Source organism: Doryrhamphus excisus, chromosome 6, assembly GCF_030265055.1.
Source record: "Doryrhamphus excisus isolate RoL2022-K1 chromosome 6, RoL_Dexc_1.0, whole genome shotgun sequence".
Classification (NCBI taxonomy): domain Eukaryota; kingdom Metazoa; phylum Chordata; class Actinopteri; order Syngnathiformes; family Syngnathidae; genus Doryrhamphus; species Doryrhamphus excisus.
In genome coordinates, this window is record NC_080471.1 from 13,949,631 (window position 1) to 14,093,809 (window position 144,179).

Here is a 144,179-nt window from a genome sequence, read left to right on the forward strand (position 1 = left end):
ACCTTCACAAACTGTGAAAGGAATTTACTTATTGGCTTTAAATGTTGGTTTTGCTGAACAAATGTTGGTTGTTTACAATGAACTCATCACATGTATTAGTGTTGGCTCCTTACGGCTATTACAACATTAGTTTTCTTGCTGTAAAGTAGTACTAAGTAATAAGTGACCACATGATCAGAAAGAGTTATGGCTTCCTTTTGACTGTCTCTAGAATTTAGTGGGACTAATAAAGGCATAAATTATCTTTCAAAGCATTAGTCGATAAAAGACAGCCCAAAGACAGCTGGGATAGGTTTCAGCAGACCCTAGTGAGGATAATCGGCATAGAAAATGGATGGATGGATTGTTAAAAAAGTTAAAAAAGTACAGTATATTGAAAGACAAGTTGTATGTAGTATTCTGGCCATTAGGCTGCAAGAATGCAGAGATTTGTTTGATTTGGTTTGGTGTTCCTTCCTTTGGTGATCCAGCTTACCCTGGGGCGTGACAGAATTGAACAACCACACCTATGGATTTCACTGAGAAGGAGAAGATATTTTTTGTGTGAGATGGAGTGGAGGGAGGCACTTACCAGCTTAAGTTTGAGTTAAAGGAGAACAGCACTTTTTCAAATTTTACCCATTTTTCACAATCCTGATGTGGAACATGAATACATATTTCTTTCCCTTTTCTGTGCATTCTTGCATGAGAAAACTCATTAATATGAGCTGGCTAACAATGGATGTCATGGGAAATATGTATTGACACTAAAGCTCAACAAACACCAACAATGTTCCATTTACATAACAGACTTCTATATTAGAAGAGTGGATACCGAGACTTCAATTTACAAAGACTCAACAAGATTACAAAGACTCGTTTGCTGTCAACATTTATTACCTGAGGACTGGAGCACAGATTTGTTTTGGAAGAGCGGCCATTGGAAGTGTTGTCGCTTCATCTATGCTGCTGTTATTGACATAAGTAGCGTAAGTTACAATAAATGCTCAATGTGAAATCAATGTGCCTGAAGAAACGAAGTTTCGTTTGTGTTTTACATCATCATAGGGCAAAATACTGTAAGTATTACATGTTGTCATCAGTGTACTTTATGCACGATCAGAGCATGTCTATCACATGATAAAATGTTGTTGGATGTTTTTTTTTAGAGGGCTTCATAGTCAAAATAGGTGTGTCCAATGACGTGCATTGTTAGCTAGCTCATATTAACTTGTTTTCTGGCGTTATAATGTACAGAAAAGGGAAATAAATATGTATTCAGGGCTGTGAATGATGGGCAAACTTCCCCAAAAGTGCATTTTTCAGTTGACGGTTACTTCTGTATACTTGCTCACTTAAACTTTATTGTAAACTTCATCAGTGGGTACAATTATCATTGTACATTATGTGTCTCTGTTCAACCATTCCCCTTCAATCTGTGTTAACTAAGGACAGTTTGCATTGCAATCTTATTGGAATGGGCACTACCTTTGTGAGACGACTTTTTTCACGAATTCTATCAAGTTTGTCACCTTCTTTATCAAAGGGCTGATACTTGCAACATTCTTTGTCAGCTGTCCTGAATTAAAAAAGGCACAGATTCTCTAACAAGTGCGCTTAAACGCCTCATCTGCAGGCAGCAGTGATTGAAATGAGGAAAAAGGACACAGATACAGAGTTGTTCATTGTTTTCTGTGTACCCTATGAACAATGCAATGTTAAAATTATTTTAACATTTCTTGGCTACAATATGTCTGTAGTGTCCTAATTCTAAATAAACTACGATCCATTCTTCATTCTGCTGATTGTACAAAAACTGACTTTTTCTTTGGGAAAAAAAAACTTAAAAATCAACCGGCATCACTGGAAGAAATGTGTTATCTTTATCTAGTTTGTGTGGGTGTTTGTGGTTGGTTAACACAACATGCCAACCCAGGGGAAAAGGCGTCCATTACGTGTGTCTTATTATCATCAGTCGATGTGCTGCAAGACTCCTCCTGACAAATGTGTTGTGACAGCACCGTTAAATACACCAACTCCTAACAACTGTTTTCTTTGCATTGCTTTCCCTCGCTATAGTGTGGCAAGAAATCTCCAGGTGACCTTATCCAGAGTTTGATTATCTGTAAGTAAGCACTGGTCACGCAACATCACATCACACTGTGCAGATATTATGGGATTCCTTGCACATGTACAGGGTCAAACCACATGCATTATATTAAATCTATTGTGACAGCTAACCTCAGAGGGGATCAAATCTATCAATTTGTGTGTTTAAGACCACTGAGAGCATTTCACACCTATGAGATCCCACATATTGAATTTCAACGCGCTATCAAGGAGTGCCGCCTTCCCTTTCCGTCCAGTGCAGCCTATGATGTAATGCTCTTGCTGATGTTAGAGCAACCCCCACTCCTGCTTCTCTCTCTTTTTTTTTTTTATATATTTCCTCCCCTCCCCTTTCCAATCTGCTGCTCTTGCTGGTGGATGCATGTGTGTGCCGTGCCGGTTCAGCGGTAGCAGCATCCACCACCGGTCTTCTCTCGGGATCCCTGCACAGCATCTTGGCTGGTCGACTGTGAGCTTCTCCCGCTGTGCACCTCCAGACTTAAAAGGTAATTTCTTTAAAAAAAAAAATGTAAAAAGCGTCAGGAGAAGTGATGGACACAAGGTTTGACTGAGTGCCCACTAAAAATGTGGTTGCTTCTCGTCGCCACGGCACTGGCTGCCATGGCAATTGCTCTCCCCGGTGTGTGTGTGTGTGTGTGTGTGTGCATGTATGTGCATTTACCGGTGTATGGGTTTGGTTTCCATGGTAAAAGATGAGACATGCTTGCTCATACTGCAACTACCTTCAGTGTGAAGTCATTTACTCCCTCATTTGCATATTTGTATTCACTTCTAGCTGTGTGAGGCTGTACTCAAAAAGATGAAGTCATAGTCCAACATTTGAAAGATGTGTCAGAACTAAGAGCGCTCTTTGATTCTTTGTACCAAAACTGGGCGTGTACTAAGTTGCTGATGTGTGTATGTGTGTGTGTGTGTGTGTGATGCACTGATGATATCTGCATGCAGATATTTTGGACAGCCTCCCAAATGAGGGATGCTGCACAGCGCATTACGTCAACTCTGGTTCTGACTTTGTGTATTTGCAGGATGTGTGCAGTTTCTGCATGTTCTAGTGACTATTCAGGAACTGCTTAGACCCTAAAGTCAGATGCTGAGTTAATATTTCATGTCTCGTCTGCCCCACATGTAGATTGCGGTCATAACTTATTCATCCTCTGGTTTTTCCTGCTTTGAATCACCATTTGGGTTTTTTTTTAATTTTTTTTTTTTACTTCTTTTAGTTACTATTTGACTCTAGAGTCTCAGGGGCATTATACTTTTTCATGTATTTGGACACATAAACCACTATCCCATGACCTTTGGGGAGAACAAAGAGGGGAAACACATTTGTACTTTAATTTGCTTTGCTTTACTTGTAGTGATATTTCAGACAGAGTAGCAGTGCTTCCTAAATAGTGGGAAACAGGGGGCACTATACTATGCATTATAGTACTATAAATGCTATACTATACTTACATTTCTTAAAGGCTGACAGGTCTGCTAGTGTCTTTATTCATGCTTGAACTATGCTTGTGCCAACAACTCATACAGTGGTTTGTACAGACAAATAAAGAAATACTTCAAATTCTCAATAGTACATTTCAAATCAGGGCGGTTGTGACAGAGAAGAACCACTGCGGTAGCCCCATCACACGGCCTGTAAAAAAGCACACATTTTCACTCGGGTTGCACAATATATGTTTTTAAGTTGATACTGATACCGATAACAATAACGTCCTGCTTCTCAAGACTCATACCGATAATTTTTTTATTTATTAGTTTTTAAATATAGATTTAAATGTAGTTTAAGTGACAATGTGGAGAAGTGACAATGTGTCCTTACCAAAATATCATGACATCAGTACTATTAACATTAATTTCTTTTCTCTGGTCTTTTGCACGATTTAGGTTGTTATTATTTAATATATTTTATTTTGTTTTTAATTTCATTTTTATCGTTTTTTTTATTGTGATTTGTTGTGACTGTCATTTTTATATTCTTGTTTGATGTCTTTGATGTTTTTGATACTTTTTATACTTTTATGTCCTTTATATTATTCTGCTCCCTGTGCATGCGTGGGTTTTGTCCGGGTATTCCGGTTTCCTCCCACATTCCAAAAACATGCTAGGTTAATTGCAGACTCCAAATTGTCCATAGGTATGAATGTGAGTGTGAATGGTTGTTTGTCTATATGTGGCCTGTGATTGGCTGGCGACCAGTCCAGGGTGTACCCCGCCTCTTGCCCGAAGACAGCTGGGATAGGCTCCAGCACCCCCCGCGACCCTCGTGAGGATATGCGGTAGAAAATGAATGAATGAATGAATGAATATTATTCTGCACAGCACTTTGGTCCACTGTGGTTGTGTTTAAAAGGCTTTACAAACATGGTTGGATTGGATTGGCAAACTTTTTTAGCACTTTTCAAATGCCGCTGCAATAAGAACAAGCCCCGGGCCTCAGGCCTTGTAGTGATGCTGGTGTTTCAGGTGGGTAATAAGGTTTGATGTGTTGAAGCTCGAATGCTTGATTTGCTGATGCTAACCCGACAGCAAAGTGCAGGTAATTTTGCCTCATTGGAAGATTTTTTTCAGTGGTGACATTTTGACCCTGGAATAGAATGATTCCATTTTAACAGAGTGAAATATTGTGCTCAGATTGTATTCAACCTCAGCACCGTATATGGACAAAAGTGTTTGGACACCTGGTCATTACACCGCTGTGGTATGTTGACAAATAGTCAGTAGCATCCAACCCCTCACTTTAATTAATTGATTTTGCGACGTGTCCCGAGAGATTTGTCCATATACGGCATGGGTGGTATTTTAACTATCCTTCCATTAAGCCATATTTTGCCATACAAGTTTCTCATAATTGATAGTCCATCAATTAATTACTGTTTGAAGTGCTTTACTGTTACTCTTTTGAACTATAATATGCTAATTATTTTTTTGCTTAATGGATGCTCTATTATTTGCTTAAGGAGTCATCAGCTGATAATTAAAATCCCAACAAACCAAATATGCCACTTTTAACAGTTAATGAAATGAACCAATTAAAGGAAAGTGTCTCCAACAAAGACTCAGAGATCTTATGCATGGTTAAAAAAAAAAAAAAGATCAATACGGTCATCTTGTATTAAAATCCAATTTTCAGCGCACAGATCTTTGACACTGAGAAAATTGTTGAGAAGCAATTGCACTGCTCAATCAATTTTTTCCGCTATGGAAATGCTTGATTAAATCCCTAGCTGTTGGTCGGCTGTGCCTGTATGTGCACGTGTGTGTGTGTGTTGGGGGGACTCAACAAGGACCATACAGGCAAATTGAGCAGCTGACATGGGCCACCTGAGGAGCATCCGAGCTGTTCATCCTGTTTTTTTTTTTTTTTTTATGGCTTTCACCTTGCCAACGCCGACAGCCGCTCTGGTTTCACAAATTGTTAACCCAATTAATAACTAACCAACGCAGATTAATGAGGAACATTGGGGAGGAACAACCACATGCAGCTAGCACTGAGTGAGCAAAACAACGTCATAGTAAAACACACATTGCGACATGTGACTGGCAGTGCTGGGAACTCCACTAGCATTTTGGTGACTAATAATCGCAGAGAAAACGAACATGTGTGCAGCAAGTCTAATGAAAGGACTTAAGGTGAGTCACATGGGAGGTCTTACCTTCCTGCCAGTGTGGGTGGGGGACATTAGGCTTGCTCTGCCACCCGTGCCAAAGGTGTCGCGCTGAGCCATCACGGATACATTTACTCCCCTACGGATAAAAAAAAAAAATCCACATCCTGCATACACCAGATAATCTGAGCTAGTGTGATAGAGGAGCATGTGGTGAATGACACATGGACCTCTCCAACATCCTCAAAATGTCTTTATCATTCTGACTAAGTCTTAACTCTTAGTCATGGAAAATAACTGTTCTGACACTTTGCAGTTTGAAATTCACACCCTCACGCTTTTATCTTAATAAAAGAAATATATGAATTTATTACGGTGTTTTGTGGCCTATTTTAGTTAAAACATTTGTTTTTTATTTACTAAATTAAGCATTTTCAAGCATAAAATTGGCTAAATTAATTAAAATACAAGCTGCATGGTGGTCGAGTGGTTAGCGCGTAGACCTCACAGCTAGGAGACTAGGGTTCAATTCCACCCTCGGCCATCTCTGTGTGGAGTTTGCATGTTCTCCCCTTGCATGCGTGGGTTTTCTCTGGGTACTCCGGTTTCCTCCCACATTCCAAAAACATGCTAGGTTAATTGGTGACTCCAAATTGTCCATAGGTATGAATGTGAGTGTGAATGGTTGTTTGTCTATATGTGCCCTTTGATTGGCTGGCCACCAGTCCAGGGTGTACCCCGCCTCTCGCCTGAAGACAGCTGGGATAGGCTCCAGTGACCCTCGTGAAGGAAATCGGTAGAAAATAAATGAAAGAATTAATATACAAATAGGCATTCAAAAGATGCATTCAAAGACTTTCATGTCATATTTTACACAAGTCACAAGGTGTCAGTGATATTGCCGTAATGTTCAGTGAGACACAAACTACTACTTTATTGTAGTTGGGAATTATCTCAATGACAATAATCCCTCATTAAAAACACTGATTACTTTTGAAGGTGCCACCCCTGAACGTTACTTCCTTACTGCCACTCACTCTGCTCCCCTCAGGAATATATTTATAAGAACATAGCACATAGCATAATTCTCATTTATGTCAGAAATGGCACATTTACTCTTATGTCCACTATATTGGGTAATACGAGTACAAGGGTGACCATAGGGGTGTTATTTCATGTCAAGCAGGCTCTAATGTTAAAAACCCAACTACCCAACATTTTCTTTGCAGCCTTGACAATCGATCAATATTGATATTGATCTGATGTCAGCATGAATCATACATATATGTATTATTTATTTTGGAATGTGAAATGATCAAGTAATATTACTCAAACAGCGAACAAAAGTCAGCAACATTAAGTATTTAAAAATATTGACATTACTCACCGACACCAACAGGCTCTGATCATCAAGCACAATAAATGTACCTCTCTTTTATGTTATAGCTAATCACTTTTTGACTTTTTAACGAAATTGTTTGGGAGGGAGCCAGAAGAATGTTTCTTCTTCTTTGTGGTCTTGCATAAATTGTCCTGCTGTTTATAATGATGCTGCTTTAAATGCATAATGAGGTTGGCCGTATTCAACTTCTCCAATTCGGTGCCACCACAGGAAAATTGTGCGTGACAAGTTTTGCACTCGGTTGCAACATCTTTTTCGGACTTTAACAAAAAATACTGCCACATGTGTGGCATCACTTTCACTCTTGACTAAACGCGTGAGCACACGCTGTTGTTGTGATCAAGTGGGCTTTATCCAGGCACTGCTGGATAAGTGCTGTAGCGGTGTCTGGAATGGAGGGTTCGTATTGTAGTGCTCATATCGGAGAGGCCGATATCTAATCATTTCTCATTTATTGTGGTTAATCGATTCCAAACCTGACCATGATAAGTACAGTACATTTATTTTGACCTGTTTTTACTGATGTTTTATAATTGGGCTTTTTTCAAACCTTCATTCACATGCTCCGATTTGTTCTGAAAATGTGTTTTTTGCATATCCATCACCTTTTATTGTTGCATTGAACAACTATGTTGATGCATTAGTGCCGTAAGTCATGATAACACACACACATACAAGTGATAGGGCAATCCGGAGTGTATGAAGCTTATCAGTCATGGAATTTTAGCCGCTGTTCAGGTCTGATTGTGAGTAGAACAGATGGCAGCAATGTGAGAGAGGCATCAAACTCTCGGATGTCACATTAGCTACATTAAGTGAAACAGTCCAGGCGCTGCGTGTGTTTAGTCTGGAGAGTGTGGTTAGACGTCTGCTGAAGAGGTTCTGGATGGCCTCTTGGGTTTTTCAGCAGCAATAGGAGCAGCAGGTGGTCACACTCAAGCAGAGGTGTGCTAACACCTTCTAGGCAGCATCAGAAGAAGACATCCACAGTGTCTGCGTGACAAGGCACTAACTAATAACCTCGACCCCAGTCAATCGTCTTTGTGTCTCCCTCCTCAGCACATGCCTCAAACATATAATTAGCACAAGCTATTTTAGAAACAGCCGTGCCTGTTTCAACACCTCGCCATCGTTTGCTTGTCTGTTTTACCCAGGGAATATTTTCAGGGAGAACTTGACTTGAACAAGACCTTTTAACAAATTGCAGTTTCACTTGAATGCTGTGAAATATCATTTTCAAGCCAGAAAGCTCAAGTACGTCTTGTCTTTCAGCTTCTTGAGCAAGTCATATTTGGAACTTGCATGATTTGAATAGCTCTGTTTTTATATTGCTTTTCCTCCTTTGTATCCCGGCCTTGAGAGATCTCCAGTGGCATGTATCAAAGTCACCTGACATGACTGTATTGTAATGTGACTCTACTGTTTTAATTTATTCCACCCACGGCCCACCTCCAGGCATGTCCACTCCGCTGTGGTTGGTCACACTCCCGAGTGCTTTTAAGGACCTCTGCTTTGTGCCGCTAATCTGCAAACCCAACTTTATAGGAGTGGATAAACGGTATAGGAGTTGATCATAAACAGTGATTTATCTTTTGCAGCCGCATACTGGCCTATGTTCACAAACAGTCTAGTGTGAAATGCTATTGACAGATTAAAATACATTTCTTTTGCTGGTAGGGAATCAGGAACTCCAACCACTTGTGTCTGATGGTGGCGTCTTTAGGAACTGTAAACAAATATGGCTTTCCTGTACTAGCCATTGCTAGCAACGTAATCAGAGAAGGAGAGTTTGGGCAGAGAGCATATCTGGCTTACAGCCACACCCATATAAGGAAGTCCGCTCCTCTGTGAGATCACAAACAGCCGGTTTTACTACCCCTTCTTAAGCCGAGCGTTTTTATCCATCCCAAACTTCTTTCAGGGCCCACTTCCAAATGCGCAAACCTCATTATCTGAAACTTTGGCATCGTTTAACACGAGAATACAACATTCAAATTACATTTATAGCTCAGGAAAGTGGAACAAGCATAATAGGTCCCCTTTAATAGAAATGCAAAGAAATATAATAACCTACTATGTGAGGACTATATACTAACTGGTTAATATATCATTGCCAGTGTTGATTGAAGGTCAGGGTCATCCAAAGTGCAACCTGTGCACCATTTATGGGTCACGGCATGTTTTTTATTGGCCTGCAGTAGGGGTGTCTTAGAATAGTTGACTATTTGACGATTTGATTTTGAGTCAGTTAGTCTTGCCATAAAATTATATGAAGATGTCAGGTTGTACCATTATGGCGACTTGTGGGGTGGCAGACTTATTGGCTGCCAAAGTGTGGAGGTGTTTTAAGGTTAAAGATGACTCAACAAAGTGCAACTTGTGTTAGCAGCGTCTTACATATCACATAACATCCACCTAAATACAATTTATAACAGGTTATGCAAACTTCATTTTATATCCCAACAGTGAATTTAAAGGCAAGGAATTGGGCTTTTTGGCAAGTTGTTGTTTTTCCAGCTATGTTGTTCCTAAATGAGCAACCATGTTCGGTTTTGTTCATTTTGCTTTCTGTGTCACTAAATAAATAAAGGTACTGTTGTTGCACACCTATCATGTTTATTTGCTGGAGTATTTTTAGCCTGTTTCTTTTAGTTTTCAGGAAATGGTTTTAGAACTGGTGATACTTTTTAAAGAAACAGAATAAAAAGTTAAATAAACACAACACGTATTTGTATGCAAAGCTCAGTAACGTTCATTGAAATAACATAATCTCAATACTGGAATGTAACGAACAGCATCATTTTTTTTTATAACTAAAGATGTGTGTATGCAATCCATAGGGGCTTAGTGTCACGACTATGTTATATCAGCTGTGTTGTACGTTGAGCCTTTGAAAGGTTTGTCCTTGCCACTGTTGTGTCTTCAACTTCAGCCGGCTGTCGTCCAGCAGGATTTGGTCTTAAGCTGCAGATTTCTTACATACTTACATACTTATATTTGAACAAGTACATAGGAAAGGATTTTCTGTTGCAGTCAAAAAGTTCAAATGTATTGAAATTGCAGTTTCAATTGTGAATGTTTTTCATTTCGGCTGATTGATTTGTGCTGATTCTTGCTTTGTGTAACAGGGACTTAATAGGTCCCATCACATAGAACAATGTAACATTAAGGAGTGACAAGAGGACGCAAACATGAGAGCTACGGTAACATCTTGATAGGTTAGCTTAGTCCCTATGTGAAGTACAGTGAAATAAAATTCAGTTCAAAAGTGGGGGAAGCAAGTGAGGGAGATGGTGCATATTGTAGTGCTCATAAACATGCTTTAGGGACACATATCACTGTTAGAACTTCATTAAAAAGTCATATTTATGACAAATGTGTGGTTGCTTTTCATATGTCAAAGCAACAATTTATACCTGTTAGATTATTATAAAATATATATATTTTTATATATATTCATACATGAATTTAAAACATGCAGCTTTTCTGTGACAGTCAGAAATGAGAGACATCATGCTGGAGTCATGAACTTCTCCAGGCTGGGAGGAGCTCTGGTGTGTTGACTGTAGTGATGGCAATTTCAGCTCGTCTTCGGGAGCTGTTTTTTTTTACTCGACTCCCTAAAAGATCCAGCTCTTTTGGCTCCCAAATGGCTCCTCGTATTTTTTGTTGCTTAAATTTGATAAATTTGGAAAATATGTACAATAACAAATTACAATTATATGAAATATTTATTATTTATATGTCTATTATATATATGGGTATTTATATGCCCAACATGAAAAAGACCCATCTCAATTAGAAAAAAGGCCCAATTTGATTGTGTGTATTGTTTTACATTTTCCAACTATTTACAGTGAAACAACACACACTAATCTAAAATAAAATATGCAAAACTAAATAAGAAAGCAGCATCCAGGTTTGCTACTGCTGGTCATTTTCCTGTTGACGCATACGTACATTGTGACCAATCACGTGTGGCTTTGATAGTGAAACAAGACGAGAAAAAAAACGTCTCGTTTAACGAAGAACCAGGTACCTTTGTACACTTCAAAGAGGTGAATCGTTCGCGAACGACCCATCACTCGTTGACAAACCACCAGCAAGCCCAGTCCAGCCACACGGTGTCAGAGAGGAGAAGAGAACGAGATAGAGTGCGTGGAGCCGCTCAGTCAGAGCTGTCATTGAGCATATACTGCTGCTTTCTGTGGATTTTTTTCCCCTTTAGCTGTTTCGAGGTTGAAGAAAGGAGTTTTGGGTTCATGGCTGACAAGAGTGTAAGTACTGCTGTTATGATAGGAGACCTCATTAAAAGTGTGCGTGCAGTGGCTTCATAAATGATTGATGTGAGTGCTCTTGCAGTTCTGGTTACCTGTTGGGGTGATGCCAGGCTGTCCATTCACTTCCCTGAAAGATAGTTGTAAAGTTTGTGTGTGTGTGTGTGTGTGTGAGATTATGGTGAGTGTGAGCTGACCCCAGGACTTTGTCACAGTAGTATTTCATACTACATACATAGTAGTATGATTTGTAGTATTTCATGTTGCACTTGTAAGAGTTCTTTCACGTTTTTGGTTTGCTGGTTCATCTGTGAGAACTTTGCAACCACATACATCCTCATAGACAGAGAGAGTAGGTGTATGGAACCTTCCTGTGGTCTACGTCGATACTGATGTGGTAAAGATGCTGTTTGATTGAAAACAATCACATGATGGTGGGCAAGTTCATATCTATCACCTCCAGTCACGTACAGCTACCCACAGTAAGCCCACAGAGTGAGTGGTAAACTAGGTAAAACCATAAATGGAAAATTTTGTTCCAAGTCATTAAGCAGGTCAAGAGTCTGTCAATAATAAACATGGGCTAGATATGTATCAGCTTCCCTGTTCTAGTTTATTCTTTAGACCTTTTACGTTGAAAAAAAAAGTTTTTTAGTAAAGATCTTTCTGTGGATCAACAAAGTTATGCCTGCTCCAAGGTGGTGGGGTGTTCATCAAATAAGGTTTTACATTTTTGATGGTGTAACTGCCAGGCTATAGTTTGTAGTATATACAGAATGTTGAAAAAAGGGAATAAAATATAATGTAAAATATGTATATATACGTATATATATATATACAAAAAATTACATATTTATATTTGTGTGTACTGTATATGTTCAATACACAGTATACACTGTATTATAATGATAACATTGATAGTAATAATAAGGATAATAGTAATCAGATTTTTTTCTGAATATATGTCAATGTCAGTTTTGCATATAATTTTGGTGTTAATTCACAAACCAAGTAATTAAAAAATATCATAATTAAGGAATACCTAATAATATTAATAATAACTAATGTAATAATAACAACAACAATAACAACAACAACGCCAACAATAATAATAATAATATAATAATAATCATAATAATAATAATAAATGTTTCATAAATTTTAACTATTATATCAATATTTTTCCAAGCAGGTTTAGATAAAATTTTAGTATAAATTCACAAATTGATGGAATTATTAAAGATAATATCAACATCTTAAAAAATCCTTGAGCTAAAGTCAAAAGTCACATCTGAAATTTGTCAATAAAGTCAATTGAATTCAAATGTTACCAAATTTTGATATGCAGCAGAACATGCTTGGTATGATGGATAGATATTTTTTTTTTAAAATACTGTATGTATGTAAATGTAAAAAGTATGTAAAATACTGTTTTGTGTGAATGATTGTTTGTCTAAATGGGCCCTGTGATTGACTGGCAACCCCCCCCCCCCCCCCCCCCTCGCCTCTGGACCAAAGTCAGCTGGGATAGGCTCTAGCATACCCCCACGACCCAAATGAGCCAAAGACACATAGGAAATAGGTGGATGTCTGTTTATATTTTCTTTATTTGTGAGTGGAGAAAATTGTGTGTGTCTTTCCTCCTTAGCTAAGATGCTCCATCATTGATTTCACAACACAGCTTGGCAGAGGTGTATGCTTTTTGTGTGCTTTTGTTGGTGCATAGTTCAAAAAGAGGAGAGCGGGCATTAGTGACATCTTCTACAGAAAACTGAGGACAGCCTGACATCCCTCTCAAAAGGCTGCCGTGCATGAACTTTGCAGATAAGTCTCACAATCACCCTCAAATGCTCCGCGAGCCCGCTGGAGCTACACTCAACGGACGCCTGTTTGAATATTTGGGAATGGCAGATGACTCCGCTAGGGTGTTGGAATAATGATCCGGTCCATGTGACATAGACTTTTTGTTTTAGTTCCCCGTGGATGGAGCGTTGTTGTCTGCTTGCATGAGAAAAGCTTGTCTGTGCTGACCTTGGCCTGCTGTTTTCCTTTGCTCTGATCCACAAAGAAAACAGCTGGCAGTTGCATTCTGGATGCTGGCGGCCTCCACAATGAGCCGCTTGTGTGATGCTGTCACAAACACTTTGCCTGGTTGGTAAAGCACGCTGCTTGTTATATCAATGCTGGAAAATACAGGAAATGTATGGCATGGCATGACACCACGATAGCTAACTTGAGGTCGATTCCTGCATTGAGTCAATTGTCAGTTGGAATACTGAAAGGTGCTTTTGTGACACTGCTGTGATGGAGTCTGCTGAATACATGCTATTAATATACACTATTCCATCGTGCAGCCAAGTAGCTCTAAGCGGTGGGCAACCTGTTGCACATGACTAAATCTATCCACAGGATTGAATAGGACGCAGAAGAAATACATTGTATTGTGTTTCATCACATGTGCTGCCACCATTGGTACTGGATGTGTTTCTATGTTGTAAGCGCATACCAAAGGGCCCGTCCCCGGTATGCTGCTTCTATTGTCAGGTTGACTCCTTTCAATGAGACCTTACAATGTGAGGCTTAGATAACAAGCATACATAATTGTACTTTTTGTACATTCAAAATCTCCAAAGATGGGTAATGTTAGACTATATACGGTATGCTTCCCTCTGAAGTGCTGACTATACATTTGATCTGTAATATCTGTAAAAAAATCTGTAAAAGAAGTGCTGTTATACCTGCTACAGTGGCATTTTCAAAATTCAGAATCCAACCAAAATACCTGGGAAAATAATAATAATAAATTTTATTTATATTGCATCCCACAAAACTTCAGAGTCTGAACCCTTGTCAGCAACAACCAAAACATTAACTCTGCTCATTATAGATTTTCTTTTGTTTTTGTTTTTTTGGTTCTTTTGCAAAAAAAAATTTAAACAACCATCATTGCGTATCTCACACGAGGCAACAACATATCACGCAAGACACCAATGCCCCTCGTGAGACTTCAGTTCAGAGATCATTACTTGAATAACTACGTTTTTTTTTTAGCTTTTTGTGTTTTTATTGTGACACTTACTTCAAAAGATCAGTCACCATTATGTATGACATCACACAAGATGTTAGCATATACTAACACAAGACCTCAATGTACTTGACAAAACATCAGTTGAGCCATTATCAAGGGACTCTACTTGTTTTACTTTTTATTTAGCTTTTTGTAACACAATATCTCATTGTACCTCACAAAACCTCAGCTTTGTGATCATTCATTCATTCATTTTCTACCGCTTTTTCCTCACGAGGGTCGGGGGGGATGCTGGAGCCTATACCAGCTGTCTTTGGGTGAGAGGCGGGGTACACCCTGGACCGGTCGCCAACCAATCACAGGGCACATATAGACAAACAACCATTCACACTCACATTCATACCTATGGACTATTTGGAGTCGCCAATTAACCTAGCATGTTTTTGGAATGTGGGAGGAAACCGGAGTACCCGGAGAAAACCCACGCATGCACGGGGGGAACATGCAAACTCCACACAGAGATGGCCGAGGGTGGAATTGAACCCTTGTCTCCTAGCTGTGAGGTCTGCACGCTAACCGCTTTGTGATCATCAAAGCATTAATTGTTCATTTTACTTTTTTTATGTTAGCACATAGCAAAAAACCTGAGTCACTTATGTGACGAGTAAGAATAATAACAATTTGAGAGACAACGAGTTCCACTATTTGGAGACGTGATCACTCACAAGTGAAGCTTAAGTATCTGTATACTTGTTACTTTATATTTAAGCCAGGTTTGGAAGTGGAGAAGAGGAAATCGGATGATGCTGACCTTGGGAACCAAGAAAAGAGCATCAGTGCCTTACAGTCACTTAAGTTACTACCATAGTTTGTTTAGTTTTGTTGGCAGCAATTTGCGTCAAACTATTAAAACAAGCCCATCCTAAACAGATCCCATCCTAAGAACCATCCTAAACATCAAAGTCAACTGTCCTTGACTTCCCATCATATCATGTCAGTCTGTGCTGATGAAGAGAAATGGCTGAGGAAAGGGTTAATTTTCCGAGAGGCGGTAATGGGGGCCGTGCTGTGGAGTGGCCAGCCACTTGTAACCTAAAGGTTAAACACAGGCCTTCAGGGAGTCCTATTACTGTGTACTCTCTGATGGGAACTCTGCAAACATGCATTCTGGGAGCACAGCGGGCTGCTGTGTTTATTCCCAGTCCTGCACTGTGCCACGATGTGGGAAACGGCTGTGGATGTGGAACTGAGCCAAGTTTCTGAGATATCTCTAATGGCACAGCGACTCTTGAGTTAGGCTTTTAAAAAGACCAATTGACTTGAAACACGCCTAAAAGCTATGTGTTCGATTCCTCACCAGCGTGAGGAAACCATATCATACCGTGGAAAGGTTTGCATAACCCCCGTTTTCCTCACACCAGTCCCGCTTGTTGTACGTTTAATAATAAAGGTCTAAACGCGAGCGACTTCACTGACACTTGACCTTCGGGGGTTTGGCGGACGGCGTATAAGGTGTTGCACACAGCACCGCCTTGTCGTTAGCGGGCGAGCTTGTTGTTGTGCACTCCTTGTCACAAGTGCAAGATTAATGGATCCAGCCTCCGGGCGGGGTCTCGTTTAGCATGCTGCCCCCCTCCTCCGCCTCTGTGATTTGATATCACAGAACATTCCGGGATGTGCCCCTTTACTTTGCTAATGGTGCTACTTAGCTCTTCTGATATTCCTGCTACCTCCCTGGTCACAGTTATCTAATCGGCGCACTGCTAACAAGACATATTAAACGTTTCATAAAATGAAAAGAAAATGAAATTCTCAAATGAAGCAAATGATTGCTTATGGCAAGTTAATGTTTTATAACAGTCTTATCTTTTAAGTCTTATCCTACGTCGGGATCATTTTCAGATCTTTTATCATCATTGCATTTAGCCTCTTAGCTAATATAAACATAGAGGGAAAAAATAGCATACTTGAGGTTATTTCACATTTGATGGGGGGTTTCAACTCCAAGTTTTGCTGGACTTAAGAGCCATATCAGGGCACGGACAAACAGACTAAAAAACAGTTTCTTTCCTCGAGCCATCATCTCCCTCAACAAGATGTAACAATGTAATCAAGGCAATCGATCGTCCTCTACAATGTAGTAGACCCGTTGTTATTTATTATTTATTCTTCTAATTCTTCTATTTATTCTTTATTTATTCTTCTAGTTTCTAATTTCTATATTTTGTACGGTCATACTGTATTGCACTGAAAATGGAGCTGCTGCAATTTCATTCCACTATATGTAAAATGACAATAAAGGGCATTCTGATTCCGATGTTTGTACCGGTTGTATATTCTTAAGGGTAATCCGCTTTAGAGCAATTTCAATGCGTACTAATAGAACTGTGACAGTCACATGTTTCTCTGTCAAACATCCCAATTATGAAAGAGGATGGATGTAGCACTGGCATGTCATTATTCTATGGCAGATCCGTGCAGGGAGGTCGAGTGTGAATGCACCTGTTCGCACCCTCCGAAGCACACACCATGCACACGCCTCACATTACCATCTAAAACTATGTGCTCCACGGGACATTTTGCTCCCAAAATAGATTGTGCTACATTACAGTAAAATGCATTTCCAGCGTGGGAATATAACTGCTAAATCTGGCTAGTTTTCTGCTTTATTTTCCTTTATACATCATGTAAACCCCACATACACAATACCAGCTCTCTGTTGACAGTGCAGTACAGTTTACACCTTTGTAAACGACAATCATATAAATATTGTTAGGTCCTTTGATAAAGACAGTTAAACTTACTTTATGGCTTCTTTTTGCTTATAGATTAACAGCTTGCAAAACCCACATACTTTAAAAACATTTTTATCAGTGTTTCCTAAGTTCAGAGTGCTTCCAGTTCAAAACAAGCCTGAGGTTGTTTTGCAGCGCAAGAAAATGTTTGTATTTTAGGTGGGAAGTGAACTTAAAGCAAAGCGTCGCCTTGGTAAAAGTGATTTCACACTTTAAACAACACTTCCAAAGTCTGTCGATAGTAATTATTGTATTATTTTCATAGACATTCATTCTATTTTTAGACTATTTTTTATATAGCTGTTTTGATGATGTCGTTAATAGTAATTAATGTTATTAATAGTAGTTCCTAATGAATTCAAATTAGGCACCAAGACTCAAATAACACCCCCAGAAATATAAATGCAACACTGTAATTACCAGAAAAGTATTTAATTGCTGTTCTTGTCCTCCTCCTGGCAACTAAAACCACGAAAGTCATCCTCTTCAAATGTCGGACCCGAACAGCCTCACAATTCCCTCAGCAGCCATGCCTTTCCTTCTTTCGTTGTCACTACCAGTCTCACATCCGCCAAGAAGCAAATTAGCCCCCAAGTCCGTGCTGTCCTTCCGAGCAATCGGTCGTCCAGCCAGGCTGAAACCCACCAGTCCAGTGACAGTGGACCCAACTCTCATGCAGCTCTCCACGCATTCTCCATTATGAGTAGTGACATGCGGATTGATACGGAAATATCAATACTTCAATTACTAGATGTTTAGGTTTTAAAATGGTTCCGCAAATACAAAAATAGTGATACTTACATTTTCAATGCTTTCAATATCATTAACAGGTACATAGTGAAAAGTAAGTAAATTATTCAGACCTTGCGATCCATTTTTGTAGACCAGGCACGGGGTGTGGCAAGCACACTTTGCGGCACACTATGGCACGCCCACGCCTCAATCCCTCCCATTAGCGCAAGTGGCAAAGAGGGAGGAGAGAAGTCGTGAGAGGGCTTAACACAGCCGAGTGTAATCTTAACCAATTAATTGTCCAACTCTCATTGCCTTTAAATGCGCATCCTGACACAGCAGCAGACTAATCCAGGCATCGTGTTTGTGATCCACCTACATTCATCGCCAAAGAGGAGAACCTTTGATGGTATATTCTTGGTATCTCCTCTTCATCCTCCTTGCATGGAGGAGTCCATTTTTTTAAATTTGTCACACCATTTGTGCTGTCGAAACTGAATGTTCTAAACTTCCTTTTCCAAAATCTGAGGGTAATGCAGTTTCATTCATTCATTCATTCATTCATTCATTTTCTACCGCTATGGTCACCCTTGTACTCGTATTACCCAATATAGTGGACATAATAAGATGGCCATTTCTGACATAAATGAGACTTATGCTCGTTGTGTTCTTATAAATATATTCCTGAGGGGAGCAGAGTGAGTGGCAGACAGGAAGTAACGTTCAGGGGGTGGCGCCTGCAAAAGTAGGCAGTGTTTTTAATGAGGGATTATTGTCATTGAGATAATTCCCGACTACAATAAAAGTAGTTTGTGTCTCACTGAACATTACGGCAATATCACTTTGTGACTGGAGTAAAATACGACATGAAAGTCTTTGAATGCATCTTTTGAATGCCTATTTGTATTCATTCATTCATTCATTCATTTTCTACCGCTTTTCGTCACAAGGGTCGCGGAGGGTGCTGGAGTCTGTCCCAGCTGTCTTCAAGCGAGAGGCGAGGTACACCCTGGACTGGTCGCCAACCAATCACAGGGCACAAGGGACAAGGGACAAGGGACAAACAACCATTCACACTCACATTCTTACCTATGGAGATTTGGAGTGGGCAATTAACCTAGCATGTTTTTGGAATGTGGGAGGAAACCAGAGTACCCGGAGAAAACCCACGCATGCACGGGGAGAACATGCATACTCCACACAGAGATGGCCGAGGGTGGAATTGAACCCTGGTCTCCTCGCTGTGAGGTCTGCGCGCTAACCACTAAACCACCGTGCAGCCCCCATTGCATTATATAGTAAAAAAAATCCATGCATTTTTATCCAAACTTGCCATTTTTCAACTTTTTAAAATGATGTTGTCGCACAACTATCCAACTGAATGTTGGACAGCTGCACTTTCTTTTTCAAAGGTTCAAGGGAGCACCGCTTCCTTGTGAGAGGTTTCCCTCCACTTTACCTGTAGTGTTGTCATGTGGAAATCTACATTGTGTCTGCCTGCCGCTCCTCTCCTTACTGTTATATGGCTCCACAAATAGAGGTGGAGAAGTGACTGCTCAGTGCAACACTACTCTAAAAGCCTCCTGCATGTGGTAGAAAAAGACACAGTGCAGGCCTGACAGACAGGACAGGACAGGACAGCAGGGACGATGTTTTAGGAAGAGAGGCACTGTAGATAGCAATATGTGAATAATTCATCTTCTCGGCTGGAAGACGTGATATTTTAAGACAGTGTTTTGTGTGCAGTGTGAGTGGCTGCAGGGCTCACATTGCTGCAGATATGCTTTTTTTTTCTTTCTCTGGCACTTATCCACCTGCCTGGTTCAGGCACACAATTCTGCTGTGCTAGAGCACATCTGCAAAGCTAACAGGTACTTGCATTTAAATACTCTGGGAAATCACAGTAGTGATCATTCTTTATGCTTGTCCTATTTACTTTGTGCCTGCTTATGTGACGACGCCGTCAAACTCATACATTGTAAACTGTAGAGAAGGAACCACTTAACTCTTGTACCGTGTTCTTCAGCTTTTATGGGGATCGTTGCCATTGTGACACTTGCTTTTTCAACCACTTATCTTTTATAGTCAGCATGAATGAAGGCAATTTCATCCTTTGCTCACTTTATTCTGAAATTATTTTTCACTTAAAAAAACAGAAAATGGAAAATACAGTAGTACCTCAGTTAGGCGAATACCGAAACATGTGTCCTGCGATTGTTGGCGACCAGTCCTGGGTATACCCTGATAGCCTCGAGCGTACTCCCAAGACCCTAGTGAAGACAAGTGGCATAGAAAAAGAATGGATGGGTGGAGTAGTTTTACAGGTAGAAAAATATGCAAAATAATTCTAAACTGTGTGCTTTATTAGGGCACTTGCTTTTGTTGATTGATACAGTACGTAGCTAGTTTGTACATGCAATACTGTATAAAAGCTAAGGCAACATTTTTTTACCGAAAACCGGGTCATACGAAAAGCAGAGGTTTAACTGTAATCAGTTCCAGGGTCAAACTGTCACCATCAAAAAAACGTTCATTAACTATATACAGAATAAGGTTGGGCAATATGGACTTATGCATACATCACAATATTTTCAGGATGTATCACGATGTGACAATATAAAACGATATAACATTTTAATCCAGCAGAGTCTTGTATAAAAAGCTACAAACCATATAACAAAATACACTGAAATTGTCAGGCACATTTATTTATTGGTAACAAACTGGATAACTTCTCCAATGACGTCAGCCTCTGCACACTTTGCTACTAAATCGTCAACAAACTGCAATGCCTTTGCTTGTGATGAAAGAAGATGTAATCACCCATGCAATTCCAACACCATATGGAAGATATTTTGTAAATGTCATATTCTTGTTTTGTTTAGGCAGACATGGGGCAAATGGGGCTCTTATTTTGAAGGACGGTCATGGACGTGCGTTCCCTGTGTGTGGCTTTATGGGTAAGACAAGCTACGTACTTATATTTTTTTCACTCAGAACTTCCACGTCGTTACCGAGGACTGTAAAACGTTCCTTCTATTCCAGCCGCAAAACACAACCTGGTGAAAATATACTCATTTAGCCGGAGTCGCGCACACACAACCACACAAGCTAAACCTGCTAGTTTCCATTCACGCTCTGGAAGAGGAGATTCAGCCAACTTTCGACGGGGTTTATGACCATTTCAACCTGTTTCGATCAGGAGGGGATTGTTTAGTATTTATAATGATTTTGTGCCAAGACTGAGCGGTCTGCCGAGTAAATACTTACACACACGGGCATTCCTTCTCCTCACGATGACAGCATTTCATCCATCCATCCATTTTCTGTACTGCTTAACCTCACAAGGGTTGCGGGCATGCTGGAGCCTATCCCAACTGTCATTCATCTTATATATCTGCCGCGGCGCACAGTCATCAACTTTTATAACAGTATAAGTCATTTTCTTATCATTTTCTTATCATCGCCCAATCCTAATACAGACCCTTTTAAGGTGACCAGTCTTAAATTTTCTTATATTAAATTTTCACCAATATTAATTTTTTGGCCCTTTGCATAGAGTTGTGGACTCCAATAGAGCAGCTACACATGATAATCTGAACAGAAAGCTTTCTAGATCGTACAGAATCTGCACCTATTCCAGCTCTTTGGATTTCCAAAATGGTCTGTTTTAATGCATTCCACCCACGCCCGCCTATAGACCTCTCTCACGTTAGAATATGACAGCAATTCGAAATCTGACATTGGTAATGGTAATGGTTTTATTTTTTATTTTTATTTATTTATTTTTTAATTTTATTGTTACCAGGTACCAAAGTATGAGGTGATATGACCTTACAATGACATAATGGGTACCATAGTAACTGTCAATATAGTGATATATATAGCACATCATGACTGGTTCAAGACCTTGTCTTTAGCAAACATCAACTGCTTGTATTGTTTCTTGAATTCTTTGAACCCCTGCGCATATTTTTCTAATTTTCATTGCTTGACTTCAGAGAATGCCATATATAAAGTTTTCAATGTTTTATAATTGTTGAATAAATAATGTGTTCAAATTTGCATCACACAGAAATAACACATGAAAGTGAAAGAGTCATCATGCGGCACTTCCTGTCCGTGCGGTTGCGACACATTGGACTCTCACTTCGTGTCGCCGTCTGAGAACACGTTTACCAGATCAAATGTCAGAGTGACGCGTCTCATCTTTCCAGAAACAGATCATTTCACATCCATCTTTCCGTGACATCAGTACCCACCTACATGCCTCCAGCTGTGGGGGTTTGCGTGCGGTGCAACAGATTGCATCTCCAACCACATGAGTGGGTGGGCTTGTCTCCTTGAAAACAAAGTAGTACATGTGCTCTGAGGGCCCCTTTTTGAAGTTCAATTGCTAATCTCTTAACTTGTGAGCGTTTCACCGCAGAAAAGGTCTTGAATCGTTGGTGCGACTGTAAACATGACCATTTTTGTACATTGAATAGACCACATTATTTATGCATTTGCACAAAGCTCATCACATCATGTGATTTTGGTGGTTTAGCCGTATACCTGCAGCCCAACACACTAAAGTCTGTCATCTGATAGGCTGCTAATCCCCTTATTATGCTTGTCTGCTTAAATGGAACAGCCAGTCAGCCATTAAATTATCCAGCCTGGGGATCAATGCAAGCCCCATAATTTTGTTGTGTTCCCAACCACGTCAAGTGTGACGGAAGGGGGGAAAAGGAAGTAAAAACATTTTGAATGATTATGAAGCCTCCGCCAAGGAAAGAAGATTGGACTCTACTCATCAACATAAAAGATTCTTGGCTAAGAAAAGTTCATAACAGGGTCAGTTAGGATCATCTAAAAATGTACATTTAGGGTCGATGCCAAACAAGTGTGTTTAACTACTGACGGTGGATCTAATGTTGCTGCACTCAATAACTGGAATAGACTGGCTTGCTTTGAACACAGTATCATGTCTAAGCTTACTTTTAATTACTTTTAATTACGGTATATGGGTTAAGGTTTGTAGGTTTTTATACAAGATTTGCCTGATATTGTCATATCGTGATACAGCCCCAAAATATAGTGATACATGTTAAGGTCCATATCGCCCGACCTGACTATAAACAAAATAAGAAATAATGAAAACATGCATCATGTTACTAGATTTAATACAAGGTAAATACACTGTATTTGATGTACAATGTAGCTGCTTTGAAGACATGCAATATATAAAATTACAAGCAAAAATTCAAAGTACACATTCAACATTATCATGTCGTAATTATCACATCACAGCACTGTGTGCAAAATATACAAGATTTTGTAGTACCCTAAGTACATAAATTCTGCTGTTGAAGTGTAACATCAGTGATTGATCATTGACAATTCTGGCTACTTGCTTGTGTTGTAATGCTGATGTCCGGAATTCTAGTGTTCATGAATGCACCTCCCTCGCCATTGATGGGTAATGAGGCAGTGTTGTATGTACGAGTTCACTGTGTTGGGATCGAGCGCTGCAGTTGGCGTGCTAAGGCATGCACGCTGTATATTTTTAGTGTCAGACTGTTTTTTTTGATACATGAGACATTTCTGCAAAAAGTTGGTTATAGGAATCAGTTTTTGTGTAATGCTGCGAGAAAAAACGACGAGAATTGAGCACTGCTGGTATTTTGCATTGACTGACAGCATTAGCCGGATTGCATTTTGCCTTGTCAATGGAGGGTCGCTCTTGAGTGACAAGAGCTCATCTGCCCCGCTTGGTTTGTCCTGATACGCTGGCCTCACGGGTCACATCTGGTCGTCCGGGATGCTGGATATCAATGATTGGAATTCGATCCAACGAAGGATTCACATGAGGGCTCAAATGACTGGCATACCAAGACCTAAGTGTGACTCTTGAAGACTGAGGAATGCGCATCCCGCTATTTATCTAAGTGGGGTCACAGAGTCGGCGGGGGAGAGCCCAATTACAGACCCCACATAAAGGAGATGGTCTTCCCCCAAATAAATATGGGGTCCATGTTTAATTACATAATCAACAGGATATATGCATGATTCAAAACAGCAGCCCGATCTTTACATCTTGGTCAAATCTTTTTGGTGGGCTTGTAGTTGTCATTGATGGACATGCGGAGAAATAGACAACGTCAGCCTTTTATCAGCCTTTAACAGTGATTTATGTGTACCGCTCTTTTGCCCAGTGGCCTATAGCCTGAGCTTGTGTCTGAGCCGCTAAGCCAGTGGAATGCGTGCAGCTTCTGGTTGTGGACATCAAGGGAGGAGCCTTTCATGGACCCCACACCAGCCTAATCGATTTCAAGCAGGCTAAATGTTTCAATGCTTTGTTACTGATTGAGTGGTCCAAAGGTCAATATTAGCTTTCATAGCATTGTTTGGTCATTTTGGTTTTTTTAACCTCTTTTTTAACCTCTTTTGGTTTACTTTTGGGAAGGGGCTGATAAAGGTGTTTAGAAAATGTAGCATTTTTTTTGCACCATCGGTAAGTAGGTTTGAACAATTTCAGGGCTTTTCAAAGTTATACATTTTCCATGGAAATTGAAATGAATTCAAGCAATAGAGTGAAGGAAACTTTGAACTGGAATTAACAGGAATTTAGGGTAATATATGTGAAGCAATGGGGATAAACTGGTCAAGTTTGAATGGGATTTAATCATTCATTTTCTACCGCTTATCCTCACGAGGGTCATAGGGGGTGCTGGAGCCTATCCCAGCTGTCTTCAGGCAAGAGACGGGGGTAGACCCAGGACTGGTCGCCTGCCAATCACAGGGCACATATAGACAAACAACCATTCACACTCACACTCACATTCATACCTATGGACAATGTGGAGTCACCTATTAACCTGTAAGTTTTACACACTGCAAAATATGCCAAAAAAATGTCTCACCGAGGTGGGTGGCGCTTTGAAAAGCTTTAGATTGGTGCAGCATTTGAGGCCGGACACTTGGCAGGGTGTGGTGAGTTTGAGGCTCACGATGTTATCATCCATCAGGCAGCGGCTACAACTTTCCGGTCCCAACCTGAACTACCACCTCAGCAATTGAAGGCACTTGTTGAGGTTACAGTTAATTGACATGTCTGCAAAGCCAGCCAATCACAGCACAGTCAGCCCATGCAGGGAATCAGGGCTTATAGTAGCCTGTGTTTGTTATACAGTAAGTGTAGACATGCTCAAACAATGTACAATATGTCATTGTTTAAAACCGATTTTGGATCTGCTGTTGTTATGATGAACACTGTATAAAATGCCTCGGGGGGCTGATGCTGTGTTATCATTGCCGCCCTCATGGCTGTCAATATTTCACTCCAGTAAGCAGGTTTATAGAGTAAACACGCAGAGACGTTCAAAGTGGGAGTGTTTCAACAGACCTGACCTACTTCCAGTTTCACCTGGCAGACACATGACCCTTCCTAAAAACAAAGACCTCTGATATGTCAAACAGTATAAGACTGTGTATCTTTTTCATTCTCTCTGAATTTGTTGCCTTTGCTGTACTGCATATGGCAGCAGTTTGTTTACCACATGTTGGCTTGCTGAGTTAGACAGAACAAACACAAGGCTAAAAAGTGTGGTGACATGTATAATAAATATAGCTTCAAATATAGGGTCAGGAGACGTCTTATAGGGTTTCCATTTGTGCAGTGGAAAGCATCTTATGAGAAGCTCATCTGTGCATCTAATCACAGTGCACTCTCATGGCCTTTTTTTTCCATCTCTGTAGAATATGTCAATCCCTAATGTTGCAGCACTATGTTCATTGTGTTTATGGCTTTCCTCTATCCATTGTGAAGGCCAGTGGAATTTTTTTTCTTGCAGCCGCTATGTCACACTGAGGGATTTAACATCCATTGGCATGTCATGACAGATTCATCCGTGCATTTGTATTTTACATGCACTTACCAGAGGATTAGCAAAAATAAATATGTACAAATATGACTGTGGCAACAAAGGGTTATAGGTAGAGATGAGCCGGATACTCATTTACGGATAATGCATTTTTGACAGAAACAAGTACTTTTCATCATTATCCATATTTGTAAGAAAATGCTCATTATGTATTCACTCTTCATGTTCTGTGATTCGCAAGCCACATAGGAGGTCAGCGGTGCTTCACACGGTGCAATTGAGAAGTTGAAAACGGCTCAGCGTTTGTCACAATGCCTCCACCTTATTAGGTTTTCTTCAGCTCGGCTCTATTTCGGTTTGTATCTAAAGTTACGATTGTGCACGATTGCATGGTGCACAGCGCTGCGCAGACACCCAACAACTCAATACATATAAACTGCATTGAGTGGCCTGCAAGAAGCCTTTATCATCGGGTTTTCCCTCACTTACCTGCTAGAGCTCCACCAATGTATTCTCACATCCAAAGTCTCCTTAAAGATACCATCTCATCTCATTCACTAATATCTATGTTCTTTAGAAAAAGTATGTAAAATATGGTTTTGTCTCAATGAAGGTGATTTTATGGTTTCTTTTTTCATATCATGCAAGGGTGCAGGCAGGAATTCTCGGACCGATGAAAAAACATGTTAATAAAGAAGCTCTCTTTGGTCTTGTTAGATTTTGCTAGGAGTCCACTGGGCTGGCGCCAGTTGGTGCCAGTTCGCGGCAGTTCGCGCCAAAGATTATGTGATTGGCGCATAGTGGCTCGCCATGGAGCCAAATTATCTCAATTTTTCCCACCATTACGAGCCAGTTGGGAGGCAGTTTGAGCCACTGCACGCCACTAGGCACCTTATTGGCGACACTAGGCGCCACAGCAAATTGCATTGTCACAAACTGGCACCAACTGGCGCCGGCTCAGTGGACTCTTAGCATTACTTTATTTCAGGTGTTTTGGTCTACAATGTTAGTATGGTCGAAGATGTCTGGAGGTTTTTTCGACTTACCAGGTTGTTAACTTACTTGACGCAAATTTGACTGTGATGAGACTACAAGACAACTGTGCGTTTGTGTAATCTTCTTCTGTTATGCTCTTTTAATGCTCTTTCCTTCCTCTGCTACTCTTCTTTCACCATCGTCGACCCTAATAGCGAAAGCAGGCTATGGTGTAACTAAGCTACTTTACATTTTGTCAGCAATCTTCTTGCCTGCTCTACATCTGTTAGGACAATTTTGCCCGGAGGAATGAAACGGAATATGATTAGGAATATTTCCACTTCTGAGATCCGGCTGATTTAGGCACTTGTATCAGACAGAGGTGATGAAATATTCCTATTCATACTCACCGGCCGTATTTGACGCTAATTTGTCAATACTGCTTCAATTTTGTTTGAACAAGATCTTCTCCACAACTTCCGATTGTGTGTGTCACCGTCCCCAGCAGAGAAGCGAGCTTGATGAAGTTAGCTCCCCTGAACCCGAGGTTCAAAATGTCCCCTGTCTCTGTTGAGGAGTTAAATAAGATTTTAATGAGGCAATTAAACGTCTTTGGAATAGCATATGGTCATAATTACAGCTGTATGCTTCATTCAGGGTAAAAATGAACCATTAATTGCTCTTAGCTGGGTCTGGGGATTGAACTTAAAATGGGTCGAGCAGGAATATGTTCCGACACTTCCTTAATCAGAAATGCAAACTTTACATTTTTATTCACGGGATAACGGGAGTTGTTTAATAGTCTTTCCATAAATACCTTATGACTCACTTTCTAAGCAGCCACATGCCAGTTTTCAAAAAAGGTGATAAAAAATTAAGCAGGACCATTAAAATGGCAAGCTTTCGGCTTACTTCTTTTTTATGTCACTCTGAGGGGCATTTCTACAAAGATTTCACCTCAGGTTATTTTATTTAATCTTGCCATAATGATAGTTTTTTGCTGTGATTCAGTGGAGAAGCATTTGCTCTTGAAAGACGACGTAAAGCTTATAGAAAAATGTGACCCTAATGGGGGGTTTGAGGATTACTTCCAAATTGCTGCATGAATGACGTTGACCTGATGAGTGGGAATGCTTTTACTTTTTAACCTTTTCTTAACTGTTTCGTGGTATAGAGTAAGGGTTCATAACCTTTTTGACATTGGGGCCCGATTTTTTTCAGTGCACACTGGCCCGGGGCCCATTAAATATTAACACTGTATAGATTTAATTGATCTCATTCATTTGTTTTCAATAATAAATCAAATCCACTCCGCAAGCTAAAAACCGAATAAAGTTTGAGTAATAACATGACATGATAAAATATGATCATCACAAAGATTTTTATTAAACCTATGTTAACTTTGGCTAATAATTTATGGAACAAATCAAGCAAGAAAGAATTTAAAGGCTTAAGTCAGACTTATTAATAAAAAATACCTATATTTAGATTTTACTTTTAACAAAAAAAGGGAGTCAGAATAAAACTCAATAAAATCCAATCATTCATTTTCTACCACTTATTCTCGCAAGGGTCACAGGGGTGCTGGAGCCTATCCCAGCTGTCTTCAGGCGAGAGGCGGGGTACACTCTGGACTGGTCGCCAGCCAATCACAGGGCACATATAGACAAACAACCATTCACACTCACATTCATACCTATGGACAATTTGGAGTAAACCTACCCAAGTAACCTAGCATGTTGGAATGTGGGATGAAACCGGAGTACCCGGAGAAAACCCACGCATGCACGGGAGAACATGCAAACTCCACACAGAGATGGCCGAGGGTGGGTAAAATCAATCAATGAATAAAAAAGGTAGTGATAAAATACTCCACACCGTGGGCTTGCGGCTTTGCCTCGTTTCCTCCATTTACAAAGCCCTACTTGATGAAGTCAGGATTGTACTTACGTAAAACCGTAGTGTTTTGCGGAGGGACTGGCACCACTTTTGTCTTCATATTTTTGTTTTAAAAACATCTCCATTCCTAGTTGGAGTTGAATGTCTTCTTCTGATCTTCTGTGAGCTTGTTAAACAACTGACTGACACATTACCGGCACCATCTGGTTGGAAGCTGCACTGTAACTCATTGATAACATGAGATACTCACTGTATCTCATGGATAACATACAGTAGCATAGCGGCTAGCCTACTTCTGGTGTCTTCAGTTGATAACCTACTATGCAGTCCCACAGTGGCTCACTAGTGCAAAACTCAATAGTTTTTTGCAGCCCATAGGTGGCGCTTGAGGCCCAAATTTGGGCCGCGGCCCTTTGGTTAAGAATCACTGGTATAGAGTTTGGTTCAGTTTGTTTTGGAGTTTGTCGTGTTTTTCTTGACAATTACGAAGCTATAGTTTGTAGCATAAAAGTTAAATTAGGTTCAAAATTAATTCATTAATTATTTTCATAATTTTTTTCATTAATTTCTCATTATTATTTTTATGTAGATTTTTAAATTAGGCAAAACATTTGAAGTAATTCATTTTGTTTTTAAATTTTTTGTGTTTAAAAAATAATGTTGAAATAATATGTGCCCTGTGATTGGCTGGCGACCAGTCCAGGGTGTTCCCCACCTCTCGCCCAAAGACAGCTGGGATAGGCTCCAGCACCCCCGCGACCCTCGTAATTCATTAATTATTTTCAATAATTTTTTCATTAATTTCTCATTATTATTTTTATATATATTTTTACATTAGGCAAAACATTTGAAGTAATTCATTTTGTTTTTAAATATATTTTTAAAATAATGTTGAAATAATATGTGCCCTGTGATTGGCTGGCGACCAGTCCAGGGTGTTCCCCACCTCTCGCCCAAAGACAGCTGGGATAGGCTCCAGCACCCCCGCGACCTTTGTGAGGAAAAGCGGTAGAAAATGAATGAATGAATGAATGTTGAAATATTGTCAAATATCAAAAGTTTCATAACTGTACTCCAAATTTTGCATGCCCGGTCACGAATGCCTGTTTTTAAATGGCAAATGTCCCCAAGCAGCACCGTAATGGTTTGTCTTTTTTGTTGCATGTATTGTCGGATTAAATGCTATTTACAAAGCTGACACAGGTGCTTATCATCCTGCCTACGTACATCCCATGATGGTAATGCAAGCCTGATCAGGAACTGCTTGGTGTAAACATTACGTGAGACGTGAATCATACTGTACCTCTGTGTTGAGAAACACAATAAGCGATGGTAGCAACAGTGCAAAACAACGTCAACACCCTCACGAGGCTCGCCCTTGGTATCAGCCTCTTAGTCTGTGTGCCATTAAACAGCCTCGCCTGACAGATGATTCCCTCCCTTCTCACCTCTGCTCTCTCACACCACTGAAAGTCGGCGTGCACGAGGAGTATCACAACGGCAAATGGCGCTCACCGGTTGATGGGCATTGCCCAAAATCTGTGATGTAAGAGGCCAGTATGTGAGATGACAGATGCGCCAGTGGGTCATATTGATCCGCCAGCCCTTCTGCAGCTGGCCCCCAATGGCCTGCATGATTATGGCAGCACCACCTGTTTCAGCAGTGGCTATTTTTAATACTCACAGTAAGATGTGCTGTCATTGGTCTGTCCTCACATTCGGATAATATACTGTACAGTGGATGCTTTTATGACGTAAATGGCTGCAGCTGCCTTACAGGAAGTGATGGCAAAGACTTCTGGGAATGGGCTAAATATAATGTTAATTTCCTCTTTAAAAATATTGTGACCACACAGGAAATACATATGAAGAACATATGTTCTTATGTTCTTCTCTATCATACAACACTGAGATACTGAGATTGTTATTTGGAAAGCGGACAGCTGTCAAATGTGGGAGTTTTTCTTATTATCACATACTACAGTATTAATTGTCCCTGTACCCTAGAAACCGCCCATGAATTATACTGGAAAAGGCCGAAATGATACTGTGTCAAAGGCCAGGGAAGTGATACTGATAAAATATAGACGTTAACCATGTCCAGTATCAGCCCCCGTAGCTGTCCACTCAGAGCGCGCTGCTCTGGTATCGTGCCCGTGAAACAACCAATCACGAGCGTGAACACACAGTTTACACTGTTTAGATATAATACATGTAATAAACTGAAAATTTTCTGTAAACAAAATGGTCTTTTGATTAAATAGTACGTGATAATAAGCTCATGATTAAATAGTATATGATAATAAGATCATCACATGGTTTGTCTGGTATCAGGCCAGGTATCATGCCCCCAAGTGTCAGTATCAGCCCGAGACCGAAGGTGATAACCTATAATTACAGCCCTCGTGTTAATGAATAAGATGCTGGATGACGATTCACTCCCTTGTCTGAGCACCCCTTTTTTTTGTTTCTTTGTGTAATAGATTCATCTGCATGAACTGTCAAATGCAATGTTGGTGATGGACTGATTCAGCTGATTTCTGTTAATCAATTGTGACTGCCGTTGCTTGCACTACAAGGCACATTGTTCAGTTGAAGTGGTGGATGTCATTTCTTGCTGTTTTTTTACTTTAAAAATATAAAAAAATAGATATATTTTTTTCTGGTGTAGCAGAATCATTTTTCATTCAATCGCATGAATTGTGTCCAAACTTTTAAATGGTAGTGTAATGTTAAAATCCAAGTACTTGTTGCAAAGACGTAAAAAAAAAGCTTCTATTATTGTGTTTCTTTTCTTCATGTGCTGTTGCTCCATTTTGCAGTAGTTCCTACCTCCCTGCATCGGCTAACAGAAAGGATCACTGGAAGTACTTTGATTGACAGACAGACAGACAGACTTTATTGTCATTGCACAATAACACAGCAGTGAAATTGACAACAAAATGTTGTTGCCTGGCTCCCATGTAATAAATAATTATGATAATAATGGTGTGTTCAAACTGTACAAATCAGATGGATTTAGCAGATTCAGCCCCTCCAATGTAACACCACACAACACCACACTTTACATGCTTAGTAAATACTAAACCTTTATATTCAGGAGCCCTATACTATGTAGAATCACCACCCAAAAAGGCTGATGTATACGCCCCTGGATGTGCTATAGGAAGGATCTCGGCATATCTATGGCCGAGCACACTATCAGGTCTATGTGGAGAGTGAAAGGGATGATTCAGTTTATGCATGATGCAGAAGAGAGCAGTGAAGTGCAGAGTTGCATATAGATTGTTATGCTGTCAGAGGGACCCTTGTTCTCTTTCACTTTAGCTGACTCCAGCTCTCGCTCAGCCTCAGCCTCTTGCATGTGTGGCATCTCATCGTCTTCTTCGTTACACAAAGCCGAAAAGTAATCATTTCTGCAAGTGTTAGTATCTAAAATGATCATTAAAGTTGTTTTTGTTGCCATATATGCTGTGTTTATTTCTGCCTGTGTAACATCTGTGTCTCCCTCCTCATCTCAGACTTCTCTGGAGATGTCTGTGTTTGCGGTTCACGTCTCGGAGCCAGTGTTGCCAGAATAGTTTCGCTTTGCCGCCTTTTGCTATCGATCGTCACGTCTCGCATAAAACTGAACCTCCTGTCGGTTGCATTTAATTAGGTTCTCCCCGAGGCCGCTGTAATGGAGTGTTTGCAGTTGTAACCGGGATGTCCGTATTGAGTTTCCTTCCACATCCTGCAGCCGTCGGTTAATCAACGTTTGTGAATTGCCCTCTTAAGTCCATCACCGATGCAACTCGGGAACTGGAATCACTGACCATAATGCATTTGCACATTCTCTTTGCTTCTCAACAATGTGCATATAGTTTGTCTTATCTGAATAACACATTTTTCTTTAAACAAACATTTCCAAGAATCGGCAGATTTCTTGTCTCAGGCAGTGAAGTGAACAATAGAGCAGGCAGGAGCGATTCAGATGCAGATAAGAGGTGCTGCTGGTGGCATTGAGTTGTCAGCAGCTGACTCTATCAAATGAACCTGACCTGAAAAACACCCTGGAGTCATATTTTAATGTCTAATCTGACACTGATCACAGGCGGTTCTATTACTTTAGTATACCCCTAAGCAGAGACTGACCTTACATATGTTGTGTGCGATGAAAAGAGCAGCTTGAAACTTTCTACAGTGACTTTATCTCATCACAGCTACAGTCAATATTTGATTTATATTTGTGCTTGCTTTTTTATAGCCAGCTAGGATGCACAGCTGGCATTTGTTGTGCTACATAGTCTCCACTTTGCTGCAGCAGTCCGTTTTCTTGCTGCCCTCAATCTCCTCTTTACCACATTCAGAGAAGTAAATACAGAAGACACTCGTTCTGCTCCACTATTGTTGTAGTGAGTCTCATTCCGACTAATGCATTCAATGCAGCATGTTTTTTGCAGTTTCCTGTTTTTGTTTATTCTTGGTGTCTTGGTAAACTCACCAGTGTCATATTTATTAATTGTTCATGTTTTTTTTTCTTTTGCAGATATCAGAGGGAGCCTGCCTTGTTGTGTATGCATGGAGTCTGCCCATAGAAAGCTGAGGTGCACGCCGTCCCTCCAAACCAGCATCCCTTGCAAACACGAGGGTGTGCCCGAAACTGCTTAGGCCTTTCTTTCAAGGCGCCCGGAGCTGTCTGAGGAGAGAGACGGACGGGAGCAAGGCAGGGGGAAAAAAAAAACACGCTAACTTTTGATGAATTCCACCAAAACCTGAAAGTCAAATAGAGGGCTGCTTGTCCCGGGGAGACATGTGGACAATAAGGATGGCCTGCCTCTGTCTCCAAGTCTTCACTCTTTTACTTCTTATTTCTCTTCATTTGGCTGCTGCCGAGCATGATGTCACTCCACGCCTCACCTTCTCTTATGGTAAGTAATCATCATCATTTTGTGAATATACTACATATGGCACATACTTCATATAGTTCTAATAAAACCTGTGTAAAGAGTGTCATTAAGTCCCACCAAAACCAAAACAATGTTGGCTTTGGGAGTGTCCGAGTCCTCCACAGGGTTTCTATGTGAATAGCAGAACTCTGCAAACTGGATGTTGTTGACTTTACAGTGCCTCATCGTGTAGGTGTTCAAGTGCAGTGGCAACATTATGTCTTGTTTATATAAAAAAAAACACAATTACTCTAAGTCATGTTGGACCATTCACAGAATTTTAAACAATGGGATTTAATTTGACAGTAGAATAACGATGCTTTGTTATAATTTGTCATCGGCATGACAACCACTTATTTTTGTGATGCACAATATTCTTCTAGGCCAGACAACTCTTGTGTTGGTAAGAGTGGTAACATTACTGAGTCAGAGGTTTTGGCAAGGTGTTGGCTGACGTCCACTGTAGTCAAGTTTCACAACGATTTTTTCCCACTGTTGCTATTATACATCCTTACCAGTACCATTTTTAAGGGGGACCTATTATGCACATTTTTTGACCTTTTGAATTGAGCTGTGGTCTCCTATAAAAACTTTTTTTTGTAGAATATGCACCTATTCCAGCTGTATTTCCTTTGATTTGTGCTTCCTGCCAAAATGGTCTTTTTTTATTTTATTCCACCCACAGCCCGCCTCTGGGCATGCCCACTCTGCTGTGATTGGTCATAGTCCAAAGTGCTTCCTAACTTCAAGATACTTCAAGATTCGATCTGATTTGTGATTTATGGCCCACAATAATAAGGATAATATCAAAATATGATGATAGAAACAAAACCCAACCCAAAATGGGATAGGCTCCAGATAATTTAGCATAGGGTTAAATAGTGCAATATTTCGATATATCTATATTTTATCACACCCCCAATAATAATAATGAAAAAATTCCTTCTGAATGGTGAAACAACTGTACAACATAAAATCAACAAAACCTTATCTTGATTTTCATGTTGACATGTTTAGTTATGCTTCATGTGCTGTGGTATCTCGTTTTTTGTTCATTTGTTCCAAAAGGTCAGAAAAAAAGCAAAACGTTGGAAAACTGACGCAAATTTGGCACATAGGAAATTAGATAAATCAAGTGAATCCGTTACAGAAACCCAGAAATATTGTTTGTACTTCTCGTACATCCTGACGTGTTTCTCACCTTCTTTGTTAAATTGCTGGCACTCGCAATTTTCTTTGGCCTCGTGGCGGGTTATTTAGCAGTCACACGCAAAAAATAATGCTATCCATGTAATACAAAATACATGGATAGTGAGTTGGCAATACAGTACAGGGCAAATTGACTACTTTGTTTCAAGATGGTTATTCTTTAAACCTCTTGATGAGGCATTTTGTGGAATAAGCCAAACAGACCTCTGGGATTAATCCTTAGATGCTCTTTGTACTTTCTAGTAGTCTAATAGTTTTTGTAATCGAGGTACTCGAATTATGCAAATAATCATTGCAGCCCTATTATAGTATAACATGCATTTCATCTGCCCATTATTATTTTTCACTTTTGAGGTTGTGTGCTGCATGATTTGTCTTCATGGAGGTCATAAATGGTCCCAAGTGAGATGACAAAGTGGATTAAAACATTTAATGTGCCTCGGTATGGCTGTAGGAAATGATACCAAATGATGGATGGAGACATCACGGCAGCCTTTCTGTTTGAACTGTGGTTAATGGCTTTGGCATCATTAGAGTCACGGAGGATTGTTGTTGATAAACCTGAGTTAGCGCTCTTTTATGGACATGAATTACATCCAGTCTGAGCTTGTATGTTACCTCATTTACAATCCCCCCTCCGTCTCCCCACCCATATCAACAGGTAATCGCTCCAAGAGCAAAACTCACAGCTCTGCCCCGGCGGAGCATTTCACGGCAATGCACACCATTAATCACTCGCTAAATAAGTGGAGGTTTCTCACTTCTGGCTGTCTTGGTAGAAATATTTGTTTTTCAGGCGTGTAGCCAGTGTTAAACAGCGTGAAATATGCACCAGCCTCATGTTAGACCAGTCAAATGGAGCTGCAGCACACGAGGAGGAATGTTCTGTATGCTGTTGTCCAATTTAGCAATTCATTTTGAGAGTAGAATTCTTTGTCTTGTTTGGGAAAAACATTATTTAACTATTTTCATGAGGGGTCATGCAGGAAATAGGCGACTTTAACAACAGAGCTGCTTACAACTCCCATAAAACCCAACAATTATCCATTATATTGGATGGTAGTTTAACCTAACATGGAGAGGCATTCATTTCTATCTGATTGCTTCTGCAGTAAGTCTAAAAAAAGTCTGGTGATGCTGGTTAGTTTATGTAAAAATAAATTATCGGTTATACACCAACTTTTTTACTCATGGGTGCTCCTTCCGGATGCTAGTTAGCTAACAACTTGCAGATTTTTCCCCTCAGTAGCATAGGTGGCCCCAGATCCCTGCATGACTGTCTGGTAACATTTTTGCACAATCTATTCCCTTCCTCTTGTCTTCAGGCTGTCCCCTGGTCCCTGCCTTGGCCTTAATAAGCAGGTTAATCTGCCATTAATAATGAGTGTGGATTTATGTGTTATGGTGTAAATGCTTGTCTGGTTGTCATTATGCATGCTGCAGCGGGATCATGGGTTCAAGGAGTTAAAAAAAAAAAGAGTCCTGCATAGGCTTTAATGCAGACCATGTTGCATGACTTAAACCTACATCTTTAAATCCTTTCTTATGGCGCCAATCTTTGCTAATAATCTCCTCATGTGTGGACAGTTTCAATTTTAAGGTCTTGCCCGTAATCTCAAAGGGAATAAAAGTGTCATTCATTATTCAGAAGTGCTCTCTTTTCAACCAGATGTGTCAACTTATGCAAGAAATACAAACTGACACTGGAGCAGATGATGTGGTTATACCACAGTGCATTGACATTGAATGTCAATGCTACACTGAATGTCAATTATTGGGTAAACCTCCCACATTTTACGACTATTGATTCCAGGTCGGTTTATGTACAAGTTCCATACCTACACAGTGATGTAAGTTGGTAATGGTAATGGTAATGGTAATGGTTTTATTTCATTTGAACATGCATCAGATTACAATTGAATGCATCACATAATCAGTTCACAGTTCCACATGTCCAAAAGGAGTAGGAAGAAGCAAAGCTTATTAAATCCTACCCCTCCATCTGGTACTTTTACAATCAGTAACTGTTACATTTGTTCACTTCCTGCTTTCCTAATATAGTTTAAGTTTTTTTTTTAATGTTTTATTTTGTTTTTTATTTTTTATTTTATTTTTGTCACGGGCGGCACGGCGGTCGAGTGGTTAGCACGCAGACCTCACAGCTAGGAGACCAGGGTTCAATTCCACCCTTGGCCGTCTCTGTGTGGAGTTTGCATGTTCTCCCCGTGCATGTGTGGGTTTTCTCCGGGTACTCCGGTTTCCTCCCACATTCCAAAAACATGCTAGGTTAATTGGCGACTCCAATTTGTCCATAGGTATGAATGTGAGTGTGAATGGTTGTTTGTCTATATGTGCCCTGTGATTGGCTGGCGACCAGTCCGGGGTGTACCCCGCCTCTCGCCCGACGACAGCTGGGATAGGCTCCAGCACCCCCGCAACCCTCTTGAGGAAAAAGCGGTAGAAAATGAATGAATGAATACGTATTTTTGTCACATACCAAAGTACGAGGTAATAAGACATAGTAACTGTCAATATAGTGATATAGTATATACATATGATATACGTATATATATCAACTGCTTGTATTGTTTCTTGAATTGGCTCATTGTTGTGCATTGTTTGAGGGTCTTTCTCAAAGTTGAGTTTTGGTATAAGTCAATCTTATAACTAAATTGAACTTAAATTACTGGTAGTAACACAACACTAAATACAAGCATTACTTGAAATGGTAATAAAAAGAGAACAACTTACTTTTATCTTTCTGGTTTATTGGGAGGAGGCACTAAAAGAGGTGGGAGAAGCTGCAGGAGAACTTGCAGAAAGTGCTGACTGAGCAGGTACAGGATCACGTTCTGAATCAACAAAAGGCTCAATGGGATACAGTGTGAACTCTGGTCTTAAAGCCAAAGCAAAAGCAACCTTTCCATCTCAATAATAAGACCACAATCTTGCTTCGTTGTCACTGTCACTTTGAAATGGTCACAGATACAATCCTTAAACATAATGAGAAACACTACAGATAAACTGCTAAGACCGAAAGTACAGCCAATATTGGTGGGCGTTTCTATTAAAATACACACGTCTCTCCATCTTGGCTCCTGGTGTACAGATTGTACACAGCATGAAACAGACTATAGTCAGATCAAAGCAGCTGTGCTACTGTTAGAAACAGGTCATCACCCTGAATACGCTCCCGACGGATCTTTTGCATGTTCACAGCCAGGCGAAGGGTCACGGCAAGTTCCAGAAGACGTGAGCAGCTGCTTTACATTATTGTGGCTAATCTGAGGTCGGCCCTTGTTTGCTCCCTCAGCAGCACATGATCCTTTTCTTGGGGGAAAAAAAACCCAACATCCCTGAGAGCAGAGGTTCTTTTACAAGGTAAAGCACATTAACATAATTTACTTCATTATCTGAACATAGATTTTACCTTTTAAAACTTTGTTGCTCCCTGCTGTGCGAGCAACAACAATATGTAGTCCTTTTGCCTTACAATAACAGCTTAGGAATGATTTTAATGGTGCATCGGCTTAGAGTTTGAAGAAAAGCATCTCTGGAGTTGCCATGGTGACAAGAGAGCGCCTACAAGTGTTTAAATGTACACGGCACATAAAACTGATGAAGTACCGACAGGTTATTGGTTCTTGCAGAGAAATATTTACTAGTGCACTCAATTTTCCTCAAAGAGACAGATAATGAAAACATGGCCTCTTTGGTGGAGGTAATTACACCACGGAGATGTTATTTTTCCTTACTGATACTTTAATTAACCTTTTTTTTCTCGTTGTGTGTTTTCTGTGTTAGCAGCTTTTACAATTTAACTTTCAGACTTGTGTTTACTGAAGTTGTATTCACATCTCCTCTGCAAGATGTTGCGGTATCCTGCAAACGAGATTCAGTCCAACGAGTTAGCAACAGGCACGTCACAGCCCTGCATTGTGAATCTCCGGAACTTTTTTTTTGGTTTTGTTTTTTTAATGCAAGCCACATGTGTCAGCATCACCTTCCACATGTTTAGCCATCCAGCAGCATCTCCATGTAGCTTAGGACAATTCAGTTAGTGCTCCATTGTGGCCTGGTGAGTTTCACCAAACAATAATGGAGTTGCTCTGATCTCATTCTCAGCAAAAATTGATTCTTTACTACTTTGCTTCTTTAATCAACTGGAATTCATGCAAGTTCTGTGTGTCCCCTCTTAAACCACATGCTAACCTGTGTTTTTTTAACATCTTGTGCTAACATCTTGTGTACCCTGTTAAGTTCATTCATTCATTCATTTTCTACCGCTTTTCCTCAAGAGGGTCGCGGGGGTGCTGGAGCCTATCCCAGCCGTCTTCGGGCGAGAGGCAGGGTACACCTTGGACTGGTCGCCAGCCAATCACAGGGCACATATAGACAAACAACCATTCACACTCACATTCATACCTATGGACAATTTGGAGTCGCCAATTAACCTAGCATGTTTTTGGAATGTGGGAGGAAACCGGAGTACCCGGAGAAAACCCACGCATGCATGGGGAGAACATGTAAACTCCACACAGAGATGACCGAGGGTGGAATTGAACCTTGGTCTCCTAGCTGTGAGGTCTGTGCGCTAACTACTCGTCCGCCGTAACAACAATACGGCATACAGACGTGAAATATTGAGGGACTAAGTTGTAGTTTAAAGGGTACTAAGTAGAATGTGGTTAAACTATATATGTTTGGATCTGCATGACACTATTACCTTCATATACTAAACACAATGAATATGCATAACATTTTTTCACCCTGATCTTTTACGTTTTTTGGAAATCACATAGCTTTTATTTAATGGAAAGCTGAAAAATACCTAGAAAACTTGCCATAACTTAGTTTTCTTTTGTAAAATGTTGCTTTCAAAGGTAGCTTTATTTGCACCATATGTGAACTTTATAGGGCTGTACGGTGAAGGAGTGGTTACTGCACAGGCCACACAGTTAGGAGACCCACGTTTGATTCCAGAGATGACCGAGGGGGTTCTCCCCGTGCATGCATGGGTTTTCTACGGGTATTCCGGTTTCCTCCCACATTCCAAAAACATGCTAGGTTAATTGGCGACTCCAAATTGTCCATCGGTATGAATGTGAGTGTGAATGGTTGTTTGTCTATAAGTGCCCTGTGATTGGCTGGCGACCAGTCCAGGGTGAACCTGCTGATGTCCTGCACTCACAAGTGTAAGAGCTGATCAAGGAAGACCCTCAATAAGGGAGGGCACTGACTGAATCAGCTGCCCTACAAAAGAAAGCACTTAGTGGGCTGTCACCAAAGGACAAATGACTCCTTAACTCCCCTCTAGAGGGCATGTTTCAACCTTTTTAATTATGCCTGTACGTTTTTTTGGGACCCATCTGGAAATCGTCTTTGAGAGTGTTTAAGGATCTCTCTCTAAGCCCGATGTAATTAATTCTCTCTAAATAGATCAGCAAAGTGTTTAAGGCAGCTCTTTCAAGCGGTGTCATTTGCAGAAATGAGTCTTAATTACATAATAATGGGAATGATCTCACTTTGCTGACAGCTGCCAGAGGTTGTGAGACCCTTAGTGCACTTGTTATGTGCTTCCCTGAAGGGCCGTGGATGTCACAGTCAGATAAAGCAGCTCTGTCACACTCCAAAAAGAAGTGACTGTATTTCTAGAGGTGGGGGGGGGGGGGGGCTTTAGCTCTGCCTCTATTTTGTCATCCCTGTAGGACATATTCACAGAGATGGGATCAGTTGTGGAAGCATCTGCACTGATTCATTTATGGGTTGGGTTTTCTGGGATGGCCGTTTGGTAGCCCTCATCACGTTGTGCCTTGTCCGACCTGTCTCTTTACGTTATCTCTGTGGTCCCGCACATTTCTGGGATTTTTCACAAATGTGCCCCCTAAGAGAGTTAAAGAAAAACTGATTTTTTAAAATGAATTTTCATCCACAATCCATACATGAGACATGTATTTCTCTTTACTGTGCATTCTAAAGCTATTAAAACAGCTAAAAAAAAAGAGGCGGCTCATTAATGCACACACACAGGACACACCTGTTCAGCCTCATAAGCCCGCCATTAAAACACCTCCAAAAACCTCCAACAACGTTTCCATGCTGTGACCATGTTGTAACTTTGTACAGCTTGTATTCATATCAGTATTTGTACTTTAATCATGTTAAGCATTCCCGGAACTTCCTGCCTGGATGCACTGATTTCACATAGCAACATAGAAATATACACTATACGTAACATTGACTTTTTCAAACACAAAAAAAACAAAAACAGCGGCATTGGCCACACCTCTAACATGAAGCATTGCCTTCCGGCTGATGGTGCTGGTGCTCTATGAGTGAGTGAGTTGTTTGGGGCTTCAGCTACTGCTGATATTGCATCATCTAATTATAGTTAGTAGTTAGCCTAATTATAGTAGTTAAAGGTAATAAACCAGGTGTCTTTGTTAAGAGCTTTTTGTTTCCATAATTACTTTTTTCTGCTTCCAGACCAGAAATGCTTGACATTAACCCTATGACACCTGAACTTTTGAGGTTAGGGGGTGCATGTTGTGTTTAAGGGCACACTCCCACTAGTCAGTGTATGCAGTGGTTGGGCACACTTGACATCGAAACTCTAGTTTGTTTGACTTGTGTAAGTGCTCTGATCCATAGTAAGGCGTGGTACATGGTCCACTCCAGGAAGAGGTGGGCCTGTACAGTACAGTATTTCACAACAGTGAGTACACCGGTCACATTTCAAGTATTTTTATTACAGTATATGACACATTCTCAGAATGTGTAGCAATTTTTACAATAATTTTCCATTCTATGTATATTTCGAAATTGTTAGTTGTAGGTGAGTTGCGATTGGCTGCCGACCAGTCCAGGGTGTGCCCTGCTTCTCGTCCAAAGTCGGCTGGGATGGGCTTCAGTGTGTCCCCGTGACCCAAATGAGGATAAACGGTATAGACTCCATGACTGTAAATATGATAAAAACAAATCTTAGCTCGATAATTAAACATTATAAAGGTAGTGCTAGATAACAATATTGCTCACACTAAATATTCACAATTTGGCAACAATTTAGGTGACGTGTCGTCACTTGTGTTGCCAGATACTTAGACAATAATGGTTTTCAGTGGATAGTAAAATCTATACTGCTATACAAGCTATATACTGACTACTCTAAACCATATTCAAGTTTGCTTTTTATAGTATTGTCCCAAGTATAACACAATACAGTATAATAATAATACAAATATTTTTTTAAATGTGGGAGGTGTACTCACTTTTGTAATCTACTGTAGCATAAGCAAAAGCTGCTGTATAAGTATGCCATCCAACAGTTAATGGCCCCACAAAGGATTAATGCATTAGTAGCCAGTGTGTCCATGCAAGCAGATGATTTATGTTCCCTGACATTTTTAGTATTAAACTGTGTGTGGCTGCAAGCCCTTCTCTTTTAACGATCCCCAATTAGTGGCCGTCCATTGTTTTTTTCCTTATCGCTTGCATTGCCAGAACAGCATTTACATGCTTTAAAAGGGAACTATGATGCTTTTTCAACTTTTCTGACCTACAAATGTTGTTAGAATGTTGTATTCTCATGGTAAACAATGCCAAAGTTTCAGATAACAAGGGTTGCGCAATTGGAAGGGAGCCCTGGCGTTGTAAAACTGGAGGTTTGTGATGTCACACATAGGTGGGCTTCCTTATATGGGTGTGCGCTGTCGGCGAGATACGCTCTCTGACCTCCCCCAAGCTCTGCTCACATTAAATGTTTATTTGGATTTAAGGGAAAGACACATTTGTTAACAATTCCTACCGATGCGTCAGGCACAAGTGCTTGGAGGTTATGATTCCCTACCAACAAAAGAAAAAGATTTCAATCTGTCAATGGCATTTCACTCTGGACTGTTTTGTGAACATGGGCCAGTATGCAGCTGGACTAGCCGACCAACTGTTTTTGAAGCCTGATGCCTTTCCAACATTACTTGGTCAGTGTCCTAATTGTGTTTATTTTGTGTTCGTCATGGAACAAAAGCGGTTGTCGGTGTAGCATTATAGAGTGTGCAGGCAGGGAGTGGGGATGCGAATAACCATTTACTACCACAATCAGTGGTTTTACCAAATTTTTTTAAACACTATTAGTATTGGAATCTGTTTGATTTAATGATAACAGCGTGTTGTAGTTGTACTACTGTAATTATTTCCAACTGTGTATTTTGTTTTGATGCAGTATAAATCTGTCAAATTTGTCAAAATTGATTTAGAGGCGGCCTAATTATAGAAAAAAAAAGCTGGCTCACGTATTGGAATTGGAAGGTATTTTATTCTGTTCTCCTCTCTTAAACCATGCATTAGCTGGTCTTTTCTTTGTATCCCTGTTTAAACCGCATACTTCCTGGTACCACCCCATACACATTCCATACACAAAAGGCATAAAGACCTCTTGGTCTTTCTTTCACCGGTTACCTTATACATTTATCAACATGCTCAAAGCAATGGTCCTGTGTCACCTCTACGGTTTTTCACTGCCTGTGTTTGTGCTGGCTTGCAATTAAGGCAGATTGTTGAAGCTGGCAGGCAAATAAAAAGGCCTTCAGGCTGTTTGAAATCTCAAACACATGAGCTTTTAAAGCAGTGATTAGGGGAGTTGGCGATTTAACCCCTGGCTGCAGTCAGGAGGCACTAATGTGCTTTGGAGTAAAGCCAGACACCCATTGTGATAGAAATACGTGTTTGTTGTTGTCTTCAGGGTCATTTTAGGTGTAAAGTGGCATAGGGATAAAAAATAGTGATACACTTGGCTATCACAGTTATCATGAAAATAATATTTGTGAGGTTCATAATATCTGTTCTAGTTCATCCCATGGGGTTTTTATTATTACTGTGATATCCCTGATCTGTTCTCCTCTGCCTCTGTCTCCACAGATGCAAACGAGAGGGCATCCAGAAGTTTCTCAGTCAGAGGGGTCTTCAACTTCACATCTCTGCTGCTTAGTAAAGAAGATAACAAGCTGTACATTGGCGCTCGAGAACTTCTGTTCGCTCTCAACTTGTCAGACATCAGCGAAATGACACTGCACAGAAATGTACGAAAACACTGTGACACAGTAATTCAATGAAATTATTGTCATTTGTAGAAAGTTTCCATTGAAAGTTTAGAGAAGGAAGTATACAAAAATACAAATTGGACAATTTATACGGAAATTAAAGGCATAGTTCAGATTTTTTGACATGAAGTTGTATGACACCCCCATAAGCAGTGAAGTCTTCAGCATAGAAAATGGATGGGATGATTTGCTGATTTATTTTTTACATGTTCAACTCTAATACAGTTAATGGAATGGAATGGAATGGCCTTTATTGTCATTATACAAGATGTACAACGAGATTGGAGAGCTTCTCCTTTCAGTGCAGTAGTCAAGTTAAAAAAAAAAAAGTATACAAAAAGTAGAGTAAAAAAGACAATTTAACCATATACGTATATACAAGATATCCAAAATATACGCACATGAGCATCTGCAGGAGCAGACATATTGCAGATATATTAATTTTAGTGCAATGATAAATGAGTCTTAGTGCAAATAATGACTGGTGTATACAGATAAGTAAAAGTCACATATAAGTGTATTGTATTGGGTTGTTAAATAAATAAATATGTTTGAGGTAGTAACAGAGGCAGTGATCGAAATATTGCACATTTGCATTATGCTAATGATGGCTCTTGGGAAAATGATACAATAGACAATACTGTATATATATCTATATATATATAATCTGGGATATACTGTATTCTGTATATATATTTTATATATATTTTTTCACACACACACACACACATATATATATATATATATATATACAGAATACAGTATATCCCAGATTATGTTTTTCAAACTTCTTTTGTAGACAGACAGGTAGAATTTGAGTTTATTTCCACAGAAAATGTCCAATTCCTGCAATATTTCACTCCTAAATATTTTCCGTGGGGCCTTGTGGTGTCTCCAAACCTCTTTAAATCACACTTGCCTTACATTACTGTGCTCTTTTCCAGCTCACATGGAAAACTCCAGACAGGAAGCGAGACGAATGCAGTTTTAAAGGAAAAGACCTGCAAGTGAGTCAACTGCTGGTCTTTGGAAAGTCAAACACTTGACATAATTTAGCACAAAATTCCCTGTCAACTTCTAACTTTCCATTTAACCACAATATATATTGCATCAGTTATCCTTTATAATGTTCCTAGTACTGAATATACACATTAGGCTTTGCTATATTGCTGTTTTTGTTAACTTGACTGGACCAAGAAGCATTGCTTTATGTACACTACTAGCATTAAGGGATGCTGATTGGAATGGCTTGGATTGTAATTGAATTTGTTAGAATCCAACCATTTCATGCATCATTAAATTGATATTTGTCATTATTGGGAGTTGGAGGCATTTGATGTGTTTTTAGTAGCATACGTTTTATTGTATTTTATGTGAACTCATTTAGTCTTCCTTGTGTGTGCGCTACAGACTGATTGCTTCAACTACATCAAGATCTTACTGAGAGTGAACAGCACTCACCTTTACGTGTGTGGAACCTACGCCTTCAGCCCCATCTGTGCTTACATTGTAAGTGTTGATTGACTCTCATGTGCGTGGTAGGTATGTAGCCCACGTGTACAGTCATCCCTCGCTACATTGCAGTTCCAACATTGCTCCATCACTCTTTTTTTCAAAAGTTAAATCAATTTTTAAAATTTATTGCTGTTTTGTGGTTTATTATGGCCTATTATTTGGAAGAAAATATTGAAAGACAAGTAGTATGTAGTATTCTGGTCACTAGGTGTCAGTAATGGTACATGGATGAGACATGACGTCATACAGTTTTACATTATCTTCACACTACATAGAGTCAGCTATGGCATGTCCGACATGATAGAGTGAAAAGGAGTTCTCCTCCCGTTCTATGTGAAAGTGGTAAAAAAAATTGTGGTAAGCCATTTTTCTAACTATGAAAATTGGCTGCACGGCGGACGAGCAGTTTTGCACGTAGGCCTCACAGCAAGGACACCCGAGCTTAATTCCACCCTCAGGTATCTTTGTGTGGAGTTTGCATGTTCTCTACGTGCATGTGTCGGTTTTCTCTGGGTACTCCGGTTTCCTCCCACATTCCAAAAACATGCTAGGTTAATTGGCGACTCCAAATTGTCCATGTGAGTGTGAATGGTTGTTTGTCTATATGTGCCCTGTGATTGGCTGGCAACCAGTCCAGGGTGTACCCCGCCTCTCGCCCGAAGAGAGCTGGGATAGGCTCCAGCACTCCCGCGACCCTCATGAGGAAAAGCGGTAGAAAATGAATGGATTAATGAAAACAAAAACCCATATAGAGTATATATTACAGGCCAAAACATGCATTAAGGTGAGGACTGCTGAGGATTGTAATATAATAATTAGAAGTAAAAAGTAAAGGGAAAATACTTCATTCTTGTAAAAATATGACTTTTGTCTTTGTCGTTTTTTGGTTATAATATCTGAGAAATACAAACATATGATGTGGGATATGTGCCAATTTCACTAATTTCTGTATTATGCACCCCCGCAACCCTTGTCAGGATAAGCAAAATCAGGATAAGAACATGAATGAACTATGAAAATTATGAATTTTAGTTAATTAATTGAACCCTACTTCACAGAAATTCACCTATCGCGGTCGTGTCTGGAACCAATTAACCACAGTAAAAGACGGATGGCTGTACTGTATCCCTTGTGGAAAAAAATGGTTAATGCATAAAGACAACAGTATAACATAATATAGTAACAGTATAGTATAGTAACATAGTAACATACAGTAGATCACATTTCATCAAACATTTTGATTACAGTATATCTTTTAAGGGGACAATAATACAACCTGGATGTACTTTTGGAGTAGTCAGTGTTCAGCTTGTTAGCAGTGTACATATAGAAAAAATGTACAGACAGCCATTATTGTCAAAATAGCTGCAGGTTTGGCGCCACATGGGTAGCGGCGGTTCATTGAGGGGACTATGAATTCTGATATGTATTCATGTCATTTCCATAGTATTGTCCCTCGATAAAATATATTGAAATGGATGGTGAAATGGGCAGGACTGAATATGGACCAAAGACCAAAAGAGTTATTTTACTTTGTTTTTATTTTTCATATTATTTTCTAGAACACTGCCAACTTCTCCCTCGTCAGGAGTAACTCTGGCGAGATTGTCACAGAGGATGGACGGAGCCGTTGCCCCTTTAACCCTGAATACAAGTCCACCGCCATCATGGCTGGTCAGTAAAATCAGTCAGTAAAATGTAGTTTATTTTGATACTCCAGTTTGAGATGGACGTGTTTACGTTGATGTGTTGTGCTGCAGATGGAGAACTGTATGCTGGGACAGTCAGCAATTTCCAGGGGAATGAACCAATCATTTATAAGAGTCTCAGCCAAGGAACTGCTCTAAAAACGGAAAATTCACTCAACTGGCTTCAAGGTACAACTTAACATAGTCACATGATATGATTGCGTAACTGAAAAGGAGTCAGAAGAAGCAGAGCTTATTCATTCCTACCTGCATCAGCAATTAATGATAATCACTTCCTGTTTTTAAATGTTTTAAATGAAAATTCATACAATTCTAAAAATAGATTTTTTTGTCCGAAATAACCTTCTTGTTACGTACATTACAGTGAATCTATAATGTTGTATGTATGAATGTATCATTCTCTTCCAGACCCGGCCTTTGTGGGTTCCGCTTACATCCAGGAAAGCCTGCCCAAGGGCAACCCTGTGGGTGATGATGATAAGATTTACTTCTTCTTCAGTGAGGCGGGAAAGGAGTTTGATTTCTTTGACAACACCATCGTGTCACGCATTGCTCGCGTGTGCAAGGTCAGTGAGCCACAAAGACAAAAGGTCAAAATAAAGACAGGGAGAGAGAATTGTTTGTTTTTCCCATCTCAGCAACTCCTACTTGACAGCCGCTACTGTGTATTTAGTGTAATTATTAATGCAAACGCTCCTGTATATCATATACTATACATAATCTTTCAGAAATGTCAATCTTGCAAGAGCCTGTTCTTGAATTATTTGTTACCAAATACATTCCCTTACCTCCTCATTATGTATGTATGTCTATGCATTAGTTTTTAACAGCCTCTTGATGGAAGGGATAGTGTTGCTTTCGTATTTAAATACCACTTTATTTAAAAAAAAAAAAAGAGGGATTATAAAAAGTGCTATTAGGAAGTCAAGGGGAAATATTGTATAATGCTTCTTAGCTAGAAGAATTGCTACAATAAGGCTCCCTTAGGGTCATATGTCATTTCGACTCCCAGAGCGCTGCCATTTCTTCTAATTAAGAAATCCTGAAGTGGTCCCAACTGACGCTTTTTAAGAAAGACCCACTATTTCGTATTTCTTTCTTGTCGCACAGAATGACTTGATTTAATCCAACATTTAGAATATGGGGGTAAAAACATGCATTTACTTTTACGTATTGTGCAATATGCCAGAATAGGACATATATTACATTAAAGGTACAGAACTTACTTATTACTTATTGGCCATTATGCATTCATACTTGTGATTTTATATTTTTATATATTTTTCATTCACAAACGCTATGCAGCAAAGTACAGTAGAGATTTGACCTGGCAGCTTTTGTGACATAATGCAAATATTCATTCATTCATTTTCTACCGCTTATCCTCACGAGGGTCGCGGGCGTACTGGAGCCTATCCCAGCTGTCTTCGGGTAAGAGGCGGGGTACACCCTGGACTGGTCACCAGCCAATCACAGTGCACATATAGACAAACAACCAGACACACTCACATTCATACCTATGGACAATTTGGAGTCACCAATTAACTTAATTCTACTTTCAAAGCATGCCATTGTCATATACGTACATAGAAGGAGAGAGCATAGCAGAGAGACGTTACTTCTAACACATTTTCTTTGGCATATTCCTCTTTTTCTTCACATCATTCCTTCATGGTGTCTTCTGTCATTTTAACACTTTGGCCGGTGTAGCATTCACATGTAGAAGTGTAAGTATTCAGTGTAAGTATTCATCCCAGGAGATGCCATTTTGGTTTGGAATATTTGAGTTGTGTCACACAGTATATCATAGAAACTGCATATGTACATATGTTATTTACTTTTATTTGCTCCCACAACAAAAACACAATGTGAACGCGAAGCAAATCTTATCAAAGTGCGTACCAAGTATCTTTTTTAAGTTTTACCGATTTCCTCCCACATTCCAAAAACATGCTCGGTTAATTGTCCATAGGTTTGAATGTGAGTGTGAATGGTTGTTTGTCTATATGTGCCCTGTGATTGGCTGGCGACCAGTCCAGGGTGTACCCCGCCTCTCGCCCGAAGACAGCTGGGATAGGCTCCAGCACCCTCGTGAGGACAAGCGGTAGAAAATGAATGAATGAATGAACCTCCAGACCAAGACCAGGAGAGTCTTGTACCACTAATATACATGTAAAGGCGGTCTTTGTGTGCTTGTCTACTGCACCAAAAACACACTATTATCAATGTTATCAAGTGCTAGGCAGCTTTGTTTCCTTGCCATGTTGATTTCAAAAAACAAAAGAAGAGTGTTTTTAATCCAAGCCAGTATTTTATTTTTATGTCCTCCAAGTTTTCTCCTGCAGGGTGTAGTTGTGATATGGGCAGGGCACTGCACTTTTTTTGCACCCGTTCCAACAACATCTATTCAAACTGCCTTTTCTTCATCTTGAGGGTGTATACACATCGTATTTAATGTACAGTATGCAGCTCACATTGTTATTATTTAATGTCTGTTCTCAGCCTGTTCCAACATGTCATTGGCACCTGTACACTTCAATGTTGCATTCTTGCACACTCTACTGGTCAGATGTGACACAGCTCCAACCAATCCATCTTTATTTAATTTAAATGAGCCTCTTGTTGCAGGGAGACTTGGGAGGAGAACGTGTCCTGCAGAAAAAGTGGACCACCTTTCTCAAAGCTCAGCTTTTGTGCTCACTGCCTGATGACGGCTTCCCGTTTAACATCATCCAGGACATGTTTGTGTTGACACCCAGCCCAGGGGACTGGAAGAACACTGTGTTTTATGGTGTCTTCACCTCTCAGTGGTAAGGATATTTATCCTTTTCGTTTGAAATGCATGACTATTATTGACACTACGTTGAAGAATGTTCATGCATGTAACATATACATATTGGATTGGGTAGCTTCTTTGGGAAGAAGTAACAATAACATTCACAGAGAGAGAATGGCTACAATATAGGATCTTCATAAAATATAATAAGTGAAAATGGTATTAAGCAAAAAAAGACAAAATACAAATATAGAAATACGTATGTATAATAATAAAATATGAAAAATAATATATAAATAAATGATAATTAAATAATAATAATAAATGAAAAATATGTTTTTGTAATATTTGTATTAAAATGTAGAAATAAAATCAAATATATTAAGATCTTTGATAAAGTAGATTTTAGCTGGCAAGCTCAAATGATGGAAAGCTCTGAATTGATTTGCTTCACTTAGTTTTTCATAGTAGCGGAGAGATGGATGAAATTTTATTTTGCAGCCCTGGAGGCGTGGCGGACGTTAAGCATACATACTGTATGTATTAAGGCTTTTATGTATGCCTTATAGTGTGGAAAATACAGTACATATTACATAGTACTTTTTAATTTCTCATAAACTTACTGCAATTTACAATTTTCCCTGCCATGTCCAACCATGTAGGGTGGATAATCCACACATTTGCGTTTCAGCATCTCATTTTTGTAAAATATATATATATATATATATATATATATATATATATATTTAAATAAATATAAATTATCTAAATATATATTTGTTTATTGGACAATATTTTTTCCATAAAAAACACTTCTCATTCTCACTAAGTTGATAATACTTAATATGTGATTGTGACACATATTCATAAAATGTACAAATACTGTATACATAGCATAGACTTACAGTGCATCCATGGCTGGTAAGTTTCAAGAAAATACCGTTATAGTTGCAAACTAGAAAAGGAACAAAACTAACTTTTTTTGAAAAGATAAATTTCAAGCATAACTTTCACCTGGACACAAATTATTGTTTTCCTATAGTTTTTTACGCAAAATACGTTCAAATATGTTTTTTGGATCTGGCATTAGGGTTTATAAAAATGTATAACTTCATCTTTGTTATTGAATGTGTTCAACTTGGTTGTTTTTAATGTAATTTTAAGGTATAATGGTGCTTCAGGAAGCTCTGCTGTGTGTTCCTTTACCATGGACCAAGTGGAAAAGGCCTTCAGCGGCCGTTACCGTGAAGTCAACAGAGAAACCCAACAGTGGTACACTTATAACCATCCCGTCCCTGAACCTCGACCTGGAGCGGTGAGTCCCGCCCTGCCAAGACAAACATGCAGACACCACACATCACACCAATATTTTGAGGATGTTTTTGTCAGTTTGTAAAGTCTGTTTTTTTCTGATTTGCATCATTTCCTTACTCGTCCTCTGATTTTAAAATCTGATTTTGTGTCACCTTTGCAGTGTATCACGAATGGAGCCCGTAGCCAGCACATCTCGTCATCACTACACATGCCAGACAAGGTGTTGAATTTTGTCAAAGATCACTTCCTCATGGACAGCGTGCTCCGCAGCCAGCCTCTGTTGCTCAAACGCCACGTTCGCTACAGGCAGATTGCTGTGCATCAAGTGCAGGCGGTGCACAAAGCCTACCATGTGCTCTTCATTGGCACCGGTAAACTTATTATACTTTTTTTTTAAAGCCGTGTTTCCCAATCTCTATTGCACCAAGGCACATATTTTACATTAGAAAAATCTAAAAAAATAGACCATGGCAACAGGAGGATAAACATGTTAATTATATGCCTTATGCCATTATGCATTATTTGTAGCATTTTCTGACCATTCATTCATTTTCTACCGCTTATTCTCATGAGGGTCACTGGGGTGCTGGAGCCTATCCGAGCTGTCTTTGGACGAGAGGCTGGGTACACTCTGGACTGGTCGCCAGCCAATCACAGGGCACATATAGACAAACAACCATTCACACTCACATTCATACCTATGGACAATTTGGAGTCGCCAATTAACCTGCAAATTCCACACAGATAGAGCCGAGGGTGGAATTGAACTTGGGTCTCCTAGCTGTGAGGCCTGCGCGCTAACCATTTGGTCGCTGTGCAGCCATTTTCTGACCAATTAAGTGAAATTGGACAATTTTCCATGGAACAACACATCACTAATGTGCCTCAGCTTAGTGGTTGGGAATCACTCCTTTAAGGACCTTGAACAGAAACATTATTTCATAGTGGGGTGGCCTTCTGCCTCTGCTACTGTATCTCCAACTCTGGCTTCACAGAGATAATAATGCTAACACTCCAAATTGTACTACTTTTATGGTGTTTCGCCTTATGTTATGGCTTGTTATGGTCAACCTGTGTCTTCTTTCTAGATGATGGCAAACTCCATAAAGCCATAAGCGTGAAGAACAAGATGCACATTATCGAGGAGATGGTGCTCTTCCGTGACTCCCAGCCAGTGCAGCACATAGAACTAGACTCTGAAAGGGTAAGGCACTTTTGCAGAGCTCTCTCATTGTGGAGAGCTATAACAAGCTTACTAAATGCATTGACTGGCAATTCGTGAGGAGGGCCGGGGGTGAAGTAAATTAAACAGACCATTTGGGTTGGAAGCAGGAAGTCAATTAAAATACTGCAGAAAGAGGTGCAGAATCTGGAAGATCTAGAAAGCTTTCTGTGTGGGTTATTGTATGTAGGTGATCTACAGGAGTCCACAATTCAATCCAAAGTGCCGATAAAGAGCATAATAGGTCCCCTTTAGGAATTGTTTCGTCAGGTAATAACTGGACAAAAACGGCGCTGGTGATGATCACATAATCTGAATTAGTTCATTTTCAAGTTCTTTATTTACAAATACATTGTTGGACAAAAGAGCGTGTTCAATGAACACACTCTTTTGAACTCGTTTATGCACACCACTGACAATGACTAAATGTATCGCACTCTTTCTCACACTTTCTTCTCTTCCTCAGGGTCTGCTCTATGTTTCCACTTTCTCTGAACTGGTGGAGGTCCCGGTAGCTAACTGCACTAATTACCAGAGCTGCGGGGAGTGCATCCTCTCCAGGGACCCTTACTGCGCCTGGAATGGCAGGCAGTGTGTTGATGTCAGACAGGCTCCACCAAGCAAGTATGTAGTCGTCTGTTTTTTGGGGATATTTTGGCCTTCAAGGCAGACATTTCAATGGTAATTTGTAATAAGAAGAATGTGTATCTTTGCAGTGTGTTGCAGCAGGATGTGGATAATGCAGACGCGGCAGCTATTTGCACCAAGACAGTAGCTAGTGCACGCTTTGCTAAATCTGCACACACACGTAAGTATAGTCATTGGTTACTTCTGTAGGTACAACTGCACAGTCTAATGATTGATATACAAGCATCAAAAATTCAATGACAAAGTCAATTCATTCTTAAAAGTGGAGTTTGGGTTTTTTGGGGTTTTTTTATTTATCAAGTGGCTATCGTTTAGTTGGGAATGACACGTGAAAGTGGCAAAAGTTTTGAGATATTACTGAAAATTTTGAGATGGGGATGCAACCTGTGCTGTGAAGCTCCGGCCCGGTGTCTGCTGTGCCACGCCGCCTAGCAATGGCGTGCGTACATTACATGAGGAGTTTAGGAAAAAAAGCAAACATGCTAACTGTTAGCACGCTAGCATCGAGTGAGATGGCACTATATAGCGAAAGCATCAAGGCGGTCCTACAATATCCCTGCATCACGCCATGTCTGTATTAGCCTTTAGATGTGAGGACTACAGCTAAAATGTTAACATGCTAACAGATACCATGCTAGCACCAAAAGTGCAGAGAAAGCATTCCTACATCATGCCATGTGTATGTAGGCCTTTAAACAGGAGTAAAATAACCAAAATTCCAACATGCTAACGGTTAGCATGGTGACACCTAGCAAGATAGCACTAAGTGGCAAAAGTGCCAAGGCAGTTCCATAGTGTCCACACATCATCCCAAGTGTGTATTTTCATTTAGATAGGCATACAAACATCAAAATAATGCCATCATGCCATGTGTGTATTTGCCTTTAGACATGAGTAAATTAGCTAAAATGCTAACGGTTAATCATGCTAGCACCTAGCAAGAGAGCCTCAAGTACCCAAAGTGCCAAGGCTGTCCTATAACCTCCCTGCATAATGCAATGTGTGTATTTGCCATTAGACATGAGTGCATTAGCCTAAATGATAACATGCTAGAAATTAGCATGCTAGCACCTAGCAACATAGCATCAAGGCGTTAGAGTGACTAAACTAAACATCCAACAAAAAAAAATGAATTAGCCACAGAGAGAGTTGAGAAGTTTATCTAGCCAAAGCCATTAATCACGTTTCTATGTGACCATATGGCTGAGCTACAAGGCTGTGAAAAGTTTGTAAATGAAAATAATAACAGGTGTACTTAATTAGTGGCCATTTTTTTACGTTTTTTTTAATAGCGTCGCCAAGGTTACACAAACCTTCCCCAAAAATAAATACCGACCTAGTCCCAATTGTTCTGATTCCGGCAGTGTAACATGTAAGAACATAACAAATTCTGAAAATGGTCATTTCTTGCAATAATAAAGAATCGTTGAATAAAAATGCTGGATCCAGGCAGTGATTGGGATCACCCTAAAATTTTAATCAGTACTTCCATATCCCATTTCCTGAAAATTTCATCCAAATCCATTCAGAACTTTGCAATTCAGTTTGAACATCAACAAACAGATAAATGTCGGCAAAACATAATCTCCGCACTGGAGTTGGTAATTATCATAACAAAATCATAAATGTACAGGTAGTGGGTATCTATGAATATTTGTTTTTAATCCAGAATAGTCCATTCCAGTTATGTATGTTTCGTAGTGTGGTAATTCATGTAATGGTACAGCTGAATAAGATCCCATACGTGACCTTTCTGGCTGTCAATCAAAGATGAGTATGGTGACATGCAGCATGAGTCATGTTCATCTCCCCACAGGAACGTCATCATGTCAGGTGATCATTATTCCCTCCAACACCTTCCAAGTGTTGCCGTGTGTGCTGCGCTCCAATCTGGCTGACAGAGCGTGGGTGTTCAGTGAGAGTTCGGGTCACTTCCATTACCCCAGTCCAGAGGGGGGGCTGGTGGTGTTTGCTCAGGCTGACCAACAGGAGACCTACGAGTGCTGGTCTGTGGAGGAAGGTTTCCGACAGCTACTGGCAAACTACTGCGTGAGGGGCGAGGCCAAGCACGAGAGCACCACTCAGATGGGCCGCACACGGGCACCGGCCATGTCACAGGACGAGTTTGTCATCCTTCCCGGCGAGGCTCGCTCCCCGCAGATCAATACCAAGACCTACTGGAACGAGCTAATCGTAGTGTGCGCCCTTTTGGCCTTCTCTTTGCTGGTCTTTTCCCTGTTTGTGGTGTACAGGCACCGCGACCACATGAAGTCCATGCTCAAAGAGGGCGAGTGCCCCAACATACAACAGAAGAAGCCCAGAATGGTTGTGAAGCCCGCTGAGAACTTGCCGCTCAACGGCAACGCGGTGGCCACCTCGGTGGCGGATCACAAGGGCTACCAGACACTTCACGACAACTACATCTGCGGCACACCGTCCCATGAGTACTCGTCTCCTGACAACAGCAAGAGCTTCTCAGAGGCAGAGAAGAGGCCTCAGAACTTACAGGATAGTCGAGTGGAGATCTCTTCTACCAGCCCACGGCCTCGAGTTAGACTGGGATCGGAGATAAAAGACTCAGTGGTGTAAAGATTCACCAGGAGGGACACCTTTTAAATGAATATAAGTGACAGTGCACCTGCTGAAAGACTCCTCGGAGATGGTTGGGGTGGGGGTGGGGGGGGGGGGGGGGGGGGGGCTGGATTTCATCACATAACTTTTGCACTTTGTCCTCATCTGTGCTGTTCCTGTGGTTCATGAACATTTCTTTTTATGCATTCACAGCGCACTGACCGCCTTCAAACTTTTGGTGCTTTCACAATATTGCTCAAAAACAGAATGTAAGTTGTGCTTGCAAAAAGGCCAAGTTTGCACTGTGCTAAAGTAGTTCCCATGACATAATGGGGGGCAGGGAACCATATAGTATACCATTCAGGCCCCGCAATGCATTTCTAAAAACCCCACAAATGCTCATAATATATACCATATTCATCTGAATATAAGACAGCCCTGATAAAAGTCGACCCCAGATCCATTTTTGGAAAGATTTTCATCATATCATGTCATGAGCGGGGGCGGCACGGCGGTCGAGTGGTTAGCACGCAGACCTCACAGCTAGGAGACCAGGGTTCAATTCCACCCTCGGCCATCTCTGTGTGGAGTTTGCATGTTCTCCTCCGGTTTCCTCCCACATTCCAAAAACATGCTAGGTTAATTGGCAACTCCAAATTGTCCATAGGTATGAATGTGAGTGTGAATGGTTGTTTGTCTATATGTGCCCTGTGATTGGCTGGCAATCAGTCCAGGGTGTACCCCGCCTCTCGCCCTGAAGACAGCTGGGATAGGCTCCAGCACCCTCTGCGACCCTTGTGAGGATAAGCAGTAGAAAATGAATGAATGAATGAATGTCATGAGTGGCATCAAGAAAAGATCTGACTGGCTTGGCGCCATCTTGGCTTATTTCCACTCCCCTTGTTTTCGATGTAAACAAGAGCAGAGCAGATAAAGAGAGCACAGTTTGTAGTATTTACCCTGCAGTCCGTCCTTAATACTAACACTTTGAAGAGATGTAGTGAAATATGTCCATACTCCTTGTTGATACTTTTCATTGGGGTTGTTTTGTCAGTCTGTCAGCCAATAAGAGCCAACCCATCACTGAGGCTATGCACTATCTACTGTACTGTAGCAAGGTCAACTCACAGCACACTATTTAACAACAAACATCAAAGGCAAAAGAATAAGAAATGAATAAAAGTCCAGAGAAACAAAGTATTAAAAAATAAAATAAAAACAACACACTGTATAACATATAAAGACACCAAGAATCATCTTTCACTATACATTCAATGAAGGGAATAAAAACCTGTTTCAGGTATCAAGATAGGCAGTCTATGCAAAAGCACTTCATATGAAGTGAATATAATATAAACCATACGAGTAAGCACAAAGACGCTATCACTTGAGGATCAATAGCACTGCAAATAAGCACATTCATTATATTTTAATTATCACAAAAAGAGTCCATTATAGCAATTCTTGATCTAAGCCTGAGTCTGGATATTAATATTTTGTGGCCAAATGTGTCTCTTTCATGTTCACAAAGGGAAATAATACATGTTTTATATCCTTCATCTAGTTTGAATGTTTTTTTTTTTATGAATGGAAACTCCCTGCTTGTTGCTTAAATGGTCTTCAACCCATCAAAGCAATAACTTATATTCTTATATACATAAAGGTCATGTATTTTACTAATTAATTCTCTCAAATCAGTCATCAAATTGGGCACAGGCATTTTTTAAATTAATACAGAGATGCGAAGAGATTTATGCACAAGATTTTGAGAAGCCTTAGTGTTTTGTTGCAAGGCAGGCATCGAGTATCATGGAGAATGCCTTGCGAGAGACTATATAATCAAGAGGTGCCTCTTGAGATTGTGAAACTAACCAGGTAACTCAGTGGTTTAATATTGTCACTATTGTGGTTTTTCTTGTTTTGTTTTGTGGCTTCAACGTACATCAGGCGACTCAAATCTCTGTTGTGTAGTAAACAACCACCGGGTGATTTGAATATGTCAAACACAGATAAGCATAGTATTAATTTTGGTACGAATCGCACTGCAAAACTGTCTGTGTGTGGGTCTAATCAATCACACAGACGATTTCCTGCTTTGACTGTTATTTTCCAGAAAATAGAAAAAGGCAGCTGTGGTGGTGTTAATAGCATCAGAAAGGCCAATTACATAACAAAAATAAATAAAAAAGACGTGACAGAGCTAATTTAGTATAAAACATGCTGGTAAAATAAGTTAGAAACGCTCTGTGAAATCTAGTGTGCTCTCTCCAAATGAACCACTATAGTCAGTTCTTTGAAATGTGACATGTATTGTAACTAAAAACAAAGCTCTTTATGTACAATTGTTTTGTAAATTCAGCTGCCTGTGTACAAAAGAAAATGTATTTTTTGTATCATACATCATTTTCTTCTCATTTTTTGTATCGCATATAAAAAGGCACTTTATTTTTTTTCCAAATAAAGCTCAAATACATTTTATGAAACAACTCTTATTTATTAAGCTAATTTAGTGTTTTAGTGTGTAGGCATAAAACCACTTTTGGGGAAATGAAAACATCTTGTTGCACTATAATAAAGAGAGCTACATACACAAATAAAGTAAATATATGTAATACATTTTATTTTTAGCATTACACAAAAACTTGAAAAAACTTTATTTTAAGCTGTCCATTTAAGGTCAGAAAATGTTGCTAAAGGTTAACATAAGGAATGTGGAATACTATAGTTAATGGAGTTTGTAGATATCTTATTATACTACTTTTTGTACTAATATAAATAAATATATACTTCTAGTGTAATTTTTTTGTATACCAGTAAAAAGAAAAAGGCACTTTGTCATTCTTGAATTATTAAAATGTCAATTAAATTGTAAGACGTAGGAAATAATTGGGAAAGCCCCACAAAAACCTGGCTGCGTCACACACACCTTGAAGCTAAAAAGGTAGGAGATGCCCACCCACACTGATGACGTCACAAAAGTTGACAGGTCTGAGCAGGAAGCGGAAGTCCGGCTACTTCAACCAAGCCAAAACCCGCCCATTGACATCTATTCGGCCAATCAGATGCACCTGTCGTACATTTGAGGACGTGAGGAACAAATGAACTCATCAGTTGAAGTTTTGATGATTTAAGTGTGGGGGGAAAATGGAGCTATCCAACCTGCAGAGGCTCTTCTCCGCCTGTGATGTGAACCAGTCAGGTAAAATCGAGTTCGAGGACTTCACTGTGGTTTGCCGGGAGCTCAACGTTCCAGAATCCGAGGTCCAAACTCTGTTCGGGAAGTTCGAAGCAGACGACGACGGATGCATAGACTACAGCAGGTTCTCGTCCAGGTTCCAGGAGGTTTTTCCGACTTCTTTGAGACCCGGTTCAACCGCAAACCTGGAGTTCGCCGCCAGGTTCGACACTGAATGTGTTCTGTCTGATAGGTGAGTCCAGCTAGGTGTCCGCCTCTCACCATATGGAGCTAATTGACATAAACATGGGTGTCCAAAGTGGGGCCCGGGGTCATTTTTGGTCCGTTTTTGATCGGTCTTGCATATTGTAAAAAAATAAAATAAAAAAAATGCAATAAAATAATTATTAATGAGATGTATTATTACACATAATATGTTTCCTTTTCACCTGCAACATGTATCTAAGATGTGGATGTTTTGTTCAGATAGCCTAGCATATATTGACCCACAATTGATTTGGTTTGAGCATATTTAAGGGTGGCCGCACTGTGGACGAGTGGTTTGCATGTAGGCCACACAGTCAGGCGTTTCTCCAAGCACTCCGTTTTCCTCCCAGGTTAGGCCTTAAGTCAGCTGGGATAGGCTCCAGCATAGGGTATATTCACACAACTAAAGTCCTCTGGCTGGAACAAAAATATATAACAAAAAGAAAAGATAACTTTATGGTCACGTTAGTGTGGTCTGGTCAGCTGACCAGACCAGAGTTGCACCTCTATTGGACAACATCACTCACACAAAACAACATGACCTCTTGCAGGTCGCATACCCTCCTACAATTTTTGTTTCTATAGTGGGTTTTGTACAAGAATAGAAATTGCATAAAGGCAAAAGTTCCCCCGTATTGCTGATGACAGCACCAAATTCAAATGAATAGCGCCCGTTGCTATAAATAGCCAGGTGTGTTTCACAACTGCTGTAAACAATAAAGGCATTTTGACCGAATAAGAGAATTCCTTGGATTTCTGCAGTTTTTGTTGATTTCTTGTCACTATTCCAAAGAACCCTTCTTTTTATTGTCACGCTTTGTGAAAGTCCTGTTTTTATTTCATTTGATCGTCTTTAATCTTAGATTAATCTTTTAGCTTTATTCTTTAAGGACTCCACTGTATTTATGCATTACTTCTTGATGATTTTGGTGTGTTAGTGTGATCTGCGTGCACACTTGCTTACACAGTTTAGAGTCTGCTGGTAGGCCAGCTGCGACCTATCTTTCCAGGAGGTATCGGCCCCCATGTTTGGTGACCCCTCGCATCGTTTAATTTTTCTGCATGCGGTCCTTCCTGAAAAAAGTTGGGACATGTGTGTCCCAACTTCCCCAGCTCCCCAGCTCTACATGATAAGATAATTGTAACGTCTGACTACTGCCAATTTCCATAAAACATTGTCTATGTAATTGTTTTACACATTAATTACTTGCACAGCGTGTCATTAAATGATTTACTCGGTGTAGCTTCCTTGTGAAACAATAATTTGTTTATTATACTTAGAATGCTTTAATAATACATTAGTTGTATGCTGTCCGTACATTCATTCATTCATTCATTTTCTACTGCTTATCCTCACGAGGGTCATGAGAGTGCTGGAGCCTATCCCAGCTGTCTTCGGGGTACACCCTAGACTGGTCGCCAGCCAATCACAGGGCACATATAGACAAACAACCATTCACACTCACATTCATACCTATGGACAATTTGGAGTCGCTAATTAACCTAGCATGTTTTTGGAATGTGGGAGGAAACCGTAGTACCCGGAGAAAACCCACGCATGCACGGGGAGAACATGCAAACTCCACACAGAGATGGACGAGGGTGGAATTGAACTACAGTTTCCTAGATGTGAGGCCTGTGTGCTAACCACTGCCGTGGAGCCCTCTGTGCGTACATAAGACTGATTGTCAAATACTTACACACGTGAAAAAACGACACCTTTCCCACTCTGGAAAAATAATACCATTTCCGGGTACCCAGATCGGTGTTGATCGGAGATGATAAATACATGAAGAGGTTGTCTATAGCCGCAGCTTTTAATGCCAGTGTGTTTTGTTTTTATTATAAAATTATTCACCCAGCGAATATAAAAATGTATTAATTTGGGCATTTACAGTGTGTGAACTAGCATAAGTGGGCAGGGTATGGAGCCTGGTTAAATAGCAAAATCTGGTTAATAATGTTTATGTAATGTATTCTCCTCCTACAGTCTAACAAAGCAACTGGCTGATCTTTACCAGACCATTCAGGCCAGTGTAAACACTTCCGTGCTGCAGCAGTATGAGCAAGTCGTCCGCTCCCTGGTCAGCCAAAGCCTGGACAACCGACTGGAATGTGAACAGCTGGGGTCCAGTTTGAGGCGGTAAGAAGAACCCAACACATCTTCATGTATTCTTTTAAATCAGTGGTTCCAAAACTTTTCAGCCATGTACCCCCTACTCCTACACACTTTAATTTAATTTAATTTAATTTAATTTAATTTAATTTGAACTACTGAACTGAATTTTACAGAAAGTAATTGTGGTTCAAAAATGTGTATTTCATAAGGTTTTTATATGAGCGCTAATAAATAGATACTGTAAGTATTCATGTTTTTCTATAAATAATCGCTCCCGATAAAGTCCGATAATTATCGGCCGAATATCAAAATAAAAATATTATATCGGTAGACATCAGATTTTTTCCCGGATAATGAAAACCGATATTTTAAAAATTTTAATGTTGACATGGCCAGAATGACACCAGTTTTATTCACATATACAAGTCCACTTGCTTTGTGCTTTCTATGGACTCTCATGTCCCGGTATTGAAAATTGAGAGTTGGACAATATTGGCATATTGTTACTGGGTCATGCCATGCTACTGTATACTATATATAACTGATCAGTCCTCTGTCAGATGACTTGAGCATTGCACCATTTGTAAACATTAGAATGGCTTTTATTATGAGCAGCCAACATCCTGGTTAATATGTATTTCAGGCCTTCTGCAGGCATGTTTGTCAGCAGCTTTAAATTGAAGTCTGCTGAAGTATGTGTTTGAGTGTTTTTAACCAATATTTGTACAAACCTATTGAACATTTACTGTTCAACCATTTACTTGCCTGAGTAGTTATGCGATGTTCATGCAGTACATTCACAATAGGTGGAAAGACACTTCATTCAATACGTTTCACTCCGTGCAATGTGATTCATTCCAATTACGATGCAATACAATTCACTGTTTAAAAAAAAATAATAATAATTGTACAAGTAATAAGAACATATAAATACACTGTAAATACATAAAGAATGTATGTGCATAAAAAAAATCATGTATCTACTGGATGCACAGTACTGCAAAACACACGCTCTCATAAATACAGACATCTGAGAAGGAAGTAGTTGTGTATGTACATTTTACTATACAAAATACTATGATAATTATTTATTATATATATATATATATATATATATATATATATATATATATATATAAATTAAAAAACTTCATAATACTATGAAGAAGGGGCTGAACGTTCTTTTAGAGTTGGTACATCATGGAAAAAGTCATTGTATATGATTTGAATCAATAATAATATTTTTTCCACATATGGAATGCCTTTGTTAGATACAAATAAACATACGCAGGCAACATTTTCTTGGTTTGATGACATCACAAAGCCACCAAGGTCATGTTTTTGTCATGGCTTTTCCCTAATTAGATTACTTACATAATGTTCTATATTAGGAATACTGTGAGAAACACTGTATACGCTGCCAGTGGTTTGAGGAAAGAAATAAGTGAGGTTTCTTGTATTTCCTGATATGCAGGTTGAACAATAAAGCTCATTAGCGCACAAATGTCACGAATGAAAGGTGGAAAAAAAGCTGCTTGAGATTTGTGAAAGGCAAAATGTTCTTAAAATGTTCAGCCCAATCCCAGAACAAGAACTTTTAGACCCTCTTCATTGTTAAAGCTGTTTTGCCTCAGTGATTTGGAGGTACGAGGCGTGGCAATGGTGACATTCCTCGCTCAAGGAAGTAGGAAGACTTAAAAAGTGTTGCTCTGCCAGTTTTTTTTTATATCTTCAAAACATTATCTGTTTTCACCACCGCAGACCTCCTCGACAGTCAGGCGTTCACCCTTTATCATTTCAGCCTCCTCCACTTTACCTCCATTGCTGAGTTTTTTTGTGTGTGTGTGTGGAAACAGTGCCGAGGAGATGAACAGCACCCGGCTGTCGGAAATGGAGGACGACATACAGCAGCAGCTTGCAGGCGCAGAGGAAAAAGTGAGGACTCAGGTGAGTTTAACAATAATTACACACCACAACCAACAAGTCCAGAGTGTACTCCGCCTCTCGCCCATAGATAGCTGGGATGGGCTCCAGCATACCCGCATGGACTGATGGATGCATACCTCAGCATTTATTTATTCTTCTTGTGTGAAGCCTGCTCCTCCCTCAAGTTGTTGCTGTGAGCTCTTGTGATGTCGGATGAAAGATTCACATTCACTGACCGCTTCGGTTTGGTGTCAATAGGAGCGCAAGAAAATGGACGAAGTTTTGTGGACCATGCAGAGGAAACATGAGAACCAGATTGCAGACCTGCAAGACACGGTGGACCGACTTTTAAAGGTATGAGCCCCACTTCCACCTTAGGTAACTTAAATACAAGGAATGAGCAAGAATGAATGCAAGGCATTGAACATTTATTCTTGTTAAGATGCACACAAAATCCCCCTGCAATTGTGTCTTCTGCAAGCGGTGACTGTGTGTGCCAATAATTGAATCCTCAGTTTCCCTTAGAGGAAAATATATTTTTTTCATCATAATAAACATTTTAAAACGATACGTTATCATTGGTTGTATGTATTTTTGTATTTACTATACAAAATACTACGATAATTTTATGATAATAATATATATATAATATTTTTTTACTATACAAAATACTATGATAATTATTTATGATAATAATATATAATAATAATAATAATAATAATAATAATAATAATAATAATAATAATAATAATAATAATAATAATAATAATAATAATAATAATAATAATAATAATAATAATAATAATAATAATAATAATAATAAATGTATTATTCATTTATTTTCTACGCTTTTTCCGCACAAGGGTCGCAGGGGGTGCTGGAGCCTATCCCAGCTGTCTTTGGGCGAGAGGCAGGGTACACCCTGGACTGGTCGCCAGCCAATCACAGGGCACATATAGACAAACAACCATTCACACTCACATTCATACCTATGGACAATTTGGAGTCGCCAATTAACCTAGCATGTTTTTGGAATGTGGGAGGAAACCAGAGAACACACAGAGATGGCCGAGGGTGGAATTGAACCCTGGTCTCCTAGCTGTGAGGTCTGCGCGCTAACCACTAGACCGCTGTGCCGCCTATATATTATTATATTATTATTATTGTCATGTACTATATATGATGATAATAATAATAATAATAATAATAATAAGATTAAAAAACCTTCATAATACTATGAAGAAGGGGGTGAATGTTCTTTTAGAATTGGTACATCATGGAAAAAGTCATGTCAGATAATGGACACTTCATACTCGACAAACGGGATCAAAACTAGCAAACTGTTCTCAGTGCTGCGCTAGCTTTTTGTATGAATGGTGCATTCAGGTGCATCACATGACTCCTCTGGCACAAGTTGCTGATACATTCATGGACACTCACAGCAAGCACATGACACTGACATGTACATGCAGCCCAAATGACGTGATATTTATTAGATACTGCTTTATCATGATTGTTAAAATTCCTTTTTCAATTTGGTATGAAATGAAAATGGAGCATTTAAACCATAGCATTGAATTCAATCAAAGGGAACGATGCCAGATTGGAATAAAAGATATGTTAGATGATTTCTTATCTATCAGTGCTCATGTCAAACATTATCGTAATGTCACCATGTAAAATACACATTGACCTGGAATTACAGTTTGGCAATTAATGCTTTAAACTCTTGAGTTTTGTTTTGAATGGAATCTCAATTAGCGAAGTTGTTTCTCTTCTCCGCTCGCAGGTCACGTACATGGACTGCAGAGCTGAGCTGCACAAACCAGTTTTTTGTGTAATAGCTAATTAACATTAAGAGTCTTTACAAGATCCATTGTTTGCTTTAACTGTAAATGATAATCATGACAACTGCCTGAAATTTTTGAGAGAAACAAGGATGTTTGTTTCATTTATAGTAAAAATGAAACAGATAAAATGTCTGCACATATACCAGGATGGAAAGATGGATGCTGGTGATGGATACTACAGATGGTTAGTTTGGATAGATAGTTAAATTGTTAGGTAGATGAGACAAATTTGTATTAAAAAGAATATATTTATATATGTCACAGCATAGGCCTGCATGTATGAGAACAAAAAATAAGGCTAGTGTTTGTGTTAGTGTATTTGTAATTAAATGTCTCCCGTAGAGCCAAGAGGACTCTCACTATGCTCATTCCAAGAGGGAGGAGCTCAAAGTGAACCGTCAAATAGATGACCTTACACAGGTACTGTTGATTCAGTGGGAGGAAGTATCTCCTTAGAGGGAGTCAACACGGGCGCTACTTACTTATTTCATTTTTATGTCCCCAAACATGTTGCCTCAGGAGAACAAAGTGCTGCATTCGTCTTTGTTGGAGGCGCAGACCAACATCGCCGTCCTCCAGTCAGAGCTGGACAAGCTGAAGAACAAGTACGTCGACGAGCAGGCTCAGCATGAAAGGTGAGAGGCGATATCCCAGCTTTGGGAGGGCTAAAACCTCATTTGTGTCGTTTTGTTTATCTTGACAATTGTTATTTTATGGTTTTACTTTTAGTTTGTATCATTTGGAGTACATTTCACAATCAGCATGTTTGAAAAGGAGTATGAAGAAGCAGAGCAGATTTAATCTTACCCCTTGTCTGTATCAGTGATTACATTGATACCTCAGTTTTTGTACGCCCAGGTTTTTATGGGATTGTCAGTTTGTCAGTTTTTATATGTCCAAACAAACTAATCATTCATTTCATTTATTAAACAGGCGTACTTAACTAGTTCAGGGACAACGTTCAAAGTACCTGATCAGATCTTTCAAGCACACAGAATATTGTGTTGTATGTCGGTAAAACCACGGAATCTACCTAGATTAGACTCCCGTCTTTCTTTCCGTTCTTTAGTAAATGGCAGTAGAACATGAGTACGTTTCAGGAAGATATCTGTTCCCGACTAAAAAGGGAGAAACCCAGAAAAGATACATTTCAAGCACAACTTTCACTTTTGACACAAAATATTTGTTGTTTTTGTGACTCAAATATCTAAACTATACCACAACATCAAAATGACAATTTATGTACAAAGATAACACCATGAACTATTTACAACTTTCACATTTGAACCCAACTATTTGTGTGCTTGTGTGTCACCATGCGTTAGAATTTCCCTACAATGCCCAACATTCCTTCACACGCTTATCACTTCCTCCTTCCCGTTATATCCGTGTTTCTTCCGTCCACGTGATTTCTGCGGAGCTCAAATCCATTTCTGCCACTTAGTGACTGTAAATTGCATTAGTTGGGAGCTGTCATCACCTTTTTTATGCCCCAAAAATGTAAAAGACGTATAAATATGTTGTTGGGATCAGGCATTAGGGATTATAAAAACATTTTTGGTATTGAATGAGTTAAAGAAATGGCTGCGTCGCGGACGAGTGGTTAGTACGCAGGCCACACAGCTAGGAGACCCAAGTTCAATTCCATCTCTGTGAGGAGTTTGCATGTTCTCCCTGTGCATGCGTGTTTTTTTTCCGGTTTCCTCCCACATTCCAAAAACATGCTAGGTTAATTGGCGACTCCAAATTGTCCATAGGTATGAATGTGAGTGTGAATGGTTGTTTGTCTATATGTGCCCTGTGATTGGCTGGCGACCAGTCCAGGGTGTACCCCGCCTCTCGCCCGAAGACAGCTGGGATAGGCTCCAGCACCCCCTGCGACCCTCTTGAGGATAAGCGGTAGCAAATGTTAAAGCAAGAAATGTATTACTATTATTGGTACCTGATTCAGTTAAAAAACGGGTTTGCAGCAAGTTCACGTTCTCCAGGACAAAAAAGAAAAATTCAATCACAACAAAAGATATAAACATGACAACAGAATAAAACAAAAATCTTGTCTGTTTCCCACGTTGCATTCCATGGAATCAGGTGCCCAAACAAGAATCCCATGTGTTGACGACTCACGTTATTATTCCACTGTGTTCATAACGTGTCTTTATTACAAAACCTGCCTGTTAGCATGCTCTCAAATGGAAGTCATTTTCTCAAAGCTCCATTGCCCGTCTATGATGTCTTCACCAGTTGACTCTGTAGTTCTTTTCTAACTAACACAGTTACACCACAGGTGTGTGTTTTTCTTCTTGAGCTTTGCTGCAAAATAACCCACCATGGGGCTAAAGAAAGTTTTCTCATTTATATGCATTTCACTTTGTATATCCTGTGGGAAAAATGTATTAAGGTGTTTCTACAATTTGGTTTTTGGGCCATTTTTGGAACAAATTAATCACAAAAACCAAGGTACCGCTGTAGTAATGATTTGTTCCCTTTCTGTGTTCAATATATATATATGATTAAAAGCTATACAGTCATATAAACAGTGCATACATAAATAAATTGGTCTACAGAAATTAGCTTGGGGATGAGTACATAGTACACAGTACATTAGATCATTAAAAATTACTGCAAGTACATGAGTAACTTTGACATAAGCATTGTATAATGAATATATTGTCATAAACTTGTTTAATAAACAGATTGATATGTAATAACTGGTAGATATTGCCTTATTTAGTCATATGTTTAAGCATAATGATATCAGACATTTTCTACCTTTTTAAAAATGACCGCACATAGAGTACGTCTTGTGTTAACGGATTAAGTTTGTTTTTAATGAATACATGGGTGTACACTCGTACCCGCAAGAAACTATAAACCGAGGACCATCTGTAGTGTCATTGTTGAAATTTTTGCTTCATATTGACTAGTTCACTTTTTCCCTATCTTATTTAACCCCATTTTGAATCATTTTTCTTAATTTTGTATAATTGTGACATTAAGGAAACTGGTCTGTCTTGATAGGGAAACAAATGAGTTAAAGAAGATGGTGATAGAGTACCAGTCGTACGCCAGTCACATTCAGATTCTACAGTAAGTTAAAAAAAAAAACCTTATGGACTTGTTATAAAGGCCTATAAAAAGTCAAAACAACCATTCTCTCGCAGGGACATAAACCAGCAGCTGTATGACAGCAACGACGGGCTGCGCTCCACCTTGACGGAGAAAGAACAGGTACTGTATGTTTCATGCTTGGTGCTGTAATTACTCCTAAGGACAAACAAGCATGACGAGAAACCTTTTCAAAGCGTCACCATTTCCTTTCCAGAGCCTCTCGCCTAAAAATGAAAACCCTGCTCGGAGGAGGGAACCTATCAGGCAGAGCACCCTAAAACATGACGGGTAAGATCTTGTTGAATGAAGTTGGGCTGCAAAAGATACAAGGAAGTGGCGGATATATTTTCAAACACTTAACAGTGACAAATAAAGTCATATATTCATACATTTAACAGGATCAAACCACATGAAGTGCTTTTTCATCAACTAAAAGTGCACTCAAAATGTATCTACATGAACAATTGAAGTGCTGTAATTTCCTGTGTTTAAGCCAAACCCACAAATTTGGGGAGGAAAAACTGATTTGTGAGAAAACTCTAAACAAACCTGTCAAATTTCCCCACTGAAAGACGAATAAAGGTATATCTAATCTAATCTAGTCTAATCAACCCATCGAAATCGCAGGAGGTCATTATCAATATAACTGGCTCATGGTTTTTATCTCAGATAAAAGGCTAAAATCATCAGCTAAATATACACAAGTACCAATATGAGTTTAAAATTAAAAACTCTTTTAACTTGTACATTTGTACAGTCTGGCTCATGGTAACATCTTAAATAAAAGGCTAAAATCATCACACAGCAACCTGACACTCAAAATGTACAGCTAAATATACACAAGTACCAATATGAGTTTAAAATTAAAAACTATTTCAACTAGTACATTTGTACAGTCTGGCTGATGGTGACATCTTAGATAAAAGGCAAAAATCATCACACAGCAACCTGACACTCAAAATGTACAGCTAAATATACACAAGTACCAATATGAGTTTAAAATTAAAAACTTATTTTAACTTGTACATTTGTATATTTTTCATGTGTACGTTTTGAGTGTTAAGTTACTGTGTGTTGAGTTTAGCGATCTTTGTAAGATGACGCCGCGAGTCAGACTGTTATACTGTATTGAGTAATGACCTGCAGTTTCTGATGGATTTTATTATTGTCTCGTATTGTTTCGTTACTGACTCGTGAGTGACACAGTATCATATTAGTAATATTAAGGAAATCCTGATATATGAATATATGTGGTGCAGGTCCAATGTAGATTCCAGGCATTCCATCCTGTCCAATGTGTCCATGTGGGCTGACAAATACCTGGACAGTGGTGTCTCTCTACACATGGACACCACCGAGAGCTCGGCCAGCGACTTTGACACCGACGACGGACGAGCCTCCTCGGAGACCGTACACTACAGTTGCTCCTGCGTCCATTCCGATAGCGAGGTCTGTGGAGTTCAGGACATTTCCATTCTGGAGTACTTTTTATGTTAAATTTCCTTTTTTTTTTTTTTGCGATAGTTGTTGGATGCCAGGTCGGAAGCGGCGCTGTCAGTGGCACCGAGTGGAGGAAGTTCCATTGCATCATCACGGAAACACTTGCCTGCTTTTCCGATAGAGGTAGGCGCGTATATTGAAGTGATGTACACATTACATCTAATGCAGTACAATATAATAAAAGATAATAATGCACATGTAAACACAAAGTACTGTTTCTAGTATTTAGCTGGTGCCCAAAATATTACAATATGATGTCGTGCAAACTATAAGCACAATAAACACATTGGTGAATTATTACCTTAACATTAGCATTATTATCTTTGTATAAGAGATAATATTAATTCATTTATCTGTACTGTACAGATTGAACAAATTTAGTATGGACCTTGCTTATTATAGTTATGGTTATTCCCTTTTTTCTGTTATCCCCTAAAGCTTCCTGAAGAGTTGTCTGACGTGGACAACACGGTGCCGATGTACTGCCTGGTATTAGCAGGAGACGCAGGAGCAGGAAAGTCCAGCTTCTTGCTGCGACTGACGCTCAACCAGTTCAAAACCGACATGCAGAGCACACTGGGTGAGCGTCACTATGGGTGGCGACAGAAACTACATGTTTTATTTAAAGATGGATACTTCTGACCGTTTAAAGAACACGCCAATACAGCATCATGGAATCATGTCACGTAAACTCATGTTCAGTATGTGTTGTTTTGTCAGGGGTTGACTTCCAGATCAAGAAGATGCTCGTGGATGGTGAGAAGACCAACCTGCAGATATGGGACACAGCTGGACAGGAGAGGTAAGCCACTCCCACTGACATTTTTCTTGGAAAGCCGTTGTAACATTGTGTTGCAAAAAATACTGAAATATTGAATGAAGCCACATTATCTTGTGGGGGAAAAAATTGTTTTTGCAGAAAGAAATGTGATTTTTACAGAGAATGTTAAAATAGTATAGCGAAAATGTTGCATTATTTTGTGGGGAAAAATGTTTTGTAATAGTGAAAAAAATTTTACTTTTTAGATAAAACAAAATCAAAATATTTCAAAAATAAGAATCCATGATTTTGGGGGGGGCATTACAAGACAAACTTGTCTGAAGGAAAAAGTCTAAATAAACTTGGAAAAAAAGCACAATTTTACAATAGTAAGGATGCATTAATTTCTAAAAAAAAAGTATGATCATAAAAAGAGAAAAAATTATGTGGAATGAATAAAATCTTTATTTTCAAAAGTCATAAGAATATGACTGCATTTAATTTTGGAAAAATGTAGTATTACGATGATAAAAGTAAAAATATGAAAGAAAAAAATGTTTGAGAAAATATTATGGGTTATTTTTCTGGAAAAAAGTCTGAATATTTTGATAGTAACATGACAGCATTTCATGAAAAACGTCTTAATATTGCAAGAATAAAGTTTTGTGTTACAGAAATAATAATTTCTGGAGAAAACCACATTTATTGATTATTTAGTATGTATGAATATTGGCATATTGAAAAGTTGGGTTACTGGTATGAGGATAAAAGTTATATTATGGGAACAACATAATAATAATAATACACTAATAAGTTAATGGTTTTTCAGAAAAACGTTCATAAATACTTGAACATTAAAAAATCATGATAAAAATAAATAAAATCTAGAAAACAGTCATTATATTTAATATTTCCCAGTTGTATTTTATGGAAATAAAGTCATTTTAGGTATTTCTAAGAAGTGAACGTCAACCTTCCAATATGACTTAATTGTTATTGTCTTATTATTTTTTTTAAACTTTATTAACTCAATGTTTGTCTTATCAGTGTGGCGTTAATAATCGTTGGTGTGAACAAAATGAGAATGTTTATAAACAGTACAGGTATACTACCTCCATGCAGGTTTCGGAGTATTGCCACGTCATACTTCCGTAAAGCTCACGGCGTTCTGCTGTTGTATGACGTAACTTCAGAGAGCAGCTTCCTGAACATCAGAAGCTGGCTGGATCAGATCCAGGTAAAGTCAGAACCAATTAAGGACCAATTGTCATGTGTAATTAACGCAATGCGTGCTGTTCCAGGATCACACTGGGGAGAAAGTCCCTGTTTGCATCATCGGAAACAAGGTCGACCTGAGAGAGCAAGTGCCACAGAAACGCTGTGTCAGCACCTCACATGGCGAGAAGTTGGCCGCGGTGTGTATAATACATACACGCGTCTTATATGCTGTACGTGTTGGTGCTCACACGTTCATGCTTCTCTTTGCAGGCATACGGCGCCTTGTTCTGTGAAACCAGCGCCAAAGATGGGACCAACGTGGTGGAGGCGGTGCTTCATCTAGCGAGGTCAGAGGGTGCCTCGTGTGCATTGTCATGTTGTATTTGTTACTCGAAGTTGACTTGCTTTGTTTGGTTCGGCTGCAGGGAAGTGAAGAAGAATGTGAAAACGGTTCATCATCAGCCTCCCTCTCAGGTCAAACTGGTTACAGAAAACGCAAAAAAAAGTTTGGACAGATGCTGCCACCTTTAGAACGACATTTTTAAACTCTGAACTTCCTCAAACACTCCAATCAGCATGAAGGATTTTATTACTGGGAAATGCTGGATATTTATTTCTTTGTAAATATACTTTTCTGTAAAGATTCCAAATCATGTTTAATAGTTTACAGACCCAATATGGGACATCCATTGTATTAGTACTTTTTAGTATCATAAAAGCAGCATATGTGATTTTTTTTTTCTTAAGTACAAGAGAATGAATATTTTTTTAAAGCTATCTTATGACTCCTCAGTACACATTCTCTTGTTCAGCACTTTTTTTTTTAATAACACACATTTTTTAATAAAACTACAAAAAACAAAAAGTATTTTGCGGATTTATGATAAAAATGTTCATCGTGAGAACCTAATTATATATATATTTTTATAAAAACGAAAATTAGATATGAGAAAATCCCATGCTATGTGAATAAAGTATTTTTAAAGAAAATGTTATCGTTGTGAGAAATAAGTGTAAAATAAGATTATAGGAGTTACTAGTTTTGTTTTGTTTTGTTTTTTTTAGTTTGAGATTTTATTATTACCACAAAAAAGTGGGGGGACGTTTGAGAGAGAAATATCACTGTAATGAAGTCATGAAAAAATGAGAAACAATATGTAAGCTAGGAATATTATTTCTGAAGTGTTAAAATGACAAGAATAAAGTTGTAAGATGAGAAAAAGCTGTTATGCTATAAGAAAATAATTAATCTAGTTCCAATAATAGCCTTTTTAAAAACAGTACCATAAACACAGCAAACAAAGTGTTCATAAATACAGGTTTAAAAAAACTATTATTTCTTATCTATTTAATTCATCCACAGTGTACATAATATCACATTACAGTCCGAACACATTCACTTGTTGAGCACATTTATATACACTTTAGGTAATAACTTATAATAACAGAGATAGTAAGTATTTTTTACCCACATTTTCTTTTTGTACATTTTTCTAATAAACCTCAAAAAGTGGAGTAGAATGATGATCCACTTCATTCATATACAGACCTGATCAAAATCTTAAGACCAGTTACTAGAATATGCATTTTGCACATTATTGGGGTTTTAATCAGGGTTCCAAAGACCTCATCTCCAACGCAACAAAACTGAAAGGTAGGGAAAGGGTTTATTCAAGGGTTGTCAAACGGTAGGTGCTTACATCTGTGGGTTTTTCAACAGGACAATGCTGCAGTTCACAATGCTGGCTTGACTAATGGTAATGGTAATGGTTTTATTTCATTTGAACATGCATCAGATTACAATTGAATGCATCACATAATCAGTTCACAGTTCCACATGTCCAAAAGGAGTAGGAAGAAGCAAAGCTTATTAAATCCTACCCCTCCATCTGGTACTTTTACAATCAGTAACTGTTACATTTGTTCACTTCCTGCTTTCCTAATATAGTTTTGTTTTTTTTTTAATTTTTGTCACGTACCGAAGTACGAGGTGACAAAGGACTTCTTCAGGGAGAATAGCATCACTCTTTTGGACCATCCCGCATGTTCCCCTGATTTAAATCCCATAGAGAACATTTGGGGATGGATGGCAAGGGAAGTTTATAAAAATGGCCATCACTTCCAGACAGTTGATGCTCTTGGTGAAGCCATCTTCACCTCTTGGAGGAATGTTTCTCCTTGAAAACCAATTTTTGAAGAACGGTGGAGCTACTGATAAATATTTCAACTGGTGTTAAGATTTTGATCAGCGCTGTATTTACCAGCTACAGCATGATATATGTACGTACAGTGCGAGTGTACCTAATGCCGTGACTGGTAAGAGTATACAGTACAGTAGAATAGCAAGAGAATGATGGTGTTCAGTTTCTTGCAGTCAGGATGAGTGAGGTCACTAAGCTGGCCAACGCCACCACCAGCGCTCCAAGTATAACCTTCCAGGAGATTCCCTGAAACACAACAAAGATGCTTAAAAGTGAAGATGTAGAAGCTTGTGGCTTGCTACGTTCTTACTGATGTTTGCTTCTTGGATGGAATTACAAAAGGTGCAATGGTGTCTCCAAGGACCTGTGCAGGTTTGGCTTTCCATTCCCGTGTGGCTTTCCCTCCTGACTGCCTCTGCACCAACTTGGACAACTCGGCATGGAAAGCCTGTTCATTTCAGTCAATGACAATGGATTAAATCACTGGAAAGTTCAGAAATAAAAACCACAAGAATTGGCAGAGGACCTGTTAAAAATATAAATATAAAATATGGTAAAGAATATATAAAATAAAAATAATACATTATTATTGTTGTCTGGTTGTTTTGGTGCTGATAAGAAATTATTGTTACTTATATTTAATTGGGGGTGGCACAGCGGTCAAGTGGTTAGCGTGCAGACCTCACAGCTAGGAGACCAGGGTTCAATTCCACCCTCGGTCATCTCTGTGTGGAGTTTGCATGTTCTCCCTGTGCATGCGTGGGTTTTCTCCGGGTACTCCGGTTTCCTCCCACATTCCAAAAACGTGCTAGGTTAATTGGTGACTCCAAATTGTCCATAGGTATGAATGTGAGTGTGAATGGTTGTTTGTCTATATGTGCCCTGTGATTGGCTGGCGACCAGTCCAGGGTGTACCCCGCCTCTCGCCCAAAGACAGCTATATGATAGGCTCCAGCACCTCCGCGACCCTTGTGAGGAAAAGCGGTAGAAAATTAATTAATGAATATTTCATTGGAAAATCCAGTAATAAAAAGTTTGTTGTGGTTGCACTTTACAAAATGTCCAACAGATGGCAGCAAAGATTTTCTTGATTGGCCCGGGATCACTAAAAATATGTTAAAAAAAATGTCTGTAAAATAATAATACTGTACATTGGAAATTTAGAAATATAGCCATTGGCTCCACATGTGGTGGAGTTCCCCTTATGTCCACCAGGTGGTAGCAAAACGTTAAATTGGTATAAAGACCATAGGAACATGTATTGAGTATCAGTACGGAAGGCCAGATTTCCCCACTGCTCCTCGCCCACCTCTTCCACTTCAAACGGGAGGACAAAGAAGTCATCCTTGACCCCTTTGGTGTGTGTCAAGTCAAACCATTGTCCAAAATAATTTAGATAAGACAAACATGAGAAAAAAAATAAAAATTAAAAATACTTTTCACAGCCCTCATTAAGGAAGTAACGAATTTTCGTTGCAATTATCATGTTGTTTTGCTAAATTAAACACGGGAGATCAGGTGGGTAAAAATCTGAACCGGAAGTGGGCACCTGGGCGTCTGCATTAGAGCGCACTTCCTTTTTTAGCAGGTAAGGCTGCAGACAGGTGGGATCGAAAAGGTAATCAGAACTGAGCCCCAAACCTTGCGCAAGCTGGAGCTACAACGCTGAAGAGGCAGCCGGTAAGAACGTCCCCTTCATATTAGCTCTGTGGTTTGACGCGCCTGTGCCACCTAAGGCACGACTCTTTTTTTTGGGATGAGAAAAGCCCCCCTTTTTCAAGTTCAGGGGGCGCGCAAGGCACGAAGGAACTTGACAGTGTGTTCTAGGTCTGCCCCCCCCAAAAAAAATAAAACGGTGTGCTAACACCAGTCATCATCAAAAAGGCACAGACCCTGAGAATGAGTTGTTGTTTTGGTACTGTCCGGAAGAGGGTAGCAAAGCATAGCCAAGTGCAAATACAGTACACCAAATACTGTAAATAAACTGTTAAAAATGTTTGAAGTAAAATAGAACCATAATAGCAATAATAATTATTATTATTTATAAGCTATAACTAAAAACCATATAGAAGTTGAATGACACACGGTTTGATGTTGTTTTCCTAATGTCCACAAGAGGCCAGCAAATCCTTAACTCTCAATCCGACAAGTGCGACTACGATTCATAAACTGGATGTTAAAAATGTAATAAAATAATATGAAGTTATAATTATTGTTGTTATTATTAGAATAGGCTATAACTAACAAAATATGAAAGATTAAAAATGAAAACTCGCCTCGCTCCACAGGTGTTGTAGTTTTCCTAATATCCAGCAGGGGGCATAAATTATGACTTATCATTGGCAAAAGGTGAACATAATAAATGCAATAAAAAGACTCAAACTTGACATAATATTCTTATGTTGACTGCGTCACAGCCCCAATTTTCAATACAAAACCAGATCATGTTGATTTAGTAAGTAGTCTAAATAGCTGAAGCTTCCAGAGATGGTCCAGTATCCTCTGTTTGCATATTTTGTCTTGCACCATCACCATCAGACTCCAGTTCTTTCTCCCAGTACTGCTAAATCATGTTGAAAGTATTTTATGGTGCCTTTTGGCTGGGGTGTAATTACCAGAGCGGCAGATATTTTGGTTGAGTCTAGACAAGTGCAGACACAGTTTGTGCTCGTGTCAGTGGCGCTGTGCCACATGGGTCAGGTCACTGGATCATCATGTGGACGTATGGACAGCTCGTGGGAGAAATAGAACGTTCTGTTCTGATGAAGACGCCATATGTGGACTGGGAATGATGACTCCATCGCTCTCTTACCTTTGCACCAGTTGGCATGGCAGCACTGTAGTAGCTTCAGTGTTATTTTCTTTTAAATATTTGAATACATTCACATTAAATATATAATATATGTTGTGTATATTGTGTAAGTGTTTGCCCCCTTCCTGATTTCTTATTTTTTTGAAGCACATTGTGTAGAGACACACTGGAGTCTAACAGAATTAATTAATTCATTTTCTACCGCTTTTCCTCATGAGGGTCGCGGGGGTGCTGGAGCCTATCCCAGCTGTCTTTGGGCGAGCGGGGGGGTACACCCTGGACTGGTCACCAACCAATCACAGGGCACATATAGACAAACAACCATTCACACTCACATTCATACCTATGGACAATTTGGAGTCGCCAATTAACCTAGCATGTTTTTGGAATGTGGGAGGAAACCGGAGTACCCGGAGAAAACCCACGCATGCACGGGGAGAACATGCAAACTCCACACAGAGATGGCCGAGGGTGGAATTGAACCCTGGTCTCCTAGCTCTGAGGTCTGCGTGCTAACCACTCGAACGCTGTGCAACCCTCTAACAGAATGACATACTACATAAATAATGTTTGGAAAAAAACACTTTACTTTTCTAGATATACCATATGGTAAGTGGTAGAGCACTTTTAATGAGTACCAAGTACTAATGAGTACCAAGTACGAGTATAAAACGAATACAGCTATCAATTATCGATATCCGTATATACGGAACTTGTATACGGTTCTGTAGTTGCTATAGGAATAAAGTTTTTTTTCCGTTTGTTGTTCATGCATTGGACAATTTCCCTCATAGATTATTTGCATTGTCAGTATAAAATCCTGATTCGAACATCCATAGTGTACAGTAGATGTACCTTGGTGGTGGGTTCCAGTTTCAAGGCCTTCTTGAGCAGCACCATTGCTTCTTTGTATTCTCTCATGTCGGACAGAATCTGAGGACAAGTTCACAAAGCACAACCACCATGGACATGTCATATAATGAATGTACTCGCTCTTCCCAACAGTTGTTAATGATAGCTGCCAACTTAAGACTCAGCCACACAGCTATTCGCCCCTTTGGCATCTTGGGCATCCCAGTGTGGCATCTCTGTGTGTGGGGGGAGGGTTTCTCCCGGTACTCTGGTTTCGTCCCACATTCCAAAATCATGCTAGGTTAATTGGTGAGGATACATGGTAGAAAATGAATGAATGTTACTATTATTGTGCTTACTGTGAGACAATTTAAACATTTAAACCTGCAATAAAAACTGCTTGTCTCAGTGAACAATTACTGACATCTAGTGGACAATATAGAATACTACATTCACATGCTTCTTTTTCCTTATATTTGTATTTGAGTTCATTTAGTTAGTTCATTTAACCATTTTATGTTTGAAAATGCTTAATTTAGGCCAGTGTTTCTCACTTATCCTCACTGGGGTCGCGCAGGTATGCTGGAGCCTATCCCAGCTGTCTTCGGCGGTGTATCGCCTGGACTGGTCGCCAGCCAATCACAGGGCACATATAGACAAACAACCATTCACACTCACATTCATACCTATGGACAATTTGGAGTCATTAATTAACCTAGCATGTTTTTGGAATGTGGGAGGAAACCGGAGTACCCGGAGAAAACCCACGCATGCACGGGGAAAATCCAATGACTTCTTAGGGCCTGACCTTTCCAGCTCGGAAGAGGGCCTTGACGTTGTTGGAATCAAGGGCCAGAACGTCTCGGCTGGTGCTGAGGGCCTCATTGTACTGCTCCAGCTTGAGCTGAGTGGTGGCCAGGTTGTTTAAACACTTGACTCTGTAGTCGTGAACCTCCTGCTCCTCCTCCTTCACGCCACCATCACTGGTATCTGTAATGGTAATGGTTTTATTTCATTTGAACATGCATCAGATTACAGTTGAATGCATCACATAATCAGTTCACAGTTCCACATGTCCAAAAGGAGTAGGAAGAAGCAAAGCTTATTAAATCCTACCCCTCCATCTGGTACTTTTACAATCAGTAACTGTTACATTTGTTCACTTCCTGCTTTCCTAATATAGTTTAAGTTTTTTTTTAATTTAATTTTTGTCACGTACCGAAGTACGAGGTGACAAAGGACTTCAGGGAGAATAGCATCACTCTTTTGGACCATCCTTCATGTTCCCCTGATTTCAACTGTTACATTTGTTCACTTCCTGCTTTCCTAATATAGTTTAAGGTATTTTTTTTATTTTAAAAAATGGTTTGTGGTATGTAGTGGTATGTACACACATCATTATATTGACAGTTACTATGGTACCCATTATGTCATTGTATGGTCATATAACCTCGTACTTCGGTACGGGACAAAAAATTAAAACATTAAAAAAAAAACCTGAGAAGTAAGATGTGACACACAGACACACCCACAGGAAGATGATGCAGTGGGGTTGGAAAAGTCACTGTTGCACAATAATGAAGGAGTCCTTACACGGGGGTCATGATGACAGCTTCATTTGAAGTTGCTTCAACACGTGCTGTCACTGCTCAACTCCTCAAGTCCTGCACTGACCCCAGTAATAAACACTTCTTAGTAGCCTGAAGCATGATGTGACTTTCCCACCCTTTAAAGTATTGTCATACATCCACACATGATCCTTATTGGGTTGTTTTAATTTGGATAAGGAGGTGGATTATTTAATTAACTAATGGTATGTTTGCTCACTGTGGTTTATAAGCTTTGTGAAGTTGTTAAACACCCCGCAGACCTGGATAAGCATTGAATACTCATTCAGCTACTACAACATTAGCTACAACTGCAAATTGCAATATGAGAACAGACAAAAATCATGGATAAATTTATGTGCATTTTTATTTGTTGAATTAAGTAAGTGTAAAACGTGCCATATGAATATTTATTTTCAATAGCAGCAGAAAGACACAAAAAGCACCATATACAGAAAATAATATAAAATAATTATAAGATTATATTGCACATGTAAACAGTTAGATCTTAAAAATATATTTATAATTTGTAGTAGTTGCATATTTACATGGTGCAATTGAGGTTTTCTTCTCTATTTTGAATCGTATCTAAAGTTACTTGGTAAACTTGTTCCGTAGCATGAGTGGTGCACAGCGTCATCATAAAACAGATGTGCTACTTACAATATAAGAATTTTGCTAATTTTCAGTTAGCAGTACACAGACAGTGGCAATGGTAACCTGCATTGACTGGCCACAATATTAGGTACAATTGCAAAGTAGCACAAAAAAGGCATCAAGCTTTATGACATAAGGATGCTAAAATATTACACCCCTCTCAATACGTTGCAGTATGCACCATGGAATTTTAAATTTGTTTCATAACGTACGCGGTGCATTTCACAAGACAGCGGGCACGATCATGCATCAGTCACTGACGGTGTTTTTTGGGGGTTTTTCGGTGCTTTTGAGAAAAATACATTCAACAAGGCTGACTGTTTATTTCTTTGTTTGCATTAATCAGCAAATTCACACAGCTCATGAAAAAATAATTAAAGTTTAAGTCTGTTTGCGGTTGTGCACAGTGGTGCGCTGGATAAAAATTACCACTACATGATGCACACCATGCACTGCCACCTTGCACTGTAACATGAAATTAGAGCCCCAAGACCCATTTTATTTATTTATTTATTTTTAGCATTTTTGATGGCACAATACCAGAGGAAAGGCTGCTGTTAAACAAATAAACCAATAGTTACCCACACCTCTCTAAAAAAGTGAGGGGGGGCTTGGTCGAGGAAGAAGGCTTAAGAAAATCATCTACCTTGGTAATAAAGGCCAGCGACATAGGTCCAACTGATTTAAAAAAATATATGAAAATTGAAATTCCATACAGACCTTATAGTGGATCTCATTGGATTGTGCAGATGTACCTAATGTTATGTCTTTCCATCCTCTTATGACGTAATCTTCATAATGCGCTAATAATAAACTGATGTGCTGCTGCTCCCACATTATTGATGAATTATGAGGCAGCCCATGTTTTGGACTCAACATTTCCTCTCCCTTGCCAATGATTAGCATGATGAAGATGAAGCTGGGACTAATATGGATATTGATTAGAGGTGATTATGCAAAACAATTAAGCACCAAGCTTTTGATAATGTGGCTGTGCATGCTGATGTTATGATTAGTGATGTGGCTGGGTCACTCCACTGGTACTGATGGTTTTACTTTTCACTATTTAGTGGATGACTTCTTTATTTACTTGTATGACAATTCCAACACTGTTTGTACAGTTAATGAAGTTTATAAAAGATCAGATGGTTCTACCTCTGCTGCACGTGGTCAGCACATCCAGAGCCATACAATATGCTCGTGCAGCCATGGTGTATTCCTCCCTCTGGAAATGAAAGTTCCCTCGCTCTCGCTTCTGGTTGCCAATCCGGATACGATCAGATACGAGCAAATTTAAAGGATCTGGTTTGTCTCTGACGTCAAGCAGCTGCAGCTGGTACAGCAATGGAGCCCAGGCTGGGATGTCAGGCTCTCTGTAAAAGACACAAACATGTTCATAGGGAAAATAATCAATGTAACGACATAGGGACCGTAAGCAATGGTTAACCTTAAAGGTAACCATCCTCTAGTCACAATGCATTATTGAAAATCAATAAAAACAAATCAATAAGTGACAGTGTGTGATCAATAGCTGCGGTAAGCTAGTTAACTTCCTCAATAACACACTCTTTCATCCTATTCTATCTTCAGTCTATTCTTATAATAACCACAACATATTAACATATTAAACATATTCCCCAGATCTGAGTATTTTACTCAAGTGGAAGTTTATCTTCTTTGCGCTGTGCTTGAAACGCGCTTTATGCACACTGATGTGATCGGTATCGGATGATTTCATTCATAGATTATCGGTATCGACAGCGTAAAACCCTGATCGGAACATCCCAAATAGTAATACATTTTTAAATTAAAGATGCTATTCAGGCTGGTTTGAGAATGTGAAACTGGAGTGAACCCATCCATGGCCTCGTCTGACTTAAGAGTCACTCACACGGAAAGTCAATTTGCTCTGCACTCATCTGAGTCCTGTGACAACACCGTACACAAAGATGGCTCACAGCCATACTACCCGACAGTGGCATGCAAGTAAAGCCATTTTGTGTTTGGAGAGGAGACTACCTGGGGAAAATCCTTCATTTTCCTCACAGGACTAATAAAGTATGAGTAGCCTCATCTAATTCCAGCTGCTGTAAGGTTTTGGGTTGAATAAGGCAATGCTGATTTGTTAATAACAATATGCAAGGGCTGTTTACACACTGTTTTTTTTCCCAAATAATGATTTGAAGATGTTTGAGAGCTTTATTTGTGTTTTTGCTTTGAGAGTTTGAGAAAAGATTAAGATTAAGATATGCCTTTATTCGTCTCTCAGTGGGGAAATTTGTATTGCACAGCAGCAAGAGTACAGAGTCAGGTAAGCAGTACAAAAAACAAAAATCAACAGTTTTCCCAGAGTTATATACAATACAGTATGTAGATAATATGAAACGAGATGAGATATATAACCAGTCTATACACCGAGATCCTGTTAGAGAGTTAATATGAGGCATTATGGAAATACTTCACATAGAACTTAGTATATTGCATTTAGAGCCCTTAATATTGCACATGGAGGTTGATCAGATATTGCACAGTGAATGGGGTCTGGAGTAACTATAGTGACTATAAAAGCAAGTATTACACAGAAGTACAGTTTGGTCATGTGACCCCACCCTGCAAGGCAGTGGAAAGTGATAGTTCTGGGAGTAAATTATTTACGCCGCTTGTGTTAGTGACACAGTTTTTGTCTGTCTAACAGCATTAATCTTGCTCAAAGTTATCGTTACTGCATGTCAGCGAATGATCGTATTACCCTTTCACCTCTCTGTCCTCTCTGGAGACAAGTCCATCAGCACATATCTCTAAAACCTGGAAAACCTACATGCTCAAGGCCTGAAGGTTCCCAGACATGAGCAATCAGAACCAAAGAAAGACAGGTTTGTCCTCTCGTGTAGTTTTTCATTCCTTCATGTGCCATCAGTTGTTTCTAAGCAGCACAAGAAAACAAGTCAATTCATTCATGAAGACTAATCCGCACGTGACTTGGTTTGCACGGGAACCATTAGTCTTTCTAAATAGGCCTCACACATCAGAACGCCATTAGACACAGATTCTGTGCAAACAAATACTGTAAGAATGTGATGCCATCACATGATTAAACACAGCAAACGTACATACTCAACATGTTTTATGTTATCATGCACCTTTTTGCTCATTACATAATATACGTACATACTGTACATACACAATACAATGCTGTAATTGAACTCTGTGCATGTAAGTGATAATTAACGCACATCCTGCCTAAAACCCTTATAAGAGATCTTTTGTCTTTTACATTACTGGTAAATTCTACTTGTGTAACCAGAAAATCTGCTGAATGAATTTATCCACGCAGAGAAATCTGTTCCCATGATATCTGTCACTATTTTCTTTTTGTTTGTGGCACACACACACACACACACACACCTACTCATGAAACACCATGACCACAAATAGTTTGTAGTGTCATAAAATAAACGATAATAGTGCAAATAAAAAAATAATAGAAACAGAAAAAAATACAAATTAAATACTGGATAAAAATTATTATACTGTAGATTGAAATAAATAAAACATTGAAAAATGTCAAATATCATGTAGAGCTGTGGTTCCCCATAATTTTGACAATAAAATACCCCTTCAGACATTTGACCTGAAGCCATGTACCGTTTACACTAGCACACTTTTTATCTTAATTAACTTAATTAACTTAAAATTGAATACTGAACACAATTACTTGGCTCATTCATTTAATGGTAATTCCGTGTCAAAAATATGTATTACGCAGGGTCACATTTTGATCAAGTTTGACATGAGCACTTATAGATACTGTAAGTAAAAATCCTACATAGATTTTATTCCAGTCTGATGTTGGCATCTTTCACTTTAAGTCTTTAAGTCTGCATATTCATTTTGGGAAGGTTTAACAATCACGATAAAGCAGCATCCAAAATACAAAGTTACTTACAACCAGAAAAAGAGCCTCATTTTCACTTTTCATTGCTGTATCATGCGGGGTTTGGACCACCAATATAAATAAAATCTTCAAGATTAAACACTTACAATGCAGAAAATCCAACTGACATATGTGTTCATATCGTGCACACAGAGCAATAAACTACTTAACGTTCTGTCTCCTTTCTGCTCTGTTCTCCTTGCGCCGCGACGCATTTAGGTCGCTGGTTTCCTCCCACATTCCAAAAACATGCTAGGTTAATTGGCAACTCCAAATTGTCCATAGGTATGAATGTGAGTGTGAATGGTTGTTTGTCTATATGTGCCCTGTGATTGGCTGGCGACCAGTCCAGGGTGTACCCTGCCTCTCGCCCGAAGACAGCTGGGATAGGCTCCAGCGACCCTCGTGAGGATAAGCGGTAGAAAATGAATGCATAATACAGAAAATAATATAAAAGTTAGAAACATTATGTAGTTTGAACATTATGTAGTATGAACTACACATTATGTAGTTTGACAAATACATACATAACAAATATTGTAAATAACTTAAAATAAATAAAATCATACAAAATATGTTAATTCCCAATATCATGTAGTTAGAGATATATAGCTTTTGACTGTATGCACATACAATATATGATGCTAATAAAAATAAAATGAGCCCCAATGTATTATGAGGCTAGTGTGATTTCATACATTTCACTATGCATTGATAAGGACAAATTAAAGTCAACCCCCCCCCCCAGTAGAGATTAGAACTAGTATTAATACATGCTTGAAAGAGGTTGTTCCCTCTGCAGAGAGCACCAATCAGCAATGAATGCTAACAATCGTCACTGTTGTTTAATCATCATCAAAACATGAAAGATGCCCTGTGGCATGATTATTATTGTTATTGATGTTCCACTACACTGTGGAAATGGTTATGTCTAGCTACACAGCTTAATTAAACTTAGTTAGAAACATTTCCTGATGGAAAGAGCTTTTGTTTCAGATGAACGTCACAAATGTACATGGTGTGATTAATAAGTGTTTGCTTTGCAATTATCTCGGCTGTAAAACCTCAGGCTCATTAGGACACACCCATTTTGCGGTTCATGACTCACAAAGAGGACGCCTGAGTCATTTTTTTTTTTTTCAAATAATCAATGCAGGTAGAGAGCAGCTGCAGCCCGAGAGGACAAACCTTACCATCTTAAACAAAAGCAGGCTGTCACTGGAAGCGTTCAGCGGGGTGACCTTTAAAGCACCGCGTTGAACAACTCTTCACATGGAGGATTAACGTTCAAAGGAATGAGCTCAGACTTCCATCATGAGCATTAAGTAAGGTCGACATGACTGGCGAGCTGTTGAATGTAATCTGAGAATGCGAGCTCACTGACAGATCTACAAGGTTTCGGGTGTCATGAGGGTGATTAGTGACACACCAGTGGGCTGCTGCTAGTGAGTGGCAGCGCTTGGCCACAAACGTTATCAACGGTAGTATGTGTGCTACCGTGATAACATTTCATTGCTAGGTTAGGCTAAGAAATCAAATGTGTTGACAGCTCCAGGCTTTATTTTAACACGTGTAGAGAGGCCTGCTTTTTTTTTTAGCCATCCTTCATGAATTGGTAGACGTATACATGAGGCAGGTTCTTCTGCTTAGGAGCGACTCAACATCATTTCCATGAGGATGAACTAGAAATAGTTGTGTAATGACTGAGTTGCTCAGGTTTTTTACTGAACCGACACTTATGGGTATTTGTCTGGGTAACTTGTTCACTTCATTCATTCATTCATTCATTTTCTACCGCTTTTCCTCGGGGCGCGGGGGGTGCTGGAGCCCATCCCAGCTGTCTTTGGGCGAGAGGCGGGCTACACCCCGGACTGGTCGCTAGCAAATCACAGGGCACATATAGACAAACAACCATTCACACTCACATTCATACCTATGGACAATTTGGAGTCGCCAATTAACCTAGCATGTTTTTGGAATGTGGGAGGAAACCGGAGTACCCGGAGAAAATGCACTGGGAGAACATGCAAACTCCACACAGAGATGGCTGAGGGTGGAATTGAACCCTGGTCTCTTAGCTGTGAGGTCTGTGCGCTAACCACTCGTCCACCGTGCCGCTCAACTCGTTCACTTACTTAGGTAGATTAGGAAAGGTATTTAATTGGCATTAATTGGGCAACTGTTACTCTAATACTTTGACATTCATTCATTCATGGGTACCAGTCCAGGGTGCGCCCACAAAACATGTTAGGTTAATTGGCTACTCCAAATTGTCCATAGGTATGAATGTTAGTGTGAATGGTTGTTTGTCTATATGTGCCCTGTGGCTGGCGAACAGTCCAGGGTGTACCCCGCCTCTCACCCGAAAACAGCTGGGATAGGCTCCAGCACCCCCACGACCCTTGTGAGGATAAGTGGTAAAAAATGAATGAATGAAGGTGCCAAAGCCTACCACACAAGTCACACTTTGTAAACTACTACTTTTTTAATGGAAGGGTTTTGACAAAATTCAAATGGATCCAAAGTGAATGCTTCTAGTGTGCATAGCTAAAGATATTATTAGTTGGTCTTAAAATACTGACACTTGAACATTTGTTAGGAGCTTGAGAGTTTCTGTATTTACAAACCACCTTGCAGGGGAAAAAATGACTTGATATTTTGGCACGGCGGCAGAGCTGAGGTGAAAGTTTAATGAGGCAGAGGCTCTGAGTGAGACACAGGCAACTTAAAGGGTTTTTTTTAGTGGCATATTTCCTATTTTTGGTCCCTCTGGCACACAAAAAACACTTTCATGCAGAAAGAGCCCAAAAAAGTACATGTTTATTAATGTGGTTGTGGCTTCCTGTGGTGCACAACTGCACTGCATCATAGTAAAATATGTTACTGTATATATACAATATATATATATATATAATATACACTTCTCACAGTGCAGTTCCACACACTGCACAACACAATTGTTACAATCACACTATTGATACTAATAATATCAGTCAAAACTGTGTATCATCATCCCATTATTGTGTCCTCAGACATAAATGGAGGAAAATAGTTTTTCCTGCTCCCATAAACACCGTACGTGTAAAGCCACACGACAAATGAAACAATCTAATCAACAATGAGTGAATACACTCGCTGTTTACGAGTCAGTAGTGATTTAGTGCCTGACGTCGGTGTGACGCAGTCGTATTGTCAGTGTCAACATCTGGTCGGTCATCTTGAGCGAAGCAAAGCACTTTTTCCCCTGCTGTGTTATGGGAAGTTGTGTTTGCATTTCACATGAACTGGATTCAATTGTTTGTCGCGCGTCGGCAGACATCCGAACTAAGATGTGTGATAGTGGTCTGACTCACCCTGCCATGCAGACCCCTCGCTGCTCTCAATGAAAGGAAAATGTCCCTCAGAGCAAATCAGCAGTTACTTTGACGTCAGGCTCTCCACTCCAAAGGCCAGTGTTGTGCATCACAGTGGTTTCTATGGTTACAACCTGGATATCATACTAATATAGAAATACATGTGGAGAGAAGCTTGCATAATTATGAAAAGCCTGTTAATTCTTTTAGGGTGAATACAATTATTGAAGCTTAGGTTAAAGTATGACATTTAACTTTGATGCATTGATGACGGTTCACAAGATAACAATGACAGATCAGATCAATCAATGACTAGTGATGAGTTCTTTTTATAGCCACTGATTAAAAGAAAATGTCAGATGCTAAAAAGCATTTCACTTTCTGTCTCCATTACGATACTGCTTGTCGTCTGTTTAAATACCATATTTTTGGGACTATAAGTCACGCTTATTTTCATAGTTTGGCTGGTCTTGCGACTTATAGTCAGGTGCGACTTATATACTTACAGTATATAGATCAAAATTTAATGTTTTTTTTCCTATTCATTACACATTTTGATTGATGCAACTTATACTTCAGAGCAACTTACAGTCTGGAAAATACAGTAATTATTTCCATAATTATGTGACACAACAATGATACATTTACTTCCTGGTGCTATATTCTACAGACTGACAAATAAACAGCGAGTTCCATAAGTGAACAAACACTCACACTGAATTGGAATGATTGACACGATTCATAAAAAGTCGGGTACATAAATGACTAATTATTTGTACTACAGTACAGACAATGACTGACTAGTAGACTGGCCAATGATGAATGAGTTATGTACAAATTAGTAAGTCAAAAGTTATTATTTCACTTACAGGAAGTGAAAATGTACTGACTTGTGTATTTGTATACTTTTATGCTTTGTGACCAATACACAAAGATATATTGTAGATGTGTGTTGTGTCTGTTTTGACTCCTGGCTAGATGTGCAGCACCACTCCAACCTTGTTAAGTAGCTTAGCTGTTATCCTGCCCTCGGTAAGACGTCACATCTGTTTTCCCTCGCATGTTGCCACACTGACCAATGTTCGGAAAAACAGCCTCCTATTAGAGTGAAATAAACAGTGTGAGGCCCCTGAGCTGCTTCCGCGCCATGTGCTTCCCTCTCCTGTTTGTTTGTATTTCCTGCTGCAGCTATAAGCCAGGGGAAGTCCTGACTGCCAAGCTTCTCAAAAGTCTCCATATAATCTACAGCTGATTTTCTGATCCTGTTAAAATCAATCCAATCTTGGCCTCAGGGTATCTGCAGAGCAAATGGTGGCCTTTCAACAGCAATTCACTATAAGTGACTGACTTTTACAAGGAGACTCATGAGGATCATTTGCTCTCAAACAGCAGTATCTATGCAAGCAAAAAAAACACTGCAATGAATTGTATTTTACAAGAGTCTTGAAAAGTACAGTCATCCTTTGTTTATTGCGGTTAAGTGGTTTCCGGATTTGACCACAATAAGTGAATTGTGTTTTTTTTACTCCAAATAAGGTGATGACTATAATTAAAATGACTGCAGCTTATCAGTTTAGCATCAAACAAGTCAGACATAATTTTAATGACGACAGGAGTTAATCCCCAACACTCAAGCATCAGTGGAAGTCTTTAGGTTCACGGTCAAAGTGTGTGTGTGAACGTGTATATAATGTTCCAGACGACTGATGACGAAACAGTGACGTCTCAGTGAGATGACTCACCCTCCTTGTCCTGAGTGACAGAGTACCCTCCGTCTTCCAGGCTACCCCTCGTCACCTCACACATCTTTTCAGCACAGACATGGTCATGCTTATTCTCACACACCATTGCAACTCATGCATGAATGTGGTTTACATCCCTCTGCAGTAGTGGTTCTCAATTATTTTTGTCATGCTCCCACTGAGGGATGTTGAAATGTTTTCATAGATAATATCTATTTATTAAAGATGAGCAAGTACTGAATCTGTATCTGTACTCAGGATGGACGGGGCATAAACAGAAAGTGGCCGTGGTGTAAATCTGAAATTGCCATGGATTGATCAGAAGTTGCTGTATTTTTATTGTTTATTATTCTGTTATATGTGTACTGTGCATGTGTGCAAGTGATCTGTAAGACTACAACTTTCATGGTTACTTTATGCATTTTTGTTTCATTTTTCCAGTTTTATTTCATATTTTGTTTGTGTAATGTGCCATTAACAAGCCCGTACTTTAGACATCCCTGGTTTACATATTTCACAGGGAGAGAGGAGTGTCAATAAATGAGTGTTTCCATGCTGTATTTTCTTAGCAATATCACTAAATGACCCCCGCGATAAGCAAAGGCTTCCACAGCAGTGCACACACACCAGGTTGCGGGGGTACACTCCAGCGACAAGTTTCCTCGTGCAGGAATTTGTGAGACTTTTAGTGCATGAGTGGGAGATAACTTACTTCACTGGGAGCTCCAGTATCCATCAAATAACATAGCTAGTTAGCTACGTGAGTTAGCTTCAAGTGCATGTTGTACGGCTGAGACGTCATCGGGCGTCAACGCAAGAGTTGCCAAAGTGAACAAGGCAAAGTTGTAGATTTATATACAGATGTGCAAAAAATGCTGTATCATTTGAATCACTTTATTTGGACTTATTTCAAGAGCAAAATGCAAATGAAAGGGTTGAAAACTCCCTGAACAGCCCTGACACACAGGCAGGCGCCAGCGAGTCCGTCTAGGGAGGGGCGGTCACTGTGTGTGACGGGCCAATCACAGAGCGTGAATGCATGTTGAGGATTTTTCATCATTACGATTACAGATAATGAAGAGCTGCTCATACTCTGCAAAAATGCATTATCCGTAACGGATACTCGTTTATGAGTATCTGGCTCATCCTTACTATTTATTTACCTGTACTGCTCAGACTGAACTTGATGCTGAAATGGAGAGCAGTGAAGTATAGAAGCGTATTCAAGAGTCAAATTGGGAAAAGGTGTATTGGAGGAAGGGATTCCCATTGTAAAATTTGAATGTAGAGAGATGGCCCTAATTGATTAATAAATAAATCATATCCTTCTCATGTGTTTGAACACTATAGAACACAGCATACTTGAAGTCATATGGGGTTTGTTTTAGAAGCCACTCGTGTTTCTTCAGGGCGGCTCAAAGGAGGAGTTTTAAGCGAGCAGCCGCCTCACATTTTGTTTTGCCCTGAAAGCATGCTGAGCGTCATGATTAAACAACATAGCTTCAGCCAGCTGCAGATGCATGATGAGGGTTTCTAGCAGTGACGCAGATCACTGCTGCATTCCAGCGTACACAAACATTTTTTTTTCACTAACTCATCAGTCAGAGGCATGATGCAAGGGTGCAGATACTCTCAGTAATGTTACATTGAACCTTAAAGGTCAAGTCCGATTTTGATTTGTCAGATTTTGTCAGATTTGTAACCAATTATTCTCGAATATAAATAATCTTTTCCTGGGTCAAACTGTTGCCATGAAAGAACCCTTATTAAATGTATAGTGTCAATGTTTTAAATAGCACTTTAACATTCTTTAACCCCTATTATGTTATTATTTTAATGATGTTCTAACAGTAACATCGCCTGTGCTAAATATCTTAATACAAAGCCTGCAGTGCTGGCAACTAGTATCAATCAGCTACAGTCATCTGAACTGTAAGTTTTTAACATTTTGTTTTTCTTTACATTAACCTAGCATGATTTTGGTATAGATAGACAGATCATTTATCTCCAAGAGAGATTCCCAAATATGATATATTTGTTGTCTGTTGGACAAGTGCAGAGTTCTGAAATTCGTTAATAATTTTACTGTGGCATTTTCAAGTCAAATTTCAAGCCAGATCTAACTGGCAAATAACAGATGTTGGAGTTAAGTTTAGAATCTGAAGTTGAAGCAAGTCATGACCCATGGCCAGTAACTGTATTTTTAAGAGTAATTAAGATAATTAAAGAGCATCCCAGCAACTTGTGCATGCGCTTTAAAAATCCATTTGTGAGAAGTGACACAGCAAACCCTAAGAGTTTAGAGAGACAAATTCAACCAAAATATACTAAGACAAACAAAAAACATGCGGTGGTCATTCATGACAAAGCCAACTCAGCCAAATGGTGAGTTGCCTTGTCTAAAAATATGCTATTCAAATAAATGTTACGGTCCCACTAAACACCCCATGCCCGTGAAATAGAGAAGTAGCTGTAACTGAAGACAGTGCTATATTACAAGAAAGACAGCATAGATGACAGAGATAAGCTCGCTTGCTGTAGAGGGTGTGTGTGTGGGGGGGGGGGGGGGGGGGGGTGTTGGGGATAAGTAAACATCCACAGAGATTAAACGAGAGACACACTCTGTGAAAAAGCTGCGCTCGGTTGCAAAAATACAGCTGTGTCCCTTTCACAGCTAAACAGATCTTTTTAAAAAAATTGTATTTTCAGGTCCTTGAAGTGTCAAGTTAATGCAGCAATGGTTGTTATAAAAAAGAGGAGAACATGTTTGCCCGATCTTATCTGGAGTTCACTAAAGCTGCTGGTGATCAACGGCCTCCTCCTAAACTTTGAGGCCTTTTGTGGGTGTGGTTCCCGTTGCGGAAAACAGAGACAGACACAGCTTTGGACATCTCAGTAGAACTTGTTTGGGCCAGGTGATCATACAGATAAAAAAAAACAAAAAAACAATAATTTTCAGATCACATCTGAGCTCTGCAGTGAGATATTGTTGACGTGTGTGTCATTGTTGCATACATACATATACAACGCATACATAAGGCACACCGTGTTATAAGGTACATGCTAATACATGCGGTCTAAACAAAAAAGGCAATGGATGCAAAGCAGTGAGTTTAGTTTAACTTTATTCTACTATTTAACAGTCTTCTCCCACACATCCATCAAAGTCCTCATCTTATGACTCTGAATTGAATAGCTGGGCAATTTCGCCATCAGACATGCCGGGTTCCTTCACATCATTGTCGGAGTCAGTCTCATTGTCAGGTAGCTGTCCAGCAATGACACCAGCTTTAACCAAAGCTTGAACAACAGTTAATGCAGTACTTTAGCCCAAGCATCCAGAATCCATTCACATATGGTGGTGTCAATCATATGTTGCCGTCTTTTATCGATCACTCTCACGCTGCTCGCAACTTCACTTTGAACGCCCTGTTTACACCAATGTCCACAAGTTGGAGTTGGAGATCCATCCATCTACTACCGCTCATCCGGGTCAGGTCACGGGGGCAGCAGCCCAAGCAGGGAGGCCCAGACTTCCCTCTCCCCAGCCACTTTGTCCAGCTCCTCTTGAGGCGTTCCCAGGCCAGTTGGGAGACATGGACCCCAGGGAGACGTCCAGGAGGCATTCTAACCAGATGCCCAAGCCACCTCATCTGGCTTCTCTCAATGCGGAGGAGTAGCGGTTCTACGCCGAGTCTCTCCCGAATGACAGTGCTTCTCACCTTATCTCTAAGGGAGAGCCCAGCCACCCTGCGGAGAATACTCATTTCGGCCGTTTCGTGACCTTTCGGTCACTAGTACTATACATACTCCACATTATTCTCTCATTGGTTTATCGCTGCCATTGTACATGCCCCTGTGTCAGTGGGGAAATGGTCAGACAGTCAATCAAGCAGAGCGCTTACCAAAGTAAAACAACATTTTTCAGATTTTTTAACTCAGTGCACACATAAGGTGCACCGGAATATAAGGCGCATCATCGATTTTAATCAAATTAAAGGCTTTTAAGTGTGTCTTATAGTACGAAAATACGGTACCTTTGATGGCATCACCCCAGGGACAAGTCCTTGCACAGCCAAGCGTTTAATGATTTACACTTTTTCTGACAGTGTCGAGGAGAAGTCATGCCCATAAAAATGACAGAAACCTATAAAGCCTCTGCGGGGAATTAGTTACTCTGTCTGGCTGCAATGAAAAGCAGAAGTACCAGTTCTTGCCTGTCTTATATTACATATGGTAATAAAAGGAAAAAGGACATGTAGGAGAAGGACACACGCAAATAAAAAAACATGGATCTCATGTGTGACATTTGGACAGCATATACAAACACTGAGTGTTTAGAAGGTGGTTTCAGTGTTAGATGGCAGCTCACATATATCCTCATTCAAGACTTAGATTTTTGGGGCTGTCTTCATGTTGTCGCTTATATAACCATGTGGACTGTTACCTTTCGCTTCTCATGGGTATGCCTGTGAGGACATGAAAAGGCCTCTGCATTTGCCAACATCTTCAAAGTGTCAACAATGATTACCTTTGAGCCCATTTCCAAGATGTTTCACCTGTCACCCTAAGTTATTTGTTCTGGCTAAACATTTGATATTTCAACTCAAACACATCCCGTGCATCTATGCCAATTTTCACGTTTTAGTCAACGCAAGACCTCAAAACTACTGTAGTATTGCAGATTAATTTAAGACCTGGTTAGGATGACATTGATTGATTGAGCAGTGATAGCAAACATGTTTGCGGGAAGAGAAAATGAAATGTCACGAACAAACAAAAAAACTGTAAGGAAGTACCGACATTTGACTTTAACTTAAAAAATGTAAAGATTATTCCTGTTCCTAGAGTCCTGCAAAACTGACTGAAAATAGTCAAATCTGATTTTGTAACTATTGTGTACGTAAGAATAATAGTTGAATATAGTTTTTTGTTGTAAAAGCACAGGGCTACAATGCGATTGATCAAGCGATGACCTGTTTCTTCCGTCATGCATTTACTGTGTAATCAACATCAACAGAACAACAGTTCCCACGGAAGCTTGTTGCCAGAGCATACCCCCTCAAGCCGGTGTATGTGCACCGCTGTGGAAACCTGCATCCAGCCTTTGCTTTTAGAAGGGGTCATTTAGTGATAGTGCTACGAAAATACTCCACGTACACGCTCCTCTGAGAGAGCGTAGCTGTATTTGCGGACATAGAGCAAATGCTAGGTATGTTATCAGATGGATACTGCCGCAACTTCGAAAAGATGACTATTCTCTGTGATGTAAGTGCTGTCCCACTCATTTGCTAAAATACTTTTTTTTTTTTTGTATGCATCGTAACTCCGCTCTGAATTCCCGTATGGTGCTCATTAAATCCGCATTAATTCATGTAGGAGCACCTGTGCTCCCATAAAGCTAACCGTACAGTCCTGGCAATCCCTACAAATAAACAGATCTGATTTTACGTTTTTTTTGTCCACCTCAAAAAGCAAAAAAGAATACTCAAATAAACTCAAACAAACATGGCAAACAACAGTAACTTTATTTAATTTGTGTTACGTATGTTGAGTATGGTGAGTTCCTTGACTGGAGTAGGACAGGCTGCATGCCTGCCCAACAGCCATAAAAGTATAAAAAGCAGTCAGATTTTGCCCAAGTAACAGTAACAGTGAAAACTGAAAAAAAGTGTGGAACGGCTAGCATCATCTGTCAACATCCAGACATGTCTGTATGCAAGCTCAGAAACGAATTAAAAAGGCGAAAAAACATCTGCCTTTGTTGTTAAACGACACAGTGGGACAGAGCTTTTTCATAAACGTACACTTTGAGACCGGTTTTCCAACAACTCAGTTGCCGTGTAAAATAAATAGCCAGCACAATACAGCTTTTATATATTTCCAGTTAAACAAATCACCACAACACAGTCATCCATTACAGAAGGCTTCATCACGATACTTCTATGCTGTGAAGTGACATGGTGAGATGGCATTCTGCCAGATCAGTCCTGGATAAACAAGCAAAGGCAGCATAATCGGAGACTCACCTTTACATGACGTTGTAATCAATCAGTTAAAAAGCCAAAACTCAAAAAACTAATCACAACACAAGACTTTGATACAGCCAAAACAAACTTCACATTCGCAGTTAATATGCAGTCATCAATCATCACAGTAAGTGTGTGAATTCTCGGCAATGAACAGATGCCTTGTTGGGCTTGCTTTCATCGCCATCATTTGTACAACCAAGGCTCAGGCAGGCTAAACCAAAGAACGGAGATTCATCCCACTCCCAGTTCTACTGAAGGGTTTTTATTTGGTGATTATCCACTTGAACTATATGGAGGCTTAATGTTTTTACTTGGATAGGAAACATGGGTGCCCGAGGGTTTAACCCTAAGACCCTTATTATTGTGTGAATCTTGCTACTATGGAAATAAAAGTCAAACTGTACTTACTGCTGACTGACCACATACTAATTTAGTTAAATACTAATGTTTAACCAGCAATATAATGAACGGCAATCAATTGCATGTTTCACATGTGTTAACCAGACCACACAACTACTTATTTCCAACAATAACTTGATATTGATAGAAGGAAAAAGTACCCCTGTAGCACACTTCTCTCATACGCAAGGGAAAGTGAAACACACTTATTTGCCACTTGGTGAGAAATGCTGCAAGCGATCTTCATAAATAGCACAGATGACACATGCTGTAACAATGATTAACTAGCTGACATTTTCTGGCTGCACTAAACTGTACTAGTACTAAACTGGTGTTTATGTTTGCTGACAGCTGTTTAAAATAACATTACTGCACTTCATTTCACACGCAAGAAAAATAGGCCATAAAATGTAACGCTGTTTCATGGCAAGGAGGTAATGTTTTTGATAATTTACCATTTCATTACTGACCAATTTGGGGTGGTCCAAAGAAAAGCTAATTCAGTTTTGGCATTGAGCTGAATAAATATAATCAAACCTCAGTTTTCATATAATGACGAAAATTGTACCTAGAGTTAAAGGCAGTATTTATGGAGAAAAGGTTTAAATGTTGTTACTGCCTTGTCTTTAATTGTACGTTGAACCTTTTTACAAAATATTTCTGAAAAACATACAAGTGGCTCCTGCATCCTTTGTTACACTATCCTTTTCAAAAACTCTTTTTTAAATGTTGGCGTTTACACAACAACAAAGATTTTGTCCAATTTCAGTTTCAGCTAACTGCCAGAATACTTCAGGGACGGGGCAGCAGCATGAGAAAAATAAATCAAACATGCTAAGCTAATTTCACTTATGTTTAAAGGCAAAAGAATTTAGCTTTTAAGGCATTAGGGAAGGACCTAACCATATTGTATTCTCTGAGAGGAGGCTCACTAAATTTGACTACCGTACTAGTGACTCGACAGTGTTTGTCCGTAGGGAATCTGATGTTCCTTTCAAGGGCAGGTGATGGCGTATTCAGTCACTATTTGTCCCTCAAAAGGCACACATCACTGTATTTCATTATCGACAAGTCACGGCCCACCCTGTTTGTTGTGTTCAATCACCTTCTAGACTGTTCCATTAGCCTTGTAGTCGCCTTTTTTCAGTCCTGATGACATCACATAGGCTATGCACAGCCGGGATGACGACCGCTCCACTGTGCCAAATGAATCCCGCAGCGTGACCTGCTTTGAGCACTGCTCTAATAAATAACTGCATGGAAGTGCTCTTAGCCACAGTGTTTGCATCAAGCAACTGAGTTCAATCAATAAAACATAGACAGACTAACAAGATTTTCTGTCATTGTCCCGCTGTCTTTTTACAGCACAGAAATGTTGAAGCTGTCAAATGTAGTTTGGGAATGTCAGAATCCTGGGATTTAGTCTGCTGATTCATATAATCTTTTCAATAGAAACCGCCAAGAGGAGCCAGTAAAGCAGTACATAATACTATTCTTGTTGGTGTAAGGATTACAGACAGAATAGATGTGACACAACTCTCAAAATGCAACTCTCAAAATAATCTATCCATTAACGGAAGTTAGCTTTGTCAAAGATATCTTTCTGTGTTTTTCTCAAGCCGCTCATTCAATTCATTCATTCATTCATTTTTTCCTTATTCTTCCTTCCTCTTCATTACAGCTATTACATCATCATAATATCTAAACATATATAAAAGCACTGATAAACACTGTGCACGCACACACACACACACAAAATCTCGCCATTTGTTAGTTTATGTCTACTGGTTCAGTTTGCCCACACAATAACCCTCCCCTCACTTATCAAAGAACCACTATCTAAATACTTATTTTTTTGTGTTTTGGGGGCCGTATTCAAAATTGACTTTGGCAGTTTGGAGGCATGACCCAGCGGAAGCACAGAGCTGCCTGTGATTGGTTGCTTTCCAGGAAACATAAAGTGCATCGGCTGATCATCAATTACTGTATGCCTAACTTTCTATGAGTTATATGTATAGAATTATCTTCAAGATTCTGCAAGAAGTCTTGCATTTGTATTTCCTTTTTAGCATCTTATTGAACCAATGTCACTGTTTGAGATATGCGCTACCATTTAATAAAATTTTGAATGTGAATTGGGTCTGCTGTATTCTGTCACATGGGCTAACGTTAGCTTAGCTCAAATGTTACTAAACTAATGTGTCTACATTATGTTCATTGTCAGGTGGCAGTGGACTTGTAAACAATTCTATTCAATTACATATAGATAACTGTTGTTATTACATTCATGATATATTCAAAATAAACATATTTACCCCACTTGGGACTCCTCAAGTGAGATGATGGAACAGATAGCGAGCTGTCAATCAACTGAGAGGAAAAAGTCACAAGGGTGGGGTTTCCTGGAAAGCAACCAATCACAGGCAGCTCTATGCTTTTGCTGAGTCCGGCCAAAAATCAGTTTTAAGACAGAATTATACATTCACGTGCAGAAAAGCATTGCACATGTACGATGTGTACTATGTAGCACTATGGAGAGCTTGTGGTCAAGTGCGCATGCGAGTATATTCTACAATACTCTAATTTAATTGAAACAAACTGGTCATACATTTCTTTTTTTGCGCCTCTCGACTTTTGTCACATTTCCAACGCCATATGCATGTCTTACAACAGTCTTAAACGAAGAATATTCAAGATGGAGGGCGAGAGGACAAAAATGTATTGCCAACTACTGGATTGGCATGGACGGGACATAACACGCTCACAACGCTAGCTCACTCGGCTATAAAAATGTTTGTAAAAGTACAAAGTTGAGAACACAATGTTGCCGGCAATTATCACATGCACTACCAGCTGTAAAATTGTATCTGGTTTTTGCTTTTGTGCATTAGTCCTGTGTGCTTCGCAAAAATGCACATTTACTGCCATATCCTGGTTTTCATTCAGCTCTTACGGCAACATGTTCATTTAACAGGACCAGAGGGCTGCCATGCACTCCTAGCACATATATAGTAATGGCAGCTCGTCTGAAATCACCTAATCTTGTTTACTCTACTGTAATGCATGTCAGGTATTTAAAAAAAACAGCTCAGGTTCGATGTTTTCATTTTTAGAAAGATATAAACATCCAAAATGAGTTTGTTTATGACCAGTACCAACAAGATAATCAACAACAACTGGCTGTTTAAATGTATTTTCTCTCTCAAATGTATTATGCCATCAAATCAATGTACGGTTTTATTGTCTTGACCTAATCTTGTGAGGTTATCTCTCGCAAACATTTGAAACAAATAGCAATTTTAAACAAATATTTTCATCCATGTCACACCATCGTGGGCTGTGTTTATACTGGAAAGGTTCTAAACCTAAGCCATTGGTCGTAACATGAGCAGTGTCCTCCCATAGGTTGGGAGGTTACAAACATAGGCGGACTCTCAATGGGGCTCGGAGGAAGCCATCTGCTCCTGTTTATGGTTCATTAACCTTGCTGCCCTGGAAAAACAGGCCGCCCCCACAGCAACAGGTACAGCAGGCCTGAGCCTCGGCCCGATATCACGTCAATATTTTTTTTTATAAAGATGACCATCAAAAAAGTATGCCATTCTGTCGCCTTTACATTTACCATAAACAGCTGCACAAGTCTTACCTTCCTAGAAGCCCATATGCATACTGTGAATCTGCCAGCAGTAATGTGATCTCGCCCCTGTGCATGGATAGCACGCACTCCTCCAGTGCCTGTGTACACATTACAGCAGTGTGTTACTGCAAGTAAACTTGTAGCCTTAGAACAAGTACTATTATGTCGGTAGCTGCAAGGATGGAGGTAGGTACATAGCTAATGTAGCTAAACACACAGATAGATAGAGAGATACATAGATAAAAAGGTAGCGAGCAGGGTGGTAGCTAACTAGCGAGCTCGGTAGGTAGGATGTAAAATAATAATGTAAAAAAATTATTAGCTTGGTAGGTGACTGGTCGATACTGGTGGGTAGGGAGGTAGGAAACTGACTAATTAGGTTGCTAACAAGGGTGCTAACTAGCTAGTTTTGCTAGGTAACTAGGTTGTAAGGGTACGTACAAAAGTGATAATTAGCTTGGTGGGTAAATAGCTAGTTCAGGTTCGATGTTTTCGCTTTTAGAAGGAAATAAACATTAAAAATGAGATTGTTTTTGACCAAGCCAACAGTTGGCTGTAAATAGCTAGTTCGGTTGCTAAAAATGGTGTATCAAGATAATTTGGTTGGTAGGGAGGATAATGTCGGCAGGAACATGTAGGATGACACGTAGATGCTCAAGGACGACATCTTATGCAGCAGATTGCTCTGGTTCTGGGCAATTTAATGGCTCAATGAAAACATTTTCATCAGTATTTAAAGAAACAGGACGCTCACGACAGGATGTGAAAACAGGAGATGAGGACATTTTCCTTTATAACTCTGTCAGTACATACCTCTTTTGATTGGCTACCTAGAAAGGTGTGTAGCAAATTAGCTTGGTATCTTACAAATACTGAATTCAGTATGGCTAAATACGTAGATAGATAGTGTAGATAGTCAGGTCGTTAGCATAGTGTTAGCTCACTACCTAATTTGTTTGGCAGTCGATACAACAGATACATTTTTAGTGCAATGCAGAGAGTGGAGAAGGTCAGTGGACACGAAAAATGATTCAGTTCATACACACAATCATCTTTAAGTAAACATTACAGTACTGTACACAGCAATGCTCTTAAAGTGAAAGCCAGGCCTAGTTTCTTTCAGGGAAGTGAAGGTTTCCTGTAATAACAATGTTAAAAAGTATTACCTGGAAACTTTCAAAGCCACAGTAGTCCTTTGTCTATAGTAGGGCAAGGAATCATATTTGCTAAGTCAAACTCCATGGCAGCATGGAAAAAACATTATTCCTCTGGAATACCAGTAACTCTATTTTAAGCGAATGGTGATGTACCAGAATGTAACTTTGTCCGCAAAATGGCTGACCTTTGGACCCATTTTCCCACTATTTAACATACCATGGTGCAGAAATACCAACATATAGTAAGTCTATAATGTAAAGTAAAGCTCACTGTAGTTATTACCTGGCTCGCATCTCCTTCTCCGATAACAAACACCAACTTGCAGTCCTTCTCCACAACTGTACGATCCTCCAGAACACCCTGCATCTTCACGGTGACCTCCTGGCCCCAGGTGGGAATTTGGGCGTCTGCGGTAGCAGCCTCCAGTACCTTCTTCCTCAACAGTCGGTCATCTAAAGTACACGCAGGAGAATAAAGAAGTCAGTCAGTTGCTCAGTTAGAGGTTTTTCGCCACGAAAACAACCTTTTTGGGTTTCATTAGTGCATGTTGGCAGAGTATGATCGCGATTAAGTTGAACATGAAATAGTCATACCTCTGTTCGTGGATTTTGGCTTTCTCCTCCAAATTTCATATGAGTTATTGTTATTGTTCAAGTCCGCAACTAACTGTACATACACCAATGTTACAGTGAGGGCCACTACTGAAATGTAAATGTCAAAGCTGTACGTTCTCATGTAGTCCTCCAACTTTCTGGAGCTACAGGACATGCCAAAAGAGTAATATTGTATGGTCTCCTACCTGTTATGTCCTGCCAGTCTTCCTTCACAAACAGCTCCTCAAAGGAGGTCATGGTCCACTCCTCCAAAGCATAATCTGGAAAGAGACTCTCCACTGAGCTGTCTCTCTCCAGAACATCATCCTCCATGGATGGATCTTGGAATCGCACCATCTTCCAGCTGTTTGTCTTCTTCAGCTTCCTCTGCTCTTGGCATCTTGTCATCCCGGCACCCTCTCCTTTAGTATCAGTGGAGCATGTGGTCTCAGTGTTCTTACTGTCTTCCTCATCATCCCCATTGTTGCTGGTACACAGCTCTTCACATACCTCATCAGGACCACAGGGCAGCACACTGTGTCCGACCATGTCTGCAAGCTCAAGTGTGGCGTCTTTCATCTGAAGGTCCACCACTTTGTACTCCTCACAAGGCTCTAGTTCCATTTCCCGTTTCAGAGAGCGGTGGACACCATCTGCTCTCCAGAATTAGTTGACGCTCTCAGGTGTAAGTCAGGTTGTAGCTCAGCGCTGAAACGCTTACACCCTTCCAAAAGCACTAAAATATTCCGATGATGTAATATTTACAAAAAAATACACGCAGCGTTTTATTAATTCCAGATGCATCCCAAAATCCTGCCCTCATCTGCAGCTTTTTTTCTGCAGTCTGCAGTCAGAATGCACTTTGACCTCCTCTCTCCCTTGCTGGCATCCACTACATCCTCTAGTTATGCTGCAAAGACGCACATACAAAAAAAAGATCAATGTAAAGAAACGGTACAGCACGACAAAACACTCTCAGGCAGCAGGTTCGCGCTAATCTACGGGATTAGAAGAGAAAAACCTAATCTGCCAGAACGTCTGTAAGCTTCTTAATGACTGCCCCATAATACTGTTTCCATGAATGCATTCGACCAATAAGATGTCAGAGAGCATAAACTAATTTTCTTTTGGTGATTTAGTTGTTTTTTTATCATACAATGTGTTTATAACATGTGCTGGCTGAATGCACAATTCATCATGGGTTGGTAGTATATTAAGGCTATAAGAAAAGCTACTCACCATTAGAGTGAAGTAATGTTTGCACAGGAAATGATGCAGCCGTGCACATACTGTACACGCTGGCAGAAAAAAAAGGAGTTGGTTCAAAATCAGCGATGATGGTGACGCCAGACAGAATTTCAAGAAACATCATGTGTTTGCGCACACAAAAATAATTGGTCTCATTAAAACATACAAGAGAACATTTTGCCATTGGTGTTACTTTTAAATTGTTCCCTTAGTCACGCAGTTGTGCACATGATGTTCTCAGGGAAGGAACAGTTTGAGGAAAAAAAGCGGCCCAGTCTGCTTTTTATGTGGTCAAAATGGGCAGAACAACCTCAAAGGCATAGTAGTGTATAACTAGCAAATAAATACTCAAGTGTTGACTGTGCGGCTGCTGCAAATAGTTCTTGTTAGACTGCACTAAATCCAGGAAAATATATCACATTTTACAATAACAAAGCTTTACAAAATAATCATTTAACAATATTGTTAAATGATGTTTTAATATTGTGGGTGTCGTTTTGAGTGGTGAACAGCTGTTTATAATATTTAGGTTATTGTTTAACTAATATTTACTTACAGTATATTAACTCAATCAACGCAGGTCTCTTCAAAGAGACCATATTTACAATGACATTACATTCACTTGGTAAAATGATTCTTCCCATGACTTCTTCTTTATGACTTCATTCTCATAGCCCAGCCATTCATTTTCTATGCCGCTTATCCTCACCGGGGTCACAGGGATGTGCTGGAGCCTATCCCAGCTGACTTTGGACACAAGAAGTGTATATCCTGGGCTGGTTGCTAGCCAATCGCACATCATAATTCTCAGAACATTCTAACTTTACTTGTCGTTGTGCAGTTTCATTTTCATTTCTCTGCTCCTTCTTGTAACTTTCTGACATTTTTTTCCCTCCTAATTGACTTTATTCTTACAGCTTTATCCCATAAATATTACACATTTTCCTTGTACATTTTATGTTTTTCTACATTAAAATTAGGTTACCTTTATGAATGAATTTGGTAACTTGTAATTTCAGACCTTTCTTGGAATTTTACAACTTTTAGAATTTACAATTTATTTAAAGGGGACCTATTTTGTTTTTTCCACTTTTCTGACCTTTAAATGTAGTTAGAATGTTGTATTCTGTTCTGTGTTAAACAATGCCAAAGTTTCAGATAAGTGAGCCCTGAAAGAAGTTTGGAATGGCTCAAAACACTCGGTTTCAAAAGGCGTGGTAAAACTGCCCCTTACTGATGTCACAGAGGGGTGGACTTCCTTATGTGGTTCATAGTTAGGAAGCACTTTGGGTGTGTGACCAATCACAGCGGAGTGGGCATGCCCAAAGGCGGGCCGTGGGTGGTATAAATTAAAACAAACCACAAATCAAAGGAAATACTGCTGGAATAGGTGAAGATTCTGCTAAATCTATAAAGTTTTCTGTGCTAGTTATTGTGTGTAGCTGCTTTATAGGAGTCCACAACTCAATAGAAAAAAAATAGCATAATAGGTCCCCATTAACGAATTTACTCTTATAACATTGCTATTTTTTCTTGTAATATTACAATTGTATTCCTTTTAATGTTATCATATTTTAGTTGTTTTATCATTTTTTCTTGTAACATTACAACTTTATTATCGTAGTTTTACGACACATTTCCTATAATTTTATGGCTTTATTTTTTTTTCCTTGTAGTTTGAAAGCCTAATTTATGTCTGCATGCATGAATACATTATAATTTAATTTAAAAAGCTAACTTTTGAATGTGCTTCCGGACTTACATCCCATTTTTCTGCTCTAAGCACACAAGCCACACCCCACTTAACACATATACACACACAAACACATGCTTATTAGTCATGTTTGTTGTCAGCAGATGATAGCAATTTGGCAAAGTTTAGCTATTAAGGTCAGTTTCCATCAGATTGTAACAACAGAATGATATGTGTGAGTGTGTGTGTGTGTGTACAGGCTCCACACGTACAAGTCTATAAGACAGTTGCAAGTGACAGCCATGAACAACATTCAGTTTATTATTGAAGTGCCTGGCTATGTTTAATTTGTAAGTTCTTTCAAACCACCATTGCAATGTATGTTAGCCGGTAGTGGTTTTCTTATATTTGTAGTAAAATTGTCCTGTAAAGGCTTAGTGCTGTCTGCCTTTCTGCTGTGTGTGTGTGTGTGTGTGTGTGTGTGTGTGTTGGTGCTTACAAAGAACAACCCTCTACACACATACACACACACCAACAATCTAGTTTCCAGCTAGGAAGAGCAAAATAGCTGAATAGAATATCAGTCTGGGACGTGTAAGGCTCAACAGGGCAACGAGTGTGAACAGGAAAGCGAAAGTTAAAAAAAGGTTGTCGCTGTAATAGGTGCGTGGCGTGCGTGCCTCTGTGCATGCTCGTGTGTGAACCTGGCCCCGCCCCCCGTGTCATGACGTCACACGGTAGGCTGAAGCCAGCAGCGTTCAGTTGTAGAAATGGCAGCCCTGAGACAGGAGCGTCGCTACGGTCTCTCCTGCGGCAAAATCAACAAAAACATCCCCAGCAGAACTCTTTACCACGTCAAACTCACTGACACGGCAATCCGGACTCTCGAAGCTTTCCAGAACCTTAAGGTAAGACAATACAGCTGCTTGACATGTTTTTGTCCTCTTTTTTTTTTAATCGCTTCCCAAAGTCCAGGAACTGTAAAACTCCTGCTAAGAAACTAGTTTTATTCCTACAGCCACAGGGATAAAATTAAAACTACATTAGTGAAAGTGTCTTGGTAAAAAAAAAAAAAACAGTGCTCAGTTTTCCCCTGCTAAATAAACAGACGCTTGGTTTATTTTGGATCATAACAGAACACACAATATACTTTGACGAATGTAGGGATTTGATCAGATTCTCTCATAAGCCATCAAAACAAATTGTTTTCAGCAGAAAGAAAAGCCGATCTAATTCAGAATTGTGCTTGTTTACCAAGGAATAATCCCCCCCACCACCAAGCCCCTAAAAAGTTGCCATATGACAAGAGCTTTATTTCCTAAATGTCTTTACCTAAATGAATGGTGAACACATTTCAGACATGATGAATATTTGTGTATATTACCAAACAAGGAAATATTTATTGCCTCCATATGTAAAACTCACAGATAAACACCAATACATTGTAGCCTACCCACATGTAGTAGTGCATGATATATTCAGGATTGTAAGGTGTTTTGTAAAGTTCCTTTAGCGTTAACATATATACAGTGTGTATATTTTTAAATGTCTGTTTTAACAATGTGTATGGAAAGTGGGAATGGTATGTGGCAATGGCTGCTCTCTGGGTGGCACTTGTAGCTGGGATCTAGTGTGTGTTATTGTTTGTCTTCTTGCCCTTCTCACCACTGGAAGCGCGCCCAGCTCACTGGGACTCACTGGGCTGTGAAGCACAAAGCCTTAAACTAAACTAAACTGCACCTTTCCAAAAAAAAGTTTGCCAAGACCCTGAACAGACAGAGCAGAGAAAATACTTTTAAAATGTGTGCCCACAAAGGAGGTATGGTGGGTTGTCATTTGAAGATTATCATTATTTTATGCAAATTACCCTATTTAGAGCTCAATTAAGCCATGTGTAAAACATGGACAAATAATTGATTAATCAATAGCTTGTAAATAATGCATTAACACTCAATAGCAGAGCTGTAAATGACAACAACGACACTGAAGTGTACAGTTACTGTATCAGTGCACTCACTTGTTAACAGTTTACATTATTCTGTCAATATATGGACACAGTCTAATGATTTCAAAATGTAGATTTTTGTTAAATAATGCAATCTAGCATTGTCAATCCGATCTTTAATAAGCTACTTTATTCCCTTGTAGTAAACCTTAAGCTAATTTTATGACAAATAACACGTTTCTTACGGGTCCTAGTTATTTTATTGCATGCAATATCCAGCTGAATGGCGGGGAAGAAAATCAGAACAATGCTCCCCAACAGGGAGGACATTTCCCCAAACCATTAATAATAAATTAAAAGCCCTGTCAATCACTGGCACAGCTGTACTTCACAGATAATAGCCTCATCCTATTAACCATCTATCATGCTGCCTCAAAGGCAAATACATAATCTTTTTTACATTTTTTTGTAATATTTCTTAATAAGTAGGGGGAAGGGGAAAATATTAGTTGGCTCATGGCAGATCAACTTGTAAAAAATAGAAGCCTTTTAATGAAATATAATTGGTTTCAGAAGGAGGTATTTCTGTCCTCAGGGATCCATCGTGGCCCTTATTCGTGTAATCATTTAGGGAAGAAATCAGCTGCAACCACACACTGTCGCTCCTCCACCCCTGACCTCACAAACAATTGACACGAGTAAAGTTTTCTGTAGACCGATTAATCACACGCATTCCTGGCAAGATTAGGCCCATAAACCCTCGGACTGGATGCAGAGATTTGACACAGAGTTGGGAGGTCAGTGCTTGGATGGGAAATTGGCAAATTGTTGGCCACATTTTTTGGCATTTACTGCAAAGGAAGGTTTACTCATCACGCATCATCAGGCAGCTTCAGAACTGCAACATTGGCAGGTTTACAAGAAAGGGCGGGATGAAATTTGATGATACGTCTTGATGCTTCCTCTTTTTTGATGTTTATATTCTCATTTCAACAGCAGGTGCTATAAAATATCCCTAAACTCTTGTCATTACCTTCTTGTCAGTTGAGCTTGAGCCGTGAACAAAACAGGTTCTGAGATGCAAACGGTGACATTTTGTTGTGATTGTGTAGTCCTCAACCATGCTATGTTTTCATAGTTGCTTCATTTTTGTTAGTTAACAGAACAAGCAACAATTACAACTTAGTGGTGCATTAGAGCATGAACAAGTAAAGGAAAACTGCGTTTTTTTTTTAGTTTTGCCCATAATCCACAGTCCTTATGTGAGACATGAGCACATGTTTTTCTGTACATTCTAAAGATATAAAAACAGATAAAAAAAAAGGCAGCTAAGAGTGCACAAAATGGGACACAACTATTCAGCCTGTAAACCCTTCTGAAAAAAAACCCTAAAAAAAATACATAATGTGATCTGCATCTTAACCAAGAAGAACTACTTTGCTGGCGCAGTGACACCTTGCTACACTACATCTGCTAGGTACTAGCTGGCTAGTGACCAGCTTCACCACACACTTCCACAGAGCGCCATGCTCACAACATGTCAGGCCAATACCAAAAGGTGCTAAATATCTATGCTACATATTGGAGCTGTTGCCACTACTGCTGTGTTTTTGAGTTTGGAAAAATTAATACTAGATGTGTTCGTTTCTACGTTGCTCTGTAAAATCGATGCGTCCAGGAAGAAAGTTATGACAATGCATGTACCTGTTATTACATTGTCGTTGGAGGTGTTTTATTAGCAGGCTTTGTAGGCGGAATAGGTGTGTCCCATGATGTATGTACATTATTAATGAGCTGCCTCTTTTTAGCTGTTTTTAAATCTTTAGAACATACTGAAATGGGTGTTCATGTCTTGCATAGGGATTATGGTTCTTGCTCAAATTTTACAGTCATGTGCTTGTCAGTGTGTACAATATTTTGTGGTGATTTGGTGTGTGAGAAGTTTCAACCAATCTTATGTTAAAACAGTGCTACCATGTGGTGTTTGTCTTAAAAAAATAGCAGAGGCAACACAGTATGTGTTGTAAATGTTTCACAATTTTGTATCTTGTTCGTTCATTGCCTGGCCAGATTTGTAATTTGGGGGTACATTGCTAGAAATTACAAGAACTAACACACATGCCAGAGTTATTTTGCTCTGATGCTGTGCTTTAGCTCTGAATGTTACAGTATTATACTCCACACTCCCCACTTGGTTGCAGCAATCCATTGTCTTTCTGCCCTCATTCTACTTTTGGATAAAATGTGTCTACTTACCACAGCTTACTACCATATGTGACAAGTAAATACAAGAGCTTGTCTTGGACTTCTATTATTATTTATTCTTCTATATTCTATGAAGAGGAAAATCTATGAAATAATGGTAAACTGACCAAACTGTACAGGCAATGACATTGTGTTTATTGTAACATTGCTTGTAAACTGTCATGTGGATCATAAAATCAGTGACTTTTTGTTTTCTTTTGTAGGCATCACTATCCAATCAGCCATCTATTTGCTTCAAGGGGAGCCAGGGGGTAAGTCCAATCGCATACATTCTCTCGTGCATCAGAAATCGAAAATGTGAACCCACTGCTTTAAGTGCTAGGGAGAGGTTATTACTTCGAGCATTCAGTGACAAATATCTTGCAAGAGGACATTCCTATGAAGGAGCAGCAAATAGAAAGATCCTCCCACAGCACTGCATGGCTGGCTGCTTCACATTTACCTCACACTCGTCCGCTTCTAAAAGAAGTCTCCCTAATCCCCGCAAGAGCCGATTGCCTGGACGAAAGTGACTTTGCTGTGTACACAAATACTGGCCGTGTGTGCTCCCACAGGCCCATAGACAGGGTACACTATACCCCCAGGCTGCTCGCCAGGTTACTGGGTCAGGCCTGCAACTGGGGAAGCTTTGTTCAGGGAGGGGGGTAGAGAGGCGGCGAACCCCAGGGAGCCCCATGCCTCCATGCCTGTTGTCTGTGTGCAGACATGAAAGCTCTGACTTACAGTAATTGTGCAGGGACGTCGGAATTCTTCTCTGGAAGCATGCAAAAAATATCCAAACACGTGAAAATACATGTACACATAAAATGAGTAGCTAATTAGCATATGGTGCTTATATGTTAAGAGTGAACATGTGAAGTATGCTTTATATAGATTATTTAAGTATCCTTTGAATAGGATTTGGTGATTATATCTCAACTGGCACATTATACATTCAAATTGCTTTGAGAAATTCAAGCTGCAGACCCCCCCCCTCCACACACACACACACACCCGACGACACTCCCAGAGCTGGACGATTGGGCATTAATGAGAGAGCGGCAGCCATTGGTAGTGGGGAGGCCAGATTAAGCTGTTAGTGAGGGGGAGGTTGTTGTTGGTGAACATGGTAGTCTGGCATACAACACAGCAAGAGGATAAGCAGTATCTGTGTCTGCAGGTTGGAGGCTTGGCAAGACATCATCCCAAATTACTATTTAATTGTATCCAGCTTTTCCAGAAATGTTCAATAGGTCACGAGGGGCACGTGAGAAGTTCCTGACTGACATTTGCCACTTGTGATCTTTTACCTCATAACTCCTTGTCATGCTTCCCTTTAAAAAGGAGCACATCCAGGGCCCACCAAAAACCAAAGGAATTCTTCAAATCACTGTTCTGGCATCTATCCAGGGCCTTGTGGTATCAGGGGCCCGGGCGCCTACGGAGAAATAGCGTGCTGAGGTTTTTTTTGGTGGGCCTCTTTCTGTGACTGACTCTGCAGCGTTTAGCCTGATTATTGTAAAGTGTACATCACGCTTGTGATCAGGCAATGTAAGCATCTCTGTTTAGTACCATACTTACCATAGTGGGCATGGCTGCTTACAAATTATTACATAAATACAGCCTGAACTGATCAGTATCTTACATGTGAAAATGGGGCAGAAAAAAGGTGATGCAATGAGACCCAAATGAGAGTCAAACCAGTGCAAGGAGCTCAAACATTTGAGAGGAAATTGTGGACTTTGAAATCATCACTGGGGGGGATGAAGGAATATATTCAGAGCGGCTCGGCGTTCCCAAGGCCAGGAATTTCACATCCCAATGTGGATTCCCTCTCAGTTCTAGCTTGCAACACGGCCTGTTTGGTGGAACAACCCGAATAGTATACGAGCTTCGTAACAACACATTTAAGGCTGACCATTAAGAATTGTGCTCCGTAAGTAAATGTAACGTGGAAATTTGAAAAGGTTGTTGAAAATGTTTTATTGTTTTATCATTTCACTAATCTTTTATCATAATCAGATATTTATCTCTCTATTATCTATTGAATCAGATAATTATCTGGTTCTCAATTGGAATTCAATTATTGGGGGAGGGAGGGCTAAAAAAATTGTGCCCCCTTTGGAGTCGTATGACAGAAAATAATTGAGAAGAATTGGACTATAGGGAAATTACAGTATTGACCTGAATATGAGGCTATGAGACATTTTGCTTTAAAACAAAACATGACTTTTTTTTCAAGGTAACGGGTATTTATTGATATTTTTTAAATATACTTTTGCGGATCAAATAAGAGACATTTTAGGACTTGAAAAATTTTAAAAAAGAACTATGATTTTGCATTAAGAACACGGAATAAATTGAACATGTCCCATATTCGGGTGGACATTTGGACGATGTTGCATGCTAAGAATTTGGTCATAATTATTAGAATTGATCAAATCAATATACAGTCAAAAAAAATATGATACCCTTGTTTCTTCACTTTAAAGTACATTTGTTTGGACAGGCATAATAATAACATAAATAGCTCATAAGAGTTGAATTTAAGAGATGATATCTCGCAAATGTGTTTTTTTTAATTTTTCTACATGTATATTCTTATATTCTACATGAATAACTATAACATTGTATTTACTCTTATGAGCTATATTGTTGTTATCCTTATATTTGTCCAAATAACTGTACCTTTAGTTGTACCAGGCATTAAAATGAAGACGAAAATGAGTAACAAAGTGGTCTGATAATTTTTTTCCATGGCTGCATATTTCCAATATATTTTCATGTTGTTTAATAAGGCCTCATTTAGATAATAAGAAAACATATTGCAAAGTAAAACATTTCTTAGAGTCACAATCAGTGTTGTGCATGAACATGTGTAACATTGTACCTCAATACTATAATAGTGAGCTTGCAACAGGAGTGTTTAATCATTGAATTGCAGTTGTGTGTCTTTGTATGTTTTCAGCTGTCACTCAAAGCCAGCGGCTGAGGGGAATTGAGTGGTACTCTTAGATACATTCTGATGATGTGTGTGTGAACGTTCAATAACCAACATCCCCCAACCCCACCCCCAACCGCCCTCTTGATTATTGTGCCATTTCACCATCGGGGCCCTCTACCTAACACACACCACGTACACACACATGCTTTGCTTTGCACAGACTGTACCCCCCCCCCCCCCCCCCTCCTGCCTACCAATTGCATCGCTTTGCTGCACACTGCAAATGAGCCTTTTTGCACAGTGTGTATGTGCACATGCACTTGTGTTTTTTAACACCACTCCCCACCCTCCCGTCCTGAAGCTAATCAGAATAACAATTGTAGGAATGTGGTTTTAGAGCTATCCTGCCACAGCAGAATTGCAGCGAGAGGGGAGAGTTGTCGCACGTGTTCCTTGAAATGGCACATGCCGATCTATTCTTCCAGAAGTGTTTAAGCTAAAGACCCACTGCCTGTATGTATTTTAGGAACAATCTTCACAGATCCCACACAGCGAGAGGAGGACTTTTTTTAGTCAACCCCTCTGTCATCATTATGGTCGAGAGGTTCAACAATGGCTTTTTGAGGAACGGCGTGATGACTGGAGCAGTCTTATTGGTTGTACATTCCAAAAAGGTAGCCCATAATTGTTGGTTTATAGACATTTAACACATCATAATGTTACAGTTGACACTACAAAATATGTAATCTCAGCAACATTAAATACCTGAAGGTAAATATTAGGGATAACAAATTAAAAAAACATTTTTTAAATTGAATTGCGACAATAATGTTTTTAATCTACAACTTTACTGCTGCTGTATGCAAGTCTGTTTTTATGTGTTGGGCTTCTTGTGCTTGAGTTATTAAAAAGCAATGTTAAGTCACACCCTGAAGTGGGGATTGATTGGCTGTCATTGTGTTTGAGCTTGCTTAGTATAAGCTCCCATTGTAGTTGAGAGGGCAAGGTGAGGAGCGGTGAGAAGACGTTAAAATAGAGGAGCATGCGAGAGTTGGGAAATTTACATTTCAAAAACTGCACGTTAGAATTACATGTATTTTTTTGTAAGATGGAGTTTGTTTACCACCAAAGCAACGCAAGTTTAGACTACGGCAACAACATATAAAGCACTAGGGCTGGGAATCTCAGGGTATCTTATGATATGATATACTGTAGGGTTGCAGCTATGAAATATTTTAGTAATGAGTGAGTTTAGTAATGATCTACTGAAAGTGTTTTTGCTTAATCGAGTAATCAAAAAAACATATTTAAACCAATCGGTTTATTTTCTTAGATAATCAAACGTTAAATTACTTTGTATATATTTCTTATGTGTCATATGTTGGCCCTCGACATCCATTGCAACCTGGTCATCCTGGAAGGGGGATTGCCCTCCCCCCGTGGTCCTTTCTCAAGGTTTCTTTTTCCCCCAAATGGGGTTTGGAGTTTTTACTTACCCGGTTGGGGGTTCAGATCAGGGGGTGTCGTTTATTGTAAGGGCTTGTAAAGCCCTTTGAGACTCTTTTGTGATTAAGGGCTACATAAATAAACTTGACTTGACATTGTGCCCAGAAACAAACTGTATTTTCTTGGGCCTGATGGACTACATGATGGTTCTTTTGTAGATGACTGCATCCAACCCAGACTGTACCTCTTTACTGGAGAAGGGGAGAAATAATAATTACTTTATTAAGACATTACAAAGACTACATTACATTGTACACAATGTTGATGGCTGTGCATTTACAAATCCTAAGACACATAAGACAAATATTCTTTATAAGACATTGACTTTTTGCAGTGTTCAAAGTATAATGTAGTGGAACACATTACTCTCAACTAAGTGAGTGAGACACATACTTCGAAATAAATTCCAGTCATTAGAGGAATTGTTGCACCCCAAAACGATACGATTTGTGATACATGGTTCACGATAACAGGATTATATCTATTAAGATACATATCTATATCTTTTAAGTAGAAACATAAAAATAAATCATTAGCATTTGAATAGAAAAATCTATGTTTCTGTTTTCAACAGATAGACCTAAACATTTATTGTAAAATGTGAATAAAAACAAAATAAAATATTATGGTAGTCTCAGGGGTCTTAAACCTTTTTTTCTTACATCTTATATACTGCAAAGTCCTTATCCAGCTTTGTCTCATCCATCCCTACAATGAAAGCCAAAGGGAAGGCACACTTGGAGAGGTCTTAATAGGTCACGGCAAATCGATCTGCGGAGGTCAAAATTAATTAGTGGTGGACTGCTACAAATAAATGAATGTATAGGAAACACTGATGTGTTCATGCATTAGATTAGTCATTTGTGTTCCAAGAAAAGCAGGTATATTCAACTAGTTTCTTTATTTTTAAAAGGAAAAATACACCAAAAAAGTAATTGTTATTTTTTGCGATAAATCCCTGTTGTACATTGCTGGTATGAAATACGTATATTCACCAACTACAATCAAGAGCACCTTCATCCTGCTGCATTTAATGAGATATCATGTATCCAAAATTCTGCATTTTCTTAGCTAATTTGATATTATATGTTGCACAATAAATAACCCAAATAATGTATTTTAGTTTGGCAGGTTTGTAGTCATCAGTCAGGCCATCATGAACCTTTTTTAACCAAAATTGGCTGATGCGTCAATATCACGTCAATATCACAGTTACATATTCCCAGATTTACTATCAACTTTAAATTATATTCTCTCTGTTTACAACAAAGTAGCATTGTATTTTTATTTGTTTTCATAACAGTGCAACTCAAACACTGACTACAAAGTACTTTAAAACATTTTCAATACTGTGTCAACCCAATGTGCTCAAAGGCAGACAAATGAATAAAATCTGAATTATGAAACAATTGTATTTTACAATAGTCATTTTAATTGGAATTCAACCATTTTCCTTCTGTGAATGTAAAGTGTACTTTCGACCTTAGACATGTGACCAGTGACAACTGAAACACACAGACAGAACGTTTGTTTCCACTGCTTCCTCCATTCCTACATCACTGTGCATTATAGTGGACTTTGGGGATTTTCCCATCTCACTCCAACTTTGCCTGCAAGTCAATCAAGTTGAAGCAAACTGTTTTTTCCTCAGAATACTCACAATCTGAGAATGGTTAGAGGATCACAGATGTTTTTGCGTGGAAAGAAAAGTGTAACGTTGTGCTCCAAAAGGATTGTGGGATTGTAGGAAAATAACAAGGTATCAGCAAGGGAAACGTGGTATTGTCTTTGCGTCTGAGCTAAAAAAAAAAAGAGAGAGAAAAAAGAGAGTAGTGGAAAGGGAATTCCCAACTGCACGGTGTAAAAACAATTAGTTCAGGTTCAACTGATGGGAATACCATTGAGAGAAATGTGTGCTTTAATTGATTTTTCAAATGAAATGTTCAAATTGCAGTGATAGATCATTTCTTTCATACATAAACTATGAAAGTGAATACATTTTTTGTCTCCATCCTTGCATCACCTACAGTAAAGCGAGGGGGTGGTGGAGGATGGTAGAGTGGTTGTTGAGGTTGACAGATTAGCCCCGGCTTCTTAGAGAAAGACTGATTCTGCTTGGCATAACAAGTCAGTAGCTTGGGGGATGCTCGACAGTTGCCCATCCCCACATCCCTGCACGACCGGCGCCACTGCCACCCCCACTCCTTCTTTTTGCTTCCCTGTCTCTACCAACCCCCCCCCTCAGTGAATAGATCCTCGAGCACTGGATCCACAACATCCAGCCAGGCTGACTGAAAGCATGCTTTAAAAACATTATTGTGATGTGGCGCTTGTACAGGTTTTTGATAGTCTGAGGTCTGAAGTCAATGAATAGGATTTATTGATTTGATCCCTGTGTATTTGTCTTAGGCGTAGATAAGAAATTGTCTTAAAGGTTGATAAAAAATTGATAAGAGCACCGCCATAGTTTTTGGCGACAACAGCATACATGAAAATGGGTCTAAATGTGGATGATTTTGAAAACGACACCGGCTAAGCACTGAAAATGTTACATGTTCACACATTTTTGTGTCACATGCAAAATAACAATGGCAGATCAGCCCTGTAGAAAATTGCACATTTAATGCATCAGATTCTATATATATATGGTAGATCAAAAAAAGGTGATTTTGGATAGTAATATCCAGGATGACTAGCAGTTGGTGATGGTGTGTGCATTGCCAGCTACTGGCCCGGCATGCATATTACAGTTGGTTTTGCAGCCCATCTGCTGGCATTCCCAAATTTCTGTGGCCCCATGGCGGGTTATTTAGCTGATGTACTTAATAAAAAAGCTTTTTTGGGGCAGTCCATTTCCGCGAAACAATACAATTCAGGGAAAAACTGACAAGTTTATTTTGTGCAGTACTACACAAACCAAGACCAAATTTTGGTGAAAATTTTAAAACAAAACAGAATCATATGAAAACACCCGGAAACCGAGGTTTGGCTGTATTTTAATGATTCTTAATGATGTGACATTGCCAACTAGTGGGCTGGGATACGTATTACAGTTATGTCACTTGTGATTTTTAGTTAGCAACTTTGTGTTATAGAAGTAATGTGTCTCCGCTGGTTACAGTATATGCACATTCACATTTTTTTTTTCAGAGAAAACAATATTGTGATTGTTTTTTTTTTTTTTTTAAACTACATCCACTTCAGAACTTGTTTCGAGTCTCTGCTGTCACTGTTGGGAAACACACAACAGTTGAGTTTTTAGTCGAAAACAGTCCAGTGTCAATGACCCTCGAGACCAGTAGTTGAACTTGTTGAGTCTGGTACATGACTGATGATGTCAATGAACCTATGGTCCTAAAGGGAGAGACGAATCAGGTAGGAATACAATGCTTGAATCAGAACTCATCCCCTTCTTCTTCTGTGCGTATTTAGAGCCATTCCTGCCATTCCTCATGCACTGGCTTTACTGGAAGTCACCCCCCCCCCCCCCCCCACACACACACACACACAAACCCCAAATCCCTCCCTTTACCCCCCCAACAACACTCAGCCACACGTCCCCACTGTTCATGAATAATCCAGGCCAACCGACGGGCCATCACACTCGCTTTGTGGGGGGAAGAAGCTAGGACAAAAGACGGACAGCTATGGCTGAGTAAGCGCCGATGAGAAGACACTTCATACTAGTGTGCGTACAGACAGGAGCAAGAGGCAGAAGACTTCACAGCAAAATCACATACCCAAGGCTCCCGGTGCCAAAGAGCAGAGCTGGGAACTGTGCCTGCTTGGCTTCATCTTAAAAAAAAAACTATCCTCTCATCTCTCCCTGCAGATGTTTAGTTTGCCAAAGCACAACACAGAAAAAAATAGATCCCTTTAGTGAAGCCCTTCTCGCTTAAAAGGGTTAGAACTCTGTTTAACCCCATCAAAGATGAGCTGTTTTTAATATGCTCAGGGACTTAAGGATGGACTCTTTTTTTTTTTAACAAGGACATCAGTGCCCTTTGTCCTGCTTCGACCACTGAGCCCCCCCACCATGATTTTCTGTTCCAGTCCAGTTCACACCTTACAACGGCTTGAAAGTATTTGACATCCCCAAACACGGAGCACACCCGGAGGAGCAGATGTAGCCGGGCCAGGGGCCACAGAGGCAGTTATTTTATCAGTCTTATTGCTTCATTTGGGGTCTTGGAGGGGGGGGGGCATGATGCTAGCTTGCTAGGATCACCACATGCTCTGTCACAAACTGTCCAACAGCAAAGCAGTGGGTGGCATTGCAACACACGTGCCGCTCACTTTTATTACTAAAGTGCCTCATGTTAATAACATACCCTGATGTTGCTAATACCCCATTAAGCTCTTCTCTGAGCAATTAATCATCAGATTAAATTTGCACACTTGTAATTAGGACACAGCAAAGACTAAGCCATTTAATGAATTCTCTCCGTCATACCAAGCTGGACAAATACGGCTCATTTGCATATCTCAGGGAAGACAACATAAGGAGGAACACCCCATAGAACTTTGTCAATGTGGACTAACTCAAAATATCATACGATTATTAAATCATATGGTCGTTTGACATACGACATTGAGTGTCTGGGGACTATATGGATTTGTATAAGTTTCTATTCCGGCCACACAAAAGACGAAAATATGTCAACACCCCTACTGCTTTGCCAAAAACATCACATGGGGGTACTGTTTGCAAACCCCAAAGTTAGACCCCAAAATATGTCTTATTGACTTCAAATTTCTCACACAGCACCATGTGCTACCATGTGATACTTAAGTGTATAATAAGTGTACTTAAGTGTATATTATACTGTATATTATAAGTGTTTATCTGAATCACCCAAAAAATATCCTATTAGGGGACTGACATGTAAAAAGACAAGTAAAATGTGATCAAGATTGGTTGCAAAACACTGTTCCCATCAAATAAACATGGGTAGGACTTAAGTCATTGATCATTTGTCTCATGGTTATAAAAATATCTACCTTGCTATCTTACCATGCTAGCCAATGTCTGAATGACTACAGGTATATGCAGGAGTGCATCCCGTTGACGCAAGTCTTATGGTCCTGGAACCTTGTGTCTCTTTGAGCTATTAATAGATACTTTACCTAGAACACTTTACCTTTTGTTGTCTTAGAAATTGTTGTGTGTGTTCATACTGTTATAGTGTCTATAGTGTGTTGTATACTAAGAGATGGTCAATACTTTGTATGTGGTATTCTATACACTTAAAGTGCTGTCTTCGAACAATCAAAGGTGACCTGATGTAGTACATGGACGGAACTGTGGGGGCAGCAATGTGTCAAAGAAGAAGATACTAGGCTAGTGGTGCTATGGACATATCTGCTAATTCTATTTCTGTGACATACGTATAAACACTTGTGTTTACCCCAAGCTTACCCCGAGCTTCACGCTGCTGCTGGTTGTTTGTTATGCTTCTGTCAGCTCCGTTCCTGACACTGTGTTGAAAATCTGTTCTAGTATCACATAAACGTATTGACTGAGAGCAAGCCATGTAGATGTTCGACCTTTCGACACTCATGTGACCAGAGCGCTCCGTCTCCAAAGCTCCCACAGCCTGAGGGGGAGGGATAAGACCTCAGATATCCATGAGTCACTTTCTGTATGTCAATCTTCCACCTCCTCTAGAATGGCAGACCGGTTGCCACAAATGGTGTCACTGACTAAACACGATGAAACATCAGCGAGTGTCATGGGGCCTGTGTGGCATCACTCAGCAGGCTACTTTGCGTATTTAACACTGATGAGTGTATGCTTCATTATTTAGTTGAGAGACGTGTGGGTTGGAAAGTCGACAGTCAGATGCACATAAATAACAACAATAAAACTCAGCTGCTAGTTATACAACATACACTCAAAATATAAACCCAACACTCGTTTCCATTTTTGGGATGCTCTGGACACACCAGATATGGACTGGTTTTCGGACCCACCTCCAATACAGTTAACTGCAAATTTTTTGAGTGGCCTTTTAGGCATACCTGTGCAATAATCATTATTATTATTGTTATTATTCATATTATTTCAAAAATAATGATTACATTACAAATATGTTGTAGTCTTGTAAATGTAAATTACATCATAATTCACATGAAATGTATTGTAGGGCTGTTAAATGGTCACACGTTTTAATCAGATTAATCACATTAAATTAATTATGATTAATCACCATATGCAACTATGTCTGAAAAATGCCCATTATCACTGTATTTAATTAACAGAAAGATAAATGACAGGACAGGCTGATATATATTTGTATATATTAACAGCTCTAAATGAATTGAACATGTCAGTCACATTTGAATCACACTTTACACCATGTTATTATGAGCAATGAAGGGTCGTGTTCAAAGACATCACATAATTTAAGGTAAATTTGCTTGTTTTCTGTGTATTTTCCAGCATACTTAAATGTAGCAAATTGTACATCCGAATTAAGAGTTACAAAGTTCATGTTTTTATTTAGTAGGCTCCAGGATGACCCCCCGTGACCCTAATGAGGATAAGCGGCATAGAAAATGAATGAATGAATGAATGTTTTTATTTAATAGGCTCCAGGATGACCCCCCCGTGACCCTAATGAGGATAAGCGGCATAGAAAACAGATGGATGTTTTCTATATCTTCTTGTTTATTTACACACACACAGGCATTATGAAGCCGTTTTTGTGATGTTCACATTGTCCCTGAATGCATGTCGCGTTCAAGTAGTGAGAATGAGGAAGTGTTGTTCCCAGGATGAACGCGCTAGAGACGTGTGTGAGTTGGAGATTCAGGTCACAATGAAGTTATAAAAGAGCGTCAGACTCTGTGTGCCTGTGTGGGGATGCTCAACGGTGCTTCCGTATGCCGTCATAACTGAGGCGTACACTAAAAAATTCAACGGAATTAATTAAATAAATTACTTACCGCTGTTTTGTTCTCATCACAACCTTGTTCTTGTAATATTTAAACCTCATTCTTGTAAAATGATTACTTGTGCTTGCGAATTCAATCATGTAATATATTTACTTTATTTTTGTAATATTTTGTAATATTTTGTAATATTATCAATTTTTCTCATGAAGTACAACATAAAACCTGTTTTACTATTTTTTTTCTTCAATCACAACTTTATTTTCCAAATATTTTTTTTTACTTTTACATGAAAGTCTGTTCTTTTTTCAAATTGTAACTTTACTCACATACTATTCCGATTTTATCATTTAACATTTAATGATTTTTTTTACTTTTTCTTATAACTTTGAAATATATGACTTTATTCTCACAGTATTATTTTGAACAATGATAGAATTTATATTATTCAATTCCATTGAAACATTGAAATAAAGGAATGCCTCTGTGCAATGTAAGGTGTGTTTGACTAAGTCGTCTACAGGTTCCTTTCATTATGAGCGTTAAAGACACACGCTCGTTCAAAAGTTGTAACATTGAACCTTTTAATTGTTCATAGTCCAGCCGGCAGACTTGTTACGTAATTTGTGATTATATAACTGACCAGCTATGCTACGTAAGTGGGCTATATCCCACAGTGATAAAAATGTCACACAGTCATGGTAAAAAGAACATTTCTAACCTGGGTAAGTATACTAAGTAAATATTTTCCAATATTTTTAGTTGGATACCTATTAATAACAATAAACGTAATAATAATAATAATACACTTTTGACATCTGAATTGGAAAATGGTCACACAATACATTTTTCACCCTTGTTACTCAAAAAAAAAAAAGAAAACACGGCTTTGAGAAACCTAAAAACACCCTTTCTATTCTAAAAACCTACATTTCTAGAGAGTCATCAGTTCACTTTCAGGGTTAAACTATGTGGCTCTCTCCTCCAGGACCGTGTGGGTTAAATGACATATGGTTATGAGGCTTGAGAAGGAAACTGTGAATAAAATGGGGGCGACCTCTAAACTGTCTGACCTGAGTGACATTGATTAGAATTAGAATGTGAAGTGTGCACGTTGGCATATAGATGGATGAAGGTGGGGGCGGGATGGGGGGGGGGGTCCAACGGTTGAAGGGTCGGGGGAGAGATGCTTGTACTGCTGCCTTGAGCTGAAAGAGGGGACGTGGTGGCATCATTGCCATGTTAAAAGTGTTTTCTGAAGCTGCCATTTATTGTAATTTGCATTTCTACGACTTGTTGCTTCTAAATGTGGTCAAATGGCTCCTCCCTTTTTTAAAGCAATACAGCCCTGTCTTCTGGCCCTGTGCAGTTTGATGCTTTGATGGCTCTTAATTAGCCTAAACCCCAACACAGACACCACTTTATGACTGTCCAGACAGAAATAGGTCAGAATTAATGGTCAGTGGTGTTTCTCAAGTGTCTGTGGCCTTGCTTTGAGTTCCGTGTTGACATGGGTGGGCCATGCTGGTGGAGGATAGGCTGATGGGGGTAGGGTGAATGGCATGCGTTGGGTTTCAGAAGAGGAGGAGGGGTGGCGTTGTTTCATTGGCTCACGGCTCCATGCTTATGGCTTTGCTGCATGACTGGGCATTTGTGACAGCTATAGTCCTGCCTGCCACATCTGCCAGGGGGCACAGAGCCCTGAGCCAGTCAGCTTATAATCAATCACTTACACAGGAGGCAGCCTGGCATTTGTTTTCCTTGAGTCCAGCAGTTAAAAACGCCTGTTCTGCTTTGCCCTCGGGTGCTTTTGAGTGCTAGCAATGCGAGCACAGAGGGGATTGTGACAAAGAGGCAAATAAATAATTAGCATAAATATATGATTGCATATAAAAGACAGATGATAATTATTGAGCTTCCTGAATCTAGGACAGCCTATCAACAAACACGATCCATTTTGAGGCTAAAATACAGCTGCGGGCCATGTTAGCCAAGAGCCACCGTTCATTGTGGCATAAACGACATATTACCTGCTCGGTAATGACTTTCTAAGTTGAACTTTCCTTTTAGTGGAAGTAGGTTTTTGGGTCGTTTTATGTAACGTGTCCCTGACAAGAGATAGCCTTCACCATGCCGGCTTGTCGGTTGTCATGGAAAGAGGATGAGACACAAGTTAAAGGAAGGGTGAAATAGCTGCCCTCTATTGTTGTTTTGTCTTTCAGCCTGGCTCCTCCTAGAAATGGCAACAGGTCATCATCCTTGACCTGGGAGGTTCAATATGGAGGAGATGGTTTAACTTGCGTGAAAAAACAGTTGGTTGACTTGATGCAGTTTTTTTTTCTGCCTTGATATTGCTTAAAATCAGAGCAGTGATAGATAATATACTATGCTCATTATGAAACACACTAGAACAATGCAGCAGGAAAACTATAAAACCTTTACATGTAGAAATAAATGTCCACTTGACAGAATTTAACATATTTTTCTCCACTGGCTCAACGTGCTCTTAACTCCTTTTTTCCTTTTTTTGTCTTCTATAGTATATTAAGATCCCTACCCTGACTTCGGAATCTCCAGATGGATTCAGAGTCTTCTCCTTTTACCTATCCAGCGACAGCAAAGACAAGCCTCAATCCAGCTTTGACTGCATCCATCAGTATGTTTCAGGGTAAGCAGCACATGTCAATCATTGAGGGCGTTTCCAAGAAAACAGCCAAAGAATCAGTGCATGGTCTCGCTAAAGACTTCAAAGATGTGACCAGTGTTGTTAGTGCACACGTGTGTTAATTATGTCTGATGGTTTCGGACTAATGAACGTAAGTAAATATTGCTTCAAAGAAAGGCTTGTGTAGTGTTAGCAGAGATGTGATCAGTGTGTATCTAAATGCACTAAACTGATGTTTGACAAGGGAGCAGTGAAAGGAGTACTGATGTGGTTTTGGCAAAGCGATGAATGCACAGTGCTGAGCCAGAAAACTTGACTCCTTTGTAAGTCTAACACACATTTGTCCTTTTCTCGTCAAAGAGAGGGCAGGGATCAGCTGGAGGGCCAAGGCAGCATCCAGGACAAGATCACAGTTTGTGCCACCGATGACTCCTACCAGGCGACGCGGGAGCGCATGTCCCAGGTGGAGAAGGATATCTGGAGCCGGTCGGCCATTGAGATAAAACCAGGGCCAAGTAAGTGTTCAAGTACCAAGTGAGGTTAATGTTAATGACTACTCGTCCATCCTGCTGATAACTGCTATATATTCTGGAAGCTATCACATAATAGATGTCAAATTGTTGCTTGGATTTTGACCAGATTGTGCTGGTGGTCTGCCAACATGCCTAGCAGCATATGAATATAACTTGCTAACAAGTCTCACACTGATCAGGAATCACTAAAATGTAATTTCATGACAAGATTTAATCCGATTGATAAAATACTTCTTAAGAAGAGGATGCAGTGAACTGGAGACAACTGGAAGTGAAATGGAGAACATCCTTTCAGCTATAAAGCAGTAGTTCCCAAAGTGGGTATGTCAATTGCCATAGGGGGTACGTGAAAATTACGATTAGAAGACACAGACTAAAACACAGAATTACTATTGCGTCTGAACGCCTCACAGTGCGACACACAATTGGCGACTCCAAATTGTTAATAGGTATGAATGTGAGTGTGAATGGTTGTTTGTCTATATGTGCTCTGTGATTGGCTGGCGACCCCTCAACCAAAAAGTACTGAACATTCCAGTTTTTCTTTTTCATTCAGGTGAGATATGTCTATGCTGTTATGTTAAATCTCTACAGCTGCATTATTATATTTGTTTATTATATGTGTCAAACAATGCTCGTTGGTGTTGTGGCTGTATAGGTTGTTTGAGCGTTCTGAAGTGACAAATAATTACTATGAGATGTGCATTTGTTGCACAGAGACGAAATACCATCTACCTTACAGTACCTCGGAATGCGCCATTACGTCTTTGACCTATAGCAACCTCCAAAGTATGGCTTAAAGTTGTAATGAGATTATGGACTGCAGGTATCTATAAGCATTGCCTGCCCACGTCCAGCTATTAGTGGTGCAACACAGGAAGAAAGGGCCTCTGTTTGCTGGTTGCTTTAACTTTCCATGCTCCTCTGTTTACCAAGCAGTTGGGCTTCAACTGCTCTCAGCTGTTGTAGCAAGGCTCGGTTCACTGTATTTATGTTCTCCGAGTTAGCTTTTCAACATTGGGATGAACGTGCTACACATAATGCTTCAGCACTGTTTGCAGAAAGTAGTGTGCCTATAAAGAAGTCGACAGAAGGTATTTAAAGAACTGGACAAAAGACTTGGTTTTGTACATGTGCTTATATTATGCATATTCACCTACAAAAAGGTTTAGATTACTGCTGTGACAGGCTTAACTTTCACAGATGTTCTATTGAGACTTACCGGTAACTACCCTTGCCTTTGTTTTGATCTCAGGTAAGTGCGTGAAGGTCCAAAGGAAGCAGGGTTTGGTTTCAGGCTCGGATAGCAGCAGCAGCAGCAGCAGCAACAAGCACTCTCCCAGCAATAAGAGGTGCCTCGTTTCCAGCCCCGTGGCACACAGGACCTTGAAGGACCGCATCATCCATCTCCTCGCCCTAAAACCTTATAGGAAACCTGAGCTGCTACTGTGGTTGGAGAGGGAACGCGCTAGTCCAAAGGACAAGGCTGACCTGACCTCAGTGCTGGATGAGGTGAGACATCCGGCAAGTTGCTGTGTAAACACATGAAGTTGTCATGAGAAAATATCTTTACATATGGCAATGTAAAAAGATCCTTGTATGAAATACAAAAACCTGCCTGAGCATTTTCACGATGTTTACATACTGCAATCATCACATCGAGACAGAACTGAAAGTGGTGTCATTAGTCCTGCTTAAATTGTCTCGAGAGAAGATTATGTTTTGACAGATGAAAGGTGGGGTGTGTTCAGGCACCTTCGGGAACGAACCATGTAGCTCGATTTATATGAGCAGTGTTGTTTAGAATCTAAACAATACAGCCTTGCTAGATATTTTGGCTTAATGACCTGGTGTTATTAACTGTTGTTTTCAGATTGGCAAGCAGAACCCTAAAGATCACAGCTATTCTCTGAAGGATGAGCTCTACAGACATGTCCAGAGAGACTGGCCTGGTTATCTAGAGGACGAGAAGCAGCTCATACACAGGCTTCTGAGCAGGTGAGCCTCAGCGATGTAAGATTCCTTTGTGTGGAGAGCTTTGTGGAATGAGGTGTAAATGGACCACTGCTTTTTCCCACTTGGAATTGCACAATTTCTTACAAAGTGTGCCATATCTTTATGGGACTTGAGAAACAGTGCAAGTTTAAATCAGTTGTTCCCAAACTTGGGGTCAAGACTCATGTCTCCATTCAGTCTCCAACTGATTAGATACTGTATCTCTGAAAGTTCTAAACTCCTTTTTTTCCATGCTGGTCTCATACAGAGCAGGATAGCACTACCCCAAGGACTTTGTGCTAGAGTGGGTTTTTTCCGTGGATGTGGCCTAACTTCATCACTGTTGTGATGAATCAATGTGGCCTCTGCTGGTTGCAGCCAAGTAGTGCACCACATTTTACCTCAAATTTCTTTAAGATGACATTAATCAATTATGAAACAGACAGCATTTTCCCCTAAACAGTTCCATATATATAAACAATGCCAAATGGGTAGACACATTTTCTACCTTCAATGGTAGTATCAGAGCCATAATAGAGGAAGGATGGCGGAGGGCAATGACTTTAGACATTCCCACCTTGTTGTGTAAGCTGTAAGACAAGTATTTTATACTTATACTTTTATACTACCACACACTGGCGCTGACATCATCAAATTATCTGATTGGGGATGCTCTGTCAGAGTGTGAAAGTACATCAGTTACAGAAATATCCCACAGGTAATAAAATGCTGTATATAGTTACGGTCAAATGCAGTTATTTTGTATGATCTTGATGGAAAAGGGCTTTAGATTGCAAAAGCTAATGTATTGTAAGTATTTATAGTCCAGGTTAAGAGGTTACACTGTCAAAGAAATGTGAAAACTGTCGCTTCCAAGTGCTTTTTGACTTTTGCAGATGTTATTTGACAGTTGCAAAGACCAAAGGATAGATGTGTTTTTGACAGAAATAGCGTTGATAGGGAAAGGCCACGGAATATATAAAAGGCTGCTGTGATCATTCAGAAAGGTAAGCTTTGAAAATGACTCCTTCACTGGGCTGATGAATCTCCTAATGGACACATCAAAGTGGGGAGAAAAAAAATATCCCATGTGCTTGCTTGCCAAAATGGTATTAGTATGGAAAGGTTGAGGCTTGCAAGTCCTGAGCTTTTCAGGGTTTCTTCCCTTCATGTGTCTGCCAGTAAACATGCAGGCCATGTGCTTGCAGAGTGTTTTGCGTAATTGCACAACCCCCTCCTTGTTTACGACCCCGCTCAGAGCAAAAAAAAAAAAAACAGTAATTAAATCCTATGCCAAGTAATAAAACTGATGCAAATACTGTTGGGCTCCTTATGATTTTGTCACACAGTGGGTTCCAATTAAGGCTTTGTTATGATGTTCAAATGATTTGGAACATCACTCTGATGGTTGAGATAGTTAAAGACAGGACTGACTTGTTGCTGTGAGCGTCTGTATAAGGGAGGAACTGTAGGAAGCAGATTAAAGGAGCTGTTAAGGCTTTGGTCCAACATCTGCTGCTATTGTTCTGCTCACTGGACTGTGTTCAGTCTGTGTGGTTGCATCTTGTTGATGGTATCGCCGGAACACACAAAACACACCACAGAAATTACATTCTGCCAGTCTGGTCTGTCCGTTCCCAGAATGACCACTGTTTATGGATCTTCCTCATCATAAATCTGCCAGATCCATTATCTACATGCTTCCTGTTTAGTATTACAGCCCATTGACCTTCGCCGTTGCTATCCCAGTAAAGGTGCTGTGTTCTCCATCTTGTCTTCAGGAAGCTTCAGCCACTCCATACTAGTAGCCAGTTGAAAAGTCCCCAGGCCAACCAGTCATTCCACAAAACTGCCGGGGATTCTCCTTCCCAACTCAGCCCTGCCAAGATGCCGTCTGCGGTAATTGTTCACCTTGAATACTTGGGTTTTTTCCTCACTCTCAGAAAGTAAGGGAAAACATCTCAAAACATCTCTAAAACATATCTAGTTAGTACAATGAGGGTTTCATCAAGCTCTATTTGACTACATGCAGTGTTTCCCACAGGACTGCAATCTATATTTGGCTGCGGTATGTGGAGAGTGAGCTAATGACATTATTGTTTAATTTGCATAATTGGCCATGACACTTGATTTGCATAGTTAGAGCAAGAAAACCTGTTCATGACCTTCTAAAATGGTTTTCAACATTATTGGCACAAACAGTACAGCACGTGTCAAACTCAGGGTGTAGCTCGAGCTCTGACGGCCGTATGACAAAACAGAAAGAATCATTTTTTTCGGACGCCTCTGTCAGAGCACTCTCTGGTTAAGCTAATGGGAATATTGCGAGCCAAATAGGAAGTCAGATGCCTCAAGTATTATGTCTTTTTATTGCCTGTAAACTGAAGCTACATCAGCAATGTAAACATGTATGACATCATTACTGGTAACACAGCTTCATAAAGTGTGTGGCAGACCATCACATCACATATTCAATAGACAACAAGTGGAAAACCACAGAATTTTGTATGACACAGAAATGTACAACACCGTGGCTGCTCAGGCGAATACGACAATCCTGTATACAAGGCTAGTTTACTGGAAATAGTCCAACAATAAGCAAGGGCAAATATATAGCGCCAAATCTATCTGTGGTGGTCCAAATACATTTGTAGAGAGCTGCCACAAATGGATATATGGGAAACACTGACATGCTAATAAGTATATTGCACAACACAGAAGCAATAGAACCAATGTTGTAATAGTAATATGCAGCAAATTGTTGACTACACTGTAACAGTAACTGATACAAAAGTAGATAATATACAGTGTTGGTGTTGTGCTACTGAATTTCCACATAAAACCGAGAAAGCTATAGAACATGTGTGAGTTCATAAGCAGTTTGTTTAATTTTTTATATTTTTATAATATCCAAATGTTAACCCCAGCTGTTCTTTCCTATAGAAACGTCCTTTGCCTTCAGATTCTTCCAACTGCCAGACTCCCAAAAAACAAAGACTAATCGACCACTGCTTGCCTCGGCAGTCTCCATCTCATGGAGACTACGGTACCAACGGGACCCACCAAAGTTCCTCCAGCCACACCAACGCTGGCGGAGTGCACATCAAAACGGAACAAATCAACAATCATCTCCAGGCACGTCCAAACGGTCTGCACTCACCGCTCAAACTCAACACATCATCTACAAGCACTACTACTACTAGTACTACTAGTATTTCCAAAGTGGAGAGGACAGACCCAGCGTCCACTGCACTGAGCCCCAAGTCCCCCCGCATGGACACAACGGTTTGCACTGACGAGCAACTGCACAACGGCCTACATAAAAAGAAGAAATCCAAAAAGCACAAGGAGAAGGAGCGAGAGCGTTTAAAACCGGAGTGGATCGAGACCAGTCCAGACCTAAAGAACCAGGAAAATCTCAAAGGTAAATTTGACAGTTATTGATAAGATCAATCAAATATTCTCTGTTGAACGCTGGACACACTGCGTATTTACTTTGCACTCATCTACTGATTTGAAAAAAGCCATACTGTAAGTATCATGATAATGAGAGAGCAAGATTGTTAAATGACACTTAAGGAAAATGTGATGATGATCGATGTAGCCCTTGAATGCGATAGACAATTTTAGCTCGCCTGCGGGACAAAAATGAGCTAGTTAGCGAGCTACCAGCAGCCATGCAAAATGTGAACACAAAATGCCAGACAGACTAATGGGGTGGCCAATGAATGTTTTCAAGACTCTTAAGGGGGAGCTATTGTCGACTATTTATGTCTCTTTGTACTGCATTGTGGACTCCTATAGGGCAGCTACACACAATAACCCGCATAGAAAGCTTTCTAGATCTTCCAGAATCTGCATCTATTCTAGCTGTATTTCCTTGGATTTCCAGAACGATTTCTTTTAATTTGTTCCACCCACGTCCACTAGGCCAAAGCCCACTTTCTAATTGTGTGGTATAGAACATGATGATACATGAATAACCCTTTGGAGAGCTACTTGACAAGTGGTTAGGAGCTACTTTTAGCTCATGAGCTGCTAGTTAGAGACCTCTGACTTACCGTGTATGAACTCCCAAGAGTGATAACGTAGGTTCACGTTGCAGACAATTTTGGAACAACATCTGTGGTGGAATTGTGGTCATGACATGTTTTTTGCAGGACTACCCGTCTTTAAAAAACTCGGGTAGACTTACCGATTGTGGTCAAAAAGGCTATTAGCAACTGCAGACATCGGTGAGCTTGTAATTTGCATACATGCATGCAGGTAAGACACTCCATGTATAACCTCTTACTTACACACATAAATACAGTTAGGACACTGATAAATTGTTAATTACAGCTTACGCTTCACTCTTCAACATGACCAAATAACGTTGAAAAGGCATCAGCCTTCAGAAACAGTTGGGCAAGTAGTCCACCTTTGACCATGTTTTTCTATTCACCTGGAATCTGCAACTCCAGCCACTTCTGCTCGTCTTTTCAGACTGGTTAGCTGTCCTTCAAACCCGAACAAATAATTCCTGGAAGCCATTTTTCCGTGCTAACACGGTGAAATCAGAGCAATGAAACAGCTTGTACCCAGTAAGACCCATATAAGGTCCAAAGACCCAAATACAGAATACAACATTCTAACAACAGAAAAGTGAAAAAGCATAACAGCTTCCCTTTAACTAGTCCTCAGTCTGGCCTTTTCTGTTGATGATTGACCTTAGAACAGCTGGGTGAGCGAGTCAGCAGGCAACGTTGGCTTGTATTTGAAGTTTCTGACGTCACTACCTGCCGCTGCTTGTGTTACCTCTAACAGCGGCTATGATAAATGATTCTCTGAGTGTTTTATATGACACTCACCTTCCCACATTTGTATTGCATGACCAATCTGTGTGCTTTTCTTCTTTCAGAGCATGTAGGAGAGAAAACACCTGTGTGTCGAACCACAACAGAGGACCTGCCAGACTATTTATTGTGAGTTTATTGCATATCTTGGCTCTGACTTGGAGCTGAATCAATGTTTTCCACATGAGTTGTCAATATCATTTGTCACTATCTCCACTTTGGCTCAGATTCAAAACATTCACATTAACTCAAAGGAAATAAAACACGTCTGCATTCACAAATATGCCTTGAAGATGGCTCTTAAAACAAATGCATTTCTACATCTGCTCAACACATCCTGTGTCAAGGCACTCCACTGTCCTGCAGTGCCATCTACAGGATGATTTAGGGGAGAGGCCATAATTTAATAATAATACTTTTGTTCTTCTCTTAGAAAATACAGCACAATAACAGCACTGGAGCAGCGTGAGCAGTACAAGGATGACTTCTGTTCCGAGTATGACGAGTATAGAGCTCTTCACGATCGCATCAGGGCCATCACTGAGATGTTTGTTCAGTTAGGCTCAAAGATCAACACACTCTCGCCGGGAACACAGGAGTACAAGGTACTACCTGAATTCACCAGTCATTTCTTGTTCTAAACACGTCTGAAAAGCACCCATACTAACATACTTGACTTGTTTTGCAGATAATGGAGGAACAAATACTTCAAAAGTACCGGAAGTATAAGAAAGTAAGTATTTGTGACTAGTACTTTGTCAGAAAAAGGTAGGATAAACAACTATGATAATCATTTTTCTAACATTTTGACTGGATGCTGACTGACTGGATTTGCTTGAATGCTTTTAATTGTAAATTTAAAGTACAACCTGTGTACTTTGTCTGTTTGATATACTGTGTACAATAGTTGTTGCTGCCTCTGGGATTTACCTGATTAAAGCAAGAAAAAAGTAACTGAATATTATGCCCATCCCTGTAGACCATGCACATTAATTCCTGTAAAGTGTGAGGAAAAGCTTCCAACTTCCAGGAATTCTGCCATGATATTTATAAGGCTCTGCCCACATTTAATGATAAAAATGTTCCTGCACAGAACTTGCTGAAAGCTGACTTGTGGCCTTTTGTTTTTCTTTCTAGAGGTTTCCTGGCTACCGGGAAGAAAAGAAGCATTGTGAATACCTCCATCAGAAACTGTCACATATCAAAGGTCTGATCTCCACCTATGACCGGGCGCAGGAGCTCTAGTAAAAACGACTGCTGCTAACAGGGTTGTAAACAAGAATGGACCAAAAAGACTTGCAGTGGACCAAAAGACTGTCTTTCAGGGTCCTAGAAGTCGCTGAAACACATTTGTGAGATGATGGAATCATAGGAGCGAGGTGGTCTTTCAAAAGGTGGGGCCCAGACCACTGACTTGTGAACAAAAGTTGCTTCTTTAACGTGATGGTGGTTTTAGTGCTGTAAAGGCAAACAAATTTTCCTGCTGTGAACTGGGCAGATGTGCAAGTGAAAGCCAAATCTTTTCTCTTTTCATCGTTCCTGCCGAAATGCGTTTTTTATTTTATTCTTTCTCATTGCTTTTTCAATGAAAAGTATTAAATCGATGGTACAATCAGTCTTAGGGGCAAACATATGCTACTCGTCTATGTATGTGTCAAGCAAAGGAATCTAATGTTTGCTCTTTGCTTAACAACAATGCTTAACTTAATCAGTCACTTTATTCATCAACAACTCACTTAAAGAAAACAGGATCTCAAAATTTTTTTTTACCATACATTTCACAAAGGCACCTAAAAATGTTCCTTTCCCATGAGGACATCTCAATCAGTGGCTCCCAAACCTTTCCACCAAAATACCATTTTTTTCTACTCCTGCTTACAGATTAACATAGACATTAAAGCAAAGCAAAAGCCATGATTCATTAATTGGTATTTGTACATTTCATTATATATAGTTCTAATATATTTGCTTTTTTCCCTCCGGTGGAATATTTTTTTTAGCACCTACTACCAAGAGAAAAGCATCTTAGGTAAAATAATAATAATAATAATAATAATAATAATAATAATAATAATAATAAAAGAGTAAATAAGTGAAATAAGCAAATAAAATAAATGTATATGCTTTTTTGACTAAACCTTTGTACTGATTTTACATTCTCTCTCATAAAAAAAAAATACCATGAAAGTTCTGTACTGTCTGTACTGTTTCTTTAAGGTGGTTAAATATCGTGAAAAAGTTATTTGATATTGGGAGTTTGATTCCAATAAAGGCTCAGGAAGATTTTGCGTTCCATTTTCTGATTAGAATGTGAACCACTAATTTAATTGCTTATTTAATATTGAACTCTAGTGTTTATTTTTTTCACATTTACTGAGATAGTGAATTTGTTTTATTTATTAGCTGCAAAATTATTGAAACATCAACTACGTCAGTGTGTAACAAGTTTGTTTTTTTTAATTGAACTACTGAAAAAATGAAACTATCTAAAATATTTATAGAAATGTATTGAGATATGCCTGTCTATATCTCTCTATATATGGAGAGAGAGCCACTGATGTAGATGACTCAGTTACTAGTTTATCATAGGAAACATTACCATAGCTAATAGTCTTTTACGAATGTTAAAAGTGCACTACATCCCTCCTGTTAAACAATTCGTTTTAACAGACCAAAGTAGTTCTTTTTCGGAAGGGTGCCCAGGGTGACTAGGGGGCTTTTGCACTCTTGACCACCTGGGATGTGGTCCTAAAGAAACCGGACGGTGGATGGCGCTGTCGCCCTGCCTTCATTGACAGGAAGACAGCGGAAACATAAATCAGTTGGCATGACACGTCATAGGAACATCACGTGACCACTCTGATGAAGACTGCTAGCTTAGCAGTCGAACCTGTCAGGTATGAAAAAGTACTACTTTGGTCTATTAAAAGTCATTATTTAAGAGCATAGAAATGTTGGACCAAATGTATCTTTTTAGACTATGACATCCTTTTTGGTTTTGAGAGTCACCCACACGTAGCCTACCAAAAATTGCCTTTTTTGGAATGATTTTACCGGTAATGGCAAACACATCAACTCCTGTTTCTCTTGTCTGCTGCTAGCATGTTTGTTTACCAGCACATCCAGTATCAAACCGTTTCTCTTGGTCACAGAAAACGCAGTGTTCATCTTGGCCGTTGCTATTTTTATATTTGTGGGAAGTGTTAGAGTGCTTATTGTGACGCCTTATTACACAAAATTGGAAATGTGTAGTTTTTTTTTTCATTTTATTTTAGGTTTAGTAAGGCGCGGCCTGGTTAAAATTCGTTTGGTTTAATTCGATGTAAGGAGGATGGCCTCTAGGGGGTGCCAACGAGCTGTAGTGTTATTGATGCTCAGGTAGGGATGTTTTTAAAAATGTCAGCCTGAAGTTGGGAAGAGATTTTAGGGCTTTGGAAGAGGCAAGCCTTAACGTGCATGTCAGCCATTTATAAAAAGACATTTACATGAATCCTGCCCGAGTATTCTCAGACTTGTTGATTTTCATGTTTAATTTATTTACAGTACTGGATTGTAGTCTTATCTTTGCGGTTTATGTCTTTCTGTATCTTAATGTTGTCTCTTGTTGTTTTGACTCAATATTTGAAACTTATCGTCCAGTCCAGTCATGACAAATCATTACTACAGCAGTGTACTTTTTTTTTTTTTTAACACTTAATACACCCATCAGACTTACTACAGTACATACGTATATTGAGCAGTTTCTTTGTTTTAAGGTTCACATTTCGGGATATTTGAAGTACGTGGGACTTGTGTCTTAGCACATTTGTGAAAAAAATATTTATTAGCACTGGTAATGGTTTTGAATGCAGATTTTTCTTTACATTTTTTATTCGACATGGGCTCCACTTTGGGTACTTAAATCAATTTGTCATTTTAAGAGTGAAATGTCAGCTCAGATGCAACAAAAATCCAAACAAAATGGTACTAACACATTTTTAAGCCATTATCAGGAACTACAAAAATACCCAACAAGTAAGGTAGAGGCTTTTTCCAACAACCTGAAGGAACAAATATTAATTACACAGTATAACTAATCAATGAGTAACTTGCTCAGTAATCAGAAATACAATCCAAGATGTTGGAATAGTTAATACAAATGTGCCTTTTCATTGACAGACTTTTTTAAAAAGGTGTATATACACAAGTAGTTACACACTGTCGCCACTATTGAAAGTGCATTGTTGAATATACTGTACTGCCTTGTCAAATGGAAAAAGAGCAGGTATAGTGAGAAAAAGCCTTCCCACATATTAAAAATCTTAGTGTATAATTTGCATATTCAAAGACAAGATGCCCTCAGTTCTCTCCACATTGGTTACAGGTCTGCTTTGTTGGTCCTGGAACAGCATGGCCTCAAGCGAATGTGGAATAAAAGATTTAGTCACAACATTTTATCTACAGAGGAGAACAAATGTATTTCTTATGTTTTTTGTTTTTTTTAGTTCTTTTCCAGGATTTGTCATTGCATTGTCAATAAAACCTCAACACGTGAAAGTACAGTGAAAGGGAATATATTTTTCTGCTATTTTGCTGGCGGGATGCAAATGTCATCCTCGTGAGAAAAAGCTTTTAGGAAAGGAAAAAAAAAGTTTTGTCTCATACAATGAAAATTGAAAATAAAGCTATTTTCAATTAAACATGTGAACAATTGTGTGTACATATGAAACTAAATACACATTTCAAAGAATGGAATGGTGAACAAAGTTGATTATTTTACAGATTTGTTAAAAAGCCACATACAGTCCATATTGTCAAACAAGAATGATCTAACATTAACATGTTATAGTGGCTAATAGTCAGTGTTAAGTACATATTATAAACATGAAATTAGAGACATTTGTCAAAAGTTGTCTAAGGATATTGGCTCAGATATCAGCTTGTTTTTCAAACAATAGTCAAGTGAAAATATGCAATGAAACTTGAAAATACAGTCACTCATGATGGGCAATGTACTGTTTTGATTTATGACATACATGTACAGTGTATGCCAACAATCAAGGTTCTTAGCAACAAGAAAACACTGATTGCAGTTGAGCTGACTGAATAAATACTTTGCGATCTTACTTATATACTATTATACTGTGCTACCATGAAATAAAAACCTGGTTTGTTAATACAGAACAATCAAAGAAGGTGCAAAATTATTATTGTTTTGTACCTTGTTAGCAGCGTGTTGATCCTAAATGCGATCAAGGATGACTACATACAGTAAGAAAATATTAAAATATCACTGGCTTTGTTCCATTTCGTCACGTTCAAGTCATTTCAAACGAGGTCCCCATTCAATAAATTAAATAGACAATCAAAATATGAAACTGCATAGAATCAAATACTGAATGTCCACTTATTAAGGCCACTTTTTCACTGCACAGGGAGCGTTGATGTTCCACTTCCACATAATACCAGGTGAAACTGCCAATACAATACATGCTATCGAACATCAGCAGTGGATACATCTTTTGATTTTTCATGGTAGGAGCCACATTTTGTCCAAGACGTGACTGACGGCAGCAAGGAAACTGGACTGCTAGAAGCAAGTGAAGACTGTAGAGCAGGGATGTCCAAACTTTTACAAGCCAGGGCAACATAGTGAAAAATCAAAGGATTCAGCGGCCAGTTTTGAATTTAATAAACAGGCTAAAAGCAACCCTAAGAAGAATACAGTGGAACCTTGGTTAGTGTGTTTTTCAGTTTACGCTGAAAATGTACACAAATATTTTGCCTCGGTTCGTGTATATTTCCCCTTGAGCTCATCTTGGTGTGTTATTAATACTCTGCGTGGGTCCAACTGTGTTCACAACATATGTTTATTACAAAATGTTAGTATGTTTGCAAAATGGAAATCTGAAAATGGAACCTATCCATGACATCATCAGCGGTTGACTGTAGTTATTTGCTAAATAACAGTTATTCCAAAAGTCTCTGCTTTTCTCATTGATCATGGCTGCAAAATAACCCATGATGGAGGCAACAAGTTGATAAGGAAGGTGAGAAATACCAATTGTAAAACTATCAAAACAAAGGTTTTGTGTTAAACTTCTTTGGGTGTCCAGAACAGATGAATTGGATTATTTCTGATATGTTAGAGAGTATGTTAGATTGTGTTTCAGTTTGAGTCGATCCTTCTGGAACAGATTAAATCACACTACCCGAGGTGCCACCGAATTGCTATTATTTTAGTTTTCTTGTTTATTGCATTTTTAGAGTGTGCTGTGGGACAATGAAAAAACAAGCTGAAAGCCGTACTTTGGACATCCCTGCTGTAGAGCATAAGACAAAAGGGTAAGCAGGTGTTGACCTGTTGATGATGAATTTGCTCAAATAATAAGTGATCGACAGCGATTTATGTCACCCATGTGGAACCTCTGCTGTGCAGGTACTAGAAATAGTCATTGGTACTACCTGCTTTGTAGGTAGGGGACACAACCGTAATACTAATTAAGGTATGCCCTATATGATTGTCTCACCTCTAAGCCCACAAGGTTACCTGTTGGCAGACGACAGAATAATTAAGTTTGAACCATAGAATTACGCATCATCACGGTTTGATTTTCAAATTGGGTTGTAAGAGCGTAACAATCCCAATCAGCGAGGATACCAGGCCACAAAACGCAACCACCCCTGCATTTGTCTTGTAGATACCCAACTTGTCCAAAGGCAGGGACAGATCGCAAATGTTTTTGATGGCATCCAAGACAACAGAGGGCTGTGTTTTTAAGCTGTGTAGCAGCAAAAACAGGAAAGCATCCAACTGCGGGATTATGACATCAGCTACTTCAGGACTCTCATTGAGATGTGTCTCCATCTTCTGCCTGAAGCGTTTATCTCTCGCTCTCTGTGCCATCAACTGCCAGATGACATAAGCATCTCTAGTCAGGCTCATAATGAGCGAGAACAGGTAGTAACGAGAGGCGTTATAGCTCCAGCGTTCCTTGTGAATACCGCCAATAAGGCCCACATTCTCTGCCCACAGCGTGTTGTCGCAGAGAAAGTAGAGTGCACGGTTGATGTTGGCGGTGGTAAGGCAAAGGCAGAGCACTCGATCTGAGAGTCGCACAGCCCGCTTGGCTGCCTCAATGGCATTTATTGCATTCCCCAGCCTCAACACTGACAAAGAGAGAAGAGAAAGAAAGCAGTAATGAACACACCAGGACAGCACAATAAGATTGACAACATGTAAACCAATGTCCAATATCTGTCACTGTATTGTGGTTTGGTGAAAGAAGGCAGTCTTCACCATGATTACAAACGACATAGACTTATCCCTGTGTGTGTGTTTGCGATAAGCCTGCACATACTCCACAAGCATGAACTTATCAAATTGTAAGACATCTTCCCCGCAGTGACCCAAAGTAACAAGCCCAGACGTTAGAGGCAGGTGAGCCTCAAGGCTGCGGCTGGGACGCACAGGAGAGGATAATTAAATGCTTCACCAACAGAGCTCGGCCTATTTCGCTGTCACTTCACACACGGTGTCAGAAGGGAAAGGGTCTTTATTGGTTGACCCAGCTGCACCTTCATTTCCATGTGGAACTTATATCCAACCTAATCCTTGAAGTCAAAAAAAGTTTGTCAAATTCAGCTCAGGCAGAAGAAAATGGATACAAGCCAGTCCCGTGCTGGAGATCCTTTTTGATCACAATGCATTTATATGGCAAGCATACCAGTGTATACATGTATTAAATATATACTATACGATTACAAACGAGGGATTTAGCAGCATTTCCCCACCAGTGATGAGGCAAATGTAGACATCATCCTTTCATGGGGGTGTTACGAGACACCTTACTCACAAAATGAGATGGTTCACGAGATTGGGTCAATGAGAACGAGATGAGATTAATTTTTTTTTTAAGTCCAATTAAAAAAGTATGACTGGGCAAACAACCTTTTTTAATTTAGCTGTTTTCCAACGTTTATTGTCCCACAAATTAAAGCTAAACAATATTATTGTCAACATTTTTGACACAAAATAAACTGCTGTTGTGATAATGTATAATAACAAAAACAAACAATATATACAGTACATTATAATACCTGACCAATGCCAGCTCACTTTTTTCGTTGTACTACTTGTCTTGTTTATGTCAAGGCTGTCCATGTGTGTTGTTTGTTTTCTTTTAATCTGCAATTGAGGTATTTCCATGCACTGGAGAAGTGTGTCCAAGCTCTTGGCTCTGTCCTTTGGGTTGCATTGTGGAGTTGTTTATGCAGATTTCAGACATTACAAGTGGATACATACAGTATGTACAATCGGAGGTGAAGCTCAACTCCCACTCTCCTGTGTGGCAGATAATGTACTTCACCTTTGTTGACTGCTTGTATTTAATTACCGAATAAATGCACGATACAAGAAACACTTCCTGACTTTCACTTTTAATGTGCACACCTACGTACTTGCTAAATGTAGCAACATCACTAAATTGTCACCATAGATTTCTTCTGCTTATGCAAATGTCTTTGAAGTGGAACCCTTGATCACTGGTGCTTGTAAAGTTGGCACTCAGGAAATGTAACAAGCGTAAATAGAACCATTTGGTGATTATCAGCTCAGATAAGTCTGAATATCTATGTGTTTTGAGCTGAAAAATAATCTTAAGCAACTTTGTTCAAATGTAGAATTGCTACAACGTCTGCCTGGACATTAAGACTGCTGCAGCTGTTCAACACCGACAGACGCTGACGTTGAGCTGTACCAAGATATACCAAGGTAAGTTTGATGGCAAGATCTATAGTTACAGCCACTTCAACTCCACTTTACATGTATTATCATTGGCTGCCCTGTTCTCGTAAGACACTTGTTCTCCAAACAGGAAATCTCATCACATTTTAATCTTGCAAGGTCTCGTGACACGGGATCTTGTGACACCCCTACAAAATAGTGTTTAAAGCATCTGGCACCATTGTTATCTAGCCCCGCCTTAATCTTCTTAGACATGGAACTGACCAGAAGTGCATAGATTATTACTGGAGTCCTCTTCTACTCCTACATGATGGCATCACAGGTGGAGCTGGGAGACACTTTAAAACCTCCTCCTCCACTTTGCTTCCACTTGAGGATGTCCAACAGGGGCTCGAGTGGGTTCAGGTCTAGAGACATACATACTGTATGTTGTTGAACTTCATGTTTAGCCACACTTTCTCTTTGTCTCGCTCTCTTTTTTTTTTACATTTTGTTTTCCTTCTCTTCCATTGCCCTGTAGCTTTCTCGAGGCTCTTCCCACATCTTCGAACACCCAGAGCCATATAAGCTGTTACTGTAAAGTATATTCAAAAGTAATTTCTATAGTGTATGTGAGGTAGGTATTCATTGTTGTCAGATACTAGACATTAGACTGACCTTTTAGTTTTAGGTTTTGCCGGTTATTAAGAATTTGATGATGTGTGTATCCCCCCTCCTATCTTGGAATGCAATCCAGATGACACCCATCCTAAGAGAATAAGTATGTATAAAATATTGAAGCCAGAGGCAGCAGGAAAAACAAACAAACCCTGCCTAATGAAAACACAACCATCTATAACTATAAGATGAGACATGAGGTTATACTCTGTACTGGATTATTTATTATCGTGCATTATTGACTAAAATGATATGCCTCAGGTTTGGAGAAGCGTCCATATTGGTAGAAACAAATATTTTTTTTAATGTTAGAACGGAAAAAACGCCATACTCACGCTTTCGTCCAGCACTCATGTTGGCCTCCAAGCTCTTAAGTGTCTCCACAAGGTCTCTTTGCTCACAGTTGTTTCGGAGAGCATACACAGACAAAGCACATGCGTACTGAGTTGCCCTGAAATCATTCAAATATATGAAAACAAAGGATAGGATAGGAAGGGAAAGTTGACACTAATGTGAAATGGCGCACAGGTGGTTTTGGCGCAACGAAAAAAATAACACTCTTATGGCAACACCTGAACTAATTTACTGTAAGCCTACCTGAAAATACGGTCCCTTCCTTGACTTTGGTTGATAACATTTATCAACACGTCCATGGCGAAATAATCAGGCAAGTCCAACCTGCTCCCGAGGTATTGTGCTAAACGTGATTACGGTAAATAATCACGACTAATCTAACCGTAATGACGGTGAAAAAACAAAGACAGTTCACACAATTAAAGAAACTAATTCAAACTTGTTTTCCTCTTATCGGGGAAGAGTGACAACAAGTAGGTGGCTCAGGTAAAAGTGTTTCATCCCGGAAGTGTTTACAGACGGAATAGGAAGTAGGGCACGTTTTCTTGTACCCTCCGCGTAAGTTGTATTACCAAGGTAAAGTTGAATGTAACCATTCTCGCCTTGCTCAGTCCTAACAATTGTTATCCCATCAAAGATAAAGTACAATAAAAGTCCATATATTTCATCAAAGTGTGAAGTTGTGCGTTCTACTCTTCTTCTGCCCATTATGTGCTTAAACACGGATGGGTGGCGTAGTAGCGCCTCTTGGGGAAAAGAGGACTATTACATACTGTCAATCAATTAAGAAACGAATTTTCACATTGAAACGCAACCATTCTGAAAGACAAATGACTTAGTCGCCGACCTTTTGTTATTTTGATTTATTATTCATCATAATACGGGTTAGACTCACTATGCATTCATACTATTCAGGGGCATTGATGTCTTTTCACAGTGCCACCACGCCATTTCATGCCAAAATGAGTTACCAGGTTACTTTAATGAGGGAATAAAAATAATCAGTAGAAAAGCTAGATAAGGGTTATAGCTCAGACCTTTAAGCCATTGAAAATTGATATGCCCACTGTAGGGAGAGCAAATGATAGACAAATATTGACAAGGCAACGTGTGCCATGGAATCCCTTCCCAAAAACAAGAAATATTAATTTAATGGGAATTTTTTTCTTTTCCGTTATAATGGACATCAGTTTCAAAAGGCCATTTGTGTATTAAAACAACATTCAAAATGTTACAAACCAATGCCGTCTGCAGGTCCAGCGGTGCCAGCATGTGTTAAATCCAAAGCTTTATTTCGTTAAGAAGCAGTGGAGCTGAAGACACAATTCATATTTGATGCTGTGGAGCCGAGTATGTAAATTCAACAGAATGAATGATTTGACTATTCACACGGAGCTGCAGTCCTTTTTCTGCACCTGACCATGACTAATAACATCCAGCATAGGTGAATCATCTCAAAGATCCAAAAACATCTTCTGAATATAGACCGTGCATGTTCCGTCTATTTTATCTTTACAATATTCATACTGCCTGTGGAAAGCCTGTTATTATTTCACATCCTTTTTCTTGGAAATCATTGCTTCACTATGCGTGGAGAATGGGATGATGTTCTTCTGATTTTGTTGTTATGGAGACCACACCAGGCACAAAACAAACCTGAGATGGCTCTGTAAACTTAACTGGGGTCACTAGCTACAGAATTTGGAAAATATGGTCTAGCTCCCTAATCTGGAGTGTAATTGTTAGCATATATAACTGATGTAGTAACTGATGTAGTACTTGGCTGCAACCAGTAGAGTCTGGAACATTCACAGAGATATTGTTCCATTCAAAAAAAACATGCAGCTCAATACCACTTCCTTTATTTTTAGTCAACTCAATTTCCAATTTAAATTAGAAAATAATTATAAAGCAGGTTTCTGCAAATGTATTGGCTTGATGAGGTAATTCCATGTATGTAATACTTGGAAAGGCACTTCTTAAAAAGCCGTCTACACTTACATGTATCATGAATGTGTCTGTGTACTGTAGTCCATTTAAAGCTAACCTACTCTAAAAGTGTCAATCATTCTATTCTCTCCAGGCTGATTTGCATTCTGAAGCGCACTCAATGTCACTAGGTTTGAAATGCATAATGTTATAGTAATACGGGAAGGTCATGAGAAGATGGTTTGCAAGATAATTTCCTCCTTGCCGTTATGAGAATTTGCAGTTTTACCTTTTGGGTATTTTTGCGGAAATGGAAAGACCTTTGGGCTTTGGCAGTTTGGTTGGTTTTAGTTGTAAATAATAATGTGCTATCTGTTCTTCATCCAATACCAAAAACAACAAAACAAAATCAAAAATCACACACAATTGTTTACGCTGTACAAGATTTTTGTTGCATATTATAGAATAGAATAGAACTTCTCACAAAGTACAAAGAAAATCTTTCTGGCATTCTCTCCATTGCAGCACGAACACTTTAATTATTAATCCTTTAGGCGCCGGGGGGGGCTGCAAAGTTTAATACTGATGAGCCAAAACTTGGCCACTGCTGCTTCTATTGTCTTCATCATATTTTTGGGCTTTGGCACAAAAAAAAGGAAGCCTGAACACATTTCATGAAGGGAAACACAACATCCAGAGACCTGTGGATGTGACCCCATTATGAAGGTTGTCAGTTCTTTTGAAGCCCCTTATTTAATGATCAGCCCAGCTCAAAATACAGCGGAACCTGGGTTCATCTGTTCCACATGGTCAGGAGGAGGCAGAATAGCCACGCAAACACTGTTTTACTCTAGTGCTTTACTCAAGTTCTTTAATAAAAACAAAAAAAGAAAAAAGAAAAATTCACTCATAATTGTGATGTTCACTGAGATGAAGTGTCATGAACAATGGTAAGGATCATAAATAGATCATGTTTACCGGATAAATGTATTATCAGTAAAATAACATTTATTCACAACTAAGCCAGATAATACCATAATACCCATCTCATAGTAACATAGCAACAAGCAAATATGCCACACAGAGTCTGAGAGGAGCATTGGCGCAAAGCAACCAGATAAGATGAAGTGACGTTGCTATGTGTGAATTTTATGATATTGCAGAAAACTTTCAATACCCATAAGCGTCTGGACTTAGAATAGTAACCTGTTCCAAATGTAATCTATTCCTGTGTCATGACAAATTGTTGACAACAAGGGGAATTCAAACTATGGTCAGTGTGTGTCAAACTCTAATGACACCTATTGCAACTGTGTGATTGAGAAAACTGGCAAACCTCAATAAGTCCTGACAATCCTGTGATGGACGACTTGTTACAGAGTAAGGCTGCCTTTTGTCTCCTTTCTTTCAAGGATTTTTGCAGTGCAGATAGAAACAAACAATAGTAGTAGTCGTAGTATAATATTTCACTGCCGATTGTGGTTATTATTGATGATCGGCAGTGGTAGTGAACTGTAAACAGTGGGTGACCACATTTGACCCTGCTGCAAACATGAAGGTTCAAAATAAACATTTTTTTAATGAATCAAGACAGTTGGAAATTAATTTCATTATAGATTTGTAGCATCTGTAATTTATGAGTCACTTACAAGATCCTGAAAATTGACATGTTGGTCATATAATGGCTTTAATTACCGAATGGTAAATACCATGTTTATGTGAAACCTGTTTAATTGAATCTGAACGATGCATATACTTTGGATTTTATTACATTGCACTGGTCTACCTAATAATTATCCTACAAGTTATTTAGTTTTGGTATATAGCCATGTTTAAATTATGAAATTCTTATATATTATTAATTTTTGTGATCCTTTGGGCACCAAATTGTAATTATTGAATCTTTTTTAGGCCAGCTGGATGCTTGTGAAGAAAGCCTACCCTTAAGGGGTTTTCTTAGATGTTGTGATGATGTGACAGACTGTTTAACAGACGGATGGAGAGCCTGAATGCATCATGGATTTGGGCATAGATGATAGACTTTGAGCCATAAAAATATGCTGAGGTCACCTATCACATCATATAAGTGTTAAGAACTTCCCATAAAAAGTGAACAACCGGAAGTACACAACAATAGATAACAACAATAACAACTGTACAATAACTGTAGCATACACACACAAGGAACCCTTTGCAAGAAGTGCTAGTAGTGGCAGTTGAGATGTGTGTTTATGTGTGGGAGGGTGGTCTTTAATTTAAGGCTGAAACTTCAAACACCAGATTCCTTAAGCGTCAAGCTGAGCGATTGCGTTAAAAGGTCCGGAGGGGCTGCTGTGTCACATCGGAGCGTAGGAGTTGGAAGCCTGTTTGTAGAAGGTTCTTGATGATGATACCCCTCAAATAAAAGCAATGTACAATCAGGTGTACAACTTGGCTGAGAGCAGCTTTCTGCAATTTCTGAAATATGTCAACTTTGTTTACTTTGTGTTTGAGTGCTATTTGTCTGTGGTTTTTATAATGAATATATTTCAAAAGGTTAGACAAAAACAAAATGTACAAAAACCCAAGCAATTTTTCACATAGGAAATAATTTAGATCCAAATAATCCGTTCCAGTCTGCACGGTAGACGAGTGGTTAGTGCACAGGCCACACAGCTACGAGACCCGACTTTGATTCCACTCTCACGCATCTCTGTGTGGAGATTGCATGTTCTCCCCGTGTTGTGTGTGGTTTCCTCCCACATTCCAAAAACATGCTAGGTTAATTGGTGACTCCAAATTGTCCATAGGTATGAATGTGAGTGTGAATGGTTGTTTGTCTATATGTGCCCTGTGATTGGCTGGCGACCAGTCCATGGGTGAACCCCGTCTGAAGACAGCAGGAATAGGTTCCAACACACCCACGACCCTAATGAGGATACGCAGCATAGAAAATGGATGAATGTTTGATATTGTTTTACATACATCTGCTGAACATAAAACACGGTGCTGCATGCGTTCTCCATTGATGTAGATGTATTTATGTCCTCTCATTAATGAGTGTCATGAGTCTCAGTTCTCAGCCTCTAAACAAGGGTATAGATAAATGGTCATGTTGCTGCTGAAAGAGCAGAGATAAATGGGCTCTGACAATGCGTACTTAACAAATAACCTGTTTAAAATCAACCAGTTCTCACTTGAATCTTGAAGACAAAGTGGTGTAGTCGTATGACCAAAATAAGTAGTGCACCAATCACTTAAGTAGGATAATAAGGTGTCATTGTATAATTTGGCCATGATGCAAAACCCAAAGTGTTTGGCTGTTGACATGTAAAAGAAAACTTTATTTTCGTGTCCTAAGAAATACGCAACATTATGTCATATTTTATGTGATGCACTGAGGCTGCTGGAGTGTTGCCGAAGGACCCGAAAGTCACAGTTGCTTGAGGTTGTATT

General features: G+C 39.5%; 5 protein-coding genes across 5 annotated transcripts; 3 read left to right on the forward strand and 2 right to left on the reverse strand.

Annotated features, from left to right (window-relative positions):
* Window positions 1-11,225: 11,225 nt before the first annotated feature.
* On the forward strand, window positions 11,226-55,768 carry sema4ba (sema domain, immunoglobulin domain (Ig), transmembrane domain (TM) and short cytoplasmic domain, (semaphorin) 4Ba). Its single transcript, XM_058074617.1, has 15 exons — window positions 11,226-11,396; window positions 33,219-33,600; window positions 43,741-43,901; window positions 44,867-44,929; window positions 45,333-45,431; window positions 47,000-47,111; window positions 47,198-47,314; window positions 47,555-47,712; window positions 49,775-49,956; window positions 51,087-51,237; window positions 51,397-51,607; window positions 52,325-52,440; window positions 52,925-53,082; window positions 53,175-53,266; window positions 54,923-55,768. Exons 2-15 carry the CDS (start codon window positions 33,483-33,485, stop codon window positions 55,693-55,695), a joined length of 2,511 nt encoding a protein of 836 aa, XP_057930600.1. The 5' UTR covers window positions 11,226-11,396; window positions 33,219-33,482; the 3' UTR covers window positions 55,696-55,768.
* Window positions 55,769-58,713: 2,945 nt separating this feature from the next.
* zgc:162879 (ras and EF-hand domain-containing protein) lies at window positions 58,714-73,104 on the forward strand. The gene is made up of 17 exons (XM_058076067.1): window positions 58,714-59,105; window positions 61,110-61,262; window positions 63,095-63,185; window positions 63,423-63,518; window positions 65,357-65,434; window positions 65,534-65,649; window positions 68,033-68,101; window positions 68,176-68,242; window positions 68,337-68,410; window positions 69,382-69,571; window positions 69,647-69,745; window positions 70,061-70,202; window positions 70,343-70,424; window positions 71,505-71,619; window positions 71,684-71,797; window positions 71,871-71,947; window positions 72,026-73,104. Exons 1-17 carry the CDS (start codon window positions 58,822-58,824, stop codon window positions 72,129-72,131), a joined length of 1,953 nt encoding a protein of 650 aa, XP_057932050.1. The 5' UTR covers window positions 58,714-58,821; the 3' UTR covers window positions 72,132-73,104.
* fkbp16 (FKBP prolyl isomerase 16) lies at window positions 71,942-101,583 on the reverse strand. Its single transcript, XM_058076068.1, has 8 exons — window positions 100,784-101,583; window positions 100,267-100,436; window positions 98,836-98,924; window positions 80,885-81,102; window positions 78,274-78,455; window positions 77,469-77,546; window positions 74,112-74,249; window positions 71,942-74,047 (listed from the first exon to the last, which is right to left on the reverse strand). Exons 1-8 carry the CDS (start codon window positions 101,199-101,201, stop codon window positions 73,961-73,963), a joined length of 1,380 nt encoding a protein of 459 aa, XP_057932051.1. The 5' UTR covers window positions 101,202-101,583; the 3' UTR covers window positions 71,942-73,960.
* A 2,680-nt stretch (window positions 101,584-104,263) lies between these two features.
* On the forward strand, window positions 104,264-132,769 carry LOC131130853 (RNA polymerase II elongation factor ELL2). Its single transcript, XM_058074920.1, has 12 exons — window positions 104,264-104,426; window positions 107,932-107,979; window positions 121,592-121,719; window positions 122,077-122,231; window positions 123,505-123,761; window positions 124,123-124,247; window positions 126,026-126,143; window positions 127,188-127,668; window positions 129,145-129,208; window positions 129,513-129,684; window positions 129,768-129,812; window positions 130,217-132,769. Exons 1-12 carry the CDS (start codon window positions 104,289-104,291, stop codon window positions 130,322-130,324), a joined length of 1,839 nt encoding a protein of 612 aa, XP_057930903.1. The 5' UTR covers window positions 104,264-104,288; the 3' UTR covers window positions 130,325-132,769.
* pex11a (peroxisomal biogenesis factor 11 alpha) lies at window positions 132,601-139,509 on the reverse strand. Its single transcript, XM_058074925.1, has 3 exons — window positions 139,059-139,509; window positions 138,797-138,912; window positions 132,601-136,228 (listed from the first exon to the last, which is right to left on the reverse strand). The coding sequence occupies exons 1-3, from the start codon at window positions 139,112-139,114 to the stop codon at window positions 135,660-135,662; spliced, it is 741 nt and encodes a 246-aa protein (XP_057930908.1). The 5' UTR covers window positions 139,115-139,509; the 3' UTR covers window positions 132,601-135,659.
* Between the last annotated feature and the right edge of the window lie 4,670 nt (window positions 139,510-144,179).

Coding starts and splice junctions, on each gene's coding strand:
- LOC131130853 (XM_058074920.1), top strand. CDS start 104,289: ATGGCAGCCCTGAGACAGGAGCGTCGCTACGGTCTCTCCTGCGGCAAA. Junction 122,232..123,504: donor TGAGATAAAACCAGGGCCAA/GTAAGTGTTCAA, acceptor TTTTGATCTCAG/GTAAGTGCGTGAAGGTCCAA. Junction 123,762..124,122: donor TGACCTCAGTGCTGGATGAG/GTGAGACATCCG, acceptor TGTTGTTTTCAG/ATTGGCAAGCAGAACCCTAA.
- fkbp16 (XM_058076068.1), bottom strand. CDS start 101,201: ATGGAACTAGAGCCTTGTGAGGAGTACAAAGTGGTGGACCTTCAGATG. Junction 100,437..100,783: donor AGACTGGCAGGACATAACAG/GTAGGAGACCAT, acceptor CGTGTACTTTAG/ATGACCGACTGTTGAGGAAG. Junction 74,048..74,111: donor CATCCAAGAAGCAAACATCA/GTAAGAACGTAG, acceptor GTTGTGTTTCAG/GGAATCTCCTGGAAGGTTAT.
- sema4ba (XM_058074617.1), top strand. CDS start 33,483: ATGTGGACAATAAGGATGGCCTGCCTCTGTCTCCAAGTCTTCACTCTT. Junction 44,930..45,332: donor TTAAAGGAAAAGACCTGCAA/GTGAGTCAACTG, acceptor TGTGCGCTACAG/ACTGATTGCTTCAACTACAT. Junction 53,083..53,174: donor AGACAGGCTCCACCAAGCAA/GTATGTAGTCGT, acceptor GTATCTTTGCAG/TGTGTTGCAGCAGGATGTGG.
- pex11a (XM_058074925.1), bottom strand. CDS start 139,114: ATGGACGTGTTGATAAATGTTATCAACCAAAGTCAAGGAAGGGACCGT. Junction 138,913..139,058: donor GGAAGGGACCGTATTTTCAG/GTAGGCTTACAG, acceptor GAATGATTTCAG/GGCAACTCAGTACGCATGTG. Junction 136,229..138,796: donor CATGAGTGCTGGACGAAAGC/GTGAGTATGGCG, acceptor TCTCTTTGTCAG/TGTTGAGGCTGGGGAATGCA.
- zgc:162879 (XM_058076067.1), top strand. CDS start 58,822: ATGGAGCTATCCAACCTGCAGAGGCTCTTCTCCGCCTGTGATGTGAAC. Junction 61,263..63,094: donor CTGGGGTCCAGTTTGAGGCG/GTAAGAAGAACC, acceptor GTGTGGAAACAG/TGCCGAGGAGATGAACAGCA. Junction 68,102..68,175: donor AGTCACATTCAGATTCTACA/GTAAGTTAAAAA, acceptor ATTCTCTCGCAG/GGACATAAACCAGCAGCTGT.